Consider the following 144,179-nt stretch of genomic DNA (forward strand, 5'->3'; position numbering starts at 1 on the left):
ACAATGCTCCCCCTAAGAAATGTAATCTAAGTGACTATGTTCCCCTAAATCTTACACTAACTTTAACACTAAAAACCTAAACCTAAAACTATCAATGCGAAGGAAAGTTCATAAGAATGAAGAAGACTGCATGGTGGAATGTGCATTAACCATACCTTTTGCAGTATACTTACAGAGAGTACTTGCCCACTGTAAGCAAATATCACCCAGTTTTTGACAGTGTCGGTGGTCACCACCAAATCTAGAGCTCTATTTTACTTACAGCTTGACTACATGCTTACATTTTCTTGTAAATCACTGGTGATTAGAGCTGCCTTGCTGAGATGCTTACCCATTTCTGAATCTCAATTTTTCATGTACAAAAATTCAGGCAGCCATACTTAATAGCTCTCCTTCCAGACTGGGCTCCAAGAGAAGCCGACACATGCAGGTGGAAGAATGTGTTTATGCTTGGAAGTGGCTAAAGCACAAATGTTCCAGATAGGCACAGGACCACTATTGGCAATAACTCCTTTTCTGTTAAATTCCTAGATGGCATTTATAGTGTCTTTTCCACTTCCTTCCAGTGGGGTGTAGACCCAAGTGATTCATATTTAAGACCACATTTTTATACATACACACACACACTAAAAAAAAAAAAAAACAAACAAAAAAAAAAAAATTTGAGTATAAGTGGTCAGAAATCTAATGTCAAAAACGAGCTTAGGGGAGATGCATAAAATACAAACACAACTGCTAATGAGACAGTCACCGCACCCCAACCACCACCAAAACAGGGCACAATACCTACTACACTGCCTAACTTTAGTCTTAACTTAACCCACCTTCCAACCCAGGACTTGAATTCCAAATCTACAGTTACTCATCTACATGTATAAACACTGCATATACATGTGACCAAATGGTCCCTTCAATACAATATTCGACCAAGCCAAATTTGTTAGCAAGACATGATGAAATGGCCATGATACACTAAATTCACTAAGAAAAGGGCTTCATCTTGTGTCATTAATCTCGGTTTACCGAGCACCTCTGCATGTTACTGCATTAAAATAAGCATGTGAGCATGATGTTTCCAGAAAAGGGCCTCATCTAGTGTCATTAATCTCAGTTTACTGAACACCTCTGCATGTTAATTATAGTAAGCATGAAGTTTCCACTTCTATCAGAAGCATTTTTTCCTTAAAAAAAAGTCAAGAGCTGTAAAGCCCAAATCAAACAAAGCCAAAGAATAAAACCTATAAGCGGTTTATGTATGGTTTCTTCATGACACCCCTTTCAACAGTTGTGGTCTATTCACATAGAGGACTACTTTTAAGAACACTTTTCGAAATCAGGTCATCTTTCTCCCACAATGGTATAACTAAATATTCTACCCTTTCAACAGTTGTGGTCTATTCACATAACTTTTCGAAATCAGGTCATCTTTCTCCCACAATGGTATAACTAAATATTCTATCAATTAAGTGGTCTCAGTTCTCAAAGTTAAACTGGCAATCACTGTAATGCTCACCTGCCTCAATTCAGGTTTAAGACAGTTGTTACAATACTAATCATTTCCAGGTTGTCAAGATCTCAGAAATAAATCTTCTTTTTCTTTCGGCTTTTCCAGGTTAATTCTTAAAAAGCATTTTTTCAAGCAGTAAGGCATGAAAGCCATAACATAAAACCCTGTTCAAGCTAATCAAACAAATGTTTCAGTTCAGCAATGAAATAGTATACTGTTAAACTAACTGGAACTAAGAGTATTTTTAAAGAATATGTAAAGTACTCTAGAAGGGATATTACTGAATGAACATAGCCCTTAGCTCTGTTGTGAAATGTCAGACATCTATAACAGCACTGCCTATCATGCCACAGTTATTCTCCAACACCTGCAAATATTCCTAACAACGCACTGCAGATTCTGAAACATCTCCAGATATCCTCAATGCTCACCAAAGCAAATAAGTAACACTGCTCAAAAAGTTTAAAAGCTGCAACACACATATTGTCAAGGATTCAAGGCACATCTACTTTCTATTTGGCAACTCTTGTATAAAAAGGATGCATGCTTGCAGTCAGTGAACAATTGTTTTTAACTGCATAGTGTGAGGACTGCATCAGTTAATACTTTCAACCATGAGTTTAAGCAGGGTTTTACTGTACATCTTCTGTTTTGCTACTTCTTGTTTTGTTTCATTACTAATCTAAACTAAGAAACCAAATCTGAGAATTTCACACACTGCTGAGTCCCAGGCCTCGGCTCCACAACTGGTTGTTAGCAGCAAACAACTCTACAATCAAACATCAGTTTCTGCACCTTGACTCAACATCACAAATCCAAATGTGTACAGACAGTACAATTTACTTAAGAATAACTGAAGAAATCTTTTTTTTACCATGGGCGTTTTCACTTAAGAGCTTTAATGAAATATTTCCTCACCCAGAAGCAGCCTACCACAACCGCGCTTCTGCAGGTTTATCAACCACTGCAACGTCTTGGCTGTTATTTCTCAGAATCAATGTATATACAGCTTACATCTTGTATCATGTAAACAAAGCGGGTCACTTTCTTACCTGCATCCCAGGCAGGCCCGACTGCACCGGGGAGTGAGCCATTACGATTAGTGAGTGATTCAGACAGCGAGAAGATATACAAAATACTTCTTCCTGTCGTCAGCAACAACAAATCAACTATAGATCCTTTCCCGTGAGCTTTTAGAAACAGATCAAAAATCAGCTTATTCAAAAAGCATGATTTTCGAAACAAACATTAATCACCATTAGATTCACTTGGGGGATCCCTTGCAGCACCCAGGTTGACGCAAGCAGATTGCCGTTTTTTATAAATCCAAGCCCCTGAAAGAGTTGAAGATTTACATTAACAGAAAAAAGAAAGGCCTGCAAAACTGAAACTCGGCTTCCTCTATACCAGGAATTAACCAGTTACTTGATGCAGCTGCCGTCAATCTTTTAACAATCCCCTCATATTTACTGTTGCTGGATTCGTAGATGTCAGAACTATGCCTTTTCACACCACCTAAACTCCGTGTTTTGGCAGTTGAAAGACAACTACACTATATGAGTGATGAGCTCGGGCAAGTAGATTGTTAGAATTATTTTCAGAGGGGTTTGACACCGTATCTTACTCTGCTCCACTACCCTCCGCCATCTTCTCAGAGCTGTCACTCAGTGACATCAGGGTGAAACCACCCCACTGGCTGTGCTCCTCCCACAGACTACAGAGAAAGAGCTATCCCCTGCGCTCAAGCTCACCTACATAAGGACATCCGATTAGTAGGAGTTACATTTTTCTCTTTAGATATGTGGTTATTTCCATCACACACAACTTAACAAGTTTTTACAAACAAGTGAGAAAAGTATAGCGATGGTAGTCTGCGGTCTTCTTTATTTTTGTATATTACCCAGCACCTCCCAGCCCAGGGAAGTGCACCTAGAAAACGGGAATGACGGTTGTTGACTCAGAGACAAAGTGGTGTGTTCTCAAATAAGCACGTTTCCAAGTTTCTCTCAGAAACAGTTGTACAGCCCACTTTTCTCGACAATCTCTTGTAATCAGAAGCAACCCCCCCCCCCAAAAAAAAAACGACGACAAGCTCCCATTATCAGAGTCACTTTGTAAATAATGGTAATTGCCCCTTAGAAAATTGTCAGAATATGACAGTTTAAAAAAAAAGAGAAATTTGTAGATGTACTTACTTAGATTGCAGGTCTTTCACCCTTACTGCCACGACCTTTATAAAATGAGTACAGTAACGTTTTTGATGCAATATTTTTTGAGCACGACACCAGTTTGATTGGAAAATGAGCACTTCCCTGAAAAATAGTGTAGGACACAGAACTGATCCAGAGGTCTAGAGCAGAGATCTGAGCTATGTGATTACATCATATAGTAATAAAACCTGTGAAACAGCTTTTTTTAGCAATAACTGAAAGTGACGTGTGCATTTATAAAGTAAGCACTGTAGTGTGACATTGTTCATAGGTTGATACTAGGCTATCTGCCCTAGGGCATTTATAAGCCTAGCCAGAGTGTGTTTGGCTTACGCCACCCTTTTAGATTAGTTGACTGTGCCTCTGTATAGTAGGTCACAGAAGATAGCCCTTTTGAGGTTAGTTTACTGTGCCTCCGTCTAGCAGGGACACAGAAGAGATCCCAGGGGTAAACCTACGATCTCCCATCCACTCGTCAAGATTTCTCTTGAAGAGGGTCATTGAGGGACTCTGCCTAACATGGATTGGGATTTTGTTCCAGAGTGAGGGGAGCCTCTGGGATATGAATCTGCCCCTCCAGCATGTCCTATTTATTTCTGTGCTGAGGTTTAAGTCCCTGGAGCATGTAGCTCTAAGGGATTTGGATTTCCTGAGGTGGAGCATGTCCATTAATTCTGGGTTGAACTTGGCTTTATACGTCAGGCACAGATCGCCTCTGAGTAGGCGGTAAGCAACTGAGTAGAGCTGGAGTTTCTTTAGCCTAACTGCGTAGGGCATCTGTTTGAGTCCCTTGATCCTCTTGGTGAGGTACTTTTGGGGTCTTTCCAGTTGCTGCAGGTGTCGGGTAAGGTACATCCCAAATGGGGCATTGTATTCAATTATGGGCCTGATGAGTGATGAGTAGAGGGGCACAATGACCTCTCTTGATCTAGATGTGAACCCTTTCGTGATAAGGTGGGCTATATAGAAGGTCTTTCTAACCACTTTGGCAACGTGATTGTCAAAGGAGAGATTGTTATCTACTTGGGTCCCCAAATCCCTAATTACTTCTTCCATACTTAATGGATTACCACCTATGTGGTAATTTGTGGGCACTTTGTTTTTCCCAAAAGGGATGACTATGCACTTTTTGGCATTTAGCTTTAGGCCATGGCTCTGGCACCAGTTATCCGTCTCTGTGAGACCGTTTTGGAGGATGCTTGTGTCAGTCGGTGAGTCGATTATGGCACCCAGTTTGCAGTCATCTGCGAACTTGGTCAGCCATAGTCCTCCCATGTTAGCCTGTACCTCAGAGAAATATATACTGAACAAGAGAGGTCCCAGGACTGAGCCTTGTGGGACGCCACTTGTAACTGGTTTAGAGTCTGACATGGCACCTGAAATTCTGACCATGTGGGTTCTATCCCTGAGCCAGTTTGCAACCCATCTTGTGACATAGGGGTTGATATTTAAGCTGGTGAGCTTATTTATGATGCCCGAGTGGGGTATTGTGTCGAAGGCTTTTGCGAGGTCCAGGTAGGCTGTGTGGACTACCTTCCCTTCATCTATGGCCTTGGTGACTGTTTCAAAGAAGTCAACCAGGTTCAAGAGGCAAGATCTGCCCTTAACAAAGCCGAATTGGGTAGGATCCAGTGTTTGGAGGCTCCCAATGTCTTTGTTTATGAGTTTCATGATGATATGCTCCATAGCTTTGCAGACCAGGCTAGTCAGGCTTATAGGGCGATAGTTTCCGAGGTCGTTGTGGCACCACCTTTGTGGAGTGGGACCACTGTTGCTGTACGCCATTTCTTGGGTACATATCCTGTAGTAAGGCTGAGATTGAACAGTGACTTTATGTGAGGGTTCAGTTCTTCTTGGAGTTTGTGTAAGATGCAGCCCGGGACACCGTCCGGTCCCATTGATGCTGTGTTTTTTGCTTTGGAGAGGGCAGCTCTCACCTGTGCATCTGTGATGTCAGGGAGGCTACACTCTGTTGGGATAGACATTTGCTCTTTTGGGGGGGGGAGAAGTTTGCACTGAACCTGTCTGCCAGGATGTTGGCAATGTCTGTGGGTTCAGTGTATTTTTTGTCATTTTGAACTAACTCAGAGCATATCTGGGAGTTGCCACCCAGGTTCCTGACATAACTATAAAAGGCCTTGGGATTATCTTTAGCATCTTGTGCAATTTTTCTTTCGAAGCTGGCCTTAGATGATTTTATGAGGGATCGTAGTTTCTTGCTAGTACTGATCAGAGATGCCTTCCCTTTTTGGGATTTTGCTCTATCATGTAGTAGCTTCCTCCTTCTGTTGTATAGCTTATTTATGGCTGGGGTCCACCAGACAGGTCTCCTGCTTTTGGAGGAATGAGTCTTGGTTTTATTTGGGATAGCACGATCCATGCATTCCTGTAGGTGTCTATAGAAAGCATTTGTAAAGGATTCTGCGGTTTGGGCCGTATTTTCCACTGGCCTGGGGGCTTTGAAGGATTCCACCTCGGTTTTGAGAAGTGTGAAGTTTGCTTTTGAGAAGTTCTTCACTGTGGTTTCCTTGGCTGGGGGTGGGGACGGGATATGGATGTCCAGTGAGATTAATTTATGGTCAGATCTTACCAATGAGGGGTATACCTCTGGTATGGAACATAGAGTCCCCATGTTGGTGATGATCAGGTCCAATATGTTTTCCCCTCTTGTGGGAGTGGTGACCAGTTGTTCCATAGCATTTGAGTTTATAAATTCTAGGAACCATTGGGTGAGGGTGTTGGGGCTTGAGTAGTGCTCCCAGTCTATGTTTGGGTAGTTGAAGTCACCCAATATAATGGTGTTTGGAGAGACCTTCATATTCTCCAGTGTTCTCAGGAAAGCCAAGTGGGGTTCCTGAGTTTGGGAGGGTGGTCTATAACAGGCTACAAACTGAAAGGCAGTTTTGCCCACTGTTAGTTGCACATGGATGGTCTCCGATGCTTCATGCAGTGCCACTAACCTGGAGGTGTGGGTATCTTTGATGAATATGGATACTCCCCCTCCTTTTGTGGTTCGGTCCGAGTTTTGGGGCCGAAAAGCATGATATGAGGTATAACCTGGTAGTGCTGGGGTGCTCTCAGGAGCCTTGAACCAGGTTTCTGTTACTGCACAGATATTGATATTCTCCATACTGAGGAGAGCCTCGAGTGCGTGCATCTTGAGGTTTAGACTTCTGGCGTTGAGCAGCATTACCCTTAGTTTCTTTTTCTTTGTGTTGTCTATGGAGGTGGATTTGTCTTTTGAGCCTTGCCTAAAAAAGGCACTATGGGGGTGGCAAGAGCCTTAGCCAGTATTCGAAAGCCCAGGGGTGACAGGTGCAAGCCGTCCCTAGTGAAGCAACGTGGCTTGTCGAGCATGTCATCCCAGGCTGACAGACACTGGATCCCCTTTGAATGACACTAATACTTTAGCCAATTGTTAAAATTGATCATTTTGTCTTAATACTGTGGCATCATTCTTGGTGAGGGTAAGATGCTACTCAAGGTCAGGGTCATACCGGCCTGGGCTACATGATCAGAGAGCTCCTCTATGTCTCTTTTCATGTAGTCCAGGGAGGTACGTCTCAGGTCATTCACACCAGCATGGACAATGATGGAGTCATATTTGTACTTGCTTTGGAGTGACCTGAGTGCTTGTGTTATGTGGCGGATCCTGGCACCCGACAGGCAGCTTACAGTGACCTTCTCCTTGTTCAGCCTGGTGAGTGGGACGTCAGTGTGTCTGACAATACAGTCACCTATTACAAGTGTATTAGGTGTGTTGTTTAGCCTTAAGGGCTGTGACTGTGTGGCACACTGACTTTGTGAACTATGTGATACGTGGGTATTGTTGTGGGGTAGCGGTTGCTTGGATGTCTGCTTTGGAGGTCTCTGCTGCTTGGGCAGATTTTTATTTAGAACCTCCGAGTATGTTTTTGTGTGTTTATTTGTTTGGTTTTCTGTTGCGATAGGTCTATGTGAGACTGGATTTGTGGTGTGTGTGGTTACCTTCTCCTCCTGACTGACCACGCCAGTATTGGGTTGAGAGAGCTCAGCCTCCAGTTTGGCTATATAGTTGCATCTCTCACATATATTTGAGCTTGTTGGGAGGAGGAGAGGGTGGTCTGTGTACATAAGGCAGTTGCAACATTGCCTCAAGATTTCCAGATTCACCAGCTGGACTGGAGAGTAAACCCGAAACTGACTTTTGGACATGCCAGAATAGTATAAGGAACTACTTTTTGACTGATCAAAAAGGACCAATAGGGAGCCAAGTACTTAAAGGGAGTATAAGAAGGTGTAGTGCTTTAGTTTATTAGTGCTTACTTATAAGATTACTTATACAAGCAACTGCAGGGCTTTAGAATGAAAATAGAGTGCTTACTTTGAGATTTAGAACAGTTCTAAGGGAAAAAGTGAAGAGCAGACTTTGTGGAGCCAGGAATAGTTTAAACCCATTTAAGCGGCGCTGCCCAATGCTGCGCTATGTGCAAAAAGGTGTAAAACCGCACATATGCGGGTTCTAAAGCAGGGAAACTGAAAGAGATAGGAATTGACCCAGAGCGGCCAATAAGCTACTAGATTCAGGGCTGAGACCACTCCTCCAGGGACAGATAGACTGCTCAAAGCTCCCCATTCTCACTGGTGAACAGAGAAGCTTCCTCCTATCCAAGTAAGGATATGGACAACACAGGAAACTATACCACAGTCCGGAATTCAGCAAAACCTGAAATCTGGACTAATCTAGTTCAGCAAAGGCGGGAAAAGAGAATTTTTATTTTTTTTTGTATACATGTATACATTTATTTTTTATACATGTATACATTTTTAAATGTACTATGTAGACAACTAATATTTGAAGTTATGTTTTATAAAAAATAGTCCTATGTTGGTAACAATGCAATGAGGTCTAACAGGACTACTCTCAAATTTCAGGCATAAAGGCAAAACATAGCTCTCAAATTCTTAGCACAAGAAATCTGGATAAAGCCCAAACTAATGGGGGGGGGGTCTAAAGCCCAAAACTGTGGACAATTTTTAAACATTGTTCTTATAAACGTAAAAACGTTGATAGAATAACAGATTTTATATTAGCATGCATTTTCCAAAGGTTATGAAATCTGAAACTCAAATCTATGTCATTATTTAGTCGCATCAATCTTCTATGATTTGCCAGAAGAAAACCATAAATTTTATGAGGAAAAGAGCAAAATATGAGGCAAAAATCTGGACCGTTGAGAGGTATGAAGCAACAGCACAAAAGGAAATACATTAAAAAGAGTAACATGAATGGGCAATGGATACAATTACCACCAGAGAGAAGTATGCTGGATTCATTAATAGGCATCCAATCAAAGGGTTATTCTGCATCTTTAATTCCATATATCTAGCATAAGTACAACAGGAAAAGAGCATGTATTTTGGGAGGAGATGGTGTCACATGAAATCAGTTGTATCTTCGTATTGTGGGTTGAAGTAGTGTGGAAGTTACTGTACAATTAAAAAAATAAAGCTAACTATATCACTAAGGCTGATTGCATAAGAGATACATTAAAATTGTTGATTTAGTCTAATGGTCTACAGAAGCTTAACACACAACAAATCTTTTAGCCTAACATAGTTCTCAAGTGTACAGAGCAAACACAATAAGCAGAGGTCCAAACCCACAAATGGTAGCAAATATTTGAATAACCAACAAGGATTAGCGCTTTCATCTTGTAGCAAGACTTCATCAGATAACTCAAGGTTTCATCACATTTCTTTTATATCATTCTCAATTAACTACAATTGAAATTTAAAGACACATGAATCCATGGGCAATACAAAACGCATACATAGACAAGAAAAATATATGCCAGAAAAATACATGCTAAAACTTTAAAATATGCCCTCATGGACTAGATGTGGTCAAAATACAAAATAATTGAACAGTGTGCTAGTATAAATTTTTATTGCTTTGGCTATCAATACCGGTTTAATAGTGATATATTCATTTAAACCGGGAAAAATATTAGATTTTAGCCTAAGCTGCCACTTCAATTCCCTATTAAGCAATACATTTTTAACATCTCCCCCCGTTGGGTTAATTTTCACCACATCAATGATCCCAAATTTAAAACCACTAAAAGAAGAACAGTCGATGGAGTGTTTGTACAGCGTACTGATCTCCTTCCTAATCCTAATATCGTGAAAGTGCTCATACAGTCTGTCCTTCAAGGCTCTCTCCATCTTTCCTATATAGAATGCAGGGCACTTTTCACAAATAGCCAAGTACACTATCATTTTGGTGTTACAATTACCTTTACAAAACCACACTGTACTGTTCATACCATTACGTAAACATACACTATCTTCCTTAATAATGTGTGAACACTGTTTACAGTTACCACATTGACTAGTTGCCTTTCTTATTCCACAATTTTGTGTCTCCATTTGTTCAAATACTCTTAAAAGTCTTTCCTGTTTTAAAGGAGAATATGGGTTCACTTTCCACTACTTCATACAACTCTTTGCTGGTTTTAAGCATACTCCAATTGGCCCTTATGATGTCAGTAAGTGTGTCTGAAAAGGCATTAAATTCAGTGACATAAGCCCGTTGGAATTTATTGTCATCTCTTCCTTTAACCAACATATCCAAAGGTTTACCTAATAAAGCCTTATATCTGGTACCCCACCCTCTGTATATTTCATCCAGCACCCCCTGGACCAATTCACTTGGATATCCCCTCTCCATAAACTTCTCACCCAGAAAATTGAGTTCCCCAACTAAGTCAGCTTTATCTGAGGTCATTCTTGTGACACGTACGGCCTGCCCTTTAACAAGACTTTTTTTTCTGAAACAGGGGATGATTACTTGTGTAATGCAGATAACTATTACACCAAGTACTTTTTCTAAAAATTCTGGATTTAAACTATCACTAGTTTGAAAAATAGTGGTGTCAAGATAGTTAATACTAGACTCATCCCAAGTATGTGTAAATTTAAAAAAGGTAGTACATTCATTAAGGTATCACATGAACATCTCCACAGTGTCTTCACTCCCTTCCCATAGAACAAATATATCATCCAAAAATCTCATGTAAAGACGTATGTTGTTACTATATGGGCAATTAAAGACATATCTATGCTCCCATTCCAGCATGACTAAGTTGGCATAAATGGGGGCACATGCTGCCCCCATTGCTACCCCACTAATTTGCTGATAATGTTCACCCTGGAAACATATATAATTGTGGTCAAGTACCACTTCCATTAGTTCAAGAATCAACTGGATTTGTTTTTTGGACATATTGGAATATTTATTAATGCTGTCATTAAAAAATTCATGTCCTTCATGTCTCGGAATAGAAGTAAATAGATCCTTAACATCTGTGGTAATAAAACTATAACTTTCCTTCCATACCTCCTTTGTTAATTTACTCAAAAATTCCCAGGAATCCTTTATTAAATGTTCTGTCTTAGCTGTAATTTCCTTAGTCCAAAAATCTACATATACTGTTAAGGGATGAGTTTTAGAATTCCTAGCAGACACTATGGGTCTGAAAGGGGGGTCCCTAACACATTTATGTACCTTGGGTACCCCAAAGATGTTAGGGATAATGAGGTTAATTTGCCTTAAATAATAATATGTTTTGCCATCAATACTATTTTCTAACAAATATTCCTCTAATAAAGAGTCAGTTCTCCCGTGGGCTATGGTAATTTCATTCTTAGATACCGGAGAATATGTTATTGCATTATTGTATTCTTCAATACCATATAGCACTACCCCTCCTCCCTTGTCAGGCTTCATGATACTCAATTCAGTTTGAAACTTCAAGTCATTAAGTAGTTTTTTTTTTCCTTTTTGTCTAAATTATGAGGCTCAGTAGTCCACCTATTTATTTTATATGCTTCATATATTTCTTCAGTGACACTTTTTTCAAACAACATTAAAGCCGGATGAAGGGGAGGATTAATAGTACTTTTTCTAGTTAAACCTGTATGACAGTAATTCACATCATCCTCAGATTTTTTAAAAAACATATCCAGATTCAATTTTCTTAGATATAGTTTAAGGTCAGCCAAAATATTAGCTATATCACCATGAGTTGATGACACAAACTTGAAAACTTTAGAAAACAGGTTAAAATGTTCCTTTTTAAGGCTTAAAGATGTATAATTAGAGATATTGAATCCTTTGTATTCACTTACTGTGCTGTCAGCGTCTGCAACAAGCGCTATTTCACTTTCTTTCCTATTTTTTCTGCCCTTGATTTCCCCTGTAGTCATATGTATGTAATGATGTCCCGGGACTGGTAGGTGTCTGGTTTTGCTGGCCAACCTTTCTGACCTTCTTACCGCTAAAAAAATGTTCATTATGCTCAGAAAATTAATCCAATTCATCTAGTCGCCTATTTCGGGTACAATCAACCCTCACTTCCCTTCCATGTTGGGCATCCCTTACTTCTGTAGGTATCCCTACCATTCCATTTTTATTGTAGGAATTATTTTTATTATTATTATTATTTTATTATTACTGAAGTAACAGTCAGCTGCAGAGAAATATGGCTGTTTGCAAATTCCTTGTGGGCAAAGAGAAGAATGTGTTGCCATGCCCACAACTTCAAGAACCAAAGTCACAGGGGGAAAACAATGTCCATGGTCCCCAAGGCAACATGAGACAGCAGGCGATATGGCAAGCATCAGCAGCAGGCTGGCCAGAGGGCATGTCAGTGGCAGTACAAATGCAGTGCACAATGGGCAGTACCTTTATAAATGGTGTGTGTGTGGACCATTACCCCCTTTACATTCTCTACGGAACATTGCCTAAACTGCATACTGGAGCATAAATGTGATGACAGTAGCCTGCAGGATTTCTTCCATACTGTAGCACACTTCTACATGTTGTAGTTACATAAGTATGTACTCTACACTGAGCACAACATTCATTACTTCTTCTGCCTCCATGCATTTGGTTATTAAAGCTGTGAGCATGGCAGTATGTGCTTCTCTTTGCCCACAGGGAATTTGCAAACAGCCATATTTCTCTGCAGCTGACTGTCACTTCAGCCATGCGTCCCCAGTCATATGTACCACAGGAAAATGTCTCGCAGCCTAGGTGCCTGAACCTGGACGGTTCTCCCGTTCGATTCCCAGCTGGACTGCCTTCTGTGTGGAGTCTGCATGTCCTCCCCGCGGTCGAGTGGCCTTCGAAAGACATGCATGAATGGGTGTGCCTTCGCTGAAGGCTGGGCATTGAGCTGGCACCTCGACACTGTAAAAATCAACTGCCAATCATTAGCGGACCGGAGTTCCGCTGTGGCGACCCCTAACCGGGAAAGGCCGAAAGAAGAACAAGTGATGCAGATGTCTGAGACTTGGATGCAAGTTCCCCAGACATCAGAGGCTTGTGTTTATTGATTATATAAAGATAACACAGGGATATCATGACCTTGTTCAGATGGCCATATTCACTGTTAGAAGCAAACCTTAGCCAATAGCTTAGGAAAGATTCAACAAAAAAGATGAAGGCACCCACACCTTCATCAACAAATTCTGATGGTGTAGAGGAGGACGATTAGGAATTATTCTCAAATTAGAGGTCATCTTCTACGGGTTATAATGCCAGTGATGATGATGATGATGATAAGGGTTCTTTCTCTTCAGTTTCCCCTCCAGATCATGTCTGCTTAGAAGATAATGAAGGAAAACATTAGTAGTCATACTAAAAAAAGTTTCATACCCTAAATGCGGGGGAGCACAGCCTCCCCTTCTGTAGTGCTAAGTGATTTTGACACATTCAAATTTTGTTTCAGATATTTTAGCAAAGGTATGAAAGACTCTTGAAACTGGTTTTGTTTCATGAGGTAGCTGCTTTGGCCCTCAGTATGATCCAAATGATTCAGGATAAATTATTAGCCCAGCAGCTGAGCAGGTAAGAATGTGAGTGCATAACCAGTGCATATCCTTTCTTTCCAGAGGATCATGTTACTGAAGTACTTGTACCACACCTGCTACTAGGGGAAGGTTTGGGATTGTAGTGCTTGCAACGAGAACCTCTAGGAAGTGTCTGATTGCCAAAAAATGTGTATGTACTATATGAACTGTAGCTATAATTGTAGGTACTAGGGCCAGCATAAAAGGTTTGCAACTGGTTTCAAACCAAAAGAGGGAAATTCTGAGCATACAAAAAAATCTCAACTCTCATTGGATGATGGCCTTTATCTCACTTTCTTCCCCTGCTGTCCTAAGATGCATCCAGTGGTCAGGAGACTTGAATGGACTTTTAGGGGATAGGGATTTAATTGTCAAAAGGGAGGGTGGAGTAGACAAAAAAAGGTCATTAAAATACTCCTCTTGAATCTTGATCAGCCTAAGCCTCTTACAGTTAAACTTTTTATAAACTGATATCATGATACATTTAAAGAAGTTTGCCATCAAGCCAATGACTTGTCAAAGAAAAAAAAAAACATGTTTTAGGCTTCTGAAGAACCACAGCTGATTGTACAGAAAGCTGATGGCTGATTCTGATTCAATGAATCAGTCTATTTTCAGTTTGTTAGAACTGCTTGCACTGAGTTCATAGGTTCATAGGTTTATAGGTAGGTACTAGGCTATCTGTCCGAGGGCATTTATAAGCCTAGCCAGAGTGTGTCAGCTTTCGCCGCCCCATTGATTAATTAACTGATCCTCTGTCAAGCAGAGCCAATGAAGTGATTCCAGGGGTGTATTTTCTGTTACCCATCCACTCATCAAGGTTTCTCTTGAAGAGTGTTAGTGAGGGGCTATACCTAATGTAGTTTGGAATTTTGTTCCAAAGCATGGGGAGTCTCTGTGACAGGAATCTATCCCTCCAGCATGTTCTACTTATTGTTGTGGTGAGGTTTAGCTCACTAGAGCATGTGGCTCGCAGTGACTTGGATTTCCTTAGGTGGAGCATATTCATCAATTCTGAGTTGGACATGGCTTTGTAAGTCAGGCAGAGATCACCTCTGAGTAAGTGATATGCCACTGAGTACAGCCGGAGTTTTTTCAGTCGGGCTGCATAAGACTATGCTTGAGGCCAGTAATCCTCTTAGTGAGGTACTTTTGTGGTCTTTCCAGCTGTTGGAAGTGTCTTGTGAGGTACATCCCAAATGGGGCATTGTACTCTATGATGGGTCTGATGAGTGATGGGTAGAGGGGCACTATAACCTCTTTATTTCTAGATGCAAACCCTTTAGTAATTAGATGGGTCACATAGTAGGATTTCCTAACTACTTTGGCAATATGATTGTCAAAGGAGAGATTACTATCTACCTGGGTCCCCAGATTTCTTATTACCTCTTCTGTATTAAGGAGGCTGCCACCTATTTGGTAATTCATGGGTGTTTTGTTTTTCCCAAATGGGATAACTATGCATTTTTTGGCATTTAGCTTGAGGCCATGACTTTGACACCAGGTGTCCGTCTCAGTAAGACCCATTTGAAGGATGTCCGTGTCAGCCAGAGAGTCAATTATGGCTCCCAGTTTGCAGTCATCGGCGAACTTGGTTAGCCATAGTCCTCCTGTGTTTGCCTGTACTTTTGAGATGTATATGCCGAACAGTAGGGGTCCCAGGACCGAGCCTTGTGGGACACCACTTGTGACTGGTTAAGAGTCGGACCTAGAGCCCACTATTCTTACCATGTGAGTTCTGTCTGTAAGCCAGCTGGCAACCCATCTCGTGACGTAGGGGGTTATGTTTAGGCTGGTGAGTTTTTCTGTAATACCCGAGTGGGGAATGGTGTCGAAAACCTTGGCGAGGTCAATGTAAGCTGTGTGAACCACCTTTCCCTCATCTATGGCCTTAGTGACTGTCTCGAAGATGTCAACCAGGTTTAGTAGGCATGATCTGCCCTTAACAAAGCCGAACTGGGTCGGGTCAAGTGTTTGGAGGTTCCCAATGTCTTTGTTAATGAGTTCCATGATGATGCGCTCCATAGCCTTGCAGACCAGGCTAGTTAGGCTTATGGGGCGATAGTTTCCAGGGCCAGTTGTGGCCCCTCCTTTTTGGAGAGGAATAACTGTTGCTGTGCGCCATTCCATGGGCACATAGCCTGTGGAGAGGGTGAGGCTAAACAGTGTGTTTAGGTGGGGGGGTTAGTTTGTTCTGTAGTTCGTGCAAGACACAGCCTGGGACACCATCTGGCCCCATTGACGCTGTGTTTTTGGCTTTTGAAAGGGCTGTTTTCACCTGTGCGTCTGTGACATCTGGGACACTACACTTTTCCGGTATTGTTGTGGGCCCTTTTGGCGGTGAGAGGGGGGTGAAGTTTGCACTGAATCTATCTGCCAGGATGTTGGCAATATCAGTAGGTTCTGAATATTTTGTGCTATTTTGCACTAGTTCAGTGCATATCTGCGAGTTGCCACTTAGATTCTTAACATAGTTAAAGAAGGCTTTGTGGTTATCTTTTGAATCCTTGGCTATTTTTCTTTCAAAGTTAGCCTTGGATGATTTTATGAGGGACCTTAGTTTCTTACTGATACTGATCAGGGATGTCTTTCCTTCTTGGGATTTGCTTTTTTTCTGAACTAGTTTCCTCCTTCTATTGTATAGCCTGTTTATGGCAGGGGTCCACCAAACTGGTTTCCTTCTCTTAGTGGAGTGAGCCTTGGTTTTGTTAGGGATGGCATGATCCATGCATCCTTGTAGGTGCTCATAGAGTGCATTTGTAAAGGTTTCTGCATCTTGGGCAGTGTTATCCTTTAGCGTGGGGCTGTGAAACTTACCACCTCTGTCTTAAGTAAGGTGAAATTTGCTTTAGAAAAGTTTTTTACTGTGATTTCCTTAGTTGGGAGTGGTGTTGGGGTGTGGACATCCAGAGTGATTAGTTTATGGTCTGATCTAACCAGTGACGGGTTGACCTCCGGTGTGGAACACCTGTCGTCCATGTTGGTGATGACCAGGTCTAATATGTTTTCACCTCTGGTATGGGAGTTTACTAGCTGATCCAGGGCATTTGAGTTGATGAATTCCAGGAAGCGCTGGGCCTGGGAGTTTGTTCTCAAGTAGTTTTCCCAGTTAATGGTAGGGTAATTGAAATCGCCCAATATCAGGGTGTTCGGTAGGACCTTCATGTTTTCCAGTGTCTCCAGAAAGGTGGAGTGGTGGTCCTGGGTCATGGAGGGTGATCTGTAGCAGGCCACAATCTGCATTGCAGATTTGCCCAATGTTAGTTGCACATGGATTATCTCAGAGGTATCATGCTGCACCACTAACCTGGAGGTGTAGGTATCCTTGATGAAGATGGATACACCCCCCTCCTTTTGTGTTTTGGTCCGTGTTCTATGGCCAAAATGTGTGGTATGAGTTGCAGCCTGGTAGTGCTGGGGTGCTCTCTGGAGCCTTGAACCAGGTTTCAGTTACTGCACAGATGTCGACGTTCTCCATACTGAGGAGTGCTTCGAGTGTGTGCATTTTTGAGATTTAAACTCATGGCTTTGAGTAGCATAACCCTCAGTTTTTTGTTAATTGTGCTGTTTACGGAGGTGGGTTTGACTTTTGAGCCTTGCCTAAAAAAGGCAATATAGGGGCAGCAAGAGCCTTGGCCAGTATTCAAAAGCCTAGGGTGATAGGTGCAAGCTGTCTCTTGTGAAGCAACGTGGCTTGTCGTGCATGTCGTCCTAGGCTGACAGACACTGGATCCCCTTTGAATGACACCAGAAGCTTAGCCAATTGTTGAAATTGATCAGTTTTTCTTTATACTGAGGTATCATTCTTAGTGAGGCAGGACGCTACTCAGGGTCAGGGTCATACCAGCCTCGATTACATGATCAGGGAGCTCTTCCATGTCTCTTTTCATGTAGTCCAGGGAGGTACATCAAAGGTCATTCACACCAACAAGAGCAATGACAGAGTCATATTTGTACTTGTTCTGGAGTGACCTGAGTGCTTGTGTTATGTGGCAGATTCTGGCTCCCGACAGGCAACTAACAGTAACCTTATGCTTGTCCAGCCTAGTGAGTGGGACATCAGTGTGCCTGACTATAGAGTCACCTATTACTAGTGTGTTAGGTATGTTATTTCGCCTTAAGGGCTGTGATTGTGCGGCACACTGATTTTGTGTTTTGTGTATTGTCTGGTTTGTGATGGGAGGTGCAGGTTGTTTGGATGTCTGCTTTGGAGGTCTCCGATGCTTTTGCAGGTTTTTATTTAGAGCCTCCGAGTATGATTTTGTGTATTTATGTGTATTTTTTGCCAGTGCTGTTTTAGTAGGTCTGTGTGTGGCTGGAGGTGTGGTGCAAGTGTCAACCTTCTCCTCTTGACTGTCTGTTCCTGTCTTGGGTGAAGACAGCTTATACTCTAGTTTGGCTGTATAATTGCATCTCTTGCATATGTTAGTGTTTTGTGGTAGGAGGAGAGGGTTATCTGTGTACATGAGGCAGTTGTAACATTGCCTCAGGATACCCAGATTCACTAGCTGGACTGGAGAGTACACCTGAAATTGCCCTTTGGTCATGCCTGAATAGTAGGGTGAGCTGCTTAGTCACTTGGTTGGTGAGGGGTGAATAAAAGCCTTGCCATGTTGGGCAATCAAGTGTCAGTATATTAGTGCTTGCTATTAGGTCTGAGCAAGTGCTGGGCTGTAGGATGCTTTTTGAGGCTTAGGTTGAGAGTTAGACTAGTTTCAAGGGAAAAACTGAAGAGGAGACTTAGTGGATCCGGGAATAATTTACCCATAGCTAACCGGCGCTGCTGGGTGGACAAAACCGTGCAAACGCGGTTTTTATAGTAGGGAAATGAAAGAGATAGAAATTAGCCCAAAATGGCCAATAAACTACTAACTTCTGGGCTGGAACCACTCCTCCAGGGATAGATAGGCTGCTCAAAGCTCCCCTCTCTCACAGGTAGAAACTTCCTTCTATCCAAGTAAGGTATGGGCAACTCAGAAACTAATATCACAGCCCTGAATTCAGCACTAGCCTGAAAACTGGACTATACTAGCTTAGAAAGGTGGGAAACAAGGATTTTATTTTGCACACTGTGTGTGCAAATTCATGCAACTAGTTGCATGAATTTCCTCTTAGTTGTGCTGATGAGCACAGCTTAAGTACCAGTTGCACTCTAGGAGATACTGGTCATTCATGGGGAATCAATGCAGAAACCCTCCTTTACTGCAAGCTTTATAGCACTTGGAATCATGAATAAGTGTGTATGAACTGCTTTTTGCTTTCTGATAAAGTGCTAAACCCAAAAGACTCCATCTGTAGGAAGTATGAATACTTAACTCAAATGGAGTTGTCCCTCTTTCAGATAGCTACATGCAGTGAGCTTAACACTGTCTTATCCCAACTCATGCAACATCCACATAACTTAAACTTTAAGATGTCTTATGCTGATGCAGTTAAAAAAAATCTTTGCCTAAGCCTCCAAGGACCCTAAAGACAAGGCATCAGCTTAAATCCACAGATTTACCTCCTGCATGCAGTCCAGCATCGACAGCTCATATCCATCAGACAGCTCACTGTGACACTATAAGAAATATATGCACTAACAGAGGTCACATAACTAGCATGCAGAAGAACTTAAGGCAGAAAGACCAAGCTAGTTCATCTGGCAACATCTTGGTTGTCGATAACTCCAGAGTTGCACACACAGATGCTCTACTCACCAGGATGAGCAAAGACAGGGTAACAGCTATTTGCTTCCCATGTGCCAGGATATGTAACATCACTAAAGCCCTCATATGACCTGATCATTGCACATGTGGGACTGAATGACTTAATACACACCTCCTTGGATCATATGAAGAATGACATGATGGAGCTTTCTGAATATGCTTCTAGAAAGGGGTTACTACCACAATGCAAACAAAAGATATTTGACTAAAATTATAGGCTTAACTACTGATGTAATTTTAGGGGAATCCAGTATATATCAATCTGGGATGAGATGGTTGAAAACCCACTTTGTTGGGGACTGTCTTTGGCTTTCTTCTCATGGCTTCCATAAGTTGGCTAAAATATTTTCATCCCTGTAGTGCTTTTTTAGGCAAGGTCAGTCTCCTCAAATTACCCCATAGCCATCCACAATTAAAGTCATATAAAAGTAGTACTGCTCAGTACTAGAAGTCTAAACAAAAAGTTGTACTTCTTATAGGAATTCCCAATCCTTGAAAACACTGATATATGCTTAGCAACTGAAATGCGGTTTTGAACAGTTTTAATGCCTACGTCCACTTCAGACCTAACACCAAACTGGACATTGTAGCTGATGGGGGCATAGCTGGGTTCCTAAGAAACCATTTCATTTCCAGACTTGTGATGCAGGACAATGACCTAGAACTCTGCCACATTTTTATGATAAATAAAACCCAGTACCACACGCTAGCCAAAAACATATCTGCTAAATGACATTGGGAGACCATGAGTCATAGCTTGACAAACTGTCGGTCCTCACCATAGAGCCTGACATTGTCCTCTTGGATGACTTCAGCTATTCCTCCATTATCTGAGGGACTACCACAAACATATATGCAGAGAGATCCCTGGATTTCATTAATGCTAGCTCCTTGGAATAACTAGTCCAAATCCCAATGAGGGCTTCTTAAATATTAGATGTCATACTCATAAATGTAGCACAACCTATGCTCGGAGCCCACAGTTACTAAATCACTGAATCACTGTTCAAGTCTGACCATCATGTAGTAACATCTACTGTAGGTGTGAGACCTAAGTCACCTTGAAACCCTTCCATCTTCAGAACCTACACTAAGGCAAATCTACTCCAACTAATTGATGACCAAATGAATTTCAAGCACTCTCCTCACCTAGATGACTCTGCTTCACATGCTGCAGTTTTCATGGCTAGGCTACTGTTAACCAACTAGATCAACAGCCTGAATACTATGCCATTCTCAAAACTAGTATTCAGACCTTGGTCCCATAAGACATATAGTGTCAAATATAAGAAAACACCCATTTAGTGGAACCTGTGTACCAAAAAAACTATAAAAAAATAATTAGAAAAAACTAAAAGCACTCAAAAAGCTAGCATAAGGAAGAAGACAACAAAATGATGAATAAAAAAGGAAAAAATCTAATTCTCCAAGAGAAAGTGTGAATAGTGAGTTGCTACCCATGCTAAGGATAACCACAAAGCTTTCTTCATCTCTATCAGGAACCTAAGAAATAATAACCAACAATGCTCTGAGTTACTACAAAATAACATCATATACTTATCTGCTGAGGACATGCCAACATATTGGTGGACAAATTCAGCTCAAACTTTAACTCCTGTCTCCCTAAGTTGCTTATTGCATATTAGCATGCCTATGTTATTTCCTCCCAATGACCTCTAAGCAAGCCATAAACACTATCTACAAGGCTAAAAGCACTAGCTGTATAGGCCCTGACAATGTTTCAGGTTGCCTTTTTGTCGGTGCAAGCACTGCCTGGTTAACTACTTATTACAACAGTTCAGTCTTAGCCTCTCCAATGGAGCCATGCTGTATGTGTGGAGAACTGCTGTAGTTATCCTGCTCCACAAGAGGGAATCCATGACTGACCTGTGCAGCTGTAGCCCTATCAGTCTCACTAGCTTTATCTGTAAGACAATGGAGAACATCCTTATACACCACATGAAGAAGGCAATATTTAATCTTCAAAAACTGGACCCAAACAAATTTGGGTTTGTTAAAGGCAGATCCTGACTCTTGAACCTCATAGACTTTTTTCTGAACAAGTCACTAAAGTATTAGATTCTGGTAAATCAGTTCACACAGCATACCTGGACTTGGCCAAAGCATCATTGATAAAGTAATCCAATTAAATGTAAACCCTAATATTACTGCTATGTTACACAATACATATATAGCAAACTGGCTCACCAACAAAACTTGGCCTATTGCTGTTGCAGGCACACTACACTCTCAACTAAAAGAACAGTTATCAGAGCTGTATCTCAGAGACTGGTTCCGGTAACAGTCCTCTTTGGTATCTATTTTTCTGACGTTAAAGCAGATATCAAAGGCCTGTGGGTAATGGCATTTGCCAATGACTGCAGACTTGGAGCTGTCATAAACACCTGATATGCCATACATATTCTCCATGAGGGTTTAACTCATGCAAACAAGTGGTGTTTGGGACATGATCTCTAAAGAAAAGCAAAAACAAAATGTAGCATTATGTCCTTTGGCAAAACTGGGCACTCCTGTTCCTATTAATTAGGTGATATCCCTCCCTAAAAATCAACTTTGTCATTAGGGACTTGGGCATCTTCATTCACAGTGAAATATCCTTTGTCCGCTATGCAATCATTGTTAAGAAATCTTTTTATATAGTCAGACTAAGATCCAGGAATATATTTTCTAGAGCAGGAATCTCACACTCCTGCCCCTTGGACCTCAAGCATCACTCAAACCAGCATACTTATACATTATAGAAGTGACTACACAACTTTTCTGGCTACACTGCCTGTATTTCATAAATAGGACCTGTTGGCGGGATAGATATCTTTCACAGAGAATACCTCTTTTATGGAATAGACTCCCCTTGGAGGTTAATCAGAGTAGCACCATGATCATTTTTAAGTATAACCTGGATAACTGGAATGACCATTATAAATGCAACTTTGGTGTGGCCCCTCTAGCTCCTATGGAAAGGAGCCAAAACTAGCTTGGGTTCTGGTATTAATTCATGTTTTGGTAAATGGGTGAAATCATTGGCTAGACTACTGTTGGTCCACTAGATCAACAGCCTAGTATGAACTTGTAATCTAACAAAGAGTCACTCATCACTCCATCTATTAAAAATTCTTGTTTCTGACAAAGAAAGTAGGTTACTTAACAGATATGGGGCAAAGGTTTACAATGGACCACTTTACATGTCAATGCTATTTATTACTAGACCCGTGTTGCATATTACCAGTCTGATATCTTAAAGCAAACAGATGATCTCCCAGGAAAAGTTCAGGCATATTCTTTAGAGAGAAGACATACAAGTAAAATGTGTTTATGAGTCTGTGAATACTAATTTTAAGCTGCTGCTTCGGGTTCTGTAATATGAAGACATGCATAGCTATGAACACATCCTTTCCAAGATGATCTAAAAGCAAGACTTTTGAAAACCATCTTTTTGACACTCTTCCTTGAAAAGTCCTGCAACTGTTTGAAAAAAAATGAAAGAAAAACTATGCAGAATATTAAGCATTTCATATTTTATTTCCAAAATACAACCAACAGAAATTATCCTGATTAAATGGTCTAGTTTACAAGAAACAGATTACATAGCAGCTGCAACTTAGAAATAAGTACCGTCAAAGAAAGCAGTATGCTTGTAATGGGTGAAGGCATCAACAGCAAGTATGTCTATTCAGAACAGGATAAATCCTTTTTCCACCCATTTATGAAACATTGGTCCTTCACAGTTATCCTTTTTTGCTCCATCCCCTGAAATGCAAATAGGAAGCATTTTTTCTCATTTTGCAGTTCAGTGTGAGCAGATAACGACAGATCAGTAATCTAACTTAGTCTAAACTAGTGTAGAGCCAAATCCCAGTCTATAACCAAAAGTAGCCCACCCAAATACAGGTCTAGACAACATGGATATGCAATTTCCAAATGTCTAAGTAGCCAGTCTGGTAGATATGGGCATCCTGAGACAATGTACACATATAGACCAACTTATGCTGAAACAATAAAAAGCAATCTTCCTAAACCTCAAAGACCTACTAAGCCTATAAACTGCAACACCTATCCTCAGCAATCTCTAAAACACTCACCAAAAGCAACACCAAACGCACACATACATCTACACCTACACTCAGTGGAGCCCCAAAAGCGAAGCCCATAAGGCAATAAAATACATTTGAGTACAGAACTAACTCAAAAAACACAAGCCACCCTGGTGTAATCACAAAATCAATTGGCTGTATAACAGGAGGAAGAAAATTATGGCAAAAATTAGGAGGTGCAGCACCCAGCAGGATAAAAGCACTCTCATCAAACTAAACAAACAACTCAGAGGACAAATAAAGTCTACCAAAGCCAAATTTGAGGTAAGTTTGGCCTTTCAGGTCAAGGACAACCACAAAGCATTCTTTAGCTATGTCCACGACCTCAAAGGCAATATGCAATTGTGTGGAGAGATCATTGTAAATGGAGCCACCTATACTGAGCCAGAAAATATAGCAAACCTCCTGGCTGATAAATTCAGCTCCAACTTTACCCCTCTCTCCTCCTCAACCTTCCCTCAGGAAATATCAGCAAATATAACTTCCCCTACTATCACTAGGAAACAGGTCCTCAATGCTCTCTCTAAGACCAAGAACACTGCATCAGTGGGCCCAGGCAGTATCCTAGGATGCCTCCTAAATAGCATGAAACATGACCAATCAGGGCCTCTGGAATTACTATTTAATTGAAGCCTCCAAATAGGCTAAGTGCCTCATGAATGGAGAAAGGCAACAGTCATCCCTCTGCACAAAGGTGGGCCATCTACAGACCCTGGAAACTACAGACCCATAAGTCTCACTAGTCTTTTATGTAAAGCCATGGAAAGAAATATCATGGAGATGATCAATAGTGATATAGTAAACCTCCAGACTCTGGACCCAACCCAGTTTGGTTTTGTCAAGGGCAGATCATGCCTACTCAACCTTGTGGACTTCTTTGAGAAGGTCACCAAAGCAACGGATGAGGGCAAAATCATTCACATTGCCTACCATGACCTGGCCAAGGCATTTGACACAATACCCCACTCAGGCATTGTTGACAAACTCAAGAGGTTAGGTACAAACCTGTCTGTCACCCAGTGGATTACCAAGTGTCTCACAGACAGGACCCAGGAAGTTAGAATTAGTGAGTTCACATCTACAAAGAGGCCAGACACAAGTGGAGTCCCTCAGGGATCAGTCCTTGGACCACTCCTTTTGGGCATTTACTTCTCAGAAGTCAAGGCCAATGTCAGTGGTCTCTGGCTGACTAAATTTGCAGATGATTGCAAATTAGGAGCTGTCATTGAATCTCACACTGACACAAATATTCTCCAGGAGGGGCTGACACAGGCAAACAATTAGTGTCAGAGGCATGTATTAAAACTAAATGCTAAGAAATGCATAATAGCATCCTTTGGGAAGTCATTCATCCCTGGTACCTATCATATGGACAACACACCCCTTAGAGCTGACCCAGTAGTCAGGGACTTAGGGACACACATAGACAGTACTCTAGCCCTTGATCATCACATATATACAGTGGTGAGGAAATCATTCTATGTTGTGCAACTTATAAACAAAGGTATGGCATCTAAGTCCAAGGAAGTCATTGTTCCATTGTATTTGGCATTCATCATACCTATCATTGAGTACAGTGCCCCCTTTGGTATGTACCTAACCAAGCATATCCAACAACTGGAATGTCCACAGAGGTACCTCACTAAAAAAATACAGGATATAAGTAATATGTCCTATGCAGACTGCCTCAAGGCCCTATCCCTGTATTCTGTCTCCTAGAGGCTTTTGAGGGGAAATCTATGTCCGGCATACAGGACATTGTCAGACCCCACACTGATGGTCTTCCTGCATATCCACAAAACAAACAGCACCAGAATTACCCATTCTACAGACTTAAACCTTGCCTGTGATATCAATATTACCTGTTGGAGAGATAGGTATGTATCCCAGAGACTACCATGTCTATGGAACAGGCTCCCCATCCATGTGAAGCAGAGTTCCTCCCTAACCCAATTCAAGTGCAACTTGGGCAACTGGATGGGAAACCGGAAATTCATCCCTGGTTTGGCACCTATGTCTCTAATGGACAGAGGTAACCTGTAAATGTTTCATCTCCCAGGCCTATGCTTACACTTATCAAGGGTATCAGAGCTTGTCAGAGATTTGGGATGCATGGCTAGGCTTAAAAAGGCCCTTGTGGTTGTTAGCCTAGTAAACACCTGTGAACTCAGGACTCTTGTCATAGAGGATTCCATTATACAAGACACAGATGCCCTACTCCCCAGAGTGAACAGGGAGAAGATAATGGTTAGTTGCTTATCTGGAGTCAGGATTCATCATGTTTCATGCACACTGTCAAATTACTACACTTCAGGTACCAGTATGATTCTATCATAGTCTTCTTGGGCATTAATAACCTGAGACATACCTCCCTGGACTATATGAAGAGAGACATTATTGATCTCTCTGAATATGTGTCTCAGGCAGGTATTTGCTTAGCATTGAACAGCATTCTACCTTCACCAAGAATGATGCCACAGTATAAACAAAGATGATTGACTTCAATAATTGGCTTAGTTTCTGGTGTCTTTCCAGAGGGAAAAAACAATGTTGTTTTGCAAAGGATGGTCTGCACCTGCCTCCCCACAGGCTTCCAAATATTGACTAAAACTTTATCCACCCCTTAAAGCCTTTTTTAGGCAATGCCAAATTGACAAACCTACTGACATAGCAAGTAATGCCCAAAGAAACCTAAAGGTGTTACTGATCAACACTAGGAGCCTAAGCAAGAAATTCAACACCCTACAAGCTCTCCAGACCCTGGCAAATATAGCAATCTGTGCCATTACTGAGAGATGGTTTAAACCTGCAGAAAGTACTCTGGCAGTGCAAGGCTTCAGTGCCTTTCAATATTTAGACCATCATCTACACAGACAGAGACAAAACATGGAAGAGCCTCAATCTACATTAGCAACAAATATACCTCTAGGTTGGTTAAACAGACAATGCCCTGGAGTTTATCCACATGCAAATTGTCAGAGAGAAAAAGGTCCCATACTAGCAAGCTATAGCTCATGATCTATGCCCCAAGAATACTGTAACTTATACCTGGCCCTACTGAAGGCACTCACCATCCAACCAGATACCCTATTCATGAGAGACTTTAACTATCCCTCTATAGACTAGGAAACATACACTCCCTCAAACTTGCAGGCACTATGATTCCTGGACTTTATTAACACAAATACCCTTGACCAGATAGTGTGCACACCCGCCAGATGTTCAAACATACTGGTCCTTTTACTCACCAATATCAGAGAGTGCTGCACACCCCCTAGTGTCACTTCCTCACCGGTGAGGTTGGACCACAAAGCTGTCACCTTCAAAATAAAAAGCAACTCAATAACCCCAGCAAACCCTTTAACAGTTAGGAACTATTCTAAAGCAAACTACATCTATTAAGTGATAGTCTGTTAAAATTCAATGTACCTCCTAACTTCAAAGTCATGGCAACCTATGGGGAATTGTTCACAGAGACCCTGTACAACCATGTAAATGACTGTATAGAGGCTTCTGTACCTACTAAAAGTAAGCCCAAAACAAACTCTAAAAACAAACCACACTGGTGGAATCCTAACCTTAATGGGGTATATAACAAAAGGAAAAAAGTTGTGGCTAAAATCAGGAAGAGCAACTCCCATAAATGATAGGAGCTCACTAATTAAACTAAACAAGTAATTAAGAGGAGTAACTAGGTCCAGTAAGGCCAATTATGAAGTCAAGATAGCTCTTCAATGCTACAGAAAAACCACAAGGTCTTTTAAAACAATGTCCCTAACTTCAAAAGCAGCACACAGCATTGTGCCAAACTGGTGGTTAATGGTGCCATCTTCACTGAACAGAGTGATGTAGCGAATCTGTTGGCTGACAATTTCAGCTCAAACTTCACCCTCTTCTCCCCCTACCTCCCCCATGAAATACCTACTAGCATAATCCCCCCAACTATTAGCAGGGAGTAGGTCCTGGTGGCGCTTGCTAAAGCCAAAAACACAGCCTCAGTGGGCCCTGACAATATCTCAGGATGTTTCCCCTTTTAATTTCTCCAAATCTTTTGGGTTTCTAATATCATGACAGGAATGGACCCCATTCCTAAGTCAAAGTATAATTAAAGTTCATGAAATTAGTATTATTTCAGTCTTTGATGACAGCCAGAAGTGCTCTTTGCAGCACCCGCAATGTGCCCAGTAATGACTCCTTCTGCAATTCGTACAGTTGCATGTATCGGTAAAATATCTAAATACAATCATAGATTCTTTTTTATAAGACCCATTGCTCCTACTACTATTGGAATTGTCTGGGTTTCTTTCTTCCATATCACTCTCTTTTCTGCCTGCAAATACTGATATTTTATGACTTTGTGTCACCCTGTATGCAAGATACTGTAGTCACTGGGTGTAGCGATTTCAGTGATCCATGCTACTTTTGTCTTCTTTTCATGGACCACTGTATCTGATTTTCTCGCATCTATATTTTGATCTGTTGGTGATGGGTGATCCTGTGTGATGCAGACTTCATCATCTTCTATGATGCTTTGTGGCTCATGTTTTCAGTATTTTTCAGCTACTTCAGTATTATAACATTTGCACAATCCCAAGAGCAACAGTTTTGCCACATTATTATAGGTTCATAGGTTCATAGGTTCATACTAGGCTATCTGCCCTAGGGCATTTATAAGCCTAGCCAGAGTGTGTTTGGCTTTCGCCACCCATTTTAAATTAATTTTGCTATGCCCTTTTTGAGGTTAGTATACTGCACCTCTGTCTAACAGTGACACAGAAGTGATACCCGGGGTAAACCTACGATCTCCCATCCACTCATCAAGATTCCTCTTGAAGAGAGTCAATGAGGGACTCTGCCTAACCTGGACTGGGATTTTATTCCAGAGTGAAGGGAGCCTCTGGGTTATGAATCTGTCCCTCCAGCATGTCCTATTTATTTCAGTGCTGAGGTTCAAGTCTCTCGAGCGTAGCTCGATGGGATTTGGATTTTCTGAGGTGCAGCATGTCCATTAATTCGGGTTGGACATGGCTTTATCGTCAGGCACAGATCGCCTCTGAGCAGGCGGTATGCCACTGAGTAGAGCTGGAGTTTCTTTAACTGGGCAGCATATGGCATCTGTTTGAGCCCTATGATCCTCTTGGTGAGGTACTTTTGGGGTCTTTCCAGTTGCTGCAGGTGTCTGGTAAGGTACATCCCAAAGGGGCATTGTACTCAATTATGGGCCTGATGAGGGATGAGTAAAGAGGCACGATGACCTCCCTGATCTAGATGTGAATCCCTTCATGATTAGATGGGCTATATAAAATGTTTTTCTAACCACTTTGGCCACGTGGTTGTCAAATGAGAGATTGCTATCAACTTGGGTCCCCAGGTCCCTAATTATTTCTTCTGTACTTAATGGATTACCACCTATGTGGTAATTTGTGGGCACTGTTTTGCCAAAGGGGATGACTATACACATTTTGGTGTTTAGCTTGAGGCCATGGCTCTGGCACCAGTTGTCTGTTTCTATGAGGCCCTTTTGGAGGATGCTTGTGTCAGCTGGAGAGTCGATTATGGCGCCCAGTTTGCAGTCATCTGCAAACTTAGTCAGCCACAGTCCTTCCGTGTTGGCCTGTACCTCCAAGAAATATATACCGAACAAGAGAGGTCCCAGGACTGAGCCTTGGGGGACGCCACTTGTAACTGGTTTGGAGTCTGACATGGCTCCAGCAATTCTAACCATGTGGGTTCTGTCCTTGAGCCAGTTTGCATCCCATCTAGTGACATAGGGGTTTATATTTAAGCTGGTGAGCTTATCTATAATGCCCGAGTGGGGTATTGTATCGAAGGCTTTTGCGAGGTCCAGGTAGGCTGTGTGGACCACCTTCCCCTCGTCAATGGCCTTGGTGACTGTTTCAAAGAAATCAACCAGGTTTAAGAGGCAGGATCTGCCCTTAACAAAGCTGAACTGGGTAGCATCCAGTGTCTGTAGGTCCCATATATCTTTATTTATGAGGTCCATGATGATCCTTTCCATAGCTTTGCAGACCAAGCTAGTCAGGCTTATGGGGCGATAGTTTCCAGGATCCATTGAGGCACCACCTTTGTGGAGAGGGACCACTGTTGCTGCCACTCTTTGGGTACATATCCTGTAGTAAGGCTGAGATTGAACAGTAGTTTTATGTTTGGGTTTAGCTCTTCTTGGTGTTCATGTAGGACGCAGCCCAGGACACCGTCTGGTCCCATTGATGCTGTGTTTTTTGCTTTGGAGAGGGCAGCTTTTACCTGAGCATCTGAGATGTCAGGGGGGCAGCACTCTGCTGGGATAAATATTTGCCCTTTTGGTGAGGGGGGGGGAGTTTGCACTGAACCTGTCAGCTAGGATGTTGGCAATGCCTGTGGGTTCGGTGTATTTTTTGTCATTTTGGACTAATTTTGAGCATATCTGGGAATTCCCACCCAGGTTCCTAACATAACTAAAGAAAGCCTTGTGATTATCCTTAGTGTCCTGTGCAATTTTTCTCTCGAAGCTGGCCTTAGATGATTTTATGAGTGCCCGTAGTTTTTTGCTAATACTGATCAGGGATGCCTTCCTTTTTTGGGATTTTGCTCTATCATGTAGTAGCTTCCTCCTTCTATTGTATAGTTTGTTTATGGCTGGGGTCCACCAGACAGGACGTCTGTCTTTGGAGGATTGGGTCTTGGTTTTATTTGGAATTGCATGATCCATGCATTCCTGAAGGTGTTCTTAGAATGCATTTATAAATGATTCTGCGGTCTAGGCCATATTTTTCACAGGCCCGGGGGCTTTGAAGGATTCCACCTCGGTTTTGAGTTGTGTGAAATTGCCTTTCAGTATACAGTCCTTCTGCCATTAGTATGTCACACCTAGCAGCAAGATGTGCAACTGTTTCCAATTCTGTTTTACAAAACCTACATATGTCTGTTTCTCCCACATGTTCAATGGATTTTGTAAACCAACATGTGTGTAGTATCTTGGGCCGTGAATATTAACTTTTCAACTTTTGGTTTGAATTTGCCTCTCCCTAACCATTCCTGTGTTCGATCCTGATCAACATGAAGCTGTTCCAGGAGTTTTCAATACTTGCAACTATATTTATGCATTTTCCACATTTATTGCCTTCTTATCTGATCCTTCACCTTATATTCTTTCTTTTGTTTTTTGGCACATATTGTTGCTGCCTGATTTTTATCTACTTCTGGTTTGATTTCCATTCCTGCTTGACACCAATATGCTTCTGCTAGATTAAGTAGAGCAGTCATCTTAGATTTATTCTCCAAATGATTCAAAATTTTCACTATGTTTGGGTCTTGTGAGGTCAGCAGATATGTGCATTCCCATGATTGCAGGTCTGTACATGTAATCTATACATGTAATCAGTTTCAAAGAGGCCCATCCCTCCTTCGGAACGGGGAATATATAATCTTGCTATGCACTGATTTTCATAAATCATTTGGTGAGCATGAAGCGTCCTTCTTGTTTTCGTGTCTAATCTATCCAACATATTTTGGGGCCAATCAATTACTCCAAAACTGTAAGTTAGGACAGGAAGAGCAAATTGGTTTATAGCTTGAATTTTGCTCCTAGATGTCAATGCTGTTTTCAGGATTAATTTAAGTCTTCTAAAGTATTCATTACTAAGTTTCATTCACATTTGTTCATGTTTTATTGTTGATCCTTCATCAATTCCCAAATATTTACACACTCCCTCTTACTCAAGTTCTTTTATATCACATTCTTGTCCCAAACTGATGTTTTCTTGGTGCTGCAGTTTTCCTGCTTTAAAGGTTGCTTTTGCACATTTATCAAGACCAAATGACATTCTTACATCATCTGAAAAAGTTTTGACTACTTGCATTGTGCTTTCACTTCCTCATATGATGAGCTATACAGTTTTAAATCATCGGCAAAGAGAAGATGAGAAGTCTTTACACTTTGCTGTTTTCTAGGAGCCAAATTATAGCCATGGCCTAAGCTGTTAAGTAGACAGCTTAATGGGTTAAGGGCAAGACAGAATAGTAGCGGTGACAGTCACCCTGGAATATCCCCCTTTGAATTTTTATCCCTGGAATAATAACTTTTCCTTTATCATGGCTCAATTTAAAAGTGGTCTGCCTCTGTTTCATGGTCACTGTAATCTAGTTGATCAGTGCAGGGTGTATCTTATATATTTTTAGTACACTTTTATCCATGAATGTGAGATACTATCAGATGCTTTTTTGAAGTCAATCATGCCATACTTAGAGTCTTCCCCTTTTTACAGTTCTCCACTATGACTTTATTTAACAGCAAATTATCTTTTCTTCCGTATGACTTTCTTTTATTGCCCTTTTGTTCTATTGCCATAATTGATTTTCTTCTAAATGACTATAAACTTTGTTGGCATCGATTCCAGCATATAATTTATATGTCGTTGGAAGGCAAGTTATTGGTCTATAATTTTTAGGGTAGATTGGAGGTTCACTCTTAAGTAGGAGCATTGTTTTTCCTGTTGGACAGGTTGGTGTCTGTTCAGGGTGCGCATATAAATAGGTCTTACTCATGGCTAAATCTTTGTGCAAATATGTTAATACTTTTAACCAGAAGTTATGTATGTGCTGCATCTGGGCCTGGGGTTTTCCAATTAGAGGCTTTTCTTAACTCTGTTTCAATCTCTCTGGCTGTTACTTCATCCCATTTCATATCCTGTACCTTTAAACTTCCTATTCGTTCTTTTCCTTTTTTTACCCATTTAACGTCTTTGTTATGTTCCTCAGGATCTTCATAAATACTTCTCCAAAATATATCTATTTCTTCTTTTTTGGGGTGGTCTTTCAATTCCTTTTACGTTGTTCCCCAATTCTCTATAAAACTTTTTGGGACAATCAATAAATTGTTTATTTTATAGTTTTCCTTTATATTAATCTGCGTATCTTCTAAGTTTTTCCAGCTGTGCTGATATTTTTAGTTTATTTGCGATAGTGCATGATAGATCCTGATCTGTTCTACTACTGTGCATTGCTTTTATCACCTCTATTTTTCTGAGTATTCCTTCTTTTTAATTTCTCTGAGTCTTTTTTATTTCTAACACCATGATGGGAATGGACCCCATTCCTAAGTCAAAGTACGATTAAAGTTCATGAAATTAGTATTGTTTCAATCTTTGTCAGCCAGAAGTGCTCTTCACAGCACCTGCATTGTTCCCAGTAATGACTCGTTTTGCAGTTCATACAGGGTTACATGTATTGGTAACATATCTAAATACGACTGTAGATTCTTTTTTATAAGACCCATTGCTCCTTCAACTATTGGAACTGTCTGGTATCTTTCTTCCACATTGCTGTAATTTCTGCCTGTTAATCCTGATATTTTATAACTTTGTGTCTCTCTGTATGCAAGACACTGTAGTCACTGGCTGTGGCGATTTCAATGATCAATGCTACTTTTGTCTTCTTTCCATGGACCACTATATTCAGTTTTCTAGCATCTATCTTTTGAACTGTTGGTAATGGATGATCTCATGTGATGTAAACTTCATCATTTTCTGTGATGCTTTGTGGCTCATGTTTCCAGTGTTTTTCAGCCACTTCAATACCAAAATGTTTACACAATCCTCAGTGCAACAATCTTGCCACAATATTATGCCTTTCGGTATACAGTCCTTCTGCCATTAGTATATCACAACCAGCAACGAGGTGTGTAAGTGTTTCCAATTCAGTTTTACAAAACCTACAATTATCTGTTTCTCCCGCATGTTCAATGGACTTTGTAAACCAATGTGTATACAGACCATTATCTTGGGCCGCGAATATTAACCTTTCATCTCTTGGTTTGAATTTGCTTCTCCTTAACCATTCCTGTGTTCATTCCTGATCAACATGAGGTTCATCCAGAAGTTTTCTATACTTGCAACTATATTGATGTATTTTCCACATTTCTTGCCCTCTCATCCGGTCCTTCACCTTATATTCTTTCTTTTGTTTTTTGGCACATTCAGTTGCTGCCTGATTTTTATCTACTTTTGGTTTGATTTCCATTCCTGCTTGACACCAATATGCTTCTGCTAGATTAAGTAGAGAAGTCATCTTAGATTTATTCTTCTCATGTTCCAAAACTTTCACTACATTTAGGTCTTGTGAGGTCAGCAGATATGTGTGGAGTCCCAGAACTGCAAATCTATACATGTAATCAATTTCAAGGAGGCCCATCCATCCTTCGGAACATGGAATATAAAATCTTGGTATGCACTGATTTTTATAAATCATTTGATGAGCACGAAGCATCTTTCTTGTTTTCCTATCCAAACTATCCAACACATTTTGGGGCCAGTCAATCACTCCTAAACTGTATGTTATGACAGGAAGAGCAAATTGGTTTATAGCTTGGATTTTGTTCCAAGATGTCAACACTGTTTTGATGATTAATTTGAGTCTTCTAAAGTATTCCTTACTAAGTTTTATTTGCATTTGCACGTTTTATTGTTGATCCTTCATCAATTCCCAAATATTTATACACTCCTCCTTGCTCAAGTTCTTTTATATCACATTCTTGTCCCAAACTGATGTTTTCCTGGCAGTGTAGTTTTCCTGCTTTAAAGGTTGCTTTTGCACATTTATCAGGACCAAATGACATTCTTATATCATCTGAAAAAGTTTTGACAACTTGCAGTTATGCTTTTAGTTCCTCATCTGATGAGCTACACAGTTGTAAACCATTGACAAAGATAAGATAAGAAGTCTTTACACTTTGCTGTTTTCTAGGAGCCAAATTATAGCCATGGCCTAAGCTGTTAAGTAGATAGCTTAATGGGTTAAGGGCAAAGCAGAATACAGTGGTGACAGGTTCACCCTGGAATATCCCCCCGTTGAATTGTTATCCCTGGGATAATAATGTTTCCTTTATCATGACTTAATTACCAAGTGGTCTGTCACTGTTTCATGGTCACTGTAATGTAGACAATCAGTGTAGGGTGTATCTTATACATTTTTAAGTACTTTTTTATTCATGAATGTGGGATAATATCAAATGCTTTTTTGTAGTCAGTCCATGCCATACTTAGATTCTTCCCCTTTTTACAGTTCTCCATTATGACTTTATTTAACAACAAATGATCGTTTGTGCCATATGACTTTCTTTTATTGCCCTTTTGTTCTACTGTCATAATTGAGTTTTCTTCTAAATGACTATAAACTCTGTCTGCATCAATTCCCATGTATAGTTTATATGTCATCAGAAGGCAAGTTATTGGTCTATAATTTTTAGGGTAGCTTTCAGGTTCACTCTTAAGCAGGAGCATTGTTTTTCCTGTTGTTAGCCAGGTTGTTGTCTGTTTGAGGTGCACATATAAATAGTTCTTACTCATGGCTAAATCTTCGTGCAAAGATGCGGTTTTCCAATTAGAGGCTTTTCTTAACTTTGTTTAAATCTGTCTGGCTGTTACTTCATCCAGTTTCATATCCGGTACCTTTAAACTTCTTATTCTTTCTTTTACTTCTATCCATTTAGCATCTTTGTTATGTTCCACAGGATCTTCATAGATACTTCTCCAAAATGTGTCTGTTTCTTCTTTTTTTGATGGTCTTTCAATTCCTTTTACCTTTTTTCCCAGTTCTCTATAAAACTTTTTTGGGTCATCAATAAACTGCTTATTTTGTACCTTTCCATTATATTTTTCTATGTATCATCTAGGTTTTTCCGCCTGTGATGAGATTTTTAGTTTGTTATTTGCGATAGTGCATGATGGATCCTATTCTGTTGTAATACTGCACATTGCTTTTGTCACATCTATCTTCCTTAGTATTTTTATTAATCTGTTCCCTCTTCTATATTCCTCTAACAGTGGCACTACTTGTCTTAATTGCTTTATATTTTTCTCTGTTCAATACTTCCATTATGGAATTCGATTTCTCCCCTTCCTTTTCCTTACTACCCTGTGTTCTTGTGATAGAATTTTATCCGTTATTAGTTTAGCTGCACAGTATTATATCCTGTTTTATAAACGTTCCCTTGCTGTCCAGCTTCAAGTGAACGTTTATACTGGTTTCTTGTGGATGGCTCCAAAATATCTTCATAAAGCACCTGAGCAATTGCTTCCTGTTCCACTGGTTTCCCCTCAATTTAGATATCCATTGCTCTATCCTATTGTGGTACTTTCTGAATTAGATTTTCTACACTGAATCCTTCACTTCGCAGATACTCCATAACCTGAGTTTCTGTTTCTTTAATGTCTCCATTACTTATCTCCTTTTCCTCTTTGTCTTCTTATTTTTTGTATTGTAAAACTTTCCATGTCCTGATGCCTTTGCCTGTATTTCTCTTCAAATATCTTTGGTGCTGCTGTTTTTGTATTGGTTAGTTTTGCTTTCTTCTTTGCATAAATATTACACCTTATTAAATCTCTTTTTCTTTCCCATGTCCATATTTCTTCTTCAGATGTCTCAAGATCTTCCTGCTTCTTTTTACTTTGGGGACTCACTCCATCATGCTGTGATGTAACCTTTGTTAGACTTTCTGCACCAAATCCTTCACTTCACAAGCACTGCCTAACTTCAACTTCTATTTTATTTAACGTCTACTTTACTAATCTTCTTTTCTACAGTCCTTCTTTGTGATATTATCTTTTTATTGTGAAATTTTCCATACCTGGATGCCTTTCCCTGTATTTCTCTTTGCATATCTTTGTGGCTGTCTTCTTCATATTGATTAATTTGGCATTCTCCTTTGCATAAATATTGCACCATATGAAATCTCTCTCTTTCCCATGTCCATATTTCTTTTTACTACTTTTCAAAAATCTCTGAGTTTTGTTGTTTGTATTTTCACACTTCCTCAGATGCTTCTTTTTCCAAACAGATCAAAGTTTCTTGATCTATATACGTTTTTTCACAAATCTGTTGTATTAATGAACACACATTTTTATTTGAAGCTTCTGACAGTTTTTCTTTTTGAAGTATTTTTCTTTCCTCTAATTTCTCTCTTAATCATTTTGTATATTTTGTGTCTGGAAATTCTGGACTTTTTGTATTACAGTAACAATACATAATTTCTTTCTTATCTTCAATAGTCCACTTTATCTTCTCTATGGCACTTCTTTGGCCTCTCAGTTTTTGTGATTTTTGTGGACTACTACTTCCTTCTACAATGGGGGGGCATCCTCCCCCTGGGCCCGGCCTGGCCCCATCGTAGAAATGTTTCCATATTTTGAGGATTCTACACTGTCATCTTTTCCAGTCCTGGCACCAGTGTGCCTAACAGGATTGGGCACTTTTTATCCTGGGTCTTGTACACCCAGCTATCTTTTTTAATTTTTAACCTACTTCTGTCCATGATATATGCTATATAAATGCAGTCTATATATCAGTGCCATCTTGATGAGATTTTGTGAAAAACAGGGCCCACTTAGTGAAGGTACTCACTAAGACTTGAGGATGAATTCAATTTCAGCAATGCTACTCTCCTTTGCTTGCTGACTTATCATCTCTCCATTCAGACCCCTTCCTATATAGCTTGAAGCATGACCTATCAGGGCCACCTGAGTCAGTTTTTAACTATAGCCTCAAAACAGGCTTTGTACCACAAGAATGGAATGCAATCATTATCCCATTTCAAAAGGATGAACCATCAGCAGACCCCGGAAACTACAGACCCATTAGTCTTACTAGACTAATATGTAAAGCAATGGAATCAATTTTCATGGAAATGATCAACAAAGACATAGGTAATCTTCAGACACTCAACTCAACTTAGTTTGGCTTTTTCAAGGGAAGTGTCTGAAGGTCATGCCTACTAAGGGAGGGTGGCCTAATGTTTAGGGTGTTTGCCTTACAAACAGAAGGTGCAGGGTTTGAGTCTCCCAAGAGATAATTGGTTAGCCTTAAAATGGCTCGCAAGGGCAGTTAGCCTAGTACTAACCTATGAACCATGGTCACTGGATGAGAGTTGATGCAGATCATTTGGGATTTGATACAGCAATTTACATTGTCCATGCTGGTGTGAATGACCTGAGACGTACCTCCCTGGACTACATGAAAAGAGACATAGAGGAGCTCTCTGACCATGTAGCCCAGGCTGGTATGACCCTGACCTTGAGTAGCATCTTGCCCTCACCAAGAATGATGCCACAGTATAAAGACAAAATGATCAGTTTCAACAATTGGCTAAAGTATTGGTGTCATTCAAAGGGGATCCAGTGTCTGTCAGAATGGGATGACATGCTCGACAAGCCACGTTGCTTCGCTAGGGATGGCTTGCACCTGTCAGCCTTAGGCTTTCATATACTGGCCAAGGCTCTTGCCACCCCCATAGTGCCTTTTTTAGGCAAGGCTCAAACGACAAACACACCACAAACACACCTCCATAGACAACCCAAGGATAAAAAAACTAAAGGTAATGCTACTCAATGCCAGAAGTCTAAACCTCAAGATGCATGCACTCGAGGCTCTCCTCAGTATGGAGTAAATCAATGTCTGTGCAGTAACAGAAACCCTGGTTCAAGGCTCCTGAGAGCACCCCAGCACTGCCAGGTTATAACTCATACCATGCATTTCGGCCCCAAAACTCGGACCGAAGCACAAAAGGAGGGGGAGTATCTATATTCATCAAAGATACCTACACCTCCAGGTTAGTGGCACTGCACGAAGCATCAGAAACCATCCATGTGCAACTAACAGTGGGCAAAACTGCCTTTCAGTTTGTAGCCTGCTACAGAACACCCTCCCTATTACAGGAACCCCACTTGGCATTCCTGAGAACACTGGAGAATATGAAGGTCTCTCCAAACACTATGTTATTGGGTGACTTCAACTACCCAAACATTGACTGGGAAAACTACTCAAGCCCAAACACCCTTGCCCAATGGTTCCTTGAATTTATAAACTCTAACACAATGGAACAACTGGTCACTGCTCCCACAAGAGGGAACAACATATTGGACCTGGTCATCACCAACATGGGGACCCCTCATTGGTAAGATCAGACCATAAACAAATTTCCCTGGACATCCATATCCCATCCCCACCCCCAGCCAAGGAAATCACTGTAAAGAATTTCTCAAAAGCCAACTTTGCACTTCTCAAGACTGAGGTGGAATCCTTCAAAGCCCCTGGGCCAGAGGATAATACAGCCCAATCTGCAGAATCCTTTACAAATGCATTCTATGAGCACCTGCAGGAATGCATGGATCATGCTATCCCAAATAAAACCAAGACTCACTCCTCCAAAAACAGCAGACCGGTCTGGTGGACCCCGGCCATAAATAAACTATACAACAGAAGTAGGAATCTACTACATGACAGAGCAAAATCCCAAAAAGGGAAGGCATCTCTGATCAGTATTAGCAAGAAACTTCAATCCCTCATAAAATCATCAAAGGCCAGTTTCAAAAGAAAAATTGCCCTAGACACTAAAGATAATCACAAGACCTTCTTTAGTTATGTCAGGAACATGGGCGGAAACTCCCAGATATGCTCTGAATTGTTGCATAACGGTACAAAATATACCAAATCTACAGACATAGCCAACATCCTGGCAGACAGATTCAGCGCAAACTTCTCCCCCCTTCCCCCCCAAAGGAGCAAATGCCTATCCCAACTGAATGTAACCTCCCTGATATTACAGATGCACAGGTGAAAGCTGCCCTCTCCAAAGCAAAAAACACAGCATCTATGGGACCGGACAGTGTCCCAGGCTGTGTCTTACATGAGCTCCAAGAAGAACTGAACCCTCACATTAAGTCACTGTTCAAACTTAGCCTTACTACAGGATATGTACCCAAAGAATGGCATACAGCTACAGTGGTCCCACTCCACAAAGGTGGTGCCACAACGGACCCCAGAAACTATCGCCCCATAAGCCTGACTAGTCTGGTCTGTAAAGCTACTGAGCATATTATCATGGAACTCATAAACAAAGACATTGGGAGCCTCCAGACACTGGACCCTACCCAATTCGTCTTTGTTAAGGGCAGATCTTGCCACTTAAACCTAGTTGATTTCTTTGAAACAGTTACCAAAGCCATAGATGAGGGCAAGGTAGTCCACACAGCCTACCTGGACCTCGCAAAAGCCTTTGACACAATACCCCACTCGGGCATCATAAATAAGCTTACCAGCTTAAATATCAACCCCTATATCACAAGATGGGTTGCAAACTGGCTCAGAGGTAGAACCCACATGGTCAGAATCGCAGGTGCCATGTCCAAATCCAAACCAGTTACAAGTTTTGCCCACAGGGCTTAGTTCTGTGACCTCTCTTGTTCGGTATATACTTCTCTAAGGTTCAGGCTAACACGGGGGGATTATGGCTGACAAAGTTTGCAGATGACTGCAAACTGGGGGCCATAATCGAATCTCCAGCTGACACAAGCATCCTCCAAAAGGGTCTCACAGAGATGGATGCTTGGTGCCAGAGCCACAGCCTCAAGCTAAATGCTAACAAGTGCATAGTCAACCCCTTTGGGAAAAACAAGGTGCCCACAAATTACCACATAGGTGGTAATCCATTAAGTACGGAAGAAGTAATTAGAGATTTGGGGACCAACGTAGATAGTAATCTCTCCTTTGATAATCATGTTGCCAAAGTGGTTAGAAAGACCTTCTATATAGCCCACATTATTATGAAAGGGTTCGCATCTAGATCAAGAGAGGTCATTGTGCCCCTCTACTCATCACTCATCAGGCCCATAATTGAATACAATGCCCCCTTTTGGGATGTACCTTACCCGATACCTGCAGCAACTGGAGAAGCCCCAAAAGTACCTCACCAACAGGATCATGGGCTACAAACAGATGTCCTATGCAGCTCGACTAAAGAAACTCCAGCTCTACTCAGTTGCTTACCACCTACTCAGAGGCGATCTATGCCTGACGTACAAAGCCATGTCAAACCCAGAATTAATGGACATGCTCCACCTCAAAAAATCCAAGTCCTTTAGAGCTACACGCTCCAGGGACCTAAACCTCAGCACAAAAATAAATAGGACATGCTGGAGGGACAGATTAATTTCCCAGAGGCTCCCCTCACTCTGGAATAGAATCCCAATTCATGTTAGACATAGCCCCTCGCTGACTCTCTTCAAGCGAAATCTGGGCACGTGGATGGGAAATCGCAAAATCATCCCTGGGATCTCTTCTGTGTCCCTGCTAGACAGAGGCACAGTAAACTAATCTTAAAAGGGTACCTTCTGTGACCTACTTTACAGAGGCAAAGTAGGCTAATCTAATAGGGAGGTGGAAGCCAAATACACTCTGGCTAGGCTTATAAATGCCCTAGGGCAGATAGCCTAGTATCTACCTATGAACCTATGAACCTATGGACATCTTTGAAAAGGACATCAAGACAATGAACATAACTTGCTGGATTGACAGTTGTCTCACAGACAGGACCCATGAAGCCAGGATAGGTGAGACCACCTCCACTAAGAGTACGGTCACCATTGGGGTACCTCTGGGCTCCATGGTGGGACCTCTCCTATTTTGCATCTACTTTTCAGTGGTAAAGGCTAAAGTCAAGGGCCTTTGGCTGCCCAAGTTCGCAGATGACTACAGATTGAAAGCTATCATAGCTCCCCCCATGACACAAACAAATGGCTGGTGTCAAAGTCATGCATTAAAACTCAATGCCAAGAAATCATTATTGTGCCTTTTGGGAAAACATACACCAAGGGCAAATACTCCATCGATAAGACATCTGTAAGAGTTGGCCTGGTAGTCAGGTATCTGGGAACATATGTAGACAGTAATCTGGCCTATGACCAACATGTGGCCAAAGTAGTAAGAAAATCATTCTATGTTGATCAACCTATAAGGATGGGCATGACATCCAGGTCCAAGGAAGTCATAGTGCCACTGGCCCTTATCAGACCCATCATTACATATAATGCTCCCTTTGGCATGCACCTGACCACACATATGCAACAGTTGGAATATCTACAAAGGTTCCTTACCAGGAGAATCCAGGGTACAAACCCATTGTCCTATGTGGATCGCCTTAAAGCCCTTTCTCTATACTCAGTCTTCTACAGGTTACAGGGAGGCTATCTATGCCTGACATAAAAGGCATTTTTGTATCCAACTCTATACCTTTTGCGCATCTACAAAATGAACAGCATCAGAACTGCTAGATCCAAGGATTTAACCTTTGCTTATGACATAAATAGGACATGTTGGCAAGACAGCTGTGTGTCTCAGAGGATCCCCATACTCTGGAATATGCTTCCCATCCATTTGAAGCAGAGTCCATCCCTAACCGTATTTAAACATGACCTTGACCAATGGATGGGTAATCAGAAATTCAATGCCCAAACTAACACCACCACATAACCTTTAGAAATTTTCTAACTAACACGCCCCCTCCTAATAAACACCCATGATACATAGGGACACAGTTGGGTTGGATTGCGTGGCTATGCCTTTAAAGGCCTTGGTGGTCATTAGCCTAGTATATACCTATTAATCTATTAATTCCCCAATCCCCACTGTACCTCAATCTCACACTTTTTTTCATCAGCTCTACCGCGTGTGCGTGTGTGTGTGTGTGTGTGTGTGTGTGTGTGTGTGTGTGTGTGTGTGTGTGTGTGTGTGTGTGTGTGTTTGAGTGTCTGTGTGTGTATGTGTTACATGTTCAAGGCTAAAGAAAATCGCAAGGCCTTCTACAGCTATGTCCATAACCTCAAAGGCAGCACATAGCAGTGTGCCAAACTGGTGGCCAATGATGCCACCTTCACTGAGCAGAGTGACATAGCAAATCTGCTGGCAGACAATTTCAGCTCAAAATCCACCCTCCTCTCCCCCCATCTCCCCCATGAAATAACTACTAGCATAAACCCTCCATCTTTTAGCAGGGAGAAGGTCCTGGTGGTGCTTGTTAAAGTCAAAAAACCCAGCCTCAGTGGGCCCTGACAATATCCCAGGATGCTTCCTATACAGCTTGAAGAATGATTGCATATATTTGTATGCGTGCGTGTTACATGCACATGTATATGTATGGAAGGTGGAAGAAAACCATAGCACAAAGATAAAACACAACAGGATACAGGGTAAACACGCAAACGCCACACAAACTGTGGACTTTTTTATTTGTAAAAATTAGACTTTTTTTTAGTTATGGATTCTGCAAACAATGACAAACAGTACTATAGTGCTGTGGAACATAAGCAAGAGGGCAATCATACTTGCCAGTTGTGTAATTAAGTCAACGTATTATTGCAAACAGTTTACATCATAACCCAACAAACAAAAATATATGCTATAAGCAGAAAATGTTAATTTCTCTCAAATTTTTTTCTGGGCAGCAAAGTGCTCCTGGACATAATAAAGAAACAGGACTGTAGAAAGCTGTTTACTTCAGGTTACTCATCCCCACATCAATGGCAGCATTTCTGATCCCAGAGATAAATCTAAATTTTCTGCCAGGGAAGTTCACCTTCCTTTCCTTTGAGCTAGATAATTCAAATGACCTGCAATACTTGTCACGGAACACTCTTTGTTTAATTCTTTTTGTTCTACAAAGAATATTTTTGAATGACAGAGCTTAATGTGTGAAGTAACTTGTGCTGCTGAAGATAAAAAGAAAAACATCATACTTAAGTGTCCTTGTTACCTTCAAGCCAAGCCAGCTATGGTTTACTCTATTAACTAATATATTAGTAAGACAGTCACTTCTACTACCTTTCAGCAACAATCTGCTTTATCAAAAGGAAATGAAAGTGCTCCATCCCATTATCAAAGTTCTCAATCTAACAGCCTGAAAAACATCAATAAATCACAGTCATTCTTTCACATCTGAGGTATTACCCATTTCAAACAAAAATAAACAGTCTTGTAGAACATCTAATCAGTCACTTTCCTTCTCATTTGCTGATGTTATCAAAAACTTTCCCAGATAAAAATGTAAATATCAAGCTTTATCCAGTAGCGGCTGGTGACTTCAAATCAAAGGGGGGGCTGCAGGAGACAATTGAATGGGTGGGGCCAATATGAAAGGGTGTGGCCATCTAGAAAGGGGCGTGGCTATGTTCAAAACCACAAAAACTGGGACTTGAATTAAATACGCTGCCCTGGGTGCCAAACCATCATTATGAGAGTCCAATCAAGACAAAATGATGTGTAGAAGAAAAAATATTTCAATGCATTGGCTACATGACAGATTACTTAATATCTAGATGGAAAGAAAAAGGTTGTGAAGCATTAAAAAATAAATTACTTTTTAAATACATTACTGGAATGCCAGTCAAAATCAAGTATAAAATACAAGCAGCACTCAACTCAAATTACTTCTCCTTGCACTGGAGTTCTAATTATAATTTATATTCAGGTTTATAAAAGTACCAAGTAACATGCTGAAAGTAGCAATCTCTATGATACCCCCACTTGTAAAAATGTTTCTTATCCAAAAAAGACCTGCTGCCTGACAACAACTATCTACTTGTTTCATGGGGAAAACATGATCAGAGTAAAAAATGAACAGCAAACAAGAAAAAAGCTCAAGATAAATTGCTTAAAGGATTACTGCACAGGTTATGGACCACACATGATAGATTGGCATTCTGTTTAGTTTACTGGTAAAGCCTGCAAAGATGACTGCAAGTCTCCAACAAATGTAGTGAGCTTCTGAAAATACTCTAATCCTGTCCTTTATTACAAATACTGTCATATGCATTTCAATACCTAAGGTTTATATGTTATCTAGTTATGTAAATATTCTCTGCGTGGCAACAACAAAAAGGTTTTCAGTGTTGGTAATTCTTTGACAGTATGGTTATTAAAGCTTACTTGCATCTTACAATCTCAGACAAGCTTGCCTGATGGTCATTAAAGCATTGCTACTTAAACACAGAACAACAGGCAGTGCAACAACATGCATTTTCTGAATAATAATAAGCATAAATCAACAGTATAAAATATGACAGAAAACCAGAACATTCTGAAAAATCAAGGACAGATGAAAAGCCACTGTAGTACTTGTGTCTACCTTGGATGGGGGGATACTCTGCACACTTACATTGCATGCCTTACTCCCTGCCTTGCTTGGACACATCCAGAGTCACTACATGGGGGAATGGGTTGCAACAAGCATGTCACAATTTGAAATGTCTCTGGCTGACGGTGATGGCCCTGACACATTTGTCATACCTCTCAACCTCAGAGCAAAAAATCTGGACAAAGCCATAAATTGAAGTGGGACAAAGGCCCCAAACTAAGGACAATTTTTAAATATTGCTCTTATAAACTTAGAAAGATAATAGAATAGTAGGTCTTGCATTAGTATGAATTTTCTGAAGGGTATGAAATCTGAAACTCAAATGTCTGTCATTATTTTCCAACTTTAATCTGTAATGATTTGCCACTAATTTGCCAGAAAACCACAATTTTATGAAAAACAGACCAAAAATGTGATGCAAAAATATAAAATAGCCACACAATACAGCTGGGAACCTGACAAAAAAGGGACACTTTTTAATATTAGTACTGTTAAGTTGATCAGCTGACAAAATAAGAGAATCTACATGCATTTCTGAAATAAAGGTAACCTATAACTCTGATCATTACAATTATTTCTTAAATTGCAAACCCCCTACATTTTCTTCCATAATTGCCATTTTGCAGAGGGATTATTAGGGCTAGAGCAACATTTTGAGCCAAAGTCTGGGACAGTTGAGAGGTTTGGACATGCCTAATTCTATAAAGTGATTTATTTGCGAGTACCTCTCAACCTCTTAACGCAGGAAATCTGGACAAGGCCAAATATATTGGGGGAACATACAGACAGTACTAAAAATTGCTGTTGTATAAACTTAGACAGTCGATAGAATAACAGGTCTTGCATTTTTCTGAAGGGTATGAAGTCTGAAACTCAACATCTGTCATTATTTAGTGACTTCATTCCTAAATGATTTGCCAGAAAACCACAAATTTTATGAGGAACAAACCAAAAATAAGAAGCAAAAATCTATTAATTCTGCGAAAATCTGAACAGTTAAGAGGTATATTTCAGCCGGGGCTGTATTTGAGTTTGCTGCCCTTCCCCCCCTCACAAAATCATAGTCGAATGGGGCTTCCCCCCTGCAGCCATTCCAATGTCCAATTACTTGTATATTTCACCCCATTTACCATAAACCACTGTAAAGTGCATACTGCTTTACTTCTACGATGATCTGGATTTCATTTAAAAGTTTTATTTTACAATTTACATCACAAACACTAATAGACATCTGCTAAACAAAGCAATGCAGTATCTCAATGAAAATAGATTTAGCATTAAAACTTCTCTGCCCTTGAAACTCACATTCATTCAAACAGCATTGAAACCCACATTCAAAGAAAATACATCTGGCCAGTGGCAGATAAAGATTAACTTTAGGCTGTTTTCAAATCATAGGCCCCTTGCACATGAAACATACATGTGTTCTTTGGTACACCTTCCTGATTGTATTAAATTATATTCCTTGTAAAATACAGTATAGTTGTTAGAGGGCATTTTAAATTTATTGTTTTGAATAATTTTCCAGTAAACAATGAAACAAAATGCATGCACCAATAATGACAAAACTGCCCAATTCAGAACATTTCCATCATAAAAGTCTACTCAAACTTCTACAATCCACCAGTATCAGTAAATATGCACAATCTCTGCAGAAGTAAAAATCATCTAAATAATTCCACATTAACGAGATCTGTAACTAATGAAGAGGTTGCTGCTAGCAACATTTTTATATTTTATTGTTTCATCTATAAATAAAGTGTCTGTTGCCCTTGAGGAATAAATTGCCATGTTACATTAAAAAATGATAAGCTAGTAATATTGCAATAGGGAATGGATGGCAAACTGATAACAGGTTGATAGTTACTGGGTATCTCCACCAAAGAGGACATTCTCAGGACTGCAGCATCCACCCCCTTTAAAAGTACAACACAATACAGTATCAGCAATGCATCTACATACTATGGGAGTAGAACCCACAGCCTTCTGCATTGAAAGCAAGTGCACTACCTGTTGTGCTATTAATAATGCAAGCAGACACAGCATAAGCAACACTAAACTTCTCTTCCCCTGAAGCTCTTAGATCCTTGTACAATCCACTCGACATTCAACTGTATCTCTCAAATTTGCAGCACATGAGCACAAGAAATCTGGAAAAAGCCAACATTTATTGGGGGGGACAAAAGCCCAAAAACCAGGGACACATTTTAAACATTGCTTATATAACCTTGGAAAGTTGCTAGAATAAAATGCTGTGCTACCACTATGCATTTCACTGCTAAGTCTTGAACCCAGGACCCTCTGCACTATAGTCAGAGCAACATACCACTATGCCAAATCAACTGTTTCTTGAAAGGCAGGAAGACTGAAACTTAAATGGCTATCATTTAGTGAATTCAGTTCTCACCATAGCTCTCAACCTCTTAGCACAAAAAACCTGCACAAAGTCAATAATGGTGGAATACAGCCCCAAAAATAGGGACAAATTTCAAATATTTATCTTATAAACTTAGACAATTGCTATAATAAAATGTTTTGTGTTACCATGTACTTTCTGAAGAATATGAAGTCTGAAATTCAAATGTCTGAAAATCCAGAAAACCACAGATTTTTATGAGGACCAGAACAGAACAAAAATATGAGGCAAAAATCTGAATGCTTTTCACAAGTGGTGGTGGGTAGTGAATTCAGGTTCTTGCTGCCTGCACCCAAGGTTGAGGGTTTTAACCTGAGTTACTCTCTCTAGCTACCAGTTATAGTTAACTGGGGCATTTCACACACACACACACACACACACACACACACACACACACACACACACACACACACACACACACACACACACACACACACACACACACCACTAAAGCAAATACCTGGAGATCACTCTGTCCCAAGTCTTCATTCAAAGCAGCAGTCCTGTTTAGTTTCCTCCATAAGCCTCATTCAAAGCGTTTCCCAAGCTCATGTTCTCAGTGCCAGAATGCTGAGCATGCATGCAAGTGCTACCTCTTTGCATTCTGAGACTGCACGGACTGCAGACCTTGCAGTCCAATCCCCTTCCAGTCTATGTGGTTGTAACTGCATAGACTTCTGAGGCATCTGTAAGACTGCTGCCTTCTTCCGAATCCAGACTGGTTAAACAGCAGTCTGTATTCGAGTTTCCACGCATGCATGCGTGAGTTCGGGGATTTTTTTTATTTTGGTTTTTCAGCTTGGGGGGGCGGGCTGTAGTCCTGCAGTCCAATAGCATGAGCTGCCACTGGCTTTATCTAATTCACTCAGTGCTCATAATCTTGTAATGTCCTGCTGGTCCTTTAAATAATCTAAACCTGAGCCAAATTCTATATGCAGTAGATCCATTTATAAATCCTCATAACAGACCAAAGACATTTTTTATTTATTTATTGACATTTATTTATTAGGAAAGTGTGAATGAGCAGTGTCCTTTTTTCAGTGGAGGCCCAGGGAGAGAAAACATAGAATTTAATGCAGTAAGTTGGGAGAAAATACTAAATTATACTAAGCAAAACAAATCAACCACAAAGGGTAAAGTGCCTCGAGCAAAATGTAGTTTCAAAATCCAAATAACCTTTTCTTGAGGCACAACATGACAATAAGAAGCTTGACCTTTTATTAAACACACTGAACTAAAGAACAAAAACAATAAAACATCCAGTAAGTGCTTTCACATTCTCTTGAATGCTTCATCAGACTGTTAAAAAAGCTAAGCCATTTCTACATTTAAATACCTTTGCTGTTACTTCATCAACCAATCATTCTGTTCCTTACTTGATGACATCAGTGCTTAATTGAGTAAAACATTTAAAAAAATTGCTGGCTGAAATTCATGTTCAAAACCTCTGTGATTCTTTATTAAAAACAAATATTTCATTTATAATAGATGCTTCAACCTCATGCAGCTTAAAAATATATATACATATCTCAGACTATATGTTCCACTATTTAAAAAAAATGTGCTTATGTATAAATAATATAAAAAATATATACCAAATATATATGTTGTTTATTAATAGATTCATGAGCCATCCTGAAAAACGCTAGACTAATAGCTTATAAACAATGTTAATGCTTGTTGTCCTTTGCTATCAAGAACGGTTTCATGGACACCCTATCATTCAAACCAGATAGTCTATCTGCTTGTAGCCTCATGATCCACCTTGTCTCTCTTTGTTCAGTGTAGTTTCTATGATCACCTAGCCTAATGTTCTTATATACAAACTCAATCACAGTAAATTTAAAACCATGTGTACTCCCTTCATTTATAACATGTCTAGCTAGGGCATTGCTGTCATCTTCCTGTTTATAGCATAGACATGTTCTCTAACTCTTAAACATATAGTTTGAGATATGTATATATGTTTTTAAGCTGCATGAGGTTGAAGCATCTATTATAAATTAAATATTTGTTTTTAATAAAGAATCACAGAGGTTTTGAACATGAATTTCAGCCAGCAATTTTTTAGTTAAATGTTTTAATCAATTAAGCACTGATGTCATCAAGTAAGGAACAGAATGATTGGTTGATGAAGTAACAGCAAAGGTATTTAAATGTAGAAATGGCTTAGCTTTTTTAACAGTCTGATGAAACATTCAAGAGAATGTGAAAGCGCTTACTGGATGTTTTATTGATTTTGTTCTTTAGTTCAGTGTGTTTAATAAAAGGTCAAGCTTCTTTCTTATTGTCGTGTTGTGCCTCAAGAAAAGGTTATTTGGATTTTGAAACTACATTTTGCTCGAGGCACTTTACCCTTTGTGGTTGATTTGTTTTGCTTAACTCCATTTTTATCATTGAAGCAAGGGACATGATGGAAGTGACCAGTGAAAAGGACATGGTGAATTCAGCTTTTTCTTTTAATGACACTGTGACTGATACCAATGAAACTTTGTTTAAGAAACTGTTATTAGCTGACAGTAATCCTTTACTGAAATTATCAAGGATTGATTTAACAAGTAATGAGAGGGGAACCAGAGATATTGACAGAAATATTAATGTTATACAACTAACGAGAAAAATAGAACAAACTCTAGAGAAACTGAAATATACACAATGGCAACGTAGGCATATGGAAGCCTGCATTAATTTTAAAGTAGTTCCATGTGGTTTACATATACTTAAGATGCCGAATTTCGGTAACACTTACCCTGAACTTCTTAGTAAATGGCAACAACTCAATCTTGAGACCAGCTGTGGCTATATGAAATTACTAGTAGGGCAGTACATGTCAATAGAAAAAGACTTAATGTTTGAACTTACTAGATTACGTGAAGAATTGGCTGGTTTTATGGCACAGGGAGAGATGAGTGATTTTTTGGCAAGCGCTAGTGCTAATGCCTCATAACTTGAGAATAAAGTGATGCAGGGAAAGAAAAAGAAACTTGAAAGGGACTTCCTCAATTTCCAGTGGGGGAATGTGTTTGCTTGGCCTCGCGAACCAATGAGAGGGAGAGGCAATAATCAGCAACAAACGGCCCACCAATCCGTAGATGGAAGAAGAGACACATCAATTCCGATAGCTCAACCAATCAGGGAGCCTGATATGTCGAACAAGAAGGGAGTAGAGCCGCCCACCAGGAAGGAAGTGATGACGAACAATAATACCACATGTAACAATGATGTGATGGATATCCATAGAGAACCACCAGCTTTAGCGAGAACGAGTAATGTAAGAATTCTGAATCAAGATGTATGCAGGAAAGAAACAAATGTTGTTAGTGCATCTCCTACTACTTCTACAGAGGTTTTTTTTCTTATTTCCCCTTACCCATACGGCTGAACATGAAAACGCCATGGTCACCATTACAGGGATCCAAGAAACGCAAATTTCCTGAAGAGAGACTGGAGTTTCAGAAAAAAGTGCTGAAACCTGTAAGTCAGACTTAGTTATTAACATTTCTAGTTATCGTTTAACATCATCAGAAAGAAGTCTTTTAAACAGAGGCTTATCTTTTATTCCAGCGAAAGATGTTGACGTTACTGATATGCTAATTGATTTAAAAATGTTTACTAGAAATATAAATCTTAAAATGTTATATGGAGACAACATATGTGAGAATGTTAACAGAATTTTCAAAAAGCCATCAACTTTTATTCCTCAGATACACCCTTTAGTAGAGTCATTTGAGAAAGCATATGTGAGAGACCTATTGAAGTTATATGATAATAAAGAAGCTAAAGTCAAACGTGATTTTTATAATCTGAATAGCGATGAACAACAAGCCTTAAAGAACTTACAGGAAAACAAGGAGATTGTCATTCAAAATGTGACAAAGGGGGTGCAGTAGTAGTATTAGATACTGAGATGTATAAATCCAAGATTCAGATTCTTTTGAATGATAGTGAGACATACAAGAATATTGATGGTGTGAAGCTTAACAAAGTTATTAATGGAGTACATAATGAACTATATGACTTGTTATGTGCAGTGATAGATTCAGATCTTTGTAAATATTTTTTAATAGAGAAACCAACTATACCAACTTTTAGGGGATTACCTAAAGTCCATAAGAACATTGAAAGTCCACCCTTGAGACCTATAGTTTCGAGAAAGGGATGGTTAACAGAAACAATATCTATATATTTGGAGAAACAACTAAGAAGCATAGTGGAACAAACTCCTACAGTAGTAAGGGACACACAACAATTTCTGGAAAGCCTTACAGACTATATACCTAATGATATAGCGACAGAATACATGGTGACTTTGGATGTAACATCATTATTTACATCTATTCCTAATGATACAGGAGTGGACTACATGAGGCTGTTCTTGATTGAGAAAGATATGCCAAGAGAACGAATAATAAGATGTGCTTTACTAATGGATTTGGTTTTAAAAAATAATATTTGCATTTGAAAACCAATATTTTATCCAACAGAAAGGAGTGGCAATGGGCACTCCCTGTCTTCATCATAAACATAGTTATGGCATATTGGGAATACACCTATATTATACGTAATCCATATTATGAGACGAATATATTATTATATAAAAGGTTTGTTGATGATGTTTATTTAATATGGAAAGGTGATGAGCAGACACTAAAAGAGTTCATTAAATATATAAATGGCACCACAAGTTTCCTGTCTTTTACAGGGAAATGGTCACTACACAAAATTGAATTTTTGGATGTCATACTACTGAAAGAAGGCAACACTGTACAAACACAGTTATTCAGAAAAGAATGTAGAAGAAATTCTTTGCTACATCGCACTAGCATACACCCCCCACATATCTATTGCAGTATAGTAAAGGGTCAAGCACTTAGGGTCTCTAGACTCACCACAGATGAGACTAGGTTTCAGGGAACCATAGAGACCTTATCTAATAAATTCAAAGAGAGAGGGTATACGTCAGAAGAAAGAAGGAGTTTGCATCAGGAAGAGGTTGTTGATAGGAGAGTAAGTGGAAAACCCTATATATACAGAGGAAGACTGATAGATCATCAAAATGAAAGAAGAGCCTTGTTTAGGCCACAACAGCCAGTAATACCGTATACAAATAATAATAAGAAGATCAGGGAGATCTTCCACAGAAACTGGAATATTCTCACAATAGATGATGATATACAGCGACTTGTGGGTGATAAACCTAGATTTACTTACAAAAATACAAAATCACTCAAACGATTATTATGTTATGAGAGAAATAATAAATTGGTGTTAACATCTGATAGAAAAGGGACCTATGCTTGTAGGACATGTAACCATTGCAGTTACATGTCTAATAGCAATAGTTTTGTGCATCCTGACAGTGGAAGACCGTATAATTTTTCAATTTATGCAGACTGCAAGTCACGGGATTTGATATACCTAGCGGTCTTCACAAAATGTAATCATTTTTATGTAGGAAAGACAAAAAGGACCCTTTGAGAAAGAGTTAGAGAACATGTCTATGCTGTAAACAGGGAAGAAGACAGCAATACCCTAGCTAGACATGTTATAAATGAAGGGAGTACACATGGTTTTAAATTTACTGTGATTGAGTTTGTATATAAGAACATTAGGCTAGGTGATCATAGAAACTACACTGAACAAAGAGAGACAAGGTGGATCATGAGGCTATAAGCAGATAGACTATCTGGTTTGAATGATAGGGTGTCCATGAAACTGTTCTTGATAGCAAAGGACAACAAGCATTAACATTGTTTATAAGCTACTAGTCTAGCATTTTTCAGGATGGCTCATGAATCTATTAATAAACAACATATATATTTGGTATATTTTTTTATATTATTTATACATAAGCACATTTTTTTTTTAATAGTGGAACATATAGTTTGAGATATGTATATATGTTTTTAAGCTGCATGAGGTTGAAGCATCTATTATAAATTAAATATTTGTTTTTAATAAAGAATCACAGAGGTTTTGAACATGAATTTCAGCCAGTAATTTTTTAGTTAAATGTTTTAATCAATTAAGCACTGATGTCATCAAGTAAGGATCAAGAATGATAGGTTGATGAAGTAACAGCAAAGGTATTTAAATGTAGAAATGGCTTAGCTTTTTTAACAGTCTGATGAAGCATTCAAGAGAACGTGAAAGCGCTTACTGGATGTTTTATTGTTTTTGTTCTTTAGTTCAGTGTGTTTAATAAAACGTCAAGCTTTTTATTGTCGTGTTGTGCCTCAAGAAAAGGTTATTTGGATTTTGAAACTAAATTATACTAGCCCAATTACTGCCTTAAGTACCTTCTTTATCAGTCTGGAGTCTTTATAAAACAATGTTTAATACTTAAGCTATTAAGACTGAAATAATCCTTTTTTCCATGCTTAACTCCTTATATTAAGAATTTCTTAAAACAAAGCGATGCTGCACGGAAACTTCTGGAAAACAGATCATTCAAGCAATAATAACCAACGTGCATTCCACACTTCATATCAACAAGCATATATTGCTACCAATACCATGTAAACTACTTATAAAACCAAACAAAAATACAACTTGCTTTGCAGCACCTAAACAATTTTGGAAGACACTGAACTTAGTGATAAACTGCCTGAAACTGCTGATAATCACAACAACCTAACCAGTGTGACTCATGGGGCAACCCTGCACTGATGCTTCAGGAGGTATCTCTGAAGCTGGCTGTTCTTGTCAGGGAAATTGGCCAGAAGTAAAGAATGTCTTGGTATTTGGAGGTAGACTATCTAAGAGCTGCAGCATCTAAGATTTTCTTCCCCCCAAATTATTGGCTCAACATTTAGATTTGAAGAGAACAAGGCATAGTTTCATGCAAAGCTAAACTGTGTTGGAAATCTAAGGGTATCTCAGGCTGTGGTAGTCAAGGCAAAATTATTGGTGAAGTCAGTGAGAAACAATGGGCGATAGAGAATGTTCTGTCTCATTTCAAAGGAGCAGTGTTTTATTTGAGATTTTTTCTTATACCCAGAACTGAAGACAGGTAGAAGCCCATCTGAGATCTGTCTTATTTAAGAAATTCATAATGGTATCTTTCAGTCCTTCCCCCTTTCCTATCTCAAAAAGCATGTGTGAAAGCTCTGGATATGAAATATGCTTATTACCAAATACTAGGTGCTGCGGTAGCGTTGTTGCCTCACAGTAAGACGCTGACCGGTTCGACTCTCAGCTAGAGCGTCTTCTGCGTGGAGACATGCGTGAATGGGCGTACCTTCATTGAAGGTTGTGCGTTAGGGCTGGCAACTCAGCACGTAAAAATCAACTGCCAATCATTAGCGGACCGAAGTTCCGCTGTGGCGACCCCTAACCGGGAAAAGCCAAATGACACAACAACAACCAAATACTAGGTTTCAAGCCCACAGTAAATGTCTGAGGTTCTCCAGTTCAAGGTACTCCTTTTTGGATTAGTGACAGCAGCCCAGATGGTAACCATTTGAAATGTCAGAACCTGCTAGAGTGAGTCCTGAAATGTAGAGACTGAATTGCAGAAGGATTGAACTTATATATACTATACCATTTCCTTTTCTCTAAGGTACAGTGGTATATGTAAGTTATAAGGGGTGCAGGACGTTTTAAGGGGAAGAGTAATTTTCAAGATTCACTGTTCTCTGGGTTCTTGGGCAGCTACGGTGGTGCAGCGGTTAGCGTTGTCACCTCACAGCAAGAGGTTCCCTGGTTCAATCCTTGGCTGGGGTGCCTTCTGTGCATAGTCTGCATGTCCTCCTTGTGGTTGTGTGGGTTTCCTCCGGGTGCTCTGGTTTCCTCCTACATCCCAAAGACATGCTGTAGGTGGATTGGATACTCTAAATTGGCCCTAGGTGTGAGTGCATGTGTGTGTGTGTGCCTTCTGTGGAAGGTTGGGCACTGGGCTGGCAACTCGACACTGTAGAAACTCCACTGCCAATCATGAGTGGACAGGTGATCCACTGTGGCGACCCCTAACCGGGAAAAGCCAAAAAGAAGAAGAAGCTGTTCTCTGGGTTCTTGTTCTTTTTATTTTTATTTATTTATTTATTTTTTTTGTCTTTTTGCCACCTGACATTTTGAGTGCTGACATTTCAATAGGGAGCCCTACTCAAATACTTGCTAAGTGTCTAGTTACTGCAAGGACATCATTGAGGTTCAGAAGCATCCTTATTTTCCTTACTGTGATGACTAGCTAACAGCTCAAACTCAGGTTTGGCTTTTGGGAAACCTGGCAGTTGTGATTCTTTTTTATTTTGACTCATTTAGATTAACTTTCAGAGACAAGAAGCAGAACATGATTTCATCCAAGTCAATAGTGTTTTAGGGGATTTATTAGTCTCTGATAAGCAGATGATGTTTGTTAGAAAGGACATCTTTAGAGAGTATTAGCATTCTTTCACTGAATAGTTATCCTAAAATGTTGTCAGTCAAGGACTTCATGAGAATTCTGGGACATGTGTTGGTGAAGATTCTCATAACAAAGAATGCAAGGTTTCACATGGAAAAAAATCACAGTGGTATCTTGGGAAGTGGTGGGATTAAGAGCCGGATCAATTTCATAAATCTTGCTCTCTGGTTTCTTTTGTGATCAAGGAGATTCAGTGGCGACTTGCTGATTTCAGGAGATTGAATGAACTCTTCAGGAATCAGATATTTTAGATCTGGGTTTGGAAGCTCATTTGGAGTCTCTTTCAGTGTGGAGTATGTGGTCTGCAGAGCAGTCAATGTCTTAACTAAATCTGAAAAAGCTGTTACCATTGCCACTGAAAGTGAGAGCCTTCCAGAAAGTCTAAGAAAGGAAATTCTTCAAGTGACGTTGGATCGTGCCACAATTATGTGGCATGTGAATAAATAAGTAAGCACATGTTTACCAGCCATGTGGATGTGACATGTTGCCTAGGGACAGACAATGCCTCCTGGGGAGAGGTTGTTGATAGCATATCTTCCAGATGGGTACATTTGAATGTGCGTTGGACACCTTGAGCTGATTTATGGTGATGAACTACCAGTGGTGTCCCAGTCCTGATTTTTTCATTTTTTTTATTCTTCAAAAAGGATTTATTCACATAAAAAATAATTTGCAAAAGTTTTGGATTAGCGATCAAGATATTTTACTCAGGGAGTGGTCAAGGCACCTCACTTCCTGTTTGTATTCTGTTCCTTTCATCCATGAGTCTTGGATAAAGATGAGGAAAGTAATGGTTCACTTGTCTAATAGTTCCACATAGTTAAGGCAACCTTGGTTCTCTCGTTACTAGAATTCTAAAAGGAATTCCTGCTCTTGCCTCTCAGATAAAATTTGAACAAATAAAAAGAAAAGGTCCTCCAACCTTCTGTTCGCAGTCTGCATTTGACAACATGGTTGCTAAGTTCTAGACTTTCATGTGCATTATTTTGTCAAAAAGCATCATAAAACTTTTACAAGAATGTAGAAAACAACATTGTAAAAGATAATACTCATCAGAGTTGAAGAAGGTTTTTTAAAGGTGTTGGAAGGAATTGTTAGAGGAGAATTAAGTCGATATATTGAAATGATTGATAGAAATGATGGGCAGAAATGTGTTTTATTCATCTGTTAAGGTACACACTGTTCTCTTTATCAGCATACTTGCCTTGGCACCCCCTTTTTAGCTTCCCTTCCTATGGTTAAGCTGTTTTTGAGACCTGTTCTACTTCTCAAACCTCCCACAGTATTGATAATTCTTGAGTAGGATATGAACTTTGTCTGGTTAAGATTGCCCAAATTTCCTTTTGAGCTCCATAGTCAGTTTCCCTTAAGTTCATTACATCAGCTACAAGAATGTTATAGTTATAGGCATTGTTCCCCCTCCTTATATGGTGTTTCTCAATAGTAAGATAGTATCCTTCTTTCCAAAAGTTAAGTCTTAGAGCATCTCATGTCAAAATATTCAGCTTTCTGCTATTATGTTCCATTTTAGTATTCCAGAGAGTGGCTTTTGGATTTCCATTGGACTAAAGCTATCAGGAAGCCTGATTAGCTGTTCATTTAATTCCACGGAGCACTTTGGGATTTCTTATGGGAAAATGGAGAAGCAGATTATTTCCAAATGTCTAGCCAGAGTTATTGCCTTTTTATGATGAGGGCAGGCAGCCCTTGTAAGGCCCTTTAAGTGCACATTCCACTAGTGAAGCTGAGCTTTTAACAGTACTCTTCAGAGAGTCTTCATCAAGGATATTTATGTGGCAGGTCTATTTTCATTCTCTGGAAAAAAATAGAAGTTAGTATGCCTAAAGCTAGTGGAACATTTGTCAGAGTAGTCCTTCAGTGGATTCTAGGGAGTGCATCTGTCCAAATATAGATTTATGAAGTGCTATTCTAACCAAAAGTTATGTGTTGAAGGCACTGGAGTGGATGACATGATTTTGTACATTTGTGAAGTGTACTTAACATAAGAGTATATATCAGTGCCATAGTAAGTTGAGGCAAATAGGGTGCCAACACTGGTCACAACTTGTAGGAGACACCAAAATGTTAAAGTAAAAGCAATCTAACACTTTACAAGTTGTAATGTGTCAATTGTGATTGGTTATAGACATATTGTTAACTGTCAATCGGTTTGTTTGTTTATTTAAGGATGTTCTACCTTTAATAACAGATGAGTGTGTGAGTTTATAAGCTGCCTAAAATGATCATGATCTCATACTGACAGTTTGCAAACTATCAAACTATTTTAAAAAGCAACAACAAGTTATAAGTTGCTAGATTAATAAGTACGCTTTTTATAAACCTTCAGTGCTGTCATGTTGCATTAACATGCTTTTTATAGGCTTTCTCTGCAGTCAATAATGACACAGAGAAAGTTTATAAAACATGTTTATTAATGAGGTAGCCTAATAACTTACTACCTTAAAAGGGTTGAGGCTTACAAGCTGCCATTAAGTGATCCTGATTGCTTATAGATAGTGGGAAAGAGGGCACCAAATGGATATATTTCTCAGGATTCAACTCTGGTAGATATCCAAATCCACATCCTGCCAATCCAAGGTAGTCATTTGCCTAATGTCTCTGAGATTTTCAAGAATACATACAGTTATACGTTGACTTTTATATGTTGAGTTTGATTTCTAGTTTGGATGTAATAATGAGTTATGACTTACTGAGTATTGTGTGGATGGGAGAACATGTTTCAGCTTCTCTTGTGCCTTGTCAAGTGACTAGTATATAACCTGTCATCATAGATGTGGAATACAGTTCTTAGTGTTATTCATTTGTGTGGGGGCCTTTTTATTTGTAGGATGATAGTGACTGAGAAAGACAGCCTTTTTACAGTCATCCAGATGATGGCTGATTTGCTGATTTGGGGTCATGGATGTTTCTGTGATTTCTGTTGTGCAGGTATAAGTTATGATCCCTATGGGAGCCTCAGCTATACAGAACTGATGGAACTAGTCCCTCTTCTCAGTCCTGAACTGTAAGGAGAAATGTGTGACCCAGATGCATGTTTGAACGTATGAGAGCCCAACAGTACCACCTAGAAATGACATACCCAAAATATGAGTCAGAGAGATAGGAATGGATTTGGATAGCTGTTGGTGTGGTGAGTGCCTTACAAAAGCTGTGGTATCTATGGTGCTTATCATGGTTATGCAGACTATAGCCACAGCTGTTGCTGTTCCACTAGAAAGAAAAGCAAACTTCAGTAAGTTCTTAAGGTTGTTTACTGTCTCTCTTATGTAAAGTATAAACTGGCCAGGAAGAGAAAACACTAATTTCCATCTCCTCTAGTTCCTTTCTTCCTTAATTGCTGATACTAATTCATCCTGCTAAAGATATTCATGTGTGTTGTACTGCCTGCTACAAATCCAAAGAGTAGAGTTCCACCTCCTAACCACTTTAATTTCTTTAGTTCATGATATTTTCAGACCACCTAGCAGATAGATGTTCCACTCATGAAGTAGGAAAATGCCTCTCAGTTGTTAACAGTTCTGACATGGATTGTTCCTGTTCTTTATCCAGTGTACCACAGAGGGATACAATGATGTTTACTTATGTTTTAGTATCACTTTTGGTAACTGGATGTATCTAGCTTGGCATTTGGCTTTTCATACATAAAACCAGGGAGAAAAGTTCCAAGAAAACAGTGCATTTAAACATGCAAGTAGAGTATTACATTTGCATTTAAATGTATCCTAGTTTCTGTTTGTCGCATATTATTAAAACAGATTCAGTAAATATCCCAAACTGCATAACAAAGTCTTCCATACATATTTCCATTTGTGCCTTTTCTTAGTTTCCCTGTTCACATATATATTGTAAATTTTTCAAATTATCTAAGCAACCCTATCTTGGTTTGTAATTTATTGATCTTTACTGTTAAAAAGAAGTGTGATTGTGAGCAAAATTGAACAGAAGCTACTGCACATGACATAAAGGAATTACAGCTTTTGTCTGACTTTCAGAACTTGTATGCTCAGAGCAGCAGCTTTACTGTACTTAATTTAGTATTTAGTTGCGTATTGCTTGTGTGATTTTTCTCATAAAAGTTGATTTAAGTTCTCTTTGAATTTTATGGTCATTAATTTTGATAATTTTTTTATTCGTTTGAAGCTGAATATGAATTCCTTAAATGAGTATGCCTTTAATGATTTGCTAAAGCACAAATATATTGTACAGTGTAATCAGTGCTATGCATATTTTAAGGTAACACCTGATAATACTGGTGATCTGTGTTCCTCGTGGCAAAAATTGGATCATTTGCTTACCATTATTAGATGTAAATCTAGATTTACTGATTATGATTGCACTTGTGCAATTGGCATGGCTTGGAGAACTGTTGTTACATATATTAATGATTGGACTGGTGATATAAATAATGTCAGGTAAACAGCAAATAGAACACATTTAGCAAATGTTGTGTCTATTGTCTGTAAAGATCATTCAACCTTATGCAACAAGACAATGCCTCTGATAACTTTGGAATTCTAGATTAAAGTATTCAGCAATCTGAGGATTCAGAGTGTTTAGAAGGAAACAAATAAATGAAAGTAAGTAAGACGTTCGCAACAAATAACAAAGCAGAAAAAGAAACTGATAAATGTCTGTAAAGTGAAGAGAATACATGCTAAAAAGGACACTGTTTGTTACATAACACACAGATTACAGGGAATGATATCATTTTTCTGTCAGAAAACCTTCAATCTACAGAAAAGGCATAATTTTTCCAAAAGATAAGGTAGAAAAAGAGGCAATGGGCAAGTGAAACGGAAGAAATCAAAATTTAATGTAGAAGGATTGAAGAACGTTGCTGTAGGAAAAAAGAAGAGAAAGACAGATGCTGACTACATGGCTCAGGGTGTGAGTGTACAAAGGCACCTGGATAAGAATTGTATGCTTGTAAATTTAATACACAATGAAAACATTGGGATTAATAAGACTAATGGTGATGAAGATTATTACTTTGTAACAATTGATAGAGCAGATATCATGGTCAGAAAAGATATTCTTGTAATTGGAGATTCAGTTATTAGAGGAAGTGATACTTAGATTTGCAGAGAAGACAGTGGGCACTGAATAGTGTTATGCTTGCCAGGAGCAAAAATCGAAGATGTGAGACAAGTCTTGGAACACCTTAATGTAAGGAAGTACAGATCTGTTTTTATACATGTTGGTACAAATTATCTCGTCTACAAGGACTCTTTGACTGTTAGTAGGGAACTTACAGCCCTCTTAGATAGTATAGCTTGTACTGGTTTTAGGATGTATTTTTCGCAAATCGCATATAGAACAGATAGTCAGGTCACCGTGAATGCAAAGATTTTTTGGGTAAATACTTACATGGAAAAACTGTCCCATTTAAAAAAATGGAAATGTGTACAGTATCCAAGCCTACTTTCAAGCAGACGTGTTCAGACAGGATGGCATGCATTTGTCAAGATCAGGGAAGAGAATTTTGCGGCAGATATTTTGCAATATTTGACAAACACTAGGCAGGATTTTTGCCAGGCTGAAAAATGAACAGTTCATAGATATAAATATTTGATGCATCTCTGATGGTTGCTAATGCTAGGAGCATTAATAATAATATATTTTTTTTATTTTGGAAAAATTGCTACATTCCCACAAAATTGATGTTGTTGTTTGTGAAACACTGTTAAAGAACAGTTACTGGAAACCAATTACATCAGGTTATAAATGTTTTTACTGTAACAGACATTCTAACAAAAAATCAGGTGGAGGTGTTATGATAGAGATTAAAGATCGTTATGTGACATGTGATTATTACATGTCCAGTGATAACACCAATACTGTAGATTGTGTAACTGTGACAATAAAAACAACCGTGGAACATAAAACAATTGTTGGAGTGTATAGACCACCAAAGTCAAGTGCTAATGACCGAGAGGAATTCATACGTTTCTTGCATGAAACACAGGAAGGAAGAATGATATTAGCTGGGGACTTAAATTTACCAGAAATATACTAGAATAATATTGATTCAACAACATTAGTAAGGAAATTATTCACAATGCTTGTTCAGAAACAACAATTGCTTCAGATTGAAAAAAAAACTAAAGAAATTACTGCTACTTCAAGTTTTGTTTTATCACCGTTGATGTGCAGTGATTATGGGGTTATTAAGGTTAATTTATGGCTAGATAATTCTACCAATCTGAAATCTAAACCAATGCGCAGAAGATTGTTTCACTTCATATAATCTGTAAGTAATCACTATGTAAAGCTAACTGGACTGATATTTTCAGGTGAAAAACTACAGATAGAATGTCGGAAGTTTTGAAAGAGAAATTGTTTGAGTGCAAAAACATAATAAAATGTTTAATATCAGGATCTAGACATACAACATCAGGGGGATATATTTCCATAAGAACAAGATACCAACTTAAGGTGAGAGACAAAAAAAAACATAAGAAATGGAAGAGAGGTCAAACTACAACTCTGAAAACTGACATAAACAACCTGGACAAACAAATTATGCTTAGTGTGAGGCAAGATGAAGAAAATTTTGAAAAAAATGTATATAAAGATATTGAGCATAATAGGAAACCTTTTTCTATATAAATAAGATGTGGAAGGAGTAAAGATATACACACTGATAAACTATGTGTAGATTCTAAAATTTATTCTCAGACACAACAAGTTATAGATATATTTGCAAAATATTATGCAAAACAGTTTGGGTCCACAAAGAGTGTGATAAATTGTCCTAGAGACATCCAGGTTACCTAAGATACTGGAATCAAATTAGATTATATTGAAAAAGAACTATGCAAACTGCATCCAAACAAAGCAGAGTTTATAATAATGACTGAGAACACTTCAGTAAGAACTTACAGTATCATTAGGTACCAAGGGAGAGTAGTATTGCTGAAATTGAATTCATCCTCAAGTCTTGGTCAGCACCTTCACAAGATGGACCCTGTTTTTCACAAAATCTGACCAAGATGACACTGATATATAGACTGTATTTTATATAACATATATCATGGACAGAAGTAGGTCAAAAATTAAAAAAAAGATAGCTGCAAGACCCAGGATAAAAAAGTGAGCAATCCTGGTAGGCACACTGGTGCCAGGACTGGAAAAAATGACAGTGTAGAATCTTCAAGATATGGAAACATTCCTACAATGGGGCCAGGCCAGGCCCAGGGGGAAGATGGCCCCCTTGTTGTAGGAGGAAGTAGCACTCCACAAAAATCACAAAAATTGATAGGCCAAAGAAGAGTCATGAAGATGATAGAGTGGACTATTGAGGATAAGAAAGAAATTATGTATTGTTACTATTATGCAGAAAGCCCAGAATTTCCAGACACTAGATATACAAAAGATTAAAAGAGAAATTAGAGGAAAGAAAAATGCTTCCACAAGAAAAGCTGTCAGAATCTTCAAATATAAATGTGTGTTCATTAATACAACAGATTTGTGAAAATATTGTATAGACCAAGAAACTTTGATCTGTTAAAAGAAGCATCTGAAGAAGTGCTAAAATTTAAACAAAACCTAGAGATTTTTGAAAAGTATAAAAAGAAATATGGACATGGGGAAGGAAGAGATTAATCAATACAAAAAGGCAGCCCCAAAGATATTCAAAGAGAAATACAGGCAAAGGCATCACGATATGGAAAAATTCACAATAAAATAATTATATCGAAAGAGGGAATGTAGAAGAAGATTAGTAAGGAAGAAGTTAAAAGAATAGAAGTTGACATTATGGAATGTCTACGAAGTGAAGGATTTGGTGTAGAAGGTCTAACACTGGTTACATCACAGCATGATGGAACAAGTCCCCAAAGTAAGGATCAACAGGAAAATCAGGAGACATCTGAAGAAGAAATATGGACATGAGAAAGAAAAAGAGATTTAATATGGTGTAATATTTATGCAAAGGAGATAGCAAAACTAATCAGTATAAAAACAGCCACACCAATGATATTTGAAGAGAAATGCAGGCAAAGGAGTCCGGACATGGAAAACTTTATAATACAAATATAAGAAGACAAAGAGGAAAAGTAGAAAAGAAGATTAGTAATGGATTAGTTAAAGAAATAGAAACTGAGGTTATGGAGTACCTGTGAACTGAAGGATTCAGTATAGAAAATCTAATTCAGAAAGTACCAAAGCAGGATAGAGCAATAGACATCCAAATTAAGGAGAAATCAGTGGAACAGGAAGCATCTGGTCAGTTGCCATATGAAAATACTTTGGAGTCTTCCACAGGAAACCAGTATAAACATTCACTTGAAGCTGGACAGCAAGGGAAGGAACAGGAAAATGTGGCAACTCTGATGCAGTCAATGTTGAGGAGTGACAGGCCAGTGAGTTGCCATATGACAGAGCAACAGATGACACAGGATGAAATTGAAGAGTATGTGCCATAGGAAGATGCTACAGAACTTTCTACAGAATGCCTGCAGAAAATGAAGAACAAAAACTGTGCCCTCAGTTTAGAAGAAAATGAGCTATGAGGAGACTTGCTTGATTTAATAGAGAAAGATAGACATATTAAGATCAATGAAAGAAATAGACTGTAGAAGTGCAATAAAACTCAAAAGTGAGAAGTTTGATAAAACAAATGGACACAATAATTAAGACTGTGTATAGAGATCCATGTGATATAATAGAAGTAAGGATATATTACTGTGCAGCTAAATTAATAACAGATAAAATTCTACCACAAGAACACATGATAGTAAGGGAGAGGAAGGAGAGAAATTGAATACCATCATGGAAGTATCAAATAGAGAAAACTATAAAGTAATTAAGACAAGAAGTGTCACTGTTAGAACAGAATAGAAAAGGGAACAGATTAACAAAAATACTCGGAAAGATAGATGTGATAAAAGCAATGCGCAGTATTATAATGGATCAGGATTTATCATGCACTATCACAAATAATAAACTAAAAATATCAGCACAAGCAGAAAAACTTAGAAGATACACAGATAAATATAAAGAAAAGGTATAAAATAAGCAATTTATTGATGACCCAAAAAAGAGTTATAGAGAACTGGGAAACAAGGTAAAAGGAAATGAAAGACCACCAAAAAAAGAAGAAATAGATACATTCTGAAGAAGTATTTATGAAGCTTCTGTGCAAACATAACAAAGATGCTAAATGGATAGAAGAAGTAAAAAAAAGAATAAGAAGTTCAAAGGTACGGGATATGAAATGGGATGAAGTAACAGCCAGAGAGATTGAAACAAAGTTAAGAAAAGCCTTTAACTGGAAAAATACAGGCCCAGATGCAGCACCTAACTTCTGGTTAAAAGTATTAACATCTTTGCACGAAGATTTAGCCATGAGTAAGAACTATCTATATTCACACCCTGAACAGACACCAACCTGGCTAACAACAGGAAAACCTATGGTCCTACTTAAGAGCGAATCTGCACGCTAAACTAAAACTTATAGACCAATAACTTGCCTTCTAATGACATATAAACTATACACTGGAATTGACGCTGACAGAGTTTACAGTCATTTAGAAGAAAACTCAATTATAGCAATAGAACAGAAGGGCGATGAAAGAAAGTCATATGGAACAAAGGATCATTTGTTGTTAAAGTCATAGTGGAGAACTGTAAAAAAGGGGAAGAATCTATGTATGGCATGGATTGACTACATAAAAGCATTTGACAGTATCCCACATTTATGGATAAAAGAATGCTTAAAAATGTGTAAGAAACATCCTACACTGATAAATTACTTCACAGTGACCATGAAACAGTGGCAAACTGCTTTGCAGTTAAGCCATGATAAAGGACAAATTATTATTCCAGGGATAAACATTCAAAGGGGGATATTCCAGGGTGACTCTCTGTTACAGTTGCTCTTTTGCCTTGCCCTTAACCCATTAAGCTGTCTGCTCAACAGATTAGGTCATGACTATAATTTGGCTCCCAAAAAACAACAAATTGTAAAGACTTCTCATATTCTCTTTGTTGATGATTTAAAAGTGCATAGCTCATTAGATGAGGAACTGAAAGCACAACTGCAAGTCGTCAAAACTTTTTCAGATGATGTAACAATGTCATTTGGTCTTGATAAATGTACAAAAGCAACCTTTAAAGCAGGAAAGTTGCAGCACCAAGAAAACATCAGTTTGGGACAAGAATTTGATATAAAGGAACTTGAGCAAGAGGGAGTGTATGAATATTTGGGAATTGATGAAGGAACAACAATAAAACATAAACAAATCCAAATAAAACTTAGTAAGGAATATTTTAGAAAACAAATTAATCCTGAAAACAGTGTCGACATCTAGGAATAAAATTCAAACTATAAACCAATTTCCTGTTTTTGTCTTAACTTACAGTTTTGGAATGACTGATTGGCCCCAAAAGGTGTTGGATAGATTAGACAGGAAAACAAGAAGGATGCAACAGGTCTTATAAAAAAGAATATACAGTAGTATCTAGATATGTTACTAACACATGTAATGCCGTTTGAATTGCAGAAGAAGTTATTACTGGGCACATTGTGGGTGCTGCAAAGAACACTTCTGGCTGACATCAAATATTGAAACAATACTAATTTCATGAACTTTAATCATACTTTGACTTAGGAGTGGGGTCTATTCCCATCATGGTATTAGAAACCCAAAAGATTCGGAGAAATTAAAAAAGGGAGATACCATTATATCTGTTATTTACTAGGTCATATAAATATGGGGAGTTTCCTCAAGATTGGACACATGCTCTTATTAAACTTGTCTTTAAGGAAAGGAGTAGGGCAAACCCAGAGTAATACAGACCATTAAGTCTACTTTCATGTTGTGGAAAAATAATGGAGAAGGTAATACTGGATAAATTATTGTTAAAACTGGATAGGTTGGGACCATATACCAACATGCATGTGTTGAAAGCAGATCTATTACCACATGCAATAATGATGATGTATAACAATATAATAACAACTATGCATGCAAAATTGCCCTGTGTTATAGTTTATATAGAGTTAACTTCAGCATTTGACAGGGTCTTACACAAGTCACTGATCAATAAATTAAAACAACTAGGTATTAATGTACTCTTGATAAGGTGGATAGCTGCATGGCTTACAAATATGACATGGCAAATATACAGCAATTGGACAGGTGAAATTCTTGGTTACAGTCAGGGTGTCCCACAGGATTCTGTCCTAGGCTCTTATTTGTTTAGATTGTATCTTTCAGTCCTAATGTTTTCATCTGAGATGTTCTACAGTCTATATGCAGATGACCTACAACCTGGGTAAACTGATTACATGTTTTTACAGATAAGGCATGCCTGCAAAAGAACTTGACTAAATTGACCATTTGGGCACAGGAGAATAATATACTGATAAATACATCAAAAACTAAGCATGTGTGATTTGGGAGACATAAATTGAAAGGTGAATATTTAATACAGCACACAGCGACTGAAACTATAGATTCGGTTAAAGACCTGAGTATATGGGTGGATCCAGTTTGAGGTTTTCTAATTATATCAACCCAATGGTTAATGATAGTTATAGAACTATAGGTTGTATAAAAAGATTTATAAAATCTAGGAAATAAGAAATGATGAAGTCACTGCTTGTTAGCTATATTAGACCCAAACTTGATTATGGAAAAATAATATGGAGACCTTGTAAGAAAACAAGCATGAGTAAACTGGAGTCCAACAGAAATATACCTAGGGCATCCATGGATGTAAAAATTTAAGTTATTATGAAAGACTAAAATATCTGTACTTGTAGAGTGTCTCTTACAGATATTTAAAATGAGATCTTGTTCTGGTATATACATCTTTAAAAGGCAACTAGCTCTGGGAATGTTTGAGGTAATCAAAAAATAATAAGAGAATCATCAGATAACGTATGTAGAAGAGCCTATATGAATGAGAAGCGTACTAATTGGTTCACTGAAAAAGCAGTTGATGCATGGAACAGGCTACCAAATTGCATTAAAGAAAGTGCTAGTTTAGATATTAAGAACAGCCTGGACACTTATTATGGGAGCTAGTGGTGTTTGGTGTATTGGCAGGCTGGAAGGGCATTAATGCCTGTGGTTGAAATATTTGTATGTATGTATGTAAATTATCACCAATACCTTTGTAGGATGTCTGAGTTATTTTTCTTGTCATAGATTCCCTAGGTTTGGCTTTCACTCTTTCTCTTGCCTAAGTGGGTATGCAAAAATCTTTTGCACTGTAGAGTTATCATCACTGCCCTCAGATTTTATCTTAGTTTTAGTGGTCCATGATCCAGTATAGTTATTGGATGGATGTCAATACTTTCAATTAAATGTACGATCCTGTGAAATATAATTTATATCCAGTTTAACCCAGTTGTATCTTGGGGAACAGTACATAAATTATGTTTGAACTTCTACTACTGTATTCACAACTTTCATGCCAAATATTCTTATTTATTTCTTCAGAAATATATCCCTTTTTGTTATATTTCTCCTTCTAACCACCCCCATAGACCCTTACTATTGCAATTCATGTTCCAGTCCCCAGCCATATATAACATTCCCCATTGAAAGCCTACTGTTTCTCTCAGCATTGTCCTAAGCTCCATGGCAGTGTTTTTTGGTGTAATATAAATACACGCCACTAATATATTTAATGCATGAAAGTACTAAGGTTACTGGGAAGGCAACTATTTACATAACTGTTTACTTCCCATTGTTTCAAACTTCATTTCTTACTTTCCCTTTTATTTTCACTGAATTGCTTACCAATTTACCTTTTAAAGTTAATTACACTGTACCTTGTAGAGTTCACTCTGAACCCACTGTTTAGACCTTTCATTATTAATTGCCTCCACCTGCAGGCTGCATGTCTTCATCCCAAACCAGGTACTGATGAAAAAATCAGCTAGTTGCATTGCATATGCAAGAAAGAATGGCAATTTTTATGTTTTTATTATTTTCTCTTAATTTTTTATGCTTAGCCTTCCAAGCATAAAAATTAAGAGAAAACAATGAAAACATTAAAATTGTAGTTCTTTCTTGCATGTGCAATGCAACTAGCTGATTTTACAAAAAAAGATAATATAAAATGTTAGAGATGTGAATCAACACTCGATGGTGATTGGTTGCATATGATTATGCATATGATTATAAATTGTAAAATAGTAACATCTTTTTGGACAGATTTTAGATACTTTTGTACAGCATTGTGGACTGATAACTGCACTATTAAATCAAAAGGTGCTTCAACAAAGTATTAGTTTGAGTGTGCACACATGCAACCAGCTTATTGTACATTTTTTATTTTTTATATTTTTCCCCAAACAGATTTGTTTGTTTTTCAATTGATTTGTACCGGTTATAGGTGACATTAAAATTGGGAAGGTTTTGAAATGATTTATTGTGGTCTCATTTTCCTATATTACAAAAAACTATCATTTTAACAGGGGTGTGTATACTTTTTTAAACCATTAAAAAATAAAGATTTATAATAAAATAAATGAATTTTTTTTTAAGGGATTAGATTTTTCCCAGAAATTAGGGACCTTCAATCCGGTGGTAAAACTTTTTCTTTTTTAGAGTTTGGGTTTGAGAAAGTATTTTTTGGTCTTTTTTTGGCATGTAGGATTTTGGTCTTAAAGTTAAAGGAAAACGTTGCTTAGTAATGACCTTTTAAGGATTTTCCCCCATTTATCTATACAAATTGTGCTAAGGAAAAAAACTTCTTCCCCTTTTTTTTAAGTAAATTTTTCATGTTAAACCCCCCTTATTTAGGGGTGGGGTTTTTTTTAAGGTGAAGATGAAGAAATTGGGGGATAATTTAATAAGTAGGTTTAGCAAAAGGTTTTATTCTCCCAAAGTAACCCAAATGTTTCTAAGTTTTTGCTTTTTGGGGGTTTGTTTTTATGTTTTCCCCTTTAGAAAAGTTTATACTCCAGTATGGTAATTGAGTGTAGACTTCCCTTAAATTCCAATTCTAAACTAAAACCCCTTTCCTTATTCTTTTACTTCAAGTGTTGTTAGCATTGGCCTTTAATTTTGTCCCCAAATTTTGTAAAAGATTCTCTTAAGTTTTTGCTTGCAAATTCGGTTCCGCTTTTGTAAAAATTTAGGAAAAACCGATTTGGGTTTTGCCATGAATAAAGTAACAGGACAAATTTTTGGTTACCCCCTTAAAAAAAATGGAATTTGCCCGTATTATGTCTTTAAATTATTTTAAGTGAAACCAAAGGAGCCTGGGGGTGAAATTTCAATAGGAACTAGCTAAAAGTAATCCTCAAGAAATTTTCCCAAAGGGGGGTTTTAGTCAATAAAAAATGGAAAATAATTATTTTTTTCCCAATTTTTTACCTTTGTCAGGTTTTCCCCCTTCATGGTCTGGTGAAGTAAAAGGTTTGAAGTTCTTTTCCCCAAATTAAAATTTTTAAAATGAATGTACAATTTGGGGGGGATGTAATCCCCCACTAAGTATATTTCAGTTGCATGAATTTACCCAATTTTGGTTTCACTGGTTTTAAAATTAAAAAAAAAAAATGTTAAGTTTGGGATTTCCCCCAAATTACGTGAATGGTTTTCAATTTTTGTGATTGGTTATAGACATATTGTTAACTGTCAATCGGTTTGTTTGTTTATTTAAGGATGTTCTACCTTTAATAACAGATGAGTGTGTGAGTTTATAAGCTGCCTAAAATGATCATGATCTCATACTGACAGTTTGCAAACTATCAAACTATTTTAAAAAGCAACAACAAGTTATAAGTTGCTAGATTAATAAGTACGCTTTTTATAAACCTTCAGTGCTGTCATGTTGCATTAACATGCTTTTTATAGGCTTTCTCTGCAGTCAATAATGACACAGAGAAAGTTTATAAAACATGTTTATTAATGAGGTAGCCTAATAACTTACTACCTTAAAAGGGTTGAGGCTTACAAGCTGCCATTAAGTGATCCTGATTGCTTATAGATAGTGGGAAAGAGGGCACCAAATGGATATATTTCTCAGGATTCAACTCTGGTAGATATCCAAATCCACATCCTGCCAATCCAAGGTAGTCATTTGCCTAATGTCTCTGAGATTTTCAAGAATACATACAGTTATCACGTTGACTTTTATATGTTGAGTTTGATTTCTAGTTTGGATGTAATAATGAGTTATGACTTACTGAGTATTGTGTGGATGGGAGAACATGTTTCAGCTTCTCTTGTGCCTTGTCAAGTGACTAGTATATAACCTGTCATCATAGATGTGGAATACAGTTCTTAGTGTTATTCATTTGTGTGGGGCCTTTATTTGTAGGATGATAGTGACTGAGAAAGACAGCCTTTTTACAGTCATCCAGATGATGGCTGATTTGCTGATTTGGGGTCATGGATGTTTCTGTGATTTCTGTTGTGCAGGTATAAGTTATGATCCCTATGGGAGCCTCAGCTATACAGAACTGATGGAACTAGTCCCTCTTCTCAGTCCTGAACTGTAAGGAGAAATGTGTGACCCAGATGCATGTTTGAACGTATGAGAGCCCAACAGTACCACCTAGAAATGACATACCCAAAATATGAGTCAGAGAGATAGGAATGGATTTGGATAGCTGTTGGTGTGGTGAGTGCCTTACAAAGCTGTGGTATCTATGGTGCTTATCATGGTTATGCAGACTATAGCCACAGCTGTTGCTGTTCCACTAGAAAGAAAAGCAAACTTCAGTAAGTTCTTAAGGTTGTTTACTGTCTCTCTTATGTAAAGTATAAACTGGCCAGGAAGAGAAAACACTAATTTCCATCTCCTCTAGTTCCTTTCTTCCTTAATTGCTGATACTAATTCATCCTGCTAAAGATATTCATGTGTGTTGTACTGCCTGCTACAAATCCAAAGAGTAGAGTTCCACCTCCTAACCACTTTAATTTCTTTAGTTCATGATATTTTCAGACCACCTAGCAGATAGATGTTCCACTCATGAAGTAGGAAAATGCCTCTCAGTTGTTAACAGTTCTGACATGGATTGTTCCTGTTCTTTATCCAGTGTACCACAGAGGGATACAATGATGTTTACTTATGTTTTAGTATCACTTTTGGTAACTGGATGTATCTAGCTTGGCATTTGGCTTTTCATACATAAAACCAGGGAGAAAAGTTCCAAGAAAACAGTGCATTTAAACATGCAAGTAGAGTATTACATTTGCATTTAAATGTATCCTAGTTTCTGTTTGTCGCATATTATTAAAACAGATTCAGTAAATATCCCAAACTGCATAACAAAGTCTTCCATACATATTTCCATTTGTGCCTTTTCTTAGTTTCCCTGTTCACATATATATTGTAAATTTTTCAAATTATCTAAGCAACCCTATCTTGGTTTGTAATTTATTGATCTTTACTGTTAAAAAGAAGTGTGATTGTGAGCAAAATTGAACAGAAGCTACTGCACATGACATAAAGGAATTACAGCTTTTGTCTGACTTTCAGAACTTGTATGCTCAGAGCAGCAGCTTTACTGTACTTAATTTAGTATTTAGTTGCATATTGCTTGTGTGATTTTTCTCATAAAAGTTGATTTAAGTTCTCTTTGAATTTTATGGTCATTAATTTTGATAATTTTTTTATTCGTTTGAAGCTGAATATGAATTCCTTAAATGAGTATGCCTTTAATGATTTGCTAAAGCACAAATATATTGTACAGTGTAATCAGTGCTATGCATATTTTAAGGTAACACCTGATAATACTGGTGATCTGTGTTCCTCGTGGCAAAAATTGGATCATTTGCTTACCATTATTAGATGTAAATCTAGATTTACTGATTATGATTGCACTTGTGCAATTGGCATGGCTTGGAGAACTGTTGTTACATATATTAATGATTGGACTGGTGATATAAATAATGTCAGGTAAACAGCAAATAGAACACATTTAGCAAATGTTGTGTCTATTGTCTGTAAAGATCATTCAACCTTATGCAACAAGACAATGCCTCTGATAACTTTGGAATTCTAGATTAAAGTATTCAGCAATCTGAGGATTCAGAGTGTTTAGAAGGAAACAAATAAAGGAAAGAAAGGAAGACGTTCGCAACAAATAACAAAGCAGAAAAAGAAACTGATAAATGTCTGTAAAGTGAAGAGAATACATGCTAAAAAGGACACTGTTTGTTACATAACACACAGATTACAGGGAATGATATCATTTTTCTGTCAGAAAACCTTCAATCTACAGAAAAAGGCATAATTTTTCCAAAAGATAAGGTAGAAAAAAGAGGCAATGGGCAAGTGAAACGGAAGAAATCAAAATTTAATGTAGAAGGATTGAAGAACGTTGCTGTAGGAAAAAAGAAGAGAAAGACAGATGCTGACTACATGGCTCAGGGTGTGAGTGTACAAAGGCACCTGGATAAGAATTGTATGCTTGTAAATTTAATACACAATGAAAACATTGGGATTAATAAGACTAATGGTGATGAAGATTATTACTTTGTAACAATTGATAGAGCAGATATCATGGTCAGAAAAGATATTCTTGTAATTGGAGATTCAGTTATTAGAGGAAGTGATACTTAGATTTGCAGAGAAGACAGTGGGCACTGAATAGTGTTATGCTTGCCAGGAGCAAAAATCGAAGATGTGAGACAAGTCTTGGAACACCTTAATGTAAGGAAGTACAGATCTGTTTTTATACATGTTGGTACAAATTATCTCGTCTACAAGGACTCTTTGACTGTTAGTAGGGAACTTACAGCCCTCTTAGATAGTATAGCTTGTACTGGTTTTAGGATGTATTTTTAAATCGCATATAGAACAGATAGTCAGGTCACCGTGAATGCAAAGATTTTTTGGGTAAATACTTACATGGAAAAACTGTCCCATTTAAAAAAATGGAAATGTGTACAGTATCCAAGCCTACTTTCAAGCAGACGTGTTCAGACAGGATGGCATGCATTTGTCAAGATCAGGGAAGAGAATTTTGCGGCAGATATTTTGCAATATTTGACAAACACTAGGCAGGATTTTGCCAGGCTGAAAAATGAACAGTTCATAGATATAAATATTTGATGCATCTCTGATGGTTGCTAATGCTAGGAGCATTAATAATAATATATTTTTTTTATTTTGGAAAAATTGCTACATTCCCACAAAATTGATGTTGTTGTTTGTGAAACACTGTTAAAGAACAGTTACTGGAAACCAATTACATCAGGTTATAAATGTTTTTACTGTAACAGACATTCTAACAAAAAATCAGGTGGAGGTGTTATGATAGAGATTAAAGATCGTTATGTGACATGTGATTATTACATGTCCAGTGATAACACCAATACTGTAGATTGTGTAACTGTGACAATAAAAACAATCGTGGAACATAAAACAATTGTTGGAGTGTATAGACCACCAAAGTCAAGTGCTAATGACCGAGAGGAATTCATACGTTTCTTGCATGAAACACAGGAAGGAAGAATGATATTAGCTGGGGACTTAAATTTACCAAAAATATACTAGAATAATATTGATTCAACAACATTAGTAAGGAAATTATTCACAATGCTTGTTCAGATACAACAATTGCTTCAGATTGAAAAAAAAATACTGCTACTTCAAGTTTTGTTTTATCACCGTTGATGTGCAGTGATTATGGGGTTATTAAGGTTAATTTATGGCTAGATAATTCTACCAATCTGAAATCTAAACCAATGCGCAGAAGATTGTTTCACTTCATATAATCTGTAAGTAATCACTATGTAAAGCTAACTGGACTGATATTTTCAGGTGAAAAACTACAAATAGAATGTCAGAAGTTTTGAAAGAGAAATTGTTTGAGTGCAAAAACATAAAAAAATGTTTAATATCAGGATCTAGACATACAACATCAGGGGGATATATTTCCATAAGAACAAGATACCAACTTAAGGTGAGAGACAAAAAAAAACATAAGAAATGGAAGAGAGGTCAAACTACAACTCTGAAAACTGACATAAACAACCCGGACAAACAAATTATGCTTAGTGTGAGACAAGATGAAGAACATTTTGAAAAAAATGTATATATAAATATATTGAGCATAATAGGAAACCTTTTTGTATATAAATAAGATGTGGAAGGAGTAAAGATATATACACTGATAAACTATGTGTAGATTCTAAAATTTATTCACAGACACAACAAATTATAGATATATTTACAAAATATTATGCAAAACAGTTTGGGTCCACAAAGAGTGTGATAAATTGTCCTAGAGACATCCAGGTTACCTAAGATACTGGAATCAAATTAGATTATATTGAAAAAGAACTATGCAAACTGCATCCAAACAAAGCAGAGTTTATAATAATGACTGAGAACACTTCAGTAAGAACTTACAGTATCATTAGGTACCAAGGGAGAGTAGTATTGCTGAAACTGAATTCATCCTCAAGTCTTGGTCAGCACCTTCACAAGATGGACCCTGTTTTTCACAAAATCTGACCAAGATGACACTGATATATAGACTGTATTTTATATAACATATATCATGGATAGAAGTAGGTCAAAAATTAAAAAAAAGATAGCTGCAAGACCCAGGATAAAAAAGTGAGCAATCCTGGTAGGCACACTGGTGCCAGGACTGGAAAAAATGACAGTGTAGAATCTTCAAGATATGGAAACATTCCTACAATGGGGCCAGGCCAGGCCCAGGGGGAAGATGGCCCCCTTGTTGTAGGAGGAAGTAGCACTCCACAAAAATCACAAAAATTGATAGGCCAAAGAGGAGTCATGAAGATGGTAGAGTGGACTATTGAGGATAAGAAAGAAATTATGTATTGTTACTATTATGCAGAAAGCCCAGAATTTCCAGACACTAGATATACAAAAGATTAAAAGAGAAATTAGAGGAAAGAAAAATGCTTCCACAAGAAAAGCTGTCAGAATCTTCAAATATAAATGTGTGTTCATTAATACAACAGATTTGTGAAAAATATTGTATAGACCAAGAAACTTTGATCTGTTAAAAAGAAGCATCTGAAGAAGTGCTAAAATTTAAACAAAACCTAGAGATTTTTGAAAAGTATAAAAAAGAAATATGGACATGGGGAAGGAAGAGAGATTAATCAATACAAAAAAGGCAGCCCCAAAGATATTCAAAGAGAAATACAGGCAAAGGCATCACGATATGGAAAAATTCACAATAAAATAATTATATCAGAAAGAGGGAATGTAGAAGAAGATTAGTAAGGAAGAAGTTAAAAGAATAGAAGTTGACATTATGGAATGTCTATGAAGTGAAGGATTTGGTGTAGAAGGTCTAACACTGGTTACATCACAGCATGATGGAACGAGTCCCCAAAGTAAGGATCAACAGGAAAATCAGGAGACATCTGAAGAAGAAATATGGACATGAGAAAGAAAAAGAGATTTAATATGGTGTAATATTTATGCAAAGGAGATAGCAAAACTAATCAGTATAAAAACAGCCACACCAATGATATTTGAAGAGAAATGCAGGCAAAGGAGTCCGGACATGGAAAACTTTATAATACAAATATAAGAAGACAAAGAGGAAAAGTAGAAAAGAAGATTAGTAATGGATTAGTTAAAGAAATAGAAACTGAGGTTATGGAGTACCTGCGAACTGAAGGATTCAGTATAGAAAATCTAATTCAGAAAGTACCAAAGCAGGATAGAGCAATAGACATCCAAATTAAGGAGAAATCAGTGGAACAGGAAGCATCTGGTCAGTTGCCATATGAAAATACTTTGGAGTCTTCCACAGGAAACCATTATAAACATTCACTTGAAGCTGGACAGCAAGGGAAGGAACAGGAAAATGTGGCAACTCTGATGCAGTCAATGTTGAGGAGTGACAGGCCAGTGAGTTGCCATATGACAGAGCAACAGATGACACAGGATGAAATTGAAGAGTATGTGCCATAGGAAGATGCTACAGAACTTTCTACAGAATGCCTGCAGAAAATGAAGAACAAAAAATGTGCCCTCAGTTTAGAAGAAAATGAGCTATGAGGAGACTTGCTTGATTTAATAGAGAAAGATAGACATATTAAGATCAATGAAAGAAATAGACTGTAGAAGTGCAATAAAACTCAAAAGTGAGAAGTTTGATAAAACAAATGGACACAATAATTAAGACTGTGTATAGAGATCCATGTGATATAATAGAAGTAAGGATATATTACTGTGCAGCTAAATTAATAACAGATAAAATTCTACCACAAGAACACAGGATAGTAAGGGAGAGGAAGGAGAGAAATTGAATACCATCATGGAAGTATCAAATAGAGAAAACTATAAAGTAATTAAGACAAGAAGTGTCACTGTTAGAACAGAATAGAAAAGGGAACAGATCAACAAAAATACTCGGAAAGATAGATGTGATAAAAGCAATGCGCAGTATTATAATGGATCAGGATTTATCATGCACTATCACAAATAATAAACTAAAAATATCAGCACAAGCAGAAAAACTTAGAAGATACACAGATAAATATAAAGAAAAGGTATAAAATAAGCAATTTATTGATGACCCAAAAAAGAGTTATAGAGAACTGGGAAACAAGGTAAAAGGAAATGAAAGACCACCAAAAAAAGAAGAAATAGATACATTCTGAAGAAGTATTTATGAAGCTTCTGTGCAAACATAACAAAGATGCTAAATGGATAGAAGAAGTAAAAAAAAGAATAAGAAGTTCAAAGGTACGGGATATGAAATGGGATGAAGTAACAGCCAGAGAGATTGAAACAAAGTTAAGAAAAGCCTCTAACTGGAAAAATACAGGCCCAGATGCAGCACCTAACTTCTGGTTAAAAGTATTAACATCTTTGCACGAAGATTTAGCCATGAGTAAGAACTATCTATAGTCACACCCTGAACAGACACCAACCTGGCTAACAACAGGAAAACCTATGGTCCTACTTAAGAGCGAATCTGCACGCTAAACTAAAACTTATAGACCAATAACTTGCCTTCCAATGACATATAAACTATACACTGGAATTGACGCTGACAGAGTTTACAGTCATTTAGAAGAAAACTCAATTATAGCAATAGAACAGAAGGGCGATGAAAGAAAGTCATATGGAACAAAGGATCATTTGTTGTTAAAGTCATAGTGGAGAACTGTAAAAAAGGGGAAGAATCTACGTATGGCATGGATTGACTACATAAAAGCATTTGACAGTATCCACATTTATGGATAAAAGAATGCTTAAAAATGTGTAAGAAACATCCTACACTGATAAATCACTTCACAGTGACCATGAAACAGTGGCAAACTGCTTTGCAGTTAAGCCATGATAAAGGACAAATTATTATTCCAGGGATAAAAATTCAAAGGGGGATATTCCAGGGTGACTCTCTGTTACAGTTGCTCTTTTGCCTTGCCCTTAACCCATTAAGCTGTCTGCTCAACAGATTAGGTCATGACTATAATTTGGCTCCCAAAAAACAACAAATTGTAAAGACTTCTCATATTCTCTTTGTTGATGATTTAAAAGTGCATAGCTCATTAGATGAGGAACTGAAAGCACAACTGCAAGTCGTCAAAACTTTTTCAGATGATGTAACAATGTCATTTGGTCTTGATAAATGTACAAAAGCAACCTTTAAAGCAGGAAAGTTGCAGCACCAAGAAAACATCAGTTTGGGACAAGAATTTGATATAAAGGAACTTGAGCAAGAGGGAGTGTATGAATATTTGGGAATTGATGAAGGAACAACAATAAAACATAAACAAATCCAAATAAAACTTAGTAAGGAATATTTTAGAAAACAAATTAATCCTGAAAACAGTGTCGACATCTAGGAATAAAATTCAAACTATAAACCAATTTCCTGTTTTTGTCTTAACTTACAGTTTTGGAATGACTGATTGGCCCCAAAAGGTGTTGGATAGATTAGACAGGAAAACAAGAAGGATGCAACAGGTCTTATAAAAAAGAATATACAGTAGTATTTATATATGTTACTAACACATGTAATGCCGTTTGAATTGCAGAAGAAGTTATTACTGGGCACATTATGGGTGCTGCAAAGAACACTTCTGGCTGACATCAAATATTGAAACAATACTAATTTCATGAACTTTAATCATACTTTGACTTAGGAGTGGGGTCTATTCCCATCATGGTATTAGAAACCCAAAAGATTCGGAGAAATTAAAAAGGGAGATACCATTATATCTGTTATTTACTAGGTCATATAAATATGGGGAGTTTCCTCAAGATTGGACACATGCTCTTATTAAACTTGTCTTTAAGGAAAAGGGGAGTAGGGCAAACCCAGAGTAATACAAACCATTAAGTCTACTTTCATGTTGTGGAAAAATAATGGAGAAGGTAATACTGGATAAATTATTGTTAAAACTGGATAGGTTGGGACCATATACCAACATGCATGTGTTGAAAGCCGATCTATTACCACATGCAATAATGATGATGTATAACAATATAATAACAACTATGCATGCAAAATTGCCCTGTGTTATAGTTTATATAGAGTTAACTTCAGCATTTGACAGGGTCTTACACAAGTCACTGATCAATAAATTAAAACAACTAGGTATTAATGTACTCTTGATAAGGTGGATAGCTGCATGGCTTACAAATATGACATGGCAAATATACAGCAATTGGACAGGTGAAATTCTTGGTTACAGTCAGGGTGTCCCACAGGACTCTGTCCTAGGCTCTTATTTGTTTAGATTGTATCTTTCAGTCCTAATGTTTTCATCTGAGATGTTCTACAGTCTATATGCAGATGACCTACAACCTGGGTAAACTGATTACATGTGTTACAGATAAGGCATGCCTGCAAAAGATCTTGACTAAATTGACCATTTGGGCACAGGAGAATAATATACTGATAAATACATCAAAAACTAAGCATGTGTGATTTGGGAGACATAAATTGAAAGGTGAATATTTAATACAGCACACAGCGACTGAAACTATAGATTCGGTTAAAGACCTGAGTATATGGGTGGATCCAGTTTGAGTTTTCTAATTATATCAACCCAATGGTTAATGATAGTTATAGAACTATAGGTTGTATAAAAAGATTTATAAAATCTAGGAAATAAGAAATGATGAAGTCACTGCTTGTTAGCTATATTAGACCCAAACTTGATTATGGAAAAATAATATGGAGACTTTGTAAGAAAACAAGCATGAGTAAACTGGAGTCCAACAGAAATATACCTAGGGCATCCATGGATGTAAACATTTAAGTTATTATGAAAGACTAAAATATCTGTACTTGTAGAGTGTCTCTTACAGATATTTAAAATGAGATCTTGTTCTGGTATATACAGCATTAAAAGGCAACTAGCTCTGGGAATGTTTGAGGTAATCAAAAAATAATAAGAGAATCATCAGATAACGTATGTAGAAGAGCCTATATGAATGAGAAGCGTACTAATTGGTTCACTGAAAAAGCAGTTGATGCATGGAACAGGCTACCAAATTGCATTAAAGAAAGTGCTAGTTTAGATATTAAGAACAGTCTGGACACTTATTATGGGAGCTAGTGGTGTTTTGGTGTATTGGCAGGCTGGAAGGGCATTAATGCCTGTGGTTGAAATATTTGTATGTATGTATGTAAATTATCACCAATACCTTTGTAGGATGTCTGAGTTATTTTTCTTGTCATAGGTTCCCTAGGTTTGGCTTTCACTCTTTCTCTTGCCTAAGTGGGTATGCAAAAATCTTTTGCACTGTAGAGTTATCATCACTGCCCTCAGATTTTATCTTAGTTTTAGTGGTCCATGATCCAGTATAGTTATTGGATGGATGTCAATACTTTCAATTAAATGTACGATCCTGTGAAATATAATTTATATCCAGTTTAACCCAGTTGTATCTTGGGGAATAGTACATAAATTATGTTTGAACTCCTACTACTGTATTCACAACTTTCATGCCAAATATTCTTATTTATTTCTTCAGAAATGTATCCCTTTTTGTTATATTTCTCCTTCTAACCACCCCCATAGACCCTTACTATTGCAATTCATGTTCCAGTCCCCAGCCATATATAACAAACATTCCCCATTGAAAGCCTACTGTTTCTCTCAGCATTGTCCTAAGCTCCATAGTAGTGTTTTTTGGTGTAATATAAATACACGCCACTAATATATTTAATGCATGAAAGTACTAAGGTTACTGGGAAGGCAACTATTTACATAACTGTTTACTTCCCATTGTTTCAAACTTCATTTCTTACTTTCCCTTTTATTTTCACTGAATTGCTTACCAATTTACCTTTTAAAGTTAATTACACTGTACCTTGTAGAGTTCACTCTGAACCCACTGTTTAGACCTTTCATTATTAATTGCCTCTACCTGCAGGCTGCATGTCTTCATCCCAAACCAGGTACTAATGAAAAAATCAGCTAGTTGCATTGCACATGCAAGAAAGAATGGCAATTTTTATGTTTTTATTATTTTCTCTTAATTTTTTATGCTTAACCTTCCAAGCATAAAAATTAAGAGAAAACAATGAAAACATTAAAATTGTAGTTCTTTCTTGCGTGTGCAATGCAACTAGCTGATTTTACAAAAAAAGATAATATAAAATGTTAGAGATGTGAATCAACACTCGATGGTGATTGGTTGCATTTGATTATAAATTGTAAAATAGTAACATCTTTTTGGACAGATTTTAGATACTTTTGTACAGCATTGTGGACTGATAACTGCACTATTAAATCAAAAGGTGCTTCAACAAAGTATTAGTTTGAGTGTGCACACATGCAACCAGCTTATTGTACATTTTTTATTTTTTATATTTTTCCCCAAACAGATTTGTTTGTTTTTCAATTGATTTGTACCGGTTATAGGTGACATTAAAATTGGGAAGGTTTTGAAATGATTTATTGTGGTCTCATTTTCCTATATTACAAAAAACTATCATTTTAACAGGGGTGTGTATACTTTTTATATCCACTGTAGATAGCCAAGTAAAGTATTTGACTAATATAAATACAGGGATGAAGTCTTTTTTGAGAAGGCATTATGCATTTCTTCCTAGAAGTACTGGATGGGATTTCCGTTACAAGTCAGCAGGTGGATAATGAGCAATTGTAGTCTTTTTTTAGAGATTTGGGTGCCTCTGAGTCTCAACAGATACTTTTATTGGCTCTTTATAGGCATGTAGGAGTTGTGGGCTGACATTAAAGCCCTTAAATCTTGGAAAACAGTTAGACTGGATAGCCTACCAGCTGACCTTTACATGGATCTTCCTCCTAGTGAATTGACTCTACTACAAGATATGTAAGCTCACTCAGAGAAAGAAGCTTGGCTTCCCATTCTTTTATTGGAAGTGAAATTGGTTACTATGTTCCCAAACCCATCTGAGTTTAGGGGCTGTGGCCCTGTTTCTGTTTTTAAGGTAGACTATGAGCTGCACATGACAATATGGGCCACTAGACTTTAATCACCAGTAGGCTCTCTAGTTCACCCAACCAGCAGTTTTATTCTCCCAAAGTCAACCAGGGACTGTTTGCAGTAAGTTATTGTTCTTTTGGAAGAGGTCTTGTTGAAATGTAATCATGTATTTCCCATAGTGATTGAAAAGTTGTATGGAGGCTCCTTTAGTATGGCTAAGTTGAGTGCCTAGACTTCCCATTAAATCTACCTTACATGTAGCATACAGCATGAATGACCACTTTCACTTATTCTTTTACTTCAAGCTGTTGTTGAGCATTGGCCAATAATATAAGTTTCTAGTAACCTGGCAATTATGAGCTGGAAAGAGATTCTACTGTACAGTCAGTCTTTTGCTGGTGACATAATGGTACTGGTTCCAAAGTCTTCTTGTAAAATGCTTCAGGAAATCTCTGACTTGGCTTTATGTTTCCCTTTTATCAGAATAAATGTAACTAGGTCACAATTATTGGTGGTGGGAGGCCCCACTTCACCCAAAGGGCATGGCATCATTCCTGCCAGCTAGTCTGAGTGCTCTTTAAATTATCTATGAGTGAAGCTGAAACCTAAGGTAGTCCTGGTGTGTGATAATTTGCAATAGGAACTAGCTCAGACAGTGGAAGTCCATACACAGAAGTGGTTGTCCAAGTGGTAGTTTTAGATCAGAGTAAATCAGTGGTTAAAATAATTATTTTTCCCATATTACTTTATCCTTTGATGACAGCTGTTTACACCCTTTACATGGCTGCTGGTGAAGTAGAGCAGAGGTTTGCAAGATTCTTTTGGCCTCCTGACAGACCTTGGAATATCTATTAATAATGTTAATAAGTACAATTTGGGGTGGACTGTAATCCCCCTGATCTAACTGTATATTTACATGCTTAAGACATGCACATTTACCAATTATAGGTTTCATCTGGTTATCAGAAAGTTCAAAGAAATGGGAATAAGGCTTGAAGTTTGGCATGGTTCCCCTAAATTGACTGTGAATGAGATTATTCTATGTCAGTGGCACTCTGGAGACTATCATTAAATTTATGAGTTAGTATAATGTGAAAAAGGACATCCTGTTAATTGTCTGGACATATTTTAGGAAATCTCCCCTTTATAGAACCAAGCATGGTCTTTAGTTTATTTTTAGGCAGTTAATGACAAGCTGTGATAAGGTCAGTAGGGCAGACATATGTTCTAGGCCAATCATGGACTCGTGCATAGATACAAGTAAGAAATGAGGGTGAGACTATATCTTTTTTAGAGGTCCAGGTTTTAGACATTTTCAAAGGAGAAGACTGGCTTCTTTTCTCTAGGTATATGTTAAAAGGTATAGAAGACATGGATGAGATACCTTGAAGCTGGAGGTTCAGTGCATTCACGGAGTGCTCATGAGTCAGGCATCTTGAGACAGATTCTGGTAGATGGTGAGACCAAAAAAAACTTTTGTTTCGCAGTTGTATAGAGCCTTATGTGACCTAGTGAATTCCCTTCTCAGTTTATTGTAGCCTAAGCTTAAATCCATCTTTAAAGGAATCAGAGGGATGCTGTTAAGTGCACTCATGCTACTAACATCGTTATTCCTTATGAATATTTGCCTAGCACTTCCTTCATTTCCGTTTTCAAATGCTCACCTGATTGGGATACACATATGCAAGTTTTCCTGGGCTCTGTAACTGGGAAGGAGTCACATTCCTGCATCTTGTCCAAAGCTTGAACATCTTTAGAAAGAATCTAAAGTGAGGCACTAGAGAGCAAATTTGTTTTATATAGTGTGAGGATACTGTTTTAAATTGTATTTACAAATTTATTAGAGGTTATTGCAATATATATGGCTGGTTTATGCTGTGGCCTTTTAATTTTTGCTTATTATGATTATGTCACTATGTTTTGGATGAACAGTGGTCTGTTCTTGAGTTGCTTTCTTGGCTTCTAGTTTTAAGGTGTTATTTTATAAATGCTGAGGTACCACAATCTATGCCATCAGATCTGCAACAATGAAATAAGGTATACTCTAGACTTTGTGATGCATTAATTGGATTTTTAAAGCAGGTATCAATAACAGCACAGATATCAACATCAACCAAGCAGTGGAAAGTTTCTGAATCACACATTTTATTGTTGAGACTTCCTGCATTTAGCAAAGCCACCTTCGCATCTTTTTGTTTTGTTTTGATTTGTAATTCAAAGAGGTCTAAAATGACAGCATGGAGATTTAAGTTCTTGTACTCCACTAAGAAAGCAGAAAAATCCATTTAGTGCAAAGCAAAGTTTCATCACTGTTTTTCCTTGCAACTAAATAATACAACTTTGAAATAAACTGGGGCCATTCAGTGCATCCTGAGCCTTTCACTCTAAAAATAAATGTCATATCAGATTGGAGCAGTGCATTACTGCCATTGTTGTTGGCATTTAGTAGGCTGAAAAAGTTTGGAATGCCAAACAGTCCTATCACTTGCACTGTAAATCCTATCTCGTTGTTCAGAGCTCCTTGACATTAGATCAGCACAATAAATGATATGAGTAAGAGATAAGACAGGAAGATTAAACATTAAGCAAAAATATTGAACAATGAGGGCCATGATGTAAATTGCTTAGAATAATATTCAGATCACTACTAAAACACAGAATCTCATTAAAATAATTTACTTAAGCATAGCCAGTAATTGCTGAGTTAAGTTTGCCATAACATTGCTTATAGCCAGCAACTGCTGATTTTGAATTTGCCACAAGATTATTTACCCAGATTGAGGGAAGCTTATGAGAAAAGAACAGTTAAAGTTCACACTAGAAGAGTGACAGAAAGGATAGTGATTTGATAATAGGGACTCAGCAGGTAGTGATTTCAGTTCACAGCAAGAGGTTCTCCTGTTCAATTCTCTGCTGTGGTACCTTCCATGTGGAATCTGCATGTCCTCCCTGTGTTTGCATGGGATTTCCCTGGGATCTCCTGTTTCATCCCAAAGACATGAGGCAGGTGGATTGAAGAGGAGGAAGTGGGTGGCAGAAGAGAAGATAAGTGGTGAGAAAATGAGGTAACTGAGAACCATGAGGTGTATAGATACTTGCAGAGTAAATTGTTACTATTTTTGAAATAGTAGGTGCTATGAAAGGAAAGAAAGGGGTAGGTTTATGTCATTCACATTAACGCACTACTGCACTGTTTTTAGTCTGAAAGCTTTCATTTGCTCTAACATTATTATACTAGCCAGGAGCTTGATGAATTTTGCTATCCATCTGTTTTCAGTTCTTTAGTGATTTTTTTTTTAATTCAAACACCCCATTTAACATTTATTTTAATGCATTTTGTATTGAAACAGTTTGTAATTATATTTTCAAGCTGGTTAGATTCACTTTGTTATGCTCATTGATGGCATTATCTTGGTTTAAACAATCTGCTGCTATTTAATTTTCTTACATTTGGTAGATTTGTTAGGATGCTTTATCTTTTATTATGTATTTTTTTAACTCTGTACAGTACTTATGTGTAAACACTTGCACAGAGAATGATTTCTTGGTGACTGATGCTATAACTAAGGTACTACCATATTTGCTGTAGGTCTTTGGATGTCCAGAATATGGCAGTTGGAAAATATCAAATATGTATGAAAAGTTCATACCATTTTTGCCACAGATATCAGTGGATGAGAGCTAGCCTTGTGAAGGAGTTTGCAGACCAAGCTGTGCTAATTTAATGTTGTTTTCCAGCTTGAGGCATTACAGAGCACTTAGGCTAAGGCAATGATGAAACTTTAAGGGGAGGTTGTAACAGTGTGTACTATATATATATATATATATATATATATATATATATATATATATATATTTGAAATGAACTGCCTATGGTGTATGCAGGGGACTATCTGTGACAATGAAAAAGGCAAAAAGGAGGTATGGTAGAAGAAAGGTGGAGGAAACTTGTGTTATCATCAGGAACATTTTTTATCCCTGTAGTCTTCCTAAAATAGGCTAGTTATGGATGACAGTGGTGCCTGTTTTCTATTGTCATTAGTAAAAAAAATAGGTTGTAACTGATATGAACTACATTCCTTTTATACACATCACATCAGTTTTGGTTTTAATACCATCACATGCAATGAATCTCAGTCTCTGAGGACTAATATAGGAAAAAGAGTTAGAGAATGCCATGGCCTTGGTTTCTGAACTATTGAACAATAGACCAGAGGTAAGAAATCACTTTTTGTATATTCTAGAAGAATTCTTGTAATGCACCATGGATGACTGGTAGGTCATAGGTAAAGCACTGTTGAAATGTAACTTTAGCACACATTGATGATGAATAAAGTGTCTAAGAGGGGCTAAGGACTTACTCTTGGAGGACTTCATTGGAAACTAGGATAACTGCTAATTGGCCATATCACCATATGACAAGTTGTAAATAGCTGGAGAGATAGACATGGATCCATTTACAATCAATTGATTCTATATCATAGTGGATGATTATAATTTATGGCTGATGTGGAAGGTGAATATGGAATCTATTGCATTAATTTGATGGTATAGTAGAGAGTTATGATTTGTTGTCTGAATTGCTTTGGAAAAGTCTAAATGCAATGTTTTGTGAGAAGCTCTTTATTAACATTGTGTTCAGGATGCTTCTGTTGTAGATTTTATAGCTGCATCCATTCACTGGGCTGGTTGAAACCATGTTGTGTGTCTGATATAATGCAATCATGGTACAGATAAGACAGTAGCTGTCTTTTGAGATAGTTATTTCAAGATCTTTAGAAAGCAAATTTAACAAAGCGATAGGCCAGTAGTTGCTGAGGATGCTAGCCAGGCCTCCTTATTATGCAAGTCCAATAACACCTATTTTCTGACAGATGAGGAACTATCTTCTTGAGAATGTAGTTTATGATCCAGATGACTGGCCTACAGAGTGCTTGACCTGCATGGTATAGGACCTTTGAAGCAAGAAAACAAATCAATTTGATTTTTTGAAGTAGGTTTAGCATGGAGAAGTAGACTTATTTTAGAAGGTGATTGTTGTGAGAATGTTCTCTTCTCCATAGGAAGTAGAAAGGAGATTATGAGTTGTGGCATTTGAGGTAAGTATACAGCTGGTGAAGTTTGAGCTAAAGTCCTCTATTATTTGGGTGTCAGTCATGCTGACATTTCATGCTGACATTTGGGGTACTGTGACTGTAAGTTAAGTTGCTGAGTAGTGAGTTGATTCCTTCTAAAGCAGCGAAGGAGAGTAGGTAGTGCATTTCTGAAGGCTGATAAAACATCATGCTTTTTGTTCCTGCAGCATACCTTGCAAAGTTTGCATACATGCTTGTATTTAGGTTAATATTCTGCAGTTTTATTTTACTGGTAGCCAAACAACTGCTCATCATGCTATACTATCAGGTAACTTTATCTGTGGTATAATAAAAGGATATGTTGAGGGCTTGACTGTTACTTTTCTGGTATGGACAACTGAGTTCAAGATGGGCAGAGAGATGTTTCTAAAGTACAATAAAGCATCATCCATGGCTTGAAGGGTTAGTACTGGTCTTTATTTAGCTTGCATTAACAGCAAGAAATTTAGACTTATCAGATTCTCTGGTGGAGGATACATTTGAGGGCACATTACCAAAGAGTTAAAGTGTTATAGTTTGTGTTGCTTCTCATGTAAAAATGATAAAATGACACTCCAAAAATGTCCACAGCTTCTGTTATTGTAAAAAAACAAAGTGCTTTTGTTCTTGACCTTAACAGAACTTCCACAGAGTAAACATAATTCCACCATTTCCTGCTGTTTAAATACAAATTTTAGCTCCAAAAACAAAAATCAAATTTAAAGAGAAATTTACCTTTAAAAACAACTTACTTCAATAATTTAATAGTAACTGTAATAAAAACCAGTAAACAACATTGTTAGTAAAAGCATTTCATAAAAAATTGTTTTTTTTCTTCAAAACACACCCTGTGGAAATAACATCATTAATACCTGGGGTATTTGCAGTATTAAGAATAATCTGCCAATAAAGTTCTCTTTCCTCCAAGGAGAATAGAGGCTTTCCTTATGCAGCTCCTGGAATGTATGGGAATGATGAAGAGCTGTATTGATGATGTTTTTGCAGCATTGAGAAGTTCCAATTGTATCATTTTGGTGGGACTTGATAATGGTAAATCTGCTGCAGGCTCTAAAGACTATACTATTTATGCTGAGGGCAGGGCCAGCAACTTATACAATGGCAGAAGTGATGAAGAGTTGAGGAATAAGCCCAGCAAAGGAGTTGGGAAACAGTTGGACTTGAAACAATAGCTGTCCCACAGGTATGATTTTTGAGACTGTTATTGTTAATGGGAGTAGTTCAGTTAATGACAAGGACCTTATTCTCAGAGCGAAAATTAATAGCTTTGAAAAGTTATTAAAAAAGCATCAAGCTGTACAACTAGACAATTTCTTTCTCAATTATTGTATTCAAAATGAGCATGTCCCTAAGGGACTGTGGATTTACAAATGCCCAAAATGGGTTAATTGCAGGATCAGTAATGCACCATGAGATTTTGGAGCTTTTTAACAGAACAGGGATAGAACTTATGAAGTTGATGGTCCGTGACAATCTTCGACAACTATCGACCACTTAACAACAAATTCAATGTTGTAACAAAGAGATTAATAAGGACCTACTTTTTCTGGATTTTACAGTGGACGTCCACAACATTTTCAACATGCAGAAGACTATGGACTATTATCTTTAAAAGAAAGCAAAGGAAAATTCACAGGGAGAAGATGGAATATAAGAATAAGATGGTTTACCCAGATCCCAATCATAGTCATATGAAGAAAAGAGTTCATTATGAAAACAATCTTGACACTCACAGTAATTTCTACAATTTGGATGCTGAAGGAGGTGACGATGAGCTTTTGGATGAGCGTCCCCCAGGAGATTGAGAAGACTTGAGGAAAAGAGGAAGCTGGAGTGAGACAGGGCTGGCAGGGATCCTTTGAGCAGCCTGAGAAGGAACCATCAAAGGATTTTCCACCCTAACAGTCAGTTTTGATAGAGGAACTAGGACCTAAGAGTTTGGAACCTTTATGCTCATTTCAATGTACTCTTATTGATTATAGGGGTTTTAAGGTTTATAACTATTCCTACTTTGACATTACTCCAGTTTTTGGTGCTCTTCTCAAGAAGGTTTTTTTTAATTTGTCCCTTCTAACAACTGTAGTGTCATTAATTTGATTTTTGAGCTAAAACTCTTTACTAGGAAGCTCAACCTTGAATGTTTTATTTCTCCCAAGGCCACTGTTGAAGAAGGTGGAGGGTTGTGTAGAACTAATACTTTCAACCCTCCTATGTTACCCCTAGTGATGAAGAGAGGAATTGCCAGCTATGCCAGGAGAAGTAGGGCAGTTGATGTGTAACATATGCCAGCACAGCTAGCTGGAGTTTTGTAAAGAATTATATGTCATTTGTGGATTCACTTTATAACCTCGAAATGCTGAAATATCGAATTTCAGTATCTCGAGACTATAAAACCGAATCCACAAAACACCGACAAACAAAAACCGTGAAACCGCATAACCGAAAACACCGCACACACTACACTAAACATACAACACAACACCCAAATCACAACATAAACAAAAAAAAAAAACACACATACACAACTCACATACACATAAGCAGAGGGGCTGCGCCCCCCCACACCCCCCTACTTATATATGCTAACTCCAAGATCGCACAAACACAACACAAAAGCTCACTCACACACGCACATTCTCCAATCCCTCACACACACTCTAACTCCCACTCAAAACCCTTACAAAACACTCACTTACCTGACATAACACCTACATCCACACACGGCACCATGCACCACCAAAACACAAACCCGGATATTACGTAGCGTAACTTCATAACCGCGAATTCGACATATATTTGAGATATATGAAATTCGCGATTATGAACGTTCGCTATTTGTAACATTCGACTTTATAGCTTCGAGATACTGAAATTCGACATTTCAGTATTTCGATGTTATAAAGTGAACCCGTCATTTGTATATCAAACTAATTTGTACAGGTGCTTATGTTGAAAATGTATTTATAAAGTTGCTTGTATTAAAAAAATGTGCCGACAGTGGGTCCTACTGGACAGAAAAAGAAATACACCTGTATGTCAGACTGTATTATAACTGTTGAAATTAATATTGTAAAAGAGGATACTGGAAGAGAAGAGGTTATCTCAGTCCAGCGAACTTTGAAAAATAGTTTGAAATTAAATTACCTGGTTTAGGCCATAAAGATTGTATCTTTTAGTTCTGATTACAGCCAGAGACAAAATATCTTTAAAAACAAGAACTAGGCATCCTGCTGTATTGTCCATAGTGGTGAACTAATTGCTACCCTGGAAGGGTGGAAGTGTTGAAATAGTTTTATGGCTTTCAGATGCTATAACACATCTTAGCAAAGCTCTATCTGTGTGTATTGTAACACATGTGCAAGATTCTGGTTCAGTTTCTAGTAAAGGAGGGTAGTATTGGAACCAGAAGTCAGATGACCAGATATATGTGATATCATTCTGTAATCCAGCACTGAAATGATGTTTTAATACTAGATGAGACAGAAGTCTCAGAGCAGTCTGTTTTTGAAACCTGACATAGAAGAATCACTCACCTACTTCATCTTGCCTTGCTTTAGTAAGTAAATAGGGAATAGTAATTCTTTAGATTAGTCAGGAAATATAGTGAAATTACTTAAGTACTGTTTTTCTGACTCTGTGTGAATCTATCCATCTATGTTATTTTTAATATTTTCTGTGATATGAAACTCTAGTGTTTATTGTAAATAGATATTTAGTGTTTTCATCTTCTTTTATTATTTATTATTAAATATATTTAAACATTCATTGTGGCTGGTTCTTTATAGAATATTTTAACATTTGAGAGTACTTATATTTATTTGGTGACACTGTGGCTGCTTCTGAAAGCCTTACTGCATTTGGTCAAACACTACATTTGTATTGGTATTAATTTTACTCTGTATAATTGGGTACCATTGTAAGAGTATTAGAATAGCTGGCTTTGGAATGTCCTGGTGGCAGTAACTACCTTATAGACTGGCCAGAGGGACATAGCTAGTAAATATGTGCCAGCCTTTCCCAAGTGTGTGTGTGTGTGTGTGTGTGTGTGTGTGTGTGTGTGTGTGTGTGTGTGTAAGTCAAATAGTGTGTGTGTCAACTACTTGGAGCAGGGACACAGAGCACTGGTTTCACAGAGAGGGTTGTGGAGGACTTCTTCTGGGGCACTTGGCTGAGGACTCAACTCTATAGCTGTGCCAGTGGGGAGATTTATTGTGGACCTGGAGAGACAGGGAAACCCAGACCCCAGACTGAGTATGTTCTCTGTGTGCTCTTAAGGGAAATTGTGCTTGGTGCAGAGAGCTGCATCTGGAAATACTGTGTGTATCTATGTTTGTTGCAGGTGAATGCCCCTCACCAATGCCAATGGTGAGGATTCAGGCTTCTTGATTACTAGTTCAGAGGAGGGGTGTCACACCCCCTATTGCTCACTTTGAAAGATTATCTGAGAATGATATTCGTTGTTGGTGTAACCGAAAGAAAAAAATATTTTACAACCTGTCTAGTGAGGAGAGGCTACTACTGAGCCAGATCACCAACAATAAAACATAAGAATCATGAAGCCAGATAAAGGTGGGGTGGTGGTGGTTATGGACCGCCACATTTACCAGTACAAAATGTTGGATTACTTGAACAGTGGTGCATTTTTCTCTGAAGTATCCCTTAATGAAATTAATATTTCCTGTAAGCAGATTGGTATTTAGCTTGAAGATGTGTTGTACCCACGGCATGTTACCTAGAATAAGTGAGTATCTGGTGGTTAAGAATCTGAAAATTCCACCATTTTTAGGCTACTGAAGATTCATAAATCTGTGGAAGACCCACCATTGAAGCCTATAGGTTGCCTCGGCTGGCTCTAATACTGAACCATTGCCGAAATTTGTTGACCGTTAAGTTAAAAGATTTTTGGGTCAACAAGGAACTTATTTTGAAGGACTCATGGCACTTTTTGTAAATTCTTTCAAGAACTGCTTTTTCTGAGGATGTCTGGTTAGTGACTACTGATATCAAGGACTTATTTTTAGTAATACCCCATAGCTTAGCCGTTGAATGGTTCTTTGAGGCCATCTCTATGGGGACTACCCTTGACAAAAAGGGAATTGATATTGTTTATCACTTTATGGGCCTTGTGTTAAGATCTAATTTTGTATTTTTTAATGGCAAATATTTTAAGCAGTTGAAAAATGTTGCCATGGGAGCAGCCTTACTGCCGGTGTTTGCCAGTCTAGTTTTATGGTCTTGAGAGAGCAATTTTGTGTTTATATCCCCTTTCTGGTCTAAAATCTAGTTGTACCTTAGGTACCTGGATGTCATTTTTATTCTGTGGAAATGGGATGTTGAAGAATTGGAGGCCTTTATAGCCTATATTAATAGCACAACCAGTTTTTTTTGGAGTTTACACACCAACTTAATTTGGTTTCCATATTTTTCCTTGCTGTACTAGTCATTAAAAATATTGAGAGTAGTAAATATGAATCAAATATTTTTAGAAAGGAGAAATACTCTAATAGCTTTCTCCATTATGACAGCCAACATCCATTTTGGTAGAAAAAAATATTGTGAGGGGGCTGTTGATTAGGCTGAGTGGGCTTATTTCTGACAGCCAAGTTTTCCACAATGAGACCATACTTGTATGTGATATGTTCCTAGACCGAGGCTACCCACGAGATATGTTGTTGAATTTAAGGCAGTGGGTGAAAAGTTAGAAGCATGTATGCTACAAACAATTGTTGTGTTATGGGGAGAGCATAATAGCAGGGAGAACTATTAATGACAGCAACCGGTCCAGGGCCATGGTGTTAAGTTATAGTAGGAATATACCTTCCCTAACAAAGAATATTAGTTTCCACTGAACCACCATTATTGGTGCATTTGATCTTATGACAAAATTGGGGCCAAACCCCAAGTTTGTTTACAAAAGCAGTTTTAACTTAAAGGCAATACTTGAAATAAATCAAAGCCGTGGTACGAATTCTACCAAGAAACTGGGTATGAGGCACAGTGGGGCCTGTAAACCATATAGATTAATATCACAAGATACCCATTTTTTGGTACGACTGCAATACCAAATGGATAGTGTATTTGTCCCTTTGTGCCACCTGTCCTGCATTCTAAGTAGTTAAGACTGAGGGGCCCCTTAGGAAAAGGATTTACCAGCATGCTTACGCTATTCATATGAAAGATAGTAAAAATGCATTATGCAAAGATTCTATGATTTGTACTAACTTTTCTTTTTGTGTACAGGAAAAGATTTATCCCTAATTGGGGGGGGGGGGGGCTTTCCTTGGAGGAAAGGGAACTTTATTTGCAGATTATTCTTAATGCTGCAAATACCCCAGATATTAGTGATGTTATTTCTATATAGTATGTGTTTTGAAGAAGAAATCTCTTTTTTATGAAATGTTTTTACTAACAATATTGTTTATTAGTTTTTATTACAGTTAATATTAAATTATTGAAGTAAGTTTTTTATAAAGGTAAAATTCTCTTTAAATTTGGTTCTTGTTTTTAGTGCCAAATTTTGTATTTAAACAGCAGGAAGTGATGACATTTCTTGATGAAGGTCTGTTAAGTTCAATAACAAAAGCACTTAGTTTTTTACAATAAAAGAAGCTGTGGACATTTTCAGAGCGATGTTTTGTTATTTTTGTGTTTTCTTAATATGCCTGTCCTATTTTTGGATTATTTTGGGCTTCTCTGGTAGCAAGTGTGGGAATATGGTCATCTAAGGCAGTCAGATGTTGTTGAACAAGAAAGAACATTTTGTTTTTTGTTAGTAAGTAGTCAGTCAATAGTTTTTTGACAACTCTTGTCTATTTGATAAAGAGATAACAGATTGAAACCCTTTGCAGTATACTTCTTGACTGCTAAGTATAAATGGTAAATAACACCATGGGTAAGAAATAATTAAGAATTCACCACCTGAATCCTTGGTGCTTCTGAAATAGTAAGGTTTGTAGGTTTGATTATTAAGATTAAAACCTACTGGCTATCAGAATTTTTTTCTTCATTCCAATCCACAACCTGACCATCTATCCCCTCCACCCAGGCTCTGTATTGACCCATTCATTACCCCAGGGATGAAAGCCCTACTGCCCATTTATTCCCCTCTGGACAAAGGTTGGAGACCAGAAATGGTACCATCCCTCATGGTGGAGACTGGGAACTTGTATGTGCCCTGACCTTTCTATCATCTCTGTAATTTCCTCTTTATGCATACATCTGTGGATGCATGTGTGCCACCACACAAGCTGTCTCAATTTCTTTTCTTTTTCAATAAACAGCTTTATTAAATTATCATGTATGACATAGGGAATCTTTAGTTGCCAACATTATACATCACAGACACCACTGAAACAACTGCAGTTGCAAACATTATACATTACTTATAATCTATCCAGTCATTGTCAGTTAAGCATCATATGGCTCATTCAGATCCTGTCTCTTTGCATATATTGTTCCCACAATTCCTCATTTTTCCTATGTAGTTTGCTCCTTCCCTTTTCTAAAGATCCCAATTCCAGTTGTTTCATCTCTGTTACTATATTCACTACTTCTAATAAAGTTGGTCTAGACTTTGATTTTCATTTTCTAGTAATTGCTTTTTTGGCAGCCACCCTAATTAGACTCATCAAGGCTTTACTATGTCTAGGCAATTCTGATTCTGTATCATAGCTCAGAAAAATCATCCCCCAGTCAATCCAATCCACTCCCCCAGCATCTCCGACATAGCAGTCATAAGGGAAACCCCATAAGTCTGCCAGCTCACTACACTCCCAAAAATATGTTCCCAGCCACCACTTTCCTGCCCATCACACCTCCAAGATTTGCTATCCACCTGAGAAAAAATTCTTTGGTGTCTACTTGGGGTGTAAAAATACCTCTGTCAAAGATCCTAAATCTTCTAGACTTGGTTGCATATTTGGGAATACACATATATCCCCCATTGTTTCTTTGTGAATTGCTTATCCAATCTCTCTTCCTAATCCTTTCTAAGCTCCTGTGATTGATTCTTATAGTTATCATGCAATATTTTATATGCTCTACTAATTATTCCTTTTTTAACAGCATCTTCTCTTCTAGATTCTATTAAAAACTCTACCAGTGCTGGTGTTTCATTTAAGAGCCCCCTATTTCTTTCTCTTTGTCTATACTCTGATATCAATCCTTGATAGGGAAGACAATCTCTAACCTGCAATCCAAATAAATTATTGGCTTCTTCCCATTCTATTACCCTTTCCTTTTTAGTTATTTGCTGCCAATACCTTGGTTCCTTTGCCAGTTCTCTCCAATAAATTCCAGCCCCCTCTTGCTTATTATCTGTATCCCTAACCACAGTCATCCCTATTGGCAGAATCTCTTTTCTCCATTCTTGTGCTGGTTTCAGTCTTAGAATACTCCCTGCTATTTTATGAATATAATACTCTGTATGTTTTTGTTGTTCTCTTTAAGAGTCTACACCCCAAATCTCAATCTTTCCTTATTTCTTGAGCTTGCCCCTTGTATCATCATCATTCCTTTCCACTTTGAGTTGTAGTTTTCTGCTTGTGCTATTTATAAGACCCTTAACTGTGTTGCTCTAAAATATCCCCTCAAATTGGGTAATCCCAGTCTGCCTTGTTCTATTGGAAGAATCAACTTATCCCACTTGACCCTTGCTGTCTTCCCTTCCCAGATAAAATCCTTCAACTCTTTTTTAATTACTATCCACAGCGTCTCCTCTGGTTGATAAAAACATTCCTGACCTGGGTAAAGGGACTAAAACATTTTAATTGCTTGTATCTTAGTATCCATGTCCATATAACAAAGCTTCTAGTTTCTCAATTTTTGTATTATTTTCTGTTTAGTCTCTTCCCACATATCCTTAGCTGGCACAACAGTGTCATTTCTAATCCATACTCCTAAATACTTCATTTTATCATGTCCCCATAAATATGGATATTGTTGGACCAATTTGCGTATGGGTACATAATTTATTGCTTTTGCCTTTGTTTTAGCTTCATTCATTTTGTATCCCAAGAAGATTTGAAACTGTCTTAAAATATTCCACAACACTATAATGTCCCTTTCTGGTTTTGTCATGTATAAAATAATATCATCTGCAAAGAGAACCAGCTTTTCCTGACTACCATACTAATTATATCCTTGAATTTCTGAATCCCTTATTTTCTTTGCCAATGATTCTAAATATAATGCAAACAACAAACAGGATGGTGGACAACCCTGTGTGGTTCCTCTACTGAAGCACTTTCTGGACCCTCACACATCTCTACTGTTTCAAACCAAATGCCAATCTCCACCTATAAGTAATATTTCTTGCTGAAAGCTGATTATTTCCCCCAGAATTTTGTTAAGCTTCATTACAGGAGTTTTAAGTGGAATGTAAATGCATGCCAGTGTAATCCTCCTCCCTTGCCAGTAGCCCCTTAGTACTATATATCTTCCATTATTATCTTTGTTCCTCTTCTATCACTATTGGAGCTCCTCTTGCAATTAATATAAACAGTCCTCTTTTCCTTTGCCCCAAATATTCCACTGAATAACCACCCTGAAAACCTTTCTTTATCAAATTCACATGCTCAGTTCTTTCCAGGTGTGTCTTCTGTAGCATAGCTATTTGCACACTACATTTTTGATATAGTTCACTAGTCTTTCTTTTTTATATTGATCTGTAAGACCATTCAGATTGAAAGAAATTACATAAAACATAATTTTCTTGTATACTTATTATTACCACATTTTATGTATAATGGCTTTTTTGTTAAATGTCTAGTTCCAACTTTTATGTTACATCTATATACGATTTGGCAGGTTGGTCTTTTATACAGTTGTTTCTTGTCATATCCATTTGAGCCTATGCCATATCTTACATAACATTTTGTTGTTTTGAAAGCTCTCAAGCAGAACAACCCCCCTCAAATCCCCTCCTAAAACCTATCAACTTAATACTAACACACAAAACTGTGTACATATTCAAATATTGAAGTTTTTGCTTCCTAATCAGAACAAATGTTCTAAGTTAATAGCCACACAGACAGGCTAGAGTTAACCTAAAAGAAAGGCTAGTCATGCCAAGACACATGACACAGTCTGCACTATTAATAAGCATTATTTGATTTTGTCTATCTTTATAGCTCTCCCAGCTGAGAAAACACTTGAATTCTTTCAGTAAATACTTTATCCAAGCCATTTCTGTTTATCAAATTGTCTTTTAGTGACATGAAGACCAGACACAAAACTGCTGAGGACACCTTGTTTACCAAAAAAAATCCTTATAATATTCAATATTCTTTTTCATTTACATGCTTTGTAATAAACTTGTTACTGGATAATACCTAGGGTCTTAACCCAGTCATTTACCTATGCAAGCATGGGAAAAAGCAAACTGATTTTTCATTTCTCATACTCTCTTAACCAGACCTTTCCTCTCTTCCCTTCTCTTCCCTTTTTTTTACATTGTAGTACCTGCATTTCTTAAAACTGAACAAAGAAAAAAGGAAAAATGGATAAAGAGAAAAAAAACACAACATCACCTGTTTATATTAGTATCCCTCATTGCATTTCAATAGAAAGTCTAATTGATTTTGTCTTATCTTTAAAGCTCTCCCAGCTGGGAAATCCCCTGATTGCTTTCAGAGAACATTATGTCCTAGCTAATTTCTCTTTTTTTCCCTCAATCAATCCCCTTCCACCAGAATGTCTTCAGTTTCTCTTCATCAGATTGTTTCCATGGAAACATGAAGACCAGCTGCAGAACTGCTACTAAGTATACACACATTTGCTAGAAAAAATCCTCATAATATTCAATATTCTTTCTCATTTGCTTGCTCAGTCTTAAAACTAATCAATCTAAGGTCCTTAATCCAGTCTTTTCCCCATGCAAGAATGAGAAAAAGCACAAAGCACATTAATTTTAACGTTGTAGTGCCTTTTTAACTAGGCTCTTTTTTTTACTTTGCATTGCCTATATTATTCAAAACTGTACAAGAAGAACGAGAGAAGAGGGAAAAGAAAAAAAACAGCATCTGTTTATAATCCCCATTACACTTAAAAATAGCATGCAAAGAAAACCATACACCACAAATACAGTAGTATTAAGAAAAGAAAATGTTTTCTTTACTTGCAGTTAGCTTTCTCCCCTCTCTTCCCCTCCACAAAGCATTTTTCCAAATATTAATAACATGAAGTAGGACATATACTTTAGAGTCCCCACAATTCCAACAAATTTTCAAAAAGTCCAATATCTCCAGATTTTCTTGTTCTTTCATGTTTCACAAATATAATTATTGCATTGTAATCCCACAGTAAGTTACTGATTTAATTACTGTTCTTCTCCATCGCCCAACTTCTGTCTCTGTTTCATTTCCAATGTACTCTCAATTCTTCTAGTCAACTGTCTTGCTCCCTTCCATCTCTCCAACATTTGCCATTGAAATACTGGAAAAGGTTTCATGGGTACAGTCTCTCTGTGGTCTTTATTACCAGAGGAAGAAGAAGCAGAACTGTTTCACAGCTCACTTTTTGTTGGACAAATTTTTGTATTTCCTCCTTAGCATGCACTTCATCAAAAAATGATTTTGTCCCTCCAGGGAAGAATACCTTAAAGAAAGATGGATACAGAAGTTTGAATCTCACACTTGCTTCTCAACATGCTCTGAATAGTGGAATGAATTCACTCCTCTTCTGCCTGGTGTACAATGAGTGATCATTCTCTACAAACACTCTGCTGTCTCCCCACTTTTAGTATTTTGTCCTTCTGCCACAGTTTTGTCAGAATCAACTCCTTCTGCTGGTAGGATTGTATCTTTACTATTAAAGGTCAAAGTTGCTTTCTTATAGCTAGGTTTGGATCATACACACAATGTGCCCTTTCAACTAATAACTCCTGCTGAGGAATACCAGTCCAGTTACATATTTGTGCTTTCATTAAATTAATGCAGCCTGTTCCTTCCAACTTCTCTGGTATAGATGAAAATCTTAGGTTTCCCTAAGTGCTCTGTCATCTAATTCTTTTATTTTTTTAAAACAACTCCCTTCATATTCAGCTAGCCTTTTCTTCATTTTGACCTCTGATTTTTGCAGCTTTATCATCTCATCTGAATATGTTTAAAGCTTTTTCCATTTTTTCCAGCCTTTTGTTGTTTGTGTTGTTATACTCCTTCAGTGTTTTATTTTAACCAGGTCTGTATGCAGTTGTCTTATATCTTCCTGTCGGTTACTAGAAGTCATGTCTGAAGGTTGCATTGCTTTTTACTGAACAGCTGCAGAACTTTCCCGAGTCAGTATTTCTTCCTTACTTTTTGTAGCTGATTTTTTTCCAGGTCTTCTGTATTTTTTTATTCCTGGCATCCAGGCAGTGTACTTACTAGCCAGTTACTGAAATTTACTCATAAACACAAGTCTACTGGCCTTCTCTGCTGAGTTTCTGTTTTCACACCGGAAGAACTAGAAACAAGCTGTTACTCAATGTGCAGCTATCTTGGAAATCCAAGTTGCCCCAATTTCTGGTGTAGTGTGTCATGTAGAGCACTGCAAGTACAAACACTAATCATGGTCCTCCACATGAACCATCCACAGCACCTTCTTCCTGTGATAGGTGAGTCAGTGATGGTCATTCATCTCCACTCTCACCTTCCTGTGCCAAGTCCATCAGCACCTGAGATGCAAATTAAACTCTCCGCATCTGAGGGGCAATTCCGTATTTTAACCTTCAGTGCTGCACACCTAGCAAATGGATTTCAAGAAGTTTGATTGCTATAATCAGCTTCATTCCACTCTGAAGATGAATTTCTTGACAGCCAGATCTTGAAAATATAATAGAGGACTGTGAGCAGGTTGCAGATCATAACTGTAATCACTGTGCTCCATGAGCTACAAAGTTGATTATGATTGGCTCCCCATTCATAATTCTCTGTATAATAATAATAATTCATAAATCTTTTCTAAAAGTTTGTGTTTTTCAAACATATATTTTCTACTAAGAAATAACAGTATGGTTTAAAGTTTTTTTCATGTGATTTGCTTAAAATCTGCAAAATGCAGCATTTTACTCAATAATGAATAAGATTTGTGAGGTATATATTAGTACAGTGATCTCCCTAGCGTGACTAGACATGCCTTTCAGAAGAAGATGGTCTACAGAATATGCTTTTCTGACTTTGGTAGATACTAAGTTTATATTATTGCTTGCCACTGTCCCTAGCTCTTTAGTTTAAGTAGATATGAAATAATGTAATTTAAGATATTAATAAGAAAGAATGTTTCCATATCCATATTCTGGAACATCTGTTCTTCTAATGTAAACTGGTTGGCCCCTGAGAATGCAAACAATGTACCTAACCATATGTAATAGGATATTCAGGAAAATCTCTCAGCTTTCCCTGATTTTTAGAGTCACCCCTGAGTTTACTTCAACATGTTGCTTTATATGTGTCTGACCATCTGCTGCTTGGTTGCATTCCAAATGCTTCCATCCTCCAGGCCCATTACAGTTGGCAAAGGTGAGGACATTTTGATGAAGGAAAGGGAAGTAGGGAAGTTCATATTTGGCCAGACAATAGCCTTCTGATAGAGGCTGCCACAGGCAGGAGAGGAAAGGAACATTGAGCCTCTCAGGTGGGAGGTAGAACATAGCTTATAATTTGTAACTTCATATACACTGTCATGCCAGGGCTTTTGCCTAGACCCTATCCCTTCACTACTGACTTCATCTTAAGAGTCTGTGTTGGGTATTGAAGAACAGCCAGCTATGGACATATCTGTTTTGGGCCCTGGGGTAACCATGCCTACTTAGTCCTCACACACACACAAACACACACACACAGCTAGGTCATCATTCCATGCCCTGGCTGCACCCTGCTAGTTCTGTCAGACATCCAAAACACTAATCATTACTCAAATCACATTTTCTGAAACCAGACCTTCATCTGTTTATGACACACTGACTGTTTTTAGTGCACAAAACTGACCACAAGCAGAGATATTTGAGAAGTCAAATGCTGAGGAAAAAGAAAATATTCAGTCCCAGCTAAAGACAGAATCCATAATAGGATATTTATAATGAGATTAACTGTATCAGAGACTGCTGAAAAATCTTGGTATGCTGTTGGTCCATCCTGAAATCCTTGAGAATATTTAGCACATTGTTTTTATCAATGAACTGTTTGTGTTATAGTATCTTTTTTTTTAAACTATCACAAACACAATTGAAAATCCAGTGCCTTCAAATATGGGATATTTTCATACACATCTTTCCTGAGCATCTTTCTCAATGGTCTTAAGAATAATACGGGTCTTTAGTTTTCATTATTAGAAATTAACCTACCTTTATATAATGAAATAATCACATCTTCCGAAAACATGTAAGATTATCTGATGAAGCATTTGATAAAATAAAAAGTATGAGCATTATGTGCAGTGAAAGGCATAATGATGAAAGTAATAACATGAAAGTCTAATGAACACTCTGAAATAATGGTTGTAAAAATTATCACTTTTTTGCAGTGGAGAATTCAAATTCCCTCACTAACCAACATATTAATGAGTCAAGCAATTAGAGCTATAATGGCAGAAGTTGCAAGGTAAAGAAACTTGCATAAGAAGATAACCACCAAAGGGGAACTCTCGGGTCTCATTGTCTTACTGACTTCATACTGCAATGAGAAAAATGGGGTGTTCATTTTACACCATGTTTAAGGGCCAGTTAGACTGCAACACTGAAATAAATGTACTTGATGCCATATTAGCAAAGCCCTTACTGAATAGCTCACTGTTTTTGTTGGAGCAGGATGCTAAAAACTGATATATTTAAGGTAATATAGAGAAATCTTTCATTAGTAAGGTAATATATCCATGTTTCAAAAGTCTTGAGGCAGAATAACAGGGAAGTACTATATATATATGCATATATATTCATATGATATTTCACCATTGACTGCTTTCATTTTGCATATGATCCTAAGTTGTATCTAGTTGTAATTTAAAGTTCAGATTACACAGCTTTCTGTTTTCCAGCAGAATCTCTGCTGTCATCTACTCCTTAATTTTGACATAGACCACAGACCTTTTACCTTTACCTTTTAAGACACACTTATTTAATATATTCAGAAAATTATTCAGGAGTGTCACACAATTAGAAATACTGAGTGGAACTAAAACTCTTTTTACTAAGGGGGTCCATTGACATAACCCTCGTGAAAAAAATGACAATTTAAAGTGAAATAGCATGATAGAACTAGCATTCATGTATTTTTTTACCTTTGTAATAAACTAGAATTATTTTAGCTTGTCAGATATTTGAGTCGATACACTTAATGCCAAATTTTAAAATACAAATTATTACTAGGAAAGGTCCTGGGGGCATGTTGTCCTGGAAAAATTATGAGGACTTCAAGTAAATATTGGCTTACAGTGATTTGTAGTATGGTAGATGTTATATACTAGGACAAAGATGATGTAAGAACTTTTATTTACGTTCAAGGAACTGGAATTTGTTATCAGAAATATTTACCTTGTTCAAGTTATACATGAGGACAAAGCTATTGTATAAATTTTTCTTTACATTCAAGTAACTGGAAATATTTACTTTGTTCATTTACCACATTACATTCAGACCAATAACAGGTAATGAGAAAATGCTTTACCTAAGGAAAGCTCCTAGCTATAACAATATTGAATACAAAGTAATTTGTTTTTTAATAATACTAATGCTATCCATACAACTTGGCTTAAAGGCACAACACTCTGCCTTAATCTGATATTATGTTAAATATTTATAAAGTAGTGTGATTTATCTGCAGGGGTTGGTTAATGTAACAGTACATATTTACAATGTACTGTTATACCAAGCACTGCTAAATCACTTTACAAATATTTATCAGAATGTTTGGTTAAGGTAATTACTGTTTACATTTCTATTATAGTTGATACCATGATTTAGACATGAAGGCTGCAGATGAGGAAAATTATCAGATAGTGAAAATATTGAATACTAATAATCCATGTCAAATAATGCTGATTTTATAAAGGTGGTTTAAATTTCCAAGAACTGTATTAAACACTTTGTAGAGATAGTTATAAATTGATTAAACAGTATTTTCTGATTACTACAACAGTAAACTCTAATCTGCTTCTGCTTGCACCAATCACTGCAAAATATCTAAATATTTTACTAATGTAGGTGCTATTTTACATCAGCATTTTTTGCAGTCATTTCAAAGTTTGAACACCAAAGGAAAGCTGATGTCTGCAAACAATACTGAATGCTGTAATCATAGCGTGCAGTTGAACACAGTTTACAAAGGAAGGATCACTTGTTCTATGAGGCAGCAATCAGCATATGTGGAGGAACATCAGCTTCAGATAAAAATATCAGATATTGTAGCATAACACCTAGAACATACTGGAATCAATAAGTGCCTGAGAAAGTATTACATGGTATAGTACAGTACTTACACGATACAGTGGATGCCAACTATTTAGATATTGCTGAAAAACAATTAAATGGTTTAAACTAGTATCACTTGGTGTCGTATAAAATATTTAGGTGTTTTAAAATGATAATTAGAGAGATCTTAGAAGTGCCTGTACCAGGATAATATTATAAATTGTAGAACAGCATTTAGAGGGTGAAAACAGCAGGCAGATGTAGGAAATGAGAAATTATACTAAACACTGCAGGGGAAAGATGAAAGCAGGGATGACCACAAGCCAAAGGGATGATGTGTGTGAGTATCTGTGCCAGTGGATATGGGGTGAGGAAAATATTTATTTATTTAAGGGTTGGTTGACACTGGCCACTAGGGAAACTAATAAAATATATGTATATATAAAGCATGTGTGCCATATACAATGAAAATGTGAAGGAATAGACTTAGAGTGAGTAAACATAGTACTCTGGTATTGCATACTGTGAATTGATAGAATATATATATATATATATATATATATATATATATATATATATATATATACAGTGTAAAAAAGAAGATACAACATAATACCATACAGTTACTGAATATAGGTGTAGACTGAATGATTTAGCTATTATTTACAATCTATTCTAAAGAAGATATACTTTGTTATATAAACTGTGTATTTTAGGGAGCACTTCATGAAAAACACATGAATTTGAACATTCTGGTATGGCATTAGCAATATGTGTAGCTGACTGTGCTATTGTCCTTAAAACAGAAACAAGAGGATGCCGTTAAATGACACACTTTTAGTTCTAATTTAATTTGTTCAAGGGCTTCATGTTTTGTAATATTTTCAGGCAGGCAATTTCAAATGGTTACCCCTATCTTAGAGATAACCCTTTTGCCTGTAGACATTTAAAAAACTTAGGTCTAATAATGGTTACATTTTCTTCTGAGTCATTTCTGTCAAAATAATTTTGTTGTTTGATAAAAAGTTTAGATTTTAAGAGGGGTGGGGGGCAATGTCCTGGATTAAACAGTTGTGAACTAAAAAGAAAGGTGGCCATATTTGTTATTGGCAGCCAATTAAAGGTTACAAGTAACTGTCATGATAGGTGCAACTGTATGCCAGCGTGATGATCTAATGTTATTTACTGTGATCCACAACTTGTATGTATTTGCACTAGAACATATTGTTATTAGAGGTAGGCCATATTCCATTTTAGATATTAATATGTTTTCTCTTAGTGCATGTCAGGCAGAAGATAAAAGTAAGTGGGACATTTTATAACAGAGCTCTAGATGTGGTAGTGTCTTCTTAAGGACAATTTCATTATGTTTGACAACACTTAGAAGAGGGGTCTAATGTCATGCTAAGATGCTTTAGCTGTCTGATTAAAAGCAGGACATTGCCTTAGTTATGTGTGATTATCATAGGTGGGAGCCTGGTTAGTTTCTGAGGGGATTCAAAAATCACTAGATTCGATTTGGCTGTGTTGATTAGCAGTAGTTGTTATAGGTCCAGTTAAATAGGACAATGAAATCTTACTTTGGAGGGTAGAAAGGTCTCTATTTGATTCTAGGAGAAGAAGGTCAATTGCATATAATTTTTTTTTCATGTCAGACAGATCCAAGGTTAAATAATGTATTAAGAGAGAGATAATAACAGAGGGCCTAATACTGATCATTGTGGGATACTTGTGTTTAGGTTGCCATAACTAGATGGGGAATAGCTGCAAAATCTCTGGAATGTTTGTTTGTGAGGTAGCTATTGAATCATTTTTGTGTAGTGGTTCTGAGGATGTCTGTGCCAAGCTTATGTATAAGAAGCTTATGAGAGAATATTTCAGAAGCATGGGCTAAATCTAAGAAGAAGCCTCCATTTAGCTTGAATCATTAATGCTGGTGTCAACTGCAGTATGTAGAACAGTCATAGTACTGAAAGAGCTGCAGAATCCATGTTGTTAGTCATAGAGGAGACAATTTGTTTCTATGCTTGAACAGTTGTTTGTAGGTCAGGTTTTTAAATATTTTTCTTAATGCACCTAAATTAGCAGTTTGTCTGTAATACTTACATTCTTTATTATGGGGGATTTTAGGAAGATGTAAAATTATGGGGTGCTTAAATAGTTCATGGTTGATAGGGAAGGGCTGTAAATATAGCTGAGTGGTTTAGATAAGTAGTTAACAGACATTTTGAGGGAGGAGGGATGAAAAATAGAGACGTTAGATCCTGATGTGGGATTCAGGTTGAGAACAGCTTTTTAACCTCCATAATTAAGAGATGTTTGAAGTAGAAACTAGAATTATAGGCTACTAGAGTGTATAAATGAGAATCATAGAAGGCAGACTCTATTGTGGTTACGTAGGACTGATACTATTTGGTAAGGAGAAGAATGTGGTACTTATGTCCTGTATAATTTTAAGGAGAACATTTCTGTAGGATTTGGCATTGATTTAACAGTTATTTGTGGGTTTAGCTGATTTTTGTGGCATCGATAATTGTGCCTGTTAATACTTTAAATTCTTTGCAGAATTGTTTAGGGCTAGCTGTGAGAGCCTCTTGCCAACGAGACCTTTACTTCTTTGATGGATTTTCTGGCTTTCTTTCTAAAATCTACAAACTGTTCATGTAGTTGTTTTTGAAGCTTGCTGTTTCTATTTTTTCCTTGTTTTGTTTCCTAGTCTGAGAAGCTTTTTGCTATCACTAGTAAGCTAGGAAAACCTTTGGCCCCTAAGTCTTTGCTTTACTATGGGTAAGGTGACATCTTGAACTGTAGAGAGTTGTTGTGTGAAGTTGGAAAGGACATTAATGAGATTGGTATTTAGGTAGGTACTAAGTATTTATTGTTTGCCTTCAGGGAATGGGCTGTAGGAGAAGATAAAACAGTTTTTTTTATGATTCGAAGGACCAACATGATGGTACAGGGCAGTTGTTGCTCACTTATGTGCATCTTGTCCTAATATTAGTTATGTGGACAGGCTCAAATCACTATCACTCTACTCTGTATCATTCAGATTGCTCAGAGGTGATCTGTGTCTTGCCTAAAAGGCAATCTCAGACCCTGCTCTACTAGGGATGCTTCATATCTGTAAGTCTAACTCCTTGCGTGTACCTGATCAAAAGACTTAAATCTAATATGTGACATTAACAAAACCTGCTGGAGAGACAGGTTTGTCTCCCAGAGGCTGCCCCATCTCTGGAATAGACTCCCCATACACGTCAAACAAAGTATGTCGCTGACCCTCTTCAAGTGCAATCTTGATGAGTGGATGGGCAACCACAAATTTGTCCCAGGGGTTCCACCTTTGTCCTTAACTGACAGGGGTGACAGGTGCTGATTGTGTTTTCTTTTCTGGTGATAAACTCTTGGCTAGGCTTGTAAGGGCCCCAGAGCCATTAGCCTAGTAATCTCCTATGATCCAATAAGTGTAGAGTCATTTTCAGCTCTGGAGATAGGTCTAGTGGGCTTTTTTACAATTTCTCCTAAGTCGTATAATATAAGCATTCTACTAATGTGGTAGTTGTGATGCTGGTGGCATTTATGTTAATGTCTTCCAGAATAATGGTACCCTTGGGAACACCAGAAGGGTGTGTTTTCTCAAATGGTTGTTGGATTTTGAGCACAGAAGATGGAGGAGGAATATATATCAAGCAGAAGTAAAGATTAGTATGACTTCCAAGCAGGAGATGGACTGATATCCAGTTTAGGCTTTTATCATCTGTATTGCTGGCCATTTTGATAGTATTCACACCAGTTGGGAAACTAATAAGCTCTGTACCTCCACTCTGTCTATCCTATGGCCTGTTATCAAGGAATAAAAATGTATGCTAGTTGGGAACTTGTTATTTACTAAAAGTGTTACACATCCACCCTGCCTGTTCCATGAACTGTTATCAAGTTAAGGTTCTGGTCTGATGTAATATAATGGGAAGGGTAGCAGGTATCCTTTAACCAAACTAAATTTTGTTATATCCATTACACATGGCTCTTCTTTTTGTAGCCATGCCTCCAGATCTGCCCATTTGTTATTTATACTGCAAATATTTAAACATGCAGTTTTAAATTAATGTATACTATGAGTTCTTGTAGATAATATTTGAGAGGGTAGGGAAGCTTGGGTCCTTAAGACTGGGTTTGGGTTAGGTAGAAATTTACCAGTTAGAATTATCTTTGTAATTAGATAATAAAGCTCGGAGAGTGATTTTTTTTTGAGGGAGAATAGAAGGAGGGATAATTTTGCCAAGGAAGATTTGTAGAATATGCTATTGTTTAGTTACGTAGGCTAAGGTTGGGGATAGAGCTCAGGTAAGGGTGATTTGTTTAAGGATGTAGTCAGGTGGAAGAGTACCATTAGGAATGTTCTTGTAGTGGGGTAATGCAGCACTGATGGTAAGAGACAGACAGCGAGGGAGTTTAAGAAGGAGCCTAGGTATAGCAGTGAGATGGATGGTTATTTGGATGATGTTAGGGTTGGTAAGGTTAGGGCTGTAGTGTAATGTGATAACTAAGAATAGATGACTGTTATGAATATAACAGGTATAATGAGGACATTTTCTTCAAGTTGAGTGAAAGCAGTGGACTGGTGTGAGAGGTTTAGGATAGGAAAATGTTAATTTCCCTACTTCATACTGTACTGACCCAGACATTGGAACTGTGACTTTAATTTGAAGATAACTGCATAGATCTCTGGTGTTTACATGGGATATTTGGAAGGTATGGATTTCGTCTAGTAAAGTTTAAACTTTTTTTGTCTTGATTGCACGTTTTAACTTAGTTAAATGGCTTTTAGAAATGGTTATGGTTGAAAACTACAAGGTTTTTCCTGTTTTTCCTGTAAAGAGTAGTGTATGGCATAGGCCTCAAGTCAGGCATCTTTGCAGCACTGAGTTTACCATTTGGTGCCTGCCCTTATGTAGTCTTGTTTGTGTGTATTGGTGGTAGGTATTCCTACTATAGGCTTCTTCTAGATTACTAGTATTATTTTTTTTTTTTGGGGGGGGGGGCTGTGGTATTAGTTTTTAGGTCATAAGCAATTTTTTTAAGTATTTTGAGAAATTCCAGTCTTCAGAAAGGTTCCCCTATATCTTCAGATAATTTGATGGTTGTAGTATAGTGTTACTAAGTCAAAAATTAAAGAAACACAGTAAAATATGTTAGTGGAATGGGAAACCAAAATAAATGTTGCAAGACAGAGTTTCAAGACATTAACATATGAGAAATCATTTTGCTGAAAAAATGTGAAAGTTCTAAAAACAAGAGTATGAACTGAATTTAGCAGTGAAATTGCTTAGTCTTACTTTTGGTCTTCCACTGCCCAAGGATCTGATGTGATGGAAACCCAAGTAGAAGGCAGAGTGCCATGTGATTGATTCAGAAAGTTATAAAAAAAAATGACAACCGGATAAAAAAAGCAGTTTCTGGGATAAAAATGAGATTATTTCTGGCACTATGTCAGGTAGTGTCTTCAATGTGTTTCTAATGCCATGTAATATATATATATATATATATATATATATATATATATATATATATATATATATAGGCTAGTATACAGCTCAATAAGCTCCTGCCTGGTGCCCTGCAGAGTTCTACAGCAGCAGAGAGACAAAAGAGAGACTTTGGAGTGACCTGAGCCATACCTCCCTGGACTACATGAAAAGAGACATGGAGGAGCACTCTGATCACGTAGCCCAGGCCGGTATGACCCTGACCCTGAGTAGCATCCTGCCCTCACCAAGAATGATACCATGGTATAGAGAAAAAAATATCAATTTCAACAATTGGCTAAGCTTCTGGTGTCATTCAAAGGAGATCCAGTGTCTGTCAGCCTGGGATGACATGCTCGACAAGCCACGCTGCTTTGCTAGAGATGGCTTGCACCTGTCACCCTTAGGCTTTCGAATACTGGCCAAGGCTCTTGCCACCCCCATAGTGCCTTTTTTAGGCAAGGCTCAAAAGTCAAACCCACCACTGTAAATAGCACAAGTAACAAAAAACTGAGGGTAATGCTACTTAATGCCAGAAGTCTAAACCTCAAAATGCATGCACTCAAGGCACTCCTCAGTATGGAGAAAATTGATATATGTACGGTAACAGAAACCTGGTTTAAGGCTCCAGAGAGCATCCCAACACTACCAGGCTACAACTCATACCATACATTTCGGCCACAAAACCCAGACCGAAATACAAAAGGGGGGGAGTATCCATATTCATCAAGGATACCCACACCTCCAGGTTAGTGGCACAGCATGATGCTTCAGAGATCATCCACGTGCAACTAACAACGGGCAAAACTGCTATTCAAATTATAGCTTGCTACAGATCACCCACCATGTCCTGGGACCCCCACTCCGCATTCCTGGAAACACTGGAAAACATAAAGGTCCTACCAAACACCCTGATATTGGGTGATTTCAATTAACCAAACATTAACTGGGAGAACTACTCAAGTCTAAACTCCCTTGCCCAGCATTTCCTACAATTTATAAACTCAAACGCCCTGGATCAATTGGTCAACACCCCCACCAGAGGTGACAACATATTGGACCTGGTCATCACCAACATGGGTGATCGGTGTTTCACACTGGAGGTCAACCCCTCACTGGTTAGATCTGATCATAAACTAATCACTCTGGATATCCACATTCCACCACCACCCCTGGTCAAAGAGACCACCATGAAAAACTTTTCAAAAGCAAACTTCACGTTACTTAAGACCCAGGTGGAAGTGTCAAAGCCCCCATGCTAAAGAATAACGCTGTCCAAGCTGCAAAATCCTTTACTAATGCACTCTACAGGCACCTACAATAATGCATGGATCATGCTATCCAAAACAAAACCAAGACTCACTCCTCCAAGGAAAGGAAACCAGTCTGGTGGATCCCTGCCATAAACAAGCTATACAATAGAAGGAGGAAACTAGTACAGAAAAGAGTAAAATCCCAAGAAGGGAAGACATCCCTGATCAGTATCAGCAAGAAACTACGATCCCTCATAAAATCATCCAAGGCTAGCTTCGAAAGACAAATTGCCATGGACTCCAAAGATAACCACAAGGCATTCTTTAGCTATGTCAAGAATCTAGGTGGTAATTCTCAGATCTGCTCGGAGTTAGTGCAGAATGGCACAAAATACACTGAACCGACCGATATAGCCAACATCCTGGCAGACAGGTTCAGTACAAACTTCACCCCCCTCTCACCCCCAAAAGTGCCCATAACTATACCAGAAGAATATAGTGCCCCTGAAATCACAGACACTCAGGCTAAAACAGCCCTCTCCAAAGCCAAAAACACAGCATCAATGGGACCGGATGGTGTCCCAGGCTGTGTCCTACATGAGCTCAAAGATGAACTAACCCCTCACCTAAACACACTGTTTAAACTCAGCCTCTCCACATGCTACATGCTCACAGAGTGGCGCACAGCAACGGTTATTCTGTTCCACAAAGGTGGAGCCACAACGGACACCTGGAACTATCCCCATATAAGCCTGACTAGCTTGGTCTGCAAAGCTTTGGAGCACATCATCATGGATCTCATTAACAGAGACATTGGAAATCTCCAAACACTGGACCCTTCCCAGTTTGGCTTTGTTAAGGGCAGATCATGCCTCCTAAACCTGGTGGACTTCTTTGAGACAGTTACCAAGGCTATAGACGAGGGAAAGGTCATCCACACAGCCTAACTAGACCTCACAAAGGCCTTCGACACCATTCCCTACTCAGATATTATAGACAAGCTCACCAGCCTGAACATAAACCCCTACGTCATGAGATGGGTTGCAAACTGGCTCAAGGGCAGAACCCACATGGTAAGAGTTGCGGGAGCTAGGTCTGACTCTAAACCGGTTACAAGTGGCATTCCCCAGGGCTCAGTCCTAGGACCCCTCCTGTTCAGCATATACTTCTCAGAGGTACAGGCAAGCACAGGAGGATTATGGCTGACCAAGTTCGCAGACGATTGCAAACTAAGGGCTATAACTGACTCTCCGGCTGACACAGACATCCTCCGAAAGGGTCTCACTGAGACAGATACCTGGTGTCAAAACCATGGCCTCAAGCTAAATGCCAAAAAGTGCATAGTCATCCCCTTTGGAAAAAACAAAGTACCCACAAACTACCACATAGGTGGTAGTCCCCTAAATACGGAAAATGTAATAAGGGATCTGGGAACCCAAGTAGATAGTAACCTCTCCTTTGATAATCACATTGCCAAAGTGGTTAGAAAATCCTTCTATGTGGCCCACCTAATCACAAAAGGGTTTGCATCCAGATTGAAAGAGGTCATTGGGCCCCTCTACACATTACTCATCAGACCCATCATAGAGTACAATGATGTACCTTATAAGACACCTGCAGCAACTGGAAAGACCACAGAAGTACCTCACCAAGAGGATCACTGGCCTCAAGCAGATGCCCTTTGCAGCTCGACTGAAGAAACTCCAGCTGTATTCGGTTGCATACTGCCTACTCAGAGGTGATCTCTGCCTGGCATACAAGGTCATGTCCAACCCAGAATTGATGGACATGCTCCACCTAAAGAAAACCATATCCCCTCGAGCCACACGTTCCAGGGAACTAAACCTCACCACAACAATAAATAGGATGCGCTGGAGGGATAGATTCCTGTCTTAGAGACTTCCCATGCTCTGGAATTCCAATATACATTAGGCAGAGCTCCTTGCTAACCCTCTTCAAGAGAAACCTTGATGAGTGGATGGGAAACAGAAAGTTTACCCCAGGGATTACTTCAATGGCTCTGCTGGACAGAGGCACAGGGAACTAATCTAAGGAGGCAGCAAAAGCCAACACATTCCAGCTAGGCTTATAAATGCCTTCGGGCAGATAGCCTAGTACCTACCTATGAACCTATGAACCTATATATACATACACATATATATATCTTGTTTTAAGACTATACATTGCTGGCCAGTTCCATTGTGTAGAGGGATAAAGCCCTGAATAGAATGCAGGCAACCTGAGTTCAAACAGTGCTCAGGTGCCTGTAAGAAATGGCTGAGGAGGATGAGGGTGAGCGAACCCTGCTGGCTCACCCATTCTGGGGGGAGGTTGGGTGGGAGAAAGCTCTGGATCACTACCAGGGAGACACCTAGCAGGAATATTAGGTGTAGCCTTGTGGACCTCGAGCCTGCCAAGCCCTTTCTGTCCTGCTGCACTCACACCACATAGCTGAGGAGAACTCAGTGTGGAGGCACAGCTTCCTTTGGAAGGCAGCAGTGGTGTAGCTCAGAGGAGCTGCTTTGTGGAAGTAGGTGCTCCCTAGGGAAAATTATGGGCCAATTGGGGTTCCTGGGTAGAAGCAAATAAGCTGTATGGCTCTTGTATAGCATAGGAAATCCAAAAGGAGGGCAAAAAATAGCAGCTAGTGGACCATTGGGTAAGGTCTGGGAGTAGTGAAAAATTAGGATACATGGCTAAGATGATAGTATGATATGCATAAAGCACAAAAAGCAATGTTCACACTTTTTTAAAGTTTTGTTTTCCATGCACCAAGATTTTTACTCGCCGAATGTGTAGCAGTGTGTTGACATTTTCAAAGCAACCTTTTGTGGTCAATGTTGTGAACATCAATATTTGGGTCATTCACATATTAACAATAGACCCATACAGGAATTCAAGCACCTTGTCTAGATATCTCCAGTTTAATGGGCAAGTTAAAACATTGGTGCAAAAAGTGAAAAGTATTCTTAAGAAATGTGATAACTCTGAGTTGATAGATTATTAAAAAAAAAAAAAAAACAACACTGTTGAGCAGAAAAAAAACCTTTATATAAATAACACAAAGCTTTCAGGTCAAACACCCTTTCTCAATGCTTAATACAGGTTCACTAAAAATAGAAATTTAAATAGGAGTCAAAAACCACATGACATGCAGCCCAAAAGTCATGTGACCAAATAATACAACATACAAATATACCAAAATGCACATAAAAATGAAAAATAAAAAATAATAAATACATAATTATCTATACATATTAGGAGTATAAATATTTAACTTCGTTACTTTAACTTAGTACGTTGTATTCTAACTAAAATAGGCTTCAAGGAAACAGCAGAATTCAAACCAGGAGGACTATCAGCTGATAGTCTGATAATCCATTCAAACTCTCTTATTTCCAAAGAATTTCCTATGTCCCCTCCTCTACTAGATATGTAAACACTATTACCCTAAACTTAAAACTATGATTAAATCCTTGTATAACAATATGTTTATATAGGGCATTATTTTCACATGCTCTTCTTACCTCGGATTTGTGTTCCGTTATACGTTCTTTTAATTTTCTGGTCGTCTTCCCTACATAGAAAGAGGAACAAGCAGTGCAGGTTGCAAGTTATACCACATTAGTAGTTAAACAAGTGGCTGATACATGGAACTTATAGATCATATAACATATTCTTTAAAGTTTTTTATCAAAGATTTGTGGATGACTGTTTTTTAGTTTGGAAAGGGTCTGCCCCTGAATTGTCTGAATACTTGTTATATTTGAATAGTACCACCAGTTATTTGGAATTCAAAATGGAATTCTCGAGTAATCAAATAAGTTTTTTGGATGTTAATATAGAATATCAGGGTGGTATAATAAATACAAGTGTGCATAAAAAAGAAGTTAATGCTGGGAGGTACCTACATAGTTCTAGTATGCATGCCCCACATGTCTTTAGAAGTGTGGTTATGGCACAACTAGGTAGAATAAGTAGATTGAATACAAATGATTTATGTTTTTTAAATCAATTAGAGGACACGTGCAGAGTTTATGGTTAGTGGATATAAAACTGATCTTTTGGCTGATGTCAAGACCAAAGTTATAAATAGTAGGCAAACTATTTTCAAACCTATTTTCCTGTCATCTGAAGAACTTATAAGTAATTCTAACAGTGTTTTGTTAGGGGATGATAATGTGAGGTACGTTACATCCTATAATGTTATGACACACTTGGTTAAAAATGTTATAAGCAAATACTGGATGGTATTAATGGCGTCTAGTGAGATCCAGACAGTTTTAGGTGATAGACCACAGTTTGCGTATAGAAATATGAAAACTTTAAAAAATATGTTATGCTATAAGGACTTTAGGGAATGTTTGCAAGATAAATGCAGATTGGAAAAGATGGGCACATTTTGCTGTTGAAATTGTAGTTGTTGTAGTGATATCATGAACAATGATATCAGTAATAACCATGGTAATAGTGTTTTTGTACATCCGACAACAAATAAGATCTATAAGTTCCATGTATCAGCCACTTGTATAACCTGTATTAAGCATTGAGAAAGGGTGTTTGACCTGAAAGCTTTGTGTTATTTATATAAAGGTTTTTTTTCTGCTCAACAGTGTTGTTTTTTGGTGATTTTTGATAGATTATTACTTACCATTCTTGAGTACAAAAACATTACATTAGAGTCAGTCGTATTATCTTCTACAGTCTCATCTCCAATCATCTTTTTCTTTATTTTTGCCAGATGATAGACACATTACAACATTGATTTGCTGCAAGAGAGAGAGAGAGAGAGAACAGAAGCAGAAATTCCACTTCCGTAAATCTGCAGAACTATTTCTATTTTCAGAAAAAAGGGGAAAAGTAAGAATGTGTCAGAATTTTCCAGCAATCTTTGGAAGCAAAGTGCAAATGCAAAGTACAGTGATTGAATATTCAGATTTTCCAAAGAACAGACTTGCAAGCCTATCATAGGCATCAAAGGCACTGTCAATGTTACTATATGTAAAGGCCCACCTGGAAGTCCTACTGCCTTATTTGAACTCCATAGTAGTTTCAGAATCTTAGAAACAAGCAGTTCAAGAGTCTGATTCTGAGTCATATCTAAATTCATGTAAGCTACCTAATGTGAAAAAAAAGTAATATTACATTCCTTAGTTATAAATGCTGCTAATCTTAGTAGAAGCAGCAGGATCAGGGACTGTCCCATACCAGACAGATTCAAGGGAGTGATCAAGAAACAGATGTAGTGACTGTATACAACTGCAAAATATGTTCATGTTGTTGCTTGCTTGTTTGTTTGTATGCATTAGATGACTCCTTTATATAGTGACAGGCTATGCAGAGTGCAAATATAATATATATATATATATATATATATATATATATATATATATATATATATATATATATATATATATATATAAAACTACACAGATAGTCAATAGGTGTGCGAGATCGCATATTTCTCAGGGCATGGAACTATGCCCTTTTGTTGAGATTGTGCAATCTCAGAGTTAGTATATGTAATTAGCAGGGAGTGTGGGGATGCAGTCCCTATATGGGGGGTATATGGGTGTAGGAGGAGTTGCCCCCCCTGCTAAATGCAATATTTTATTTTATTTTTTAAGTTTATGTTTTGTATGTGCCCCGTTTGTTGCTAACTGCATGAGTAGCAGCGGGTCAAAGTTTGTAAAGTCGACTTTTGTAGTCCATTTTGTAAAATTGGTTCTTTGGGTGTTTCATTTAATTTCTGTACACCTGGATATATATATATATATATATATATATATATATATATATACACACACATATATATATATATATATATATATATGTGTGTGTGTGTGTGCATTTGAAAAGCATTTGTCTATCTATCTATCTCTATATCTATCTATATATATATATATATATATATATATATATATGTGTGTGTGTGTGTATAATCAATGAAACCTTGTTTAAATGCCTAGAAAGGACTCCCTCCATACCTGGGTTTAGTGCCTACCTCCAGTCCAAATGGAAACAGTTGGTGTATTCATTTGTCAGACACCCTGTCACCCCAGACAGATTCCCAGAGACCTGCAAATTTAACTTACTGAATTCCAAATCACACTAAACAAAATCAGCTATCAGTTTATCAGCTGTTACAGGACTCCTTCCATGACCCCAGAGATTTGTGGCAGGTTCCTAAATGTCATGGATGAACTCCCCATCAACAAAAACTCCATCATTCAGGAAGTCTTTTACTACCCATCATTTGACTGGAGTACCTATACCACCAATATGGTCAGACGTTTTTAGACCTAATAAGTACAAATTCAGTAAACAGGAAAAGATTAGAAGCATTGGCCCTCTTTTCTTTGTTTTATAGGCTCCTCATCGGGAAATTGTGCCTTGCTTTCTGAGCAATCAGGGACCCAGTAATCCTGAATCTCTTGTACATTCACAAATAAAACAGTTCCATACCTATTAGAACAAGGGATCTAAACCTACTTAAGGATATCAACAAAACAAGGGGAGAGACACCCTCATTACTCAGCATCCTCCTCACCTCTGGAATAGACTCCCCCCATGCAGATAGAGCAGTGTGATACACTATCTTCCTTCAAATGGGGCCTGGATAATTCAATAGGTATTCATAAATTTATCCCAGGCATGACTGACAAAGTTGTCTTCAAGAAAACAGGTACAGTCTACAGTCGGATCTGGCAAGTTGTTATGGTTACAAGACCTAGTAGCCTTGAACTTCATATTAGCGCATTATAATAATGTTGGGTGTATTAGGGGAGAAATGCCTGATAAGGATACTCATTGCAATATGGAGAATGATGCATATCCCTGATGACCGAAGAATAAGCATTCTAGTGACAGTGTACAAGAGCAAAGATGATATTCACAACTGCGGACATTACAGAGGTGTCATCCTTTTGCCATACTGCATGAAAGTGCTAAAGAGGATGATAAATAAATGATAGAATAGTAGAAGGTAAGATGGGAGATGAGCAATTTGAATTCAGATCAGAATGTAATACAACCAACCCAATGTTTGTAGTAGCACAGACAGTGGAGAAGAAGTTGGAGATGTGGAAAGAGTAAATGGCTAGCAGAGTAAATGGATGTACAACACAAGTTTTTTCTGGGAAGGAGAATGCTGCAAATTATAAATCAAGCTTACAACAAAAATGCCAAATTAGTCAAAGTAGTATTATAGAGTATTAGAGAATGGACGACCTGTACATTGGCACCCTGATTGGAGAACGAACGTTCTCCAGCAGGGTGTTAATATACAGGTAATGCCCACTGAAAAATGAGTCTGCTGCTTCATGGCAGGATATTGAGCTGCAGTGGAGCTTGGACTGAAAGTAACCTAATGGTCGCCATTATTTTATGCTTGCTAAACAGCACTTTAGTAAGTGTAAAATACATATATATATATATATATATATATATATATATATATATATATATAAAATATATATAAGAAAATTATTAAAAAGTGTGTGTGTACACATGCATGTGAGTGAGAGCGAGATTGAATGAGCCATTATTTTATACTTGCTCAGTAGCAACTTTGCTGTTTAGTGAGTGTAAAAACAGAAAAAAGTATGTGTGTTTATGTTTCTGTATGTGTGCATTTATGTTTCCGTCTGTCTGTGAGTCTATGTATACATGCCTGCGTGCATGAAAGCGAAGTGTGTGTGAGTGGAAAGTAAGTGTGTGTGAGTGAGAGAGAGGGAGTGAGGAGTGAAAGCAATTAAGCACTGGCAGCAGCAGTTGTTAAGTGGCTTGCATACCTCTTGGCCTCTTAGCTCGATATATGGATAAAGCTTAAACTAAATGGGAAACAAAGGATCAAAATAGGAACATGTTTAAATACTGCTGTTATAAAAATCACAGTTGCTTTAATAGTAGAATTTGTGTTAGCATACATTTTCTGAAGCTCGTGTGTGTGTGCGTGTGTGTGTGTGTGTGTGTGTGTGTGTGTGTGTGTGTGTGTGTGCGTGCGCGCGCGCACATGTGTGAGTGTGCACGTGTGTATGTGTCTGACCAGTGGCAGCAGCAGTAAAGAGGTTTGCATACCTCTCAACCTTAGCAGAAGAAATCTGGATAAAGTCTGAAATACAGGGGGATCAAAGGCTCAAAATTAGGAACAGATTTTAAATCTTGTACTTATAAAATTATGAAGTAGCTTAAATAACAGAATTTGTGTTATCATGAATTTTCTGAAGGAAATAAAGTCTGAAGTCCGAAAGTCAAATGTATGCCATTATTTAGTGATTTCAGTCCCCAATGACTGGCAACGAACCACATATTTTAGGAGTAAGGCACCAAAAAATAAAGTAAATATCTGGATATATTTTTAGATATTATATTTTGTATGTAAAATGCTTCCTCCAACACCATTTACATATACTACAGCAACTTTGAAACAATAGGTGGGGGAACTATTTTACATCAAAAAATATATAAAAAAATAATATAGTAATAAAAAATAAATAAGTAAGTAAAACACAACTGTTTTATAGATAGCCCATTCTCTAAGTGCAATAATGTCCTCCAGGGTGTGTGGGCGTTATTTACACAGTAACACACACTCTGTTGGGCATTATTGCTTGCTTATATTATCCACATTGAGCAAACGGTCTTCAAGAGTCACCTTCATTTTAAACTATTAGGCAGCCTGTAGGATTTTACTATTTTGCTTGTTTTCTTTTGTATGACAAAGTAAGTGTAGCCCTGCTTATGGCAAAAATAACTCTGGTATGTAACTTTACAGTGCCAAGTTTGTTGCTAACTGCATGAGTAGCAGCGTGTTAAAGTTTGCAAAGTCGACTTTTGTAATCCACTTTGTAAAATTGGATCTTTGGGTGTTTAATTTAATTTCTGTACACCTGGATATATATATATATATATATATATATATATATATATATATATATATGTGTGTGTGTGTGTGTGTGTGTGTGTGTGTGTGTGTTTATCGTCATTTTATCACACACTAAGTTGGTGTAAATTTTAAGTGTGTAGTCAGAGTATGGCTTAATGACATTCTTCAGAGGTGCTCTGTAGTTAGCTACCTAGAATGTTATATTCAGCAAGTTATTTAAAATGCTCCTGCTCAGCCAGGTTAAGTAAATATTTTTCAATACTTTCAAGATTAATTCAACCAAGCCAATACACCTAAGTGATACTCTCACTAGCTTTGTAGAGCACTTGAAAATGTAAACTCACATTGTGATGTCAAGGAAAAAATTCTTAAACAATCAGCACTGTAGTCTTGGACAGAGAAAGCTGTTCATAACTGCAGTGATGAATGAACCAGTAGTAAACACACCCAAAAAGGTGAGCTGAAAAGGGTTTCTGCTGCTGCCTTAGCAGAAATTAAAGTGATGGACATAGGCTACAAATGTGAATTGCATTTACTAGATGGCAAACAGTATAGAAAGCTTACATTCTCACTGGATTCTGGTAAGTAAAACAGACGTGATGTCAGGTAAAATTCTTCAATATCCATGAACAGTAATGGAGCACCACAATATAATCTTGTCTTTTCCTGTAGGGAGATGATGCCAGGATATAGGGGAAAGAAAATCCAGTTTTTGAAAGCACTGAAAATCCTCAATTGAGTGTTGATCAACTTGGGAAGAAGAAACTTTGCCAGCAATTCTATAATGGTTCTGAGTATCAAAATTGGGAGAGGATGTATAGTCAATACTGTGCCTGTATCCATTTTTTTTGTGTCATTCTCTTCAGTAAAAAAAAAAAAAGTTAACTTTTGCTTCACAAGCCAAATTCAGTGTCACTGGTAGAGGTGAGGAGCAATCAGTTCCTATTGTTGACAAAATATATGTTCTACCACAGGCTTTCTTTTCCAGGTTGTATAGCTGAACTTGGAGAAAATGCTCACTCCACCCTGTTAAGACACTTTTCTTTCCATGTGGCACCCAAAATGTTGCTTCTCACCTTCTTCATGATAGTCAGCAAAACAACTGCTCTCACCATAGAGGAACCTACCACAGCAGTCTAAGTCACGACTCTGAACAATGTTTCACCAGCAGTTCTAGCAATAAAAAAAACCCCAGGCACAACTTTCTACTTAAACATAGTCACCCTGTTCTGTTCCTTCACACTAGCCATTGGGATATTACCAGAACAACGTTCAGTTTTTAATGTCTCCACTGATCATCCATGCTGGCCAGTTTCTCCAACTACTTGGTGAAACAGTTGCTTTTCTGTCAAATTCTTCATCTTTGCACTCCAGATTGTTCATTTTCTCTTCTGCTTTATCATTTTCTTCAATCGTGGACAGTAGTCTTATATCTTAACTGACAAGGCCTTCCTATGCAGTTGATCCTCTGATGCCAACAATAAATTTTGGGTGACAGCTGCCACCATATATAGCATCATTTTTAATAGTGGTATTTTTTCCGCAATGCTGACACCACCACAAAACTGATATATTGCAGCAGCAACATGTCTGGAACAGCAAGATAAAACTACAGCTTCTCTGTTTTCTGTTAGATGATTTCTCTTTTCAAGAGCTATGCAGCTTTTGAATGCCCCCTCCTTGAAAGTCAGATCTTTTAAAGCAGAAACGTTAGACCTTCATGGACGACTTTTGCAACTATTAAGCAAACGGATTTCTAGCTGATGTCATTTATCACTCAACCTCACTTTTCCAGCAGTGGAACTTCCTACCTGCTATAGAGTGGCATCTCTCTCTCACTCTAGTGTAACTCGCACATAGGCTACTGCACACTACTATATAAAGCTGATGTTATCTTGCACTATCTTTAGTTCTTGCAAATATGAAACCATTGCTAACTTGACTTTATTTTCTGTTAAGAAGTAGACTGGAATTTTTGGCCCTCTTTACAGTCGGTACTTGCTACAAATATTGCTGTTTTTCTCTATGGGATGAAATAGTATCTATTTTGTGAATTTTTGGTAAATTTCTTAATGTGTAATGGCACACTCGGTGAAGGTGATTAACAAGTATGCCATTCTGAGTATCGTTCACAGTGCTTATATATTTATTTGGTAACCTACCCAGTCATCAAACCATAAATAAATAATTAAACATTTACTTTTAGGTATATCACACAATAATGCAGTAGTGTTAGTCATAACCACTGCTAAATTTAACAACATAGCCAAAATTAGAAGGCTTATGACCTTAGGTCTTTTCAGGCTTGCTAGTTGTTGCTGAAGCACCTACCAAGGGGAGAAAACGCTGAGAGAAGAAAAGGAGCCACTTTTGTGATTTTAAGTATTTTCTTCTGATTTTTTTTGTTAAGTTTTACTGCTTTGCCACCTATTTTTTGGCATTTTCCGGCTTGCTAAAGTTTATATCTGTAACAGTAACAGTACATGGAACACATCTAGAGCCTGTTTACTGCATTTCCTGTGTTGCACTTAATTTAAAATAGTTTTTTTCTCTAAAAACTGCATTTTACCTGATTTTGGCCTAACACTCAAGTGTTTGGTCATTTATTGCACTGTTGTGATTATTTTGCTGCTTGTGTATCTCTGCTACCTTTAAACTACAACAAAAAGAAAAAAAACAAAAAAATCTTGCTTTTTTCCCACTTTCTGAAAGTTAAGAAAGTTCAGTTACAGATTTGCTGTTCTGAACTGTTTGGAAGTTTCTAGAAGGCCAGTGCTTGCTTGGGCTAAAGGGAAGTCTCTGTGTTCACCAGTGGGAGTGGTTAACACAGAACAGCCTGCCTATCCCTGGAGGAGTGGTTACTACCTAGAAGCTGTAGTTTTATTGGCCATTTTGGGTCAATTCTAGACTCCTTGATCTCTCTCTCTTAAAACCCTACAACTCTCTTTTTGCACAGTTTTGCGCACTGAGCAGCATCGGGCAGTGGCGCCTAAACAGGTTTAAACTATTCCAGGCTCCACAAAGTCTGCTCTTCACTTTTTCCCTTAGAACTGTTCAAACTCTCAAAGTAATCACTCTATTCTCTTTCTAAAGCCCTGCACTTGCTCAGCTCTTATAAGGAAACACTAACTAACTAAAGCACTACACCTTCCTTGACTTCTCATAAGTAATAGGCTCCCGATTGGTCCTTCCTGATCAAGTGAAAAATCAGTTCACTTCCCTAATCTGATCAGTAAAAAAACAGTTCCCTATACTAATCTGGTATGTCCAAGGGTCAGTTTCAAGGTTACTCTCCAGTCCAGCTGGTGAATCTGGGAATTTTGAGGCAATGTTACAATTGCCTTATGTACACAGACAACCCTCTCCTCCTTCCAACAAACTCTAATACATGTGTGAGATGCAGTTACACAGCCAAACTGGAGGCAGAGCTCTCTCAACCCAAGACGGGCGCAGTCAGTCAGGAGGAAAAGGTAACCACACACACCACAAATCCAGTCTCACACAGACCTATTGCATCTGCATACCCAACACATAAACACACAAAAACATACTTGGAGGCTCTAAATAAAAATCTGCCTAAACAGCAAAGACAACCTAAGCAGATATCCAAGCAACAGCCACCCCTCAACAATACTCATGAATCACATATCTCACAAAATCAGTGTGCCTCACAGTCACAGCCCTTAAGGCCAAACAACACACCCAATACACTTGTTATATGGGACTCTATTGTCTGGCACACTGACGTCCCGCTCACCAGACTGAACAAGGAGAAGGTCACTGTAAGCTGCCTGTCGGGTGCCAGGATCCACCACATAATCCAAGCACTCAGGTCACTCCAAAGCAAATACAAGTATGACTCCATCATTGTCCAAGCTGGTGTGAATGACCTGAGACGTACCTCCCTGGACTACATGAAAAGAGACATAGAGGAGCTCTCTGACCATGTAGCCCAGGCTGGTATGACCCTGACCTTGAGTAGCATCTTGCCCTCACCAAGAATGATACCACAGTATAAAGACAAAATGATCAGTTTCAACAATTGGCTAAAGTATTGGTGTCATTCAAAGGGGATCCAGTGTCTGTCAGCCTGGGATGACATGCTCGACAAGCCACGTTGCTTCGCTAGGGACGGCTTGCACCTGTCACCCTTAGGCTTTCGTATACTGGCCAAGGCTCTTGCCACCCCCATAGTGCCTTTTTTAGGCAAGGCTCAAAGGACAAACCCACCTCCATAGACAACCCAAGGATAAAAAAACTAAAGGTAATGCTACTCAATGCCAGAAGTCTAAACCTTAAGATGCATGCACTCGAGGCTCTCCTCAGTATGGAGAAAATTGATGTCTGTGCAGTAACAGAAACCATGTTCAAGGCTCCTGAGAGCACCCCAGCACTACCAGGTATAACTCATACCATGCATTTCGGCCCCAAAACCCGGACCGAAGCACAAAAGGAGGGGAAGTATCTATATTCATCAAAAATACCTACACCTCCAGGTTAGTGGCACTGCACGAAGCATCGGAAACCATCCATGTGCAACTAACAGCGGGCAAAACTGCCTTTCAGTTTGTAGCCTGCTACAGAACACCCTCCCTATTACAGGAACCCCACTTGGCATTCCTGAGAACACTGGAGAATATGAAGGTCTCTCCAAACACTATGTTATTGGGTGACTTCAACTACCCAAGCATTGACTGGGAAAACTACTCAAGCCCAAACACCCTCGCCCAACGGTTCCTTGAATTTATAAACTCTAACACAATGGAGCAACTGGTCACCACTCCCACAAGAGGGAACAACATATTGGACCTGGTCATCACCAACATGGAGACTCTATGTTCCACACCAGAGGTAAACCCCTCATTCTTAAGATCAGACCATAAACAAATTTCCCTGGACATCCATATCCCATCCCCAACCCCAGCCAAGGAAATCACTGTAAAGAATTTCTCAAAAGCCAACTTTGCACTTCTCAAGACTGAGGTGGAATCCTTCAAAGCCCCTGGGCCAGAGGATAATACAGCCCAATCCGCAGAATCCTTTACAAATGCATTCTATGAGCACCTGCAGGAATGCATGGATCGTGCTATCCCAAATAAAACCAAGACTCACTCCTCCAAAAACAGGAGACTGGTCTGGTGGACCCCGGCCATAAATAAGCTATACAACAGAAGGAGGAAGCTACTACATGACAAAGCAAAATCCTAAAAAGGGAAGGTATCTCTGATCAGTATTAGCAAGAAAATTCGATCCCTCATAAAATCATCAAAGGCCAGCTTTGAAAGAAAAATTGCCCTAGACACTAAAGATAATCACAAGGCCTTCTTTAGTTATGTCAGAAACATGGGCGGAAACTCCCAGATATGCTCTGAATTGTTGCATAACGGTACAAAATATACCGAACCTACAGACATAACCAACATCCTGGCAGACAGATTCAGCACAAACTTCTCCCCCCTTCCCCCCCAAAGGAGCAAATGCCTATCCCAACTGAATGTAACCTCCCTGACATCACAGATGCACAGGTGAAAGCTGCCCTCTCCAAAGCAAAAAACACAGCATCTATGGGACTGGATGGTGTCCCAGGCTGTGTCTTACACGAGCTCCAAGAAGAACTGAACCCTCACATTAAGTCACTGTTCAAACTTAGCCTTACTACAGGATATGTACCCAAAGAATGGTGTACAGCTACAGTGGTCCCACTCCACAAAGGTGGTGCCACAACGGACCCCAGAAACTATCGCCCCATAAGCCTGACTAGTCTGGTCTGTAAAGCTATGGAGCGTATTATCATGGAACTCATAAACAAAGACATTGGGAGCCTCCAGACACTGGATCCTTCCCAGTTCGGCTTTGTTAAGGGCAGATCTTGCCTCTTAAACCTAGTTGATTTCTTTGAAACAGTTACCAAAGCCGTAGATGAGGGCAAGGTAGTCCACACAGCCTACCTGGACCTCGCAAAAGCCTTTGACACAATACCCCACTCGGGCATCATAAATAAGCTTACCAGCTTAAATATCAACCCCTATATCACAAGATGGGTTGCAAACTGGCTCAGGAATAGAACCCACATGGTCAGAATCGCAAGTGCCATGTCTGAATCCAAACCAGTTACAAGTGGCATCCCACAGGGCTCAATTCTGGGACCTCTCTTGTTCGGTATATACTTCTCTGAGGTTCAGGCTAACACGGGGGGATTATGGCTGACAAAGTTCACAGATGACTGCAAACTGGGGGCCATAATTGAATCTCCAACTGACACAAGCATCCTCCAAAAGGGTCTCACAGAGACGGATGCTTGGTGCCAGAGCCACGGCCTCAAGCTAAATGCTAAAAAGTCCCCTTTGGGAAAAACAAAGTGCCCACAAATTACCACATAGATGGTAATCCATTAAGTATGGAAGAAGTGATTAGAGATTTGGGGACCAACGTAGATAGTAATCTCTCCTTTGATAATCACATTGCCAAAGTGGTTAGAAAGACCTTCTATATAGGTTCATAGGTTCATACTAGGCTATCTGCCCTAGGGCATTTATAAGCCTAGCCAGAATGTGTTTGGCTTTCGCCACCCATTTTAAATTTATTTTGCTATGCCCTTTTTCGAGGTTAGTATACTGTGCCTCTGTCTAACAGTGACACAGAAGTGATACCCGGGGTAAACCTACGATCTCCCATCCACTCATCAAGATTCCTCTTGAAGAGAGTCAATGAGGGACTCTGCCTAACCTGGACTGGGATTTTATTCCAGAGTGAAGGGAGCCTCTGGGTTATGAATCTGTCCCTCCAGCATGTCCTATTTATTTCAGTGCTGAGGTTCAAGTCTCTCGAGCGCGTAGCTCGACGGGATTTGGATTTTCTGAGGTGCAGCATGTCCATTAATTCCGGGTTGGACATGGCTTTATACATCAGGCACAGATTGCCTCTGAACAGGCGGTATGCCACTGAGTAGAGCTGGAGTTTCTTTAACCGGGCAGCATATGGCATCTGTTTGAGCCCTTTGATCCTCTTGGTGAGGTACTTTTGGGGTCTTTCCAGTTGCTGCAGGTGTCTGGTAAGGTACATCCCAAAAGGGGCATTGTACTCAATTATGGGCCTGATGAGGGATGAGTAAAGAGGCACGATGATGTCCCCTGATCTAGATGTGAATCCCTTCATGATTAGGTGGGCTATATAAAATGTTTTTCTAACCACTTTGGCCACGTGGTTGTCAAATGAGAGATTGCTATCAACTTGGGTCCCCAGGTCCCTAATTACTTTTTCTGTACTTAATGGATTACCACCTATGTGGTAATTTGTGGGCACTTTGTTTTTGCCAAAGGGGATGACTATACACTTTTTGGCATTTAGCTTGAGGCCATGGCTCTGGCACCAGTTGTCTGTTTCTATGAGGCCCTTTTGGAGGATGCTTGTGTCGACTGGAGAGTCGATTATGGCACCCAGTTTGCAGTCATCTGCGAACTTGGTCAGCCACAGTCCTTCCGTGTTGGCCTGTACCTCCGAGAAATGTCATATGTGGCAAATGGCAATGTCTGTGGGTTCGGTGTATTTTTTGTCATTTTGGACTAATTCTGAGCATATCTGGGAATTACCACCCAGGTTCCTAACATAACTAAAGAAAGCCTTGTGATTATCCTTAGTGTCCTGTGCAATTTTTCTCTCAAAGCTGGCCTTAGACAATTTTATGTGTGCCCGTAGTTTTTTGCTAATACTGATCAGTGATGCCTTCCCTTTTTGGGATTTTGCTCTATCATTTAGTAGCTTCCTCCTTCTATTGTTTAGTTTGTTTATGGCTGGGGTCCACCAGACAGGACGTCTGCCTTTGGAGGATTGGGTCTTGGTTTTATTTGGGATCGCATGATCCATGCATTCCTGAAGGTGTTCATAGAATGCGTTTATAAAGGATTCTGAGGTCTGGGCGTATTTTCCACAGGCCGGGGCTTTGAAGGATTTCACCTCAGTTTTGAGGAGTGTGAAATTTGCTTTAGAGAAGTTTTTCACTGTGGTTTTCTGGGCAGGGGTGGGGTCAGGATGTGAATATCCAGTGAGATTAGTTTATGGTCTGATCTTACCAGTGAGGGATACACTTCTGGTCTGGAGCATAGAGTCCCCATGTTGGTGATGATCAGGTCCAGTATGTTTTCCCCTCTTGTGGGAGTGGTAACAAGTTGTTCCATAGCATTTGAGTTTATAAATTCTAGGAACCTTTGGGCTAGGGTGTTGGAGCTAGAGTAATGCTCCCAGTCTATGTTTGGGTAGTTGAAGTCGCCCAATATAATGGTGTTTGGAGAGACCTTCATATTTTCCAGTGTTCTCAGGAAGGCTGAGTGGGGTTCCTGGGTTTGGGAGGGTGGTCTGTAGCAGGCTATAAACTGGAAGGCAGTTTTACCCACTATTAGTTGCATATGGATAGTCTCTGATGCTTCGTGTTTTGCCACCAACCTGGAGGTGTGGGTATCTTTGATGAATATCGATACTCCCCCTCCTTTTGTGGTTCGGTCCAAGTTTTGGGGCTGAAAAGAATGGTATGAGGTATAACCTGGTAGTGCTGGGGTGCTCTCGGGAGCCCTGAACCAGGTTTGTGTTACTGCACAGATATCGATGTTCTCCATGCTAAGGAGAGTTTCGAGTGCGTGCATCTTGAGGTTTAGACTTCTGGCGTTGAGTAGCATTACTCTTAGTTTCTTATCCCTTGTGATACCTATGGAGGTGGGTTTGTCTTTGAGCCTTGCCTAAAAAGGCACTATGGGGTAGCAAGAGCCTTTGCCAATATCCGAAGCCCAGGGGTGACAGGTGCAAGCCATCCCTAGCGAAGCATCGTGGCTTGTCGAGCATATCATCCCAAGCTGACAGGCATTGGATCCCCTTTGAATGACACCAGTACTTAAGCCAATTGTTGAAATTGATCATCTTGTCTTCATATTGTGGCATCATTCTTGGTGAGGGTAAGATGCTACTCAAGGTCAGGGTCATACCGGCCTGGGCTACATGCTCAGAGAGCTCCTTTATGTCTCTTTTCATGTAGTCCAGGGAGGTACGTCTCAGGTCATTCACACCAGCATGGACAATGACTGAGTCATATTTGTACTTGCCTTGGAGTGACCTGAGTGCTTGTGTTATGTGGCGGATCCTAGCGCCCGACAGGCTGCTCACCGTGACCCTCTCCTTGTTCAGCCTGGTGAGCGGGACATCAGTGTGCCTGACGATAGAGTCACCTATTACAAGTGTATCTGGTGTGTTGTTTAGTCTTAAGGGCTGTGACTGTTTGGCACACTGGCTTTGTGAGATATGTGTTGCACGTGTTTTGTTTTGGGGTAGCGGCTGCTTGGGTGTCTGCTTTGGAGGTCTCTGCTGCTTCGGCAGATCTTTATTTAGAGCCTCCAAGTATGTTTTTGTGTGATTATGTGTTTGGTTTGCTGTCGTGGTACATATATAGCCCACTTTATCATGAAAGGGTTCGCATCTAGATCAAGAGAGGTCATTGTGCCCCTCTACTCATCACTCATCAGGCCCATAATTGAATACAATGCCCCTTTTGGGATGTACCTTACCCGACACCTGCAGCAACTGGAGAGACCCCAAAAGTACCTCACCAAGAGGATCATGGGCTACAAACAGATGTCCTATGTAGCTCGACTAAAGAAACTCCAGCTCTACTCAGTTGCTTACCGCCTACGCAGAGGCGATCTATGCCTGATGTACAAAGCCATGTCAAACCCAGAATTAATGGACATGCTCCACCTCAAAAAATCCAAGTCCCTTAGAGCTACACGCTCCAGGGACCTAAACCTCAGCACAAAAATAAATAGGACATGCTGGAGGGACAGATTCATTTCTCAGAGGCTCCCCTCACTCTGGAATAGAATCCCAATTCATGTTAGACATAGCCCCTCGCTGACCCTCTTCAAGCGAAATCTGGACGCGTGGATGGTAAATCGCAAATTCACCCCTGGGATCTCTTCTGGGTTCCTGCTAGACAGAGGCACAGTAAACGAATCTTAAAAGGGTACCTTCTGTGACCTACTTTACAGAGGCACAGAAGGCTAATCTAATAGGGAGGCGGAAGCCAAATACACTCTGGCTAGGCTTATAAATGCCCTAGGGCAGATAGCCTAGTATCTACCTATGAAGAAGTGAAATTCTTGAATAAAATACAAAAAAAATGTAGGATGAAAAGGATAGTTCACCTAAGGAATTTTAAAAAGAAAGCACTTACAGGTTCATAGGTTTATAGGTAAGTACTTGGCTAGCTTCCCTTGTGGGCCATTTTAAGCCTAGTCAATTTTCGTTTATGTGCTTAAAATAACCTATATTATTTGGTGTTAGAATGGCCTTACTCATCCCATGGCTGATAATTATATATTACCCTTAATGAGAATAACCAAAATCATACTACAGATAATTTGAGAGGACCCAGGCATGGGATAATGCATTTAGGAGCTGACTTTGTCCATTGGTAATACAGGGAGTCCTGGGGTAAATTTTATGTTTCCCATCCATAGGTCTAAGTTGTATTTGATTATGGACAGGAATGATCTTTGTTTTACATGGATGGGGAGTCTGTTCCAGAGCAGTGATATCCCCTTCAAGATAAATCTGCCACTTCAAACCATTCTGTTGATATTGCTTAAGAGGTTTAGTTCCCTTGGCTGTGTAGTACTGATGCCACTTGACTTGCTGATGTGCAGAAAATCCATCAGTATTGGGTCGGAGGATGCCTTGTATGCCAGGCACAGATCACCTCTTAGCAGCTTGTAGGACCAAAATATAGTAACAGAGCTTTTAGTTGGTCCATGAAGACCTTATTGTTTAGACATTGTATCCTTTTAGTAATACATCTCTGTGGGTGTTCCATTTGTTGCATGTGTCTGGACAGATACAGGCCAAAGGAGGCATTATACTCAATGACTGGCCTAATGAGAACTGAGTAAAGGGGGACAATAACATCCCTAGATCTAGATACAATCCCTTTATTTATAAGCTATGCAATATAGAAGGACTTTCTTATGACAATGGACACACTGGTCAAAAGTTAGGTCACTGTCCACTTAATGAAGAATCCTATAAAAAGCAAAGTATAAAGCTTTGTGTAGCATAGTTTTGTTTTCATTTTTTTTTTTGTTCAAGTATGCTTGTCTGAACATCTACCATGTTCCAGAGCCCCTTCAGGATTCTTCACAGAATACTTTCCCCATCATTTGAGTGACTTAAAGTAAAGATAAAATGGTTGAACTCACAGTAAATCAAGTGGTAACAGAAAAATGAATATATAAACAAAAAACATTTGAAACATACTGAAATCGCTGAAGTCAATGCAAATTTATTCTTGCAAGTTTAACAAATAATAAACTTTCACTATACACAGCTTTCACAGGCAAATCTAGCAGCAACATGAACTGCATCAGTTTAATACTCTCTAAAAAGTCACATGACTAAAATGTCACAGGTTAAGATTAAGCGTTTCAATACAGAATAAAAAAACATACATTTACTGGAACATATAAACATAATATAGTACTCAGAATGAAGCGCTGTACAACGATGGACAATGAAGTACGATTCTCTTGAGAAATAGGTAGAGTAATTAAATGATATAAAACTTGTAAAAGTGCAGCATATATATATATATATATATATATATAGACTTGCATGAATTTCCAATGCTTCAATTAAATGCACTTACAAGATATCCACACTGTGAATGCAGTTACACTGTAGCGAAATGATGGTTTCAAGGTGTCCAATCTTTCAAGTCTGATATACAAAGTATCCACACTGAAGGTGTAGTAGCTGCTGTAAAACTGTAGCAAACTGTAATTACAACTTCACCAATCAAACAGTTCAAATAGAAGCTTCTGGCTTTAGTGGCAGTTAAAATCCTTTTATTGTAGAAAAAATTATTAAAATCTTCATGTCGAGTTAAAATCTTGGTATGGAATAAAACAGTCCCTCTGTATTCCAAACGATAAGCGCTTTCGGTATCTTCTTCAGATCGTAAAGAGTGGGACTGGAAGTTCCTTTTTATAATTCTTACTTCCTTTACTGTTGGAAGAATCATTCAATCATCACGCTGTCAATCAGTTGTTTGAATGCACCAATCCTCTTCCTTCTCAATTGAGGGTGTTCTATTTCCTATGCTTTTTGCTTTTGAGGGGTGTAACCAATCATGAATTATTAAGCCAGACACACCTCCATATTAACTAATGGTTGGTCTTCTAGCTTTTAGTATGGGTTTCAGTAGAATGATGTTATTCAAGCCAGGCTCAATATCAGCCAAGATTTTAACTCGGCATGAAGATTTTAATAATTTTTTCTACTATAAAAGGATTTTAACTGCCACTAAAGCCAGAAGCTCCTATTTGAACTGTTCGATTGGTGAAGTTGTAATTACAGTTTACTACAGTTTTAAAGCAGCTACTACACCTTCAGTGTGGATACTTTGTATATCAGACTTGAAAGATTGGACACCTTGAAACCATCATTTTGCTACAGTGTAACTGCATTCACAGCATGGATATCTTGTAAGTCTAAGGTCCGTCACTATCGCACACTCACCTGACCCACGCCCTAACCCTAACCCTAACTCACCTATCCTGCCTAACCCTAAAGTCTTTCAATATCGCACACCCGTGCCCTAACCCTAACTCACCTAACCCGCACCCTAACCCTAACATCCACACAATCGCACACTTACCTGAACCGACCCATAACTTCCCACCACAGTCCTGATACTCGTGAAGCCACAGAAATGGCCCACCGAATTCTTTCCCTGGGAAAGAATTTGGTGGGCTGCGGCTTCGAGATTACCAGTGTTCGAACTTTACAGTTCGAACTTCTGCTATTCGATATTCAGCCGTTTTCACAGACTGATATAAACCCATACATACAGTTAACAAAACCCAACCCTACACTAAACCATACATACATTACTAACTATCCACTTACCTTAACCTGTACCCTAACCCTAAGGTCTGTAACTATCACACCACAGTGGAGGAAATAGTGAAGCCATGAAATGGCCCACCGAAATATTGCTCTAGGTAAGATTTCAATGTTCCGGGGCCTCACTATTTTCATCCTTCGATGTAGTGGGTTCGATATTATAACATTCAAAGTTTTACATCTTCGAAGTTATAATATAGACCCCTTTGTGCCAGTTGTTTTTCTGGCAGCAGGTTTCAGGCATTTTTCACTAATTCAGATAACAAGGATAAGGCAATGAAATAAAAAATGCACACAGAAATGGTCATTGTGCACTAAAATGCACTTGTGAAATAGTTGATACCTCACTGAGACTAGCAGCTGCTGCTATGACAGATGTGGAAGTTGATAGGCATGCCAGGGCTCATTTTTTTCATCCCTTTCTAGAATATATGAAAAGCTGATATTCTGGATACACTCTGAATTAAAAAAAACACTTATGCATGCAAGCAGTCAACTGAAGGCTTGATTTTAAGTCCTGGGGAAAGGGAGAATAACTACTGTGTGCCCATGTTATAATATATGAGAAAATGTCCATTGACTAAAAAGCAGTTTCATAGGTAGAGAAAGGCCTCCCTAAAATGAAAGACAGGTGAGGAAGCAGTGGTTTAAATGGCATAGGAGTTCTCAGGTGAAAAATTACATACTACCTCCATAAAATGTTGAGTATGGAAATGTAGAGTATGCCATTAAGTTTGGATAAAATACATTGAAATGTGGAGTATGCCTTTAAATGTCGGTAAAATACAACCTGTTCTCAGGAATATTAGAGAGGTAATTGAATGTATTAGGATACATGTATTTAACCCTACCTTCATTTTGGAAGGGACAAGCAAAAACAAAACACAAGAGATATGAAGACAGTTCTGAGAATAACTTAAGGTTGTAGCCTTCCGTACCTTAGCTTTAACCAACTTCCTCTGTATTGGGTAGAGTGAAGGCAGGTGAATCACCTGCAGAAAGAAACTGAAAAAAGGAATGCCACTGGGAAAAACTCCAGGTTAGAGCAATGTTGAGCAAAGAATGTGCCAACCTCTCAGTTGAAGTTAAAAATTCTTTATTGTGGAAACAGATGAGTGCTTTATTCACTACAATAAAACATGAAAACCTTCAGCTTATATACACTTCATTGATTGGAAGCTCACCTATTTAAGATTGGTTGGAAATCTGTCCCTTTATTTGCATATCAGGTAGTTCTGACCAATCAGGAGTGAGCTGGTGTACCAGACTTAGTGAAAAACCTAAAGCTTTGCAAGTGGCATAAAATTAATATCAAAAATTAACCTCAGAAAATGTAAGTAAGTTTGTCAATCTCTCCTATTAGCTAAAGAAAATCTGTTTGATACCAGTACTTTTGAATAATCTTCTTTAGATCCAGCCCTAAAAAACTAAGGTCTCAAACAAGAAGGATCAAAAATAGTGTAAAGGGTGTGGGAGGCACTCCTGCTGGAGCCTGGGCTAACCTGTCCCCAATGGTTAAACCATTAAAAAAATAAATAAATAAAAAGGAGAACATTCCATTAAAACAACAGGTGGATGTGTCTATAAAGGTGAACAAAGAAATAAACAATGAGACTGGACCTTTGTAAGCTTGCTTGGGTCATCATAGTGCTCTCATCTGTGGTGTTTCTATCAGTGGTGTTGTGCTTTTACTCCTCTAGTCTTCCAGGCTTGCTTTGCTATATGTTTTGCATGAATGAAACTGTCTTCCGAATTCATTGGTGTTGGGGTCTTTCTCCTGACAGGTTGCCAGACTCTGTGTGATTAGGACTTTTATGAGGAAAGTTCTTAGAAACAGGCTGGAGGTTTGAAAGGGGGCAGTAGATAATTGTAGATGCTGCTGGAAAATCAGTGCGGGCATGGTTGTGGGTTGGTGCTATAATTACATCTTTTGCCAATGACAATTCAAAAGTTCTTAAAAAGTTCTTGATGATCAGCTAAAGGGTCCAGGACTTTAGTAATAGCTTTTGTGGTTAAGTTTTTTCAAGACTAAGACGTCGTGGATTGAACAACTAGAGCTGAGGCCAGGGGTCTGGCAGCATTGAGTCTAATTTGCCAAGAGGGTTCTTTTTTCTTGAGCATAGTGTTTTTGTTGCCACTGAAGTGGATAAAATGGATGGTGTCCAGTGTAAGAAAACAGAAGCCAACATGGTCAGAGAGTTCCTGTAGAGGTTTAATGAGTGGTTTCCTTGTGACTCCATATCTTATCTCGGCTATATGTTGTGCTATCTCCTTCTTCAGTTTATTGATTGTTTTACCTATGTTTAAAGCTTGGAAGCCTCTGCATTGTACTCTGTATACTAATGACTTCACTTGCACAGTTCTGTTATTTTACTTGAATATACTTTGCCAATGAAGGCACAGGTAAGCTGATTGAACCACTCATGGTTGTTCAGAATTTGCAGTCAGGGGAACAACATTAAAACATTCTGCGGGGCCAGGTTGGAAAACAGGATGTGTATTTAATACCTCCCTTAGCTACCTTTAGTCTCTTATTATCACTGAGTTGTTTAGGATGGCTATGCAAATATCCTGTCTGTCATGTAGGCAATTGTCATGAATCTTTTCCTGTTTTCAGTACGGGGTCAGTGAAAGGTCCCCTTAATTCTCTGTTAATTTCCTAATATGTTCTGTTCGTATGGAGTTATGCCTGTGCTTGAGGTCAGTGATAGGTGTTAGAATGTTAAAACCACATCCTGTTGCTGTAACCCCTTAGTAGAAGGTCCACTATGGTTCTGTGAGGTTTTTGTGAAGGATGACAGTTCTTTACAGACTTGGGTGATCTCCACCCCATGAGATATAAGTATGATCTGTTTAGTCATGCAAGGATACATGCTGTTGGAGTGCAGCTGCATGTTTACCCTGCTAGGTTTCTGTATAAATCATGAGAGAGAGAGCCTATGTTAATCTTCTTGGAAAGGGTGAGTTCCAAAATGTTGATGGATGCTGGGCTGTGGTTGGAGGTAAAGTCAAAGAGGGGAGTGGCATTGTTGATGTATTCTAAAAATTCTTCTAGTCTACTTCTAGTCTATCTGTCCTTCCCTGCCATAAAATAAAAATGTCATCTATGAAATAATAGTAGCACCTTATGCAGTGTGGAGAAAGCTGATTGATAGACAGTCTCTTCCTCCCATTTCCCCACTGATACATTTGCCAGGCTGGGTGTCATGGCTACTCCCATTGCTATACCTGTGTCTTTGTTTGAAAAGTTGGTTATGGAACTTGAAAAAGTTGTTTTGGAGCAGTAGTTAGAATAATAAGCTTGGCACTTCTGTTTCACTTGGGAATGCTACCCTGTCCTTTCTGTAGGGCTCAATAGCTGCCTGAATGTAGTATTGATGTGGAAGCCTGACTAGTACTGAGTCCTTATCAATGGCAATATCCCTGTTCTTCCTAAGGAAGTCTAAGGTATCCAAAATGTATGACTTATTATTTTTGGTTAGGGGTTTGAGTTCCACTTTCAGGTAGATGGACATTGGTTTCTTGATGGAACTGCTGCTTGCTACTTCTGGTCTATGGGGTGTCCACTGGGTTTTTGTAGGGTTTTGGGATGCCACAGAAAGCTGGCATTTTCGGATGTGAAACACTAAGAAATATTTGTCATCTGTTGCTAATAAGCTTAGTCTTATGCAGGGACTTGACCGTATGGTGTACTGCCTTATAGATTGAAATCATAGATCTTAAACCAGTCTTCTGTAGAAAGCATTATTGTCCAGCATGTCTAAAATCTTTTGTTTGTAAGAGTGGAGATCCATGTCTAAGATACCTCCCCCTTTGTCGGCTTTTATGACCCTGCAGGTTTTATTTCTGCTTCATAGGTTCATAGGTATATACTAGTCTAATGACCAGAATAGCCTTTTTAAGCCTAGCCATGCATCCCAAATCTCCAGCATGTTCTGGTACCCTTGATAAGTGTAAGCAGGGGCTTGGGAGATGAACCATTTACAAGCTGCCTATGTCCATTAGAGACATAGTTGCCAAATCAGGGATGAATTTCCTGTTTCCCATGCAATTGTCAAATTTAGACTTGAATTGAGTTAAGGAGGAACTTTGCTTCACATGGATAGGGAACCTTTACCATAGTGGTAGTGTCCAGAATGTATACCTATCTCCTCTAGCAGGTGCTATTTATATAAGAAGCAAAGTTCAAGTCTCTAGAAAGACTAATTCTGGTGCTCTTTGTTTTGTAGAGATGCATGAGGACAGGGATAGGGCCTTGAGGTGATCTGCATAGGACATGTTACTTACACCCTGTATTCTTTTAGTAAGTAACCTCTGTGGACATTCCAGTTATTGGATTGGCCTGGTTAGGTACATAACAAAGGGGGCATTGTACTCAATGACAGGTCTGATGAATGCCGAATATAGTGGAATAATGATCTCCTTGGACCGAGATGCTATATTTTTGTTTATAGGTTGAACAACATAGAATGATTTCCTCACTACTGTAGACATGTTATGGTCAACGGCTAGATTACTGTCTATGTGTGTACCCAATTCTCTGACTACTAGGTTATCTCTTAGGGGTGTGTTGTCAATATGATAATTACCAGGGATGGATGGCTTTCTGTAGGATACTATTTTGCATTTCTTGGCATTTAGTTTTATTCTATGGCTCTGACATAAGTTATTTGTCTGTGTCAGCCCTTTGTGGAGAACATTTACATTGGTGGTGGAGTCTATGACTGCTCCTAATTTGCAATCTGCAAATTTAGTCAGTCAGAGGCCGTTGACATCATCCTTAACTTCAGAGAAGTAAATGCCAAAAATGAGCAGTTCCAGGACCAATCCCTGAGGGACTCCCCTTGTGACTGTCCTCTTTGTAGATGTAGACTGCCCAGTTCTAACTTCCTGGATCCTGTATGTGAGCCAGCTAGCTATCCATCTCTTGAGTTTGTCAACAATGCCAGTACAGTATCATGTCAAATGCCTCGGCCAAGTCAAGGTAGGCAGTGTGAACTGTTTTGTCCTCATCCATTGCTTTGGTGACCTTCTCAAAGAAATCCACCAGTTTAATCAGGCATGACCTGTCACTGACAAAATCAAAATGGGTTGGATCCAGTGTCTGGAGGTTTCCCGTGTCATTATTGCTCATTTTCCTGATAATTCTTTCCACATCCTTGAATATGAGACTAGTGAGACTTGTGTGTCTGTAGTTTCCAGGATCTGTAGATGACCCATCTTTGTGCAGAGAGATGACTGTTGCTATTCTTCATTCGTGAGGCATGAAGCCTGTTTGGAAGCTACAGTTAAATAGTAATTCCAGAGGGCATTATAGGTCATGTTTCATGTTATTTAGCAGGCATCCTGGGATGTTGTCTGGGCCCAATGATGCAGTGTTTTTGGCCTAAGAGAGAGCACTGAGGACCTGTTCCCTAGTGATTAGTGGGAGAAATGATATTTTATGGTATATCTTGAGGAGAAGTTGAGGGGGGAGGGATAAAGTTAGAGTTGAATTTGTCGGCCAGTATGTTTGCTATGTCTTCTGGCTCACTATAGGTGATTCCATCAACAATGAGCTCCGCACACAATTGTTTATTGCCTTTGAGGCTGGGGACATAGTTAAAGAATGCTTTGTGGTTGCCTTGGCCTAGGAGGCCAAATTTACTTAAAATCTGGCTTTGGTAGACTGTATTCATCCTCTGATTTATTTGTTTAGCTTGATGAGAGTGCTTTTATCTTGCTGGGTGCTACACATCCTAATTTACACCATGATTTTCTTCCTTCTGTTATACAGCCTATTGATGCGATTCTGCCAGGGTGGCTTGTTTTTTGAGTCAGTTCTGTCCTTCTTCCTGGTAGGTACAGCTGCCTCTATGCAGCTATTAACATGCTTGTATAGGGTTTCTGTGAACAGTTCTGTGTAGGCAGCAGTTATCTGAGGGTTTAAGGGGGATTGACATTTTGCCAGGTTATCACTTAATAGTTTGAAGTTAGCCATAGAGTCCTGAACATTTTAGCTCGGGTTCCAGGTTTATTTTTACTTCAAAGGAGATCATTCTGTGCTCTGATCTTACCAGAGAAAACATTAGGAGATGTGCAGCACTTTCCCATATTAGTGAGGGCCATATTCAGTATGATTGCATTCCTTGTTGGTGTGACAATCTAGTCCTGGGAATTTTGTTTACAAAATCCAGGAATCTCTATGCTTGTATATTTGGTGTTGTATATGATCCCCAGTTAATAGTATGGTAATTAAAGTCACCCGTGAATATGGTATTGGGGTGGATGGTGAGTATTTCCAATAAGTTTAAATACATGTTATAGGTTTCCTGGGTCATAAAAGGGGACCTATAGCTTGCAAGGAAGTGGTATGGGATTTTTCCTATGGTGATTTGAACATGGGGAAGCTCAAGTGCATTGTCCTGTTTCACTAGCCTTGAGGTATATTTATTTTTTATGTAAATTGAGACAATGCCATCTTTAGTTTCCATTCTGTGTAGTAGCTGGTCTAAATGTGTGGAAGTCATTATAACCTTGCACTGCCAGTATGCTCTCCATGGCTTTAAACCATGTCTCAATGAATTCACAGACATTGGCCTTTTCTAGGATGAGGAAAGCTTGTAGGGAGTGGATATTTTTGTTTAGACTTCTAGCATTGAGCAGTAGCACTGTTATATTTTCCTGATTTTGATTTGCTATGTCAGAAGTACTTTTTAGTTTAGCATTGCCTAAAAATGGCAGTATGGGGAAGACAGTTTTTAGCTAATATTCAAAAGCCTAGTGGAGAGAGGTGTCGACCATCCCTGGCAAATTAGTGTGATCTGTTGACCATCTCCTTTCATGCTGATGAATATTGCACCTCCTTAGAATGACACCAGAAGCTAAGTCAGTTATTAAAGTCTATAATCTTCTGTTCATGTTGAGGCATCATCTGTGGAGAAGGTAAAATGCTGCTCAATGCTAGGCTCATACCAGCCTGGGACATATATTCTGAGATGTCTCTCTTCATATAGCCTAGGGAGGCACTAATCAGGTCATTTACACCCACATGGACTATGACTGAGTCATACTGGTACTTGTGGGCCAATGACCTGAGTGCGTGCATAATGTGGTGGATCCTGGCCACTGATAAGCAACTGACTGTGACTTTCTCCTTACTCAGCCTGGTGAGAAGGACATCAATGTGTCTCACAATGGAGTCTCCAATGATCAGAATGATGGATTGTGTGATGGCTTGTCTTATGGGCATAGAAGTACAGGTGCCATGAGATGTGGCTGTATGTGTTTATTTGGGTGTTGGTTTGAAACAGTGCATTCAGGACTGCTGAGGGTATTTGTTATGCGTATTTCATCTAGGAAGTATTTGGGTTTAGGAAGGTTACATTTAAGTGCCTCAGCATATGTGGGTCTAGGTATCTGCTTGTTTGTGATGAGTGCAGTATATGTACTATTGACAACCTAATTGACATTACGAGTGCTTTTATGTGAGAGCTTTGCCTCCAATGTCATTGTGCAAATACATCTCTCACATACCTTATCAGTCTGTTTGAGAATTAGCTGGTTGTTGGTAAATATGGTACAATTTCTGCATTGCCTCAGGATGCCCATATCCACCAAGCTAGCAATTGAGATAATGGGAAAGTTCAAATCCATGGCAACAGGCTGCCTTTAATTGATTAGACGGTTGCAATGAGAATATAAAGTAATGCCAGGAGTATCTGGTTTGCAACTCTGTGGGCAATGCTTGTCACTGTGAACTAATTGCCCTGTGTGCAATTAGGTATTGGTGAAATTTCAGGGGTGCTTTTACAGGAAAAATGTCAACTCAGGGTGTCTGCATCTATACAGGGCACTGCAAAACACTTGAGGGGAAATTAGTGAGTAGACCCTGATGATTTACGGTGGACGTATTTAGGGAGATATTCTGAAGTTAAGTTGAACAGCAGCTAAGCAAGAAGTACTTACTGAAAAGAAAGAATTAGCTTAGTCAAGAATGATGAAAAGAGGGGGTTAACCTGATTGGCTACTGCCTGGCTACTACTAGGGCTGGTCTTGCCACAGCTTCACACTACTGGGATACAATGGTCCTTTGCCTCTTCTTGCACCAGAAGCAAAACAGTAGCACCAATCCCAAGATGAGAAGCAGGCCACAGGCTTGGGGCCAATACAGCTTCCTTTTCAGTTTGGGTTATACTAAAGAATCTTATTTGCTGGAGTTTCCAAAATGTTTCCCTGATATCTACTTCACACTTGCTTTCAAATGCAGCAGGTGTGACATACATGGGGGAGGGGCAAAAGGTGCCGGGTCTCTTCTACTTCTGATTTTGGTACTGTTGCTCTTGAGGTCTATGTCTGTTTCCTTGTTGTGGAAAAATCACTTTTAGATTAAGCTTTCTCATAAAAAGTTTACAGTCTATGATAGTCTCTGCCAAGGTACTATGACTATTGGGAATAAAAGTGAGCCCCTTATTCCCCTGCACCTGTGAGAGGTGTAGCCAAGTCGTTCCAGATGACAGTCTTCCTGTTATTACTCTCTGGTATGTGTTCCCATGATGCTGTCCCCATAGGTCCTTGAGGACTCTCTTCACCTGCCATGTCCTTCCCCTCTGATAGTATTGTAGAGACTGTTGGATCTTAGGCATGTATCAGTCTCTGGAGTGGTTTCTTGTTGAGTTGTGAGTTTGTGGTGATGGGAATTTCCTTGTCTCTTGGTGATTCTGGTGGCTGTGGTTGTGATGGGATAAGCGGTCTCTGCCTAGTCAGGTACTGTGCTTCTGGTGTTGGGTCAATGGGAAAATCCTATTCCTCTTATTGCAATTAGAGGTGATTAGCCGTGTTACAGGCTCTCTGGATGTATCTGGGTTTGTGAATCCTTGATCTCTTATCTTTTTCATTGTGTTTAGTTTGTTGATTATGAAGACCCTGTTCATTTTTCTGAATTTCTTATCTTTTTGTTCAAAAGTTGAAATCCTTCCTTCCTTCTTTCAGTGCCTTTATGCAATGTCTTTGGTACCATGTGTCTCTTTAAATTCCATTTCTTGTTTGAGGATGCCTTTGGTGGTGATGGCCTGTTGTGCTTTGTTGTATTTGAATAGGATTACTGCTTATTTTAAACTAGCCTCTAACTGTGTGTCATCCCTTTATTTTGAAAGTTATCTTTTGGCCTGCTTGTGGTGAGGAAGCTTCCCCAGACCCTTTTCAGTGTGCACACCTGCAACACTCTTGGTCTACCTGCATCATTGCAGCTCAGGACCCCCCCCCCCCATCAACTGCAACATTGCCAGATAAAACCACTGCTATGGTCCAGTTTTGCCCTCAGATATTGCAAGCCAAGAATAACACTTTTTAATAAGGATACCTACTAGATAAGTCTGCATAGCACACTTGGTCTACCTGCATCATCACAGCTCGGGTCCCCACCCCAGCAACTGCAACATCGCAAGATAAAACCACTGCTACGGTCAGGTTTCTCCCTACAGTTATTGCAAGCCAAGAATAACACTTTTTAATAAGGATACCTACATGACAAGTCTGCATAGCACACTTGGTCTACCTGCCTCATCGCAGCTCGGGTTCCCACCCCCTAGCAACTGCAACATTGACGGATAAAACCACTTGCTATGGTCTGATTTCTCCCTCAGTTATTGCAAGCCAAGAATAACACTTTTTAATAAGGATACCTACCAGACAAGTCTGCATAGCACACTTGGTCTACCTACATCATCGCAGCTCGGACCCCCCCCCCCCCAGCAACTGCAACATTGCCAGATAAAACCACTGCTATGGTCCGGTTTCTCCCTCAGTTATTGCAAGCCAAGAATAACACTTTTTAATAAGGATACCTACCAGACAAGTCTGCATAGGTGACTGGATATTTACAGTTCTTGTTATTAGCAGATGTGGTCCTTAACAGTTATCTTTTAAACAGTGTGACTGGTTATTTGCATTTCCTTTTACAGCACATTTGTTACTTTTACTAGTTATTTTTTAATCATTGTTTTGGCCGGCGTGCACACCTGCAAGCCCCCCCCCCCCAAGGAAACTATAGCTTTGTCTATCGCCACTGGGTGGCATAACTTAACAATATACTTGCTGTATCTTGTCCCAAACAGATCTGCCTCCACACTGAATACTTGTAAAGTAAGGCAAGTACCATTTACTTGGTGTATTTTGTCCCCCAGATAGATTTACCTTCCTTTGTATTAGTTGCACACCAAGGCCATAAAGTAGTGTTTCTGCAACTAACTGCTTACACCTCTTCCTTGCTTACACTTACATTACAGCTCCATGGCTTCCACTTCTTATGCTGATTGCTTTTATTTTCTTTTTTTTGATTGATAGAAGATTGCAGTCTTCTGTGAGGGGGGGCCAGATCTCTACCTGCTTTTTCTGGTTATACCTTTCCCCATTTTGTATCTCCCTTCTCTAACTCCCTCTGCCCCCATGCACATTAACTAGTCTATATTAGTGGGTCTCCTTGAGCGGCTCCATTTTGAAAGTTATCTTTTGGCCTGCTTGTGGTGAGGAAGCTTCCCCAGACCCTTTTCAGTGTGACTGCATAAGTATAAATAAATTAAACTAGTACAATACAGCCAAACAGACACATTTGGCATAAACAGAAACAAGTGAAAAGATACATTTGGTGTACAAACATTCAGTGTAAACAGAAACAAGTGAAAATATACATTTGGTGTACAAAGACAAGAAACAAGTAAGCCCAGGGATATAATTGGAGTTTGTGTTAGCCCCGCTGTGCTTGCCCTCACTGCACTCGGGCTCACTCTGCTCCCCTCCCTGCCCCCTATTCTCACCCGCCCCCACTAGTGCTACTTTTCAACTAAACTTAGCCACTCCCCTCATGCTAACCACCAATCACTGAATCTGCCCCACCCCTGTACCCATTTCCTTCTCTTCCACTATTCCACATCCTGTAAAGCACAGTCTTCCATCTAACTACCTTACAATCACAAACAACACCTCTCATCATCCACCACACCCACCCCATCCCAAGCAGATCTCTCACTCATGACCAAACCCAACCATGGCCAAACTACCCAAACCCACATGCATACACCTCTTCCTATTGCTCCTAGGTGTATCCACCCTCACACTGCTAACTTCTATCACCAACCACAAAAAACAACTTACTTTTATCCACATACCAAGAAAACTACTTCCACTAACATTATTACAACACACCCTTTTACTCAACTAGTCCCATATCACTACCAAACCTTCTTTATTCACCACTATGCACACATATTACAGCCATCACACTACCAGTCCCAAACAACTATAAAGAAATGTAAGACCCTAAACAAACTACTCAGACTCTATTTTTACCTCAGAACCCAACTCATTAGCTGCGGTGATATACACCCAAACCCATGCCCACAACATCTAGGAGCCCCAACCCTCAACCTGAATGATAACCTACTCCACCAAGACAAATCCACACTCCTCATATTAAATTTAAATGTCAGAAGTATACTAAACAAAGTCCATGACCTTCATGCACTACTCACCTTTTATCAACCTGAGATAGTCATACTAACAGAGACTTGGCTTAAACCAGGGAACCACAACAATGAAGTCACGCCACCAGGTTACAATATAGTTCATAGTGATAGAATAGGTAAAAAAGGGGGAGGTGTTGCTATAGTGTATAAATCTCACCTCATCCTTGAGAAAGTAGACATAACAACCCCAGACCTCATAAAGTTGAACTCACTCTAACAAAACTAAAACTTAATTATAGTAAACACATCAACATCATAGGATGCTACACCCCTCCAGGCAACAATATCCCCATTACAGAAAAACTCCTAGAATGGATATCTAACTCCCTCCCCCAGGAAAGCATAGTATTAGGAGACCTTAATACTGACTGGCAAAACCGTTCCAGTCATAACCACTCTCCCATATTAACCTACATGGCCTAACCCAACTCATCACTTCCCCCACAAGAACAGACAAGAGAACCAAACACCAATCCACTCTAGATTGGATACTTGTATCCCACCCATCACTGATATCCCTAGCAGGGTGTCTACCAGACACCCTGAGTGACCACCAAGCCATATTCTTACTCAGATCAAAATCACCACAACTGACCCAAATGTCTATGCACCTAATTTGAAATAAAAAACACTTTAACCACTCCAACTTTATAAACGACCTAAAGATGTGCAACTGGACCCCCCCCCAAAAAAACTTACCTCTTGATGAAGCTGTACTATATTTCAATACTACCTTCTTAAACACCCTTAACCATCACGCCCCTCCAGAACAACAAGAATTAAAACTAAATATGCCACCTGGTTAACCCCAGACACAAAATCCCTCCTGAAAAAAAGAAACAAGGCCTGGACCAATTACCTCAACAGTAATCCCAATTGAACAAACAAATATATGTCGAACTACATAACAAAGCCAAAAAACTCACCAAAACAGACAAAACATCTTACTACCAAAAGTTACAGGATAAGCACAGGAACAACCCA

The 144,179-nt window shown here is 38.5% G+C and overlaps 1 protein-coding gene across 1 annotated transcript in view; it reads right to left on the reverse strand.

Moving 5' to 3' along the window:
- Window positions 1–3,234, reverse strand: part of LOC122802388 (serine/threonine-protein kinase 24) — a 1,288,879-nt gene extending 1,285,645 nt beyond the window's left edge. Inside the window, exon 1 of the mRNA XM_044072014.1 lies at window positions 2,560–3,234. Coding sequence (XP_043927949.1) covers window positions 2,560–2,601 — 42 coding nt within the window. The 5' untranslated portion in view covers window positions 2,602–3,234. The remainder of the gene's footprint in view (window positions 1–2,559) is intronic.
- Between the last annotated feature and the right edge of the window lie 140,945 nt (window positions 3,235–144,179).

Source organism: Protopterus annectens, chromosome 5.part0 (genome assembly GCF_019279795.1).
Source record: "Protopterus annectens isolate FY-2018-M chromosome 5.part0, PAN1.0, whole genome shotgun sequence".
NCBI lineage: Eukaryota > Metazoa > Chordata > Ceratodontiformes > Protopteridae > Protopterus > Protopterus annectens.